This window comes from Mercurialis annua, linkage group LG7, assembly GCF_937616625.2.
Source record: "Mercurialis annua linkage group LG7, ddMerAnnu1.2, whole genome shotgun sequence".
NCBI classification, from domain to species: Eukaryota; Viridiplantae; Streptophyta; class Magnoliopsida; order Malpighiales; family Euphorbiaceae; genus Mercurialis; species Mercurialis annua.
Genome location: NC_065576.1, coordinates 45,962,622 through 46,105,318, shown reverse-complemented (window position 1 = coordinate 46,105,318; position 142,697 = coordinate 45,962,622). Strand labels below are relative to the sequence as shown.

The window sequence follows — 142,697 nt, the reverse complement described above, 5'->3', positions numbered from 1 at the left end:
CGATGTCAGGATTGTGTGTGTGTGTTACATCGGTTGGCTGTGCTATCGATGTCAGGATTGTGTGTTAGATCGGTTGGCTGTGCTATCGGTCTCAGGTGAATAAGGTTGATCGGTTGGCTGTGCTATCGGTCTCAGGTGAATAAGGTTGATCGGTTGGCTGTGCTATCGGTCCCTTAAGATTTATGTATGTTGTGGATATGGTTGATCGGTTGGCTGTGCTATCGGTCCCATAAGATTATGCATGTATGATGTGTTGATAAGTTTCGCCATCAATGTAGATGGACGAATTTAAGAAATGTGGTTTAATTTAAAGGTCAACGTATATGGTTGACATTCTTTGATATTGAAGTCTTGATTGAAATATGTTATGTGTGAGCTCAGGCTTCAATTGTTTTAAAGATGTTTTCAAAGGATTTCGAAAATACATAAAGTTATTTTAAATATAAAACGGTTTTTAACTTTATGAAATATTTATTTGTAACGGCATGAACTCACCAGTATATCTGACCCACGTTGTGGAATTATTTTTCAGGAAAGCTGGTCCGATTTTGATGAAGGCTTCCGAACGTTTATTTCTCGGAAGTCTACTTTGATAAAAGACTGTAAAGAAGGTTTTAAGTTCTAGTTGTCCGCAGTAGACTAGTATAGTCTTATTGTATTTAAATGTTTTAAAGCACATTTAAAACTCTGATGTTTTATCTCATCAGTTATTTAATAAATGTGTCATACGTCTCTTTTAAAAGCGAAAAATTTATAGTGTTTTTCAGGCTTGCTACGGGTTTCGGAGCAACCACTCCCATTCCCTAGCGCCGGTCTCGACTCGAGATTTCGGGTCGTGACACTTAAGATGTCTGTAATTAATTAAATAATTAACTCTGACCATTTCACTCCCTCCGGCCACCTCTGTTTCCACTTCTACTGCCACCGCCACTGGAAAAATAAGTCTCCGATGTTTTTAAAAAAGAGAAATAAGCCCTTAAAGTATTTGAAAAGGGACAATAAGCCTTTCTCCTAAACAGTTCGTTAATGGTGCGCGCGTTGCGCGTGAGTTGCTAATATGGAAAATTTGAATCTTACCTGGCATCTCTAATTCACGAATTGCATTTTTTTAATTTATAATAAAAAACAATTTAAAAAAAATGTTATAACCCCAAATCCAAATTAATTTAGAATTCTAATTTGAAACGTGAAAGTGAAATTATTTATTCATTTTTGTATTCATGTCTTAAATTAAAATTCTTAATTGATTTTGATTAGATTTTAGAGTTTTTATTTTTGAAATTGTTTTTTTATTATTATAAAGAGAACGGAAAAGATACAATTCATAAATTAGAAAATACATTGCAGGATTTGAGTTTGCCACATCGGCAATTTCACATGCCATACACACACTGTTTAAAAAAAAAACTTATTTGGCTCTTTTTAAAAATGTTAAAAGTTTATTTGTTTCTTTTTAAACTTTAAAGGCATAATTATGTATGATCCCAAACGTTGGGGCCATTATTCTCCTCTATTCCCTTCATATTTTGATTAATAGTAAAATTTATGTTTGAACCAGTGTTTTAAAAACCGAACCGGTGGCCGAACCGGCGTGGCCACCGGTTTCCGGTTGAACCGGTTGAACCGGTTCAATGACCGGTTCAACCGGTTTGATAAATTTAAAAAAATTTAAAAAACTTTCTGGTTCACCGGTTTTTTACCGGTTCAATCCGGTTCGATCCGGTTCAACATCCGGTTTTTTACCGGTTCAATCCGGTTCAACCGGTCCAACCCGGTCCAACTAAAAGATTCGGTTTTTCGCAGTTTCAGACCGGACCACTGGCCGGTTCGCGGTTTAACCGGTCCGACCGGCCGGTCCGGTCCGGTTTTTAAAACACTGGTTTGAACAAAAGAGTATGAAACCTATATAAATACACAAACTTGACCTCACCCACAACCTAAAAAGCCAGAAAGACTTTCTGGAAGCCCGAGTTGCTTATTCATTCCACCACTTGTTTTTCTAATGTTTAGTGAGTCCATAAGTCAACAATATCCGCAATCATATGCCCACCAATTCAATAGTTAATGTTTTTTTTATTTAAATCTAACTTTTAATTCTCAAACAAAAAAATTATTTTAAATAAGATAAATTTATATAAAATAATATTATTTTCTCATAATTTTAGATTTAAAATTTTAATTATTTAAAAGAATTGTCTTTTCTCAAAATTTCAATTTTAACTCTTTTTAAAAAAATACTTTCAATTATCGCCATTTTTTTAAATTAAAAAAATTAAAATCTCTTCTTTCTATTATTTTATATTGTTTCAATTTATATTTTTATTACAATATATTTAAATAAAATAATATGAGAAATTGATTACAACTTTTTTTTATTTAATTTAAATAAATAGTTATAATTAAAAATAAAAACAAAAAAATAAGTTAAAATTGAAATTTTAAAAGTTGAGGCTATAATAAAAAAATTAAGAAGATGAAATACTTTTGGGTGAATAAATCTAAGTAAAAATGTTAAAAATAGCAAAGTCGCATGTGATTTGGACCCAAAAAAAATTAATAAAATTGATTTATCTACAGTCAACGCATTATAGGTAAAGAGTTTTCATAATTATATAACAACCTTGAACAATGAAGTGCATTACAAAAACTAACCATGAAACTTCAATACAATATTACCCTTCTTTTTTCTCTCCTTATCCAACTCCTACTCACCATCAACGCCGGCGACTCTGTAGGCAACTTATGCAGTGAACCAATCAGCCAAAACAGCACCGTTTCATCCAACATTAATAGCTTACTCTCTCAACTGGTCTCCAAAGCCTCCTCTTCACGTTACGCCGCCACCTCCTCCGGCAAAGGTAGCGACAAGCTCTACGGCCTTGCACAATGCCGGAGCGACGTGAGCGGCGCAGACTGCTCCGACTGCCTCAAAGACGCCGCCAAAAAAATCCTCCAACAGTGCCCTAACAAAGCTAACGCTCGGATTTGGTACGACTATTGCTTCCTCCGGTACCAGAAAGATAATTTCATCGGAAAACTTGATAATTCTTACGCACTGTTTTTAATCAACGTTGAAAATGTCACCGACGTGTCGCCGGAAGTGTTTAATAAAACGTTAGGTAATTTGATGGATGGGATTAAATCAGAAGCTGTTGGTTCAAAGAATCAACGGATAGGAAAAGATCAGACGAAGCTATCACCTTTCAATACGCTCTATGGTTTGGTGCAATGCACGAGGGATCTTGCTGATTTAGACTGTGCTCAGTGTTTAGCCATTGCCGTCGGCAATTTTCCGAACTTCTGCAACTATAGGAAGGGCTGTAGGGGATTTTATAGTAACTGTTATGTACGGTATGAGCTTTATCCATTTTTCTTCCCTCTTGATTCGACCGGTTCTTCATCGTCATCGTTTGCTACTCAACGTGTCGTGGTTCGTGCGTAATTTTTTTAGCTCAATTTCTGCTGTATCAATTTTTAAGCTGTAACTTGTAAGACATAAAAGTGAACTATATGATAAAAAAGTAAGGGTAATTGATTCTGAAGATCACTGAACTTTTGAATATTTTCATTTCAGTTACTAAACTTTTTTTTTCATTTCGATCACTGAACTTTTATTTTTTTTTTCATTTTAGTATTTCAGGCCGAAAATACTTAGGTGGCAGCCGGAAGTTGATATGTGACAACCGGACTTTACAAGTTTTATTTTAAAAATTTATCATACATACATAATTTCACTTTGAAAATGACTTTTTGGATCAAATAATGCATATATGACAAGTTTTCAGGTTAAAAAAAATTAATTCCGGATGCCACCTAAGCATTTTTGGCCGGAAAATACCAAAATAAAAAGAAATGAAAGTTCAGTGATTAAAATGAAAAAAAAAATAGTTTAGTGATTGAAATGAAAAAATTCGAAAGTTCAATGATCTTTAGGATTAATTACCCTAAAAAGTAATGTTAAATAATAATTGAAGTCACTAACAGTTTCAGTTTTTTTTGGGCTGTTTTATAATATCAATCAGTGAGGAAAGAACCGGTCCGGCTGGTTCAAGTAGTTGAACCAGATCAAACCAGCCGGCTGTCCAATCCAACTTAATTGAGTCGGTGGAACCGAAATAAACTAGCCGTGAACCCGCGATTGAACAGACTAAAGCAGTAGTCGGACCATGAATTATACAAATTAGGTTTATGTTTTTATAATTTTACTCAATTAATTCAACCGGTAAACTGCTAAGCCGTAGGTTCAAATCCTTCCATATGCATCTTTCCTTTTCAATTATAAAAAAAATATTCAATCGGCGGTTGAACCATTTAAAAAAAAATTACGACTACACCATGCGTTCGATTATTAAAACAATGGCATTAAATGTTGATGCAATTAAGAAAATAAAGTGGACGACTATTTTATAGCCGTTCATTATCAATTAACGCTAGTTATTCTTCTACATTTTTAATATATTTTCTCTCATACAACTCCTCATTTTAATGGTATTTGCATTGAGATATTTGAATCAAGCTGGAGAATAAAATAAAATTTTAATTTAAAATTTTTAAGTTAAAATTGATTCATATGGTATCTCTAGTTCAATTTAAACCAAAATTAAATTACATTTATTTATTTTTAAATTAAAACAACTAGAAAATATATTTTTAGTTTATATCTAATTTATCAGTTTGACTTGATTTGATTTTCATGCACTCTTAATTTTTTTTTTTGTCATTAGTGGGTTTCCTAACCCTTTTATATATTGAGATATATACATAGAATTATACTTTATGCTTGTTATGATAGCACAATGTGGAAAAATACTTGTAAAATGTATTTCTCCACAATGTGAGCCATCCGTATTTTGTGGAAGTCTACGTCGTTAAATTAGGTGGTGGATAGGGGTCGGATTAGTTTGGCCTAAATAAATTGTTTAGTTTATCAAAAGAGACAAAGGCATTGACCTCCGATCAAGTCTAGTCTTCATATTTTGTGGCTAACATAAAGGAATCAATCACATTATCTTGTAAGCCACAAAGGAATGAATCACATTATCTTGTTTTATTAGAGCATAAGCATTCCATGCTTTGACTATCGATGGTCCCCCAACTTCTAGATTTTTCACTTCTCTGAATACTTACTCAAGGTTTAACATCACCAAATTTAAAGAAATAATTCAATGAATGGAAAATGTATTCTCATCATGATCTAATTAGTTAATCAGATATTTAGACACTAGTTAAAACCAACCAAAATAAAGAAAATAAAAATAAGAAACAGATTATGACTTAAAGAATGAATTGAAAACCCCAAGGCATAAATGAATTGATAAGGCGCTTTTATATCTTAAATGAGGTTGCGGGTTCGAACCGTAATCATGTATGCAGCCGTTTAAAATTTGGGGCCAGAGTTTGCCTCCTGCAAGGAACCTACACAGCTCGAGTGGGGTTAGTCTGAATGTGAAAGGTTTAAAGGTGCCGTCTTATAGTTGAGACCCGTTCAGAAAATCTCATGAACCCTGTACCAAAAAAAAAAGAATTGAAGTGGGATGAAACGACTGGAAAAAAAATTAGGACAACAAAAAATAGCTAATGACCATCTAATTGGTTTTTCTTTTAATTTTAATGAGTCCTAATTATTAGCTATTTTCCGCTATTCTATTAAAGGGCGTAAATGTGTAAAAAAATTACTTCCTCCGTCTCAATAGAGTTGTCCACCTTGAGAAATTTTTTTGTTCCAAAACTCTTGTTCACTTTAAAAAAGTAATCAACTTTACACCCAATTTTTCTTTATTACCCCTATTTAAAATCCACTAATGAGTAAATTGAAAGTAAATTGCAAGTGTATTCTATATTAAATAGGGGTATGACAAGAAAAGTAAAAAAAATTTTATGAAACCCATAAACGATAATTGCTTTTCTTAAACTGTGTGATAATTGCAAAGTGGACAACTTTATTGGGACTGAGCGAGTAGTATATTGATAAAAATATTTTTTATTCAAAATTAAAAGTACGAATGAGTCTGAATGTGGAAGGTTCAAAGATGTCGTTTTATAGTTGGAAACCGTTCAGACACCTCCAGGTCATATACCTAATAAAAATGATAGAAACAGAATTTGGAGATTTTCATGCATAAGCAAACTTTGGAACAAGTTTCTTTCAACTGATTATTTTCTTTATATACATAACTTTAGTCAAGCATTAACATTTACATTTACAGATTAACATGTACATTTGTTCTTTTCATTATCATCATTCATCAAAGAAGCTTTCAATGCATGATCACTACAATTAAAATTGTTTCAGTTGTTAATTTTGCCACTGCTTCTTGGAAAAGGAATTGCCTCCCTCACATCAGGAATGCCAGTAGCAAACAGAACCATCAGATCAAACCCGAGACTAAAGCCCGAGTGCTTTACTGTTCCATGCCGACGAAGATCTAAGTACCATTCATATTGATCTTTTGCCAACTCTAATTCACTAATCCTGCACAATTTCATCATATATTTTCAAGGTATGTAACTTTTATCCCGTCGAACTGGGAAATAATGTAGCATGGAAACGGAACTCAGAAACGAAAATAAAACCAAACGAGGATATTATTACCTCTCGTTCAAGATATCAATGCGTTCCTCATTTTGGCTACCTGAAATGAATGTTCCACCCTGCAAAATAATCTCACCCAGCTTTATACAATTTCTACAAATTGAACGTAAGGGTAACATTATTTTGCAGTTGCCGAACTATGAACTTTTTATTTTTCTGTTACCATCGTTTCATTTTTTACATTTCGATAACTCAACTTTCATTTCGTTTATAACGGGAGGTTGCTTATGTAACAGGAAATATGTCACTCAACGTTTTTGTTGCCGCATAAGAAATTATAAACCGGAATTGTCATAGTACACGTTAAAGGTAGATTCACGTGAGCATACCTTGGGTACAACCATATCAAATGCTGCAACGGTTCTGCCATCGTCATTCAACCGTGCGTAAAAAGGCTTAACTTCTTTCGGATAATTGTATACAATCACAGGACTCTTATAATACTCATCAGCCAAATAACTGTGGTTCAAAATTATAATGTTTTAGTTTTTTTTCAAATATTTTCTTACACAGAAAATTAGTACTATATTCCATACCTTAGATGTTGAGCTGTTAGAGCTATTCCCAATTCAGGCTGAATTTCGAATTTTACATCTTTAACCTGAATTTCGAAAAGCTAAATAAATTTTACGAAGTTAATATGATTATTGAAGTGTAAGAAAAAACATGAAACGAACCTGCTTCAGAATATTCATTGATTCCATGTAAGTGATCCTATGACTTGAACACGATGACATTGTTTCAAGAAGATTGATTCTGCCTTTGTCGATACGTTTTGTAACAAAATTCATATCGTCGGAACAATTCTCCAATGCCCATTTGCACAAGAATTTGAAATAGTCCTCTGCGCAGTTCATTGAATCCTATGGAAATAAAATCCACAGAACATTAGTCTATACATATAGATGTCTCATGAGTGATATGAATCTACATGGAATACAAGAAATTGATTGTCTCATTAAGAACTATGTTGTACCGAAACTTGTTGAGTACTGGATAGTTGATTCTGGGAGTATTCAAAGTATATTGTTTGTACTTTGATGACCAAACTTTAGTTTTGTTTCAACATGAGATTTTTCGAATAAAAACGCATAAAAGGCAGACGGATGTTGTTTTTTTTTACCTAAAAACTTGCCACGTATGTATAATTTGGCTTAAAAAATTCTACGTTGAAATGAAATTATGTATATGTGATAAATTTCCAGAGAAATTAAGTATAACCCGATTGCCAACATGGATTAGCAATCAAGATTAATTATCAATCATAATGTACCTCTAATTCTGAAAAAGCCATTTCAGCCTCAACCATCCACATCTCAGGAACATGTTTAGCAGATATTCTTCGATCTGCTCGGAACCTCGGCCCGAATGAGAAAACATTTCCGAGAGCACAAGCATAACTTTCGAGATGAAGGCGTCCCGAAACAGTTAGATACGTCGGTTGAGCGAAGAAATCTTCAGGAGTACCATTTTTAGTTTGTGAAAACAACTTCTGTTTAGTTTCTAATTGTGATGCAAACTGATTTGTTTTGAGCAAATCTTGCTCTGCAGCAAGCAGAGCCTCTCTGTTGCTTTCAGTTCTTTTTAGTTGTTGAACTAAATTATGCTTCTCTTTTATTGCAGCCTTGACAGATTCAAGACTTATAATACCTTCAGTAGTATCATCCAACATTTTCGGCTCCGTTTTATTAACTTCTTTTCCGGAAAGAGTTGTGACTCGGAATTTTTCGCTGAATCCTGCCCCGTCTGTTGCTGTTATGATTGGAACTTGTACGTTCAGAAAGTTGTGATCCTGGAAGAATTTGTTAGTTGCAAATATGAGAGCACTACGGATTCGCATAACAGAAGCCACCTGCACAGAAAAATGTTAAAAACACATCAATCAGGAAAGCATAATATAGCACTAGTGTGTAGTACGAAAATGAAAAATGCTGAATCGATAAATTTTCTGCCGAAACAAGAGAGGTCGAGCAACAATTTTCACTAAAGCAAAAATGAAAGTCTGGACATAAAGAGAAGTTTTTACAAAATATAGCAGGACTACAAAGACATTTCGTTGAATGATGAAAAAGTGTAAGACTCGAAAAGTTTCCGTGCAGAATAGAAAGACCGCGAACTTGAGAACTACCAAGATAAGAGCAACTTACAGTAGTTGTCCGAGGCCTAAAATGGGAACAGCTTCTCAAGGTCTCCAATGGAATTCTTTTTTTAGACAATGGATACTTGTCATCTTCCACCTTTCCTATGTGAACAATTTTGTCAACTTTAAACTCAATTCTATGTTTTTCCTGCACTGGCAATTGAACCAGAACACCTTCTGCTATTATACAAGTTCCGATAGGCATTGGTCGGAACGGGAAAGCCTCAGAGAACTCAACAGTAACCTGAAAATATTAAGCACAACTCAGAACCATGACATAGAGATGTATAATCACAAGCAAGAAAATTTGAAGTACCTGGAGACTAGAAACACAAGAACCATCACTAACAAGCAAGTTCACAGCCGAAGGCAGAGAGGGTGGCTTAGGAGCAGCAACATTCTCCAACTTTGCACGAACCGGATAATTCGCTCCGCTAAAAAAAATCTTCGTAATCGACCTGAACATAGGCACTCTAGTATGAAGAATCTCCATGCAACTAAAATCCGTATGCCCTGCCCGAGAAACAGTACCAGCCCCATCAATAGGCTGTGGCGGTAAGGCTCGAGGACTGTCTTTTCTCACCACCTCCTTGTAAGACTTCACCCATCCCCCAATCACCAATTTTCGACCCGCCAATCCCGCGCCTCCATCGCTGCGTTCTAGTATCGTTTTCAAGACTACCCGTTTCGAGTAAGGTAAATTGAGATGTGTTTCTTGATGATCGACCGTTTTTGTTGGTGGTGTTGGTGTGTTATTGGAGGGAGTTTTGAGGGTTTGAGATTCAAGAATAGGTTCTTGGGATGCCATTAATTTTTTTTGATCAAGAAAGATAATTTGTGGTTAAGTTTTCTTGAATTGAGAAAATGAGCGGGTATATAAATAAGTTTTTTGTGTAATTAAAAAATATGGACATGCTTTACTTTGGAAATGGAAATTATGGTTAAGGAAAGGGATGAATTGTATGAGAGATTTGGAGATGAGAAGAGTGAGAAATGGAGAAGTGTAGGCGGCAAGGTTTGGTATTCTTGGAGATTGGTTATTCGCGGGAGATATAGTTTAATTCAAACTACCAACCGTTTTTTAAAACTCTAAACCCAAATTAGAGGGCATGTATTTCATGGATTTGTTTAAAATTTTAAATCATTTAAAACTTTATTCTAGTATATTTTAGATCTAATCCTACGAAGATGTTCTACCTTTTTAACTTTTTCTTTATTCATATTTCGTCATTAAAAACATCATTTTTTATCCAATTTTAGTAAATATATTTCAATTGTAGTTAGGGATGCATGTTTATTAAAAGACTTAATGTTCTAAAAATAATCCTCGATTTTTTTGACCCTTTTTCAATTTCACCCCAACGTTGTGAGATCGTTAATTGTACTCAAATCCACACCTTTTATTTTCAATTATACCTACAATTACTAAATTGATTCCTTTTTCATTATAAAAAATGTTTAAATAAGCCATTCATTTTTGAATTTTTCAAATGAAAAAAAGTTCAAATAAGCCATTTATAAAACTTTTTTTAATTTTTTTTTGAATGGAAAAAGTCCAGTTTACAAAATTGGGTACAATTGAAGTCCAAAGGTGTAGAGTTTGGTACAATTTGTGATTTTACAACATCAGAGTGAAATTAAAAAAAGGCTAAAAAGTTGATATTTTTTTGGAACATTAAGCCTCACTAAACAGGACAACTTTTTTAATATTTTTCATTTATGAAAAAATCTAATTTTTTACAATTGAAAAATATTTATTAAAATTAGGTTATAATTGATGAAGTTAAAATGTTTGGCCATAAATGGGGAAAAATTAAACAATTTTGATATGAGAAAAATGTTTTTCTATTATAATTCTCTTATCGAAAAAAAAATCAAACAATTATAAGATAAGAAAGTAGCTCTCGTAAAGAAAAGATAAGAATTTAGCTGTATTTTCTGCTTTTACGGCACAAAGGGAGTAAATAACAGAAAAACATAATTCCCTTATCGTTTTCTTTTCATTTTTTCTATATGCTTTTTAATAATTGGTATGTTTTTTAATTTTAATATAAAATAATTAAAAATAATAAAATTATGTATTAATAAAAAGTTTAGATTTTATTTAAGTTCATTTTGTCTCTTTTAATCTATATTATTTATTTAAAAAAGATATTAATTCGTTGAATTTAAAATTCTATATTCACATAAATTTGTGAGAATTCTAAACCAAAACTATATTATGTTAAAATTTATGCCAAGTATATATATTAAATTTAATTATATATTAAATAAATATTTATAAATTATTTAGTAAACTAAATGCAAAAGTTAAATATATTTTTTATCATTGAAAAATGAAAGCGTTTATAAAATAAAATTAATAAAATTTAAATGAGTTTTTTTAAATAAAATGAAACTGATAATATAAATACATAATCAAATAATATTATATAAAAAAAGTTATGAGACATTTATGGAATGCATCACCCATTCGTCATATTAGAATGGGAATGAATATGAAAGAATCTCAAAAATTAAACTTAAATAAACTAAGTTTAAATTCTTTAAAATAATTTTAGATACTTTTAATTACATCTTTAATATTTTATTACATTCAATAAACTTTACTCCAGTAAAGTGAGCGCAATAATTCATCTCTGATTCATTAAAATTTCCAAATTGTATTGAATAATTATTTTGTCATCCAACTTGTCTTTTGAGGGAACTTTTGTTATTGTTATCTAAAATGCAAGGATTTGAGAATATAGACATGAAGCATGAATTTGCACTTATCATCAGCGGAATTGAAGTTACAAATCACCGTCAAAATTTTAAAACATCAATTTCCCCATGCCTTGAAATCAGTTTGGACAGAGTCTCATATTTATTTTTTTGTTTCACATCATATTCATAATAATTATATAGATTTGATTACATAATTTAATTAAAATAATGGAAGCAAACTATGAGATACAAGATATAACATTTCCCGAAACCTATAAACAAATAAAGACGAGATATAAAAATATACTCAGATCTGGTGTTGCTGGAACATCTATAAATGTATATTGCATTGCAATTCTGGGGGCTCTAATTTTTTTTGTGGCAATTTTCTGAAATATATATATATTTCGGTAATTTATTTATATTTTTATCTGTTAATTTTTGATTTTTTTTCTAACTTTTTTATTTACAAAAAATACCTTTTTTTTAATTTCACAAATATCTTTTTCGGTTTTTAATTTTGGTTTTCGATTTTTCGGTTCGGTTTGCACAGTCCTATTTTCAGTTTTTAATAATTTATTCTTTTTTATAGATTTTTTCCTGGATTTTTTTTTTATAATGAAACAATAGTACACATATATAGTGTTTTTATTGTATTTTTATAGTTTAAGATTAGTGTATTTATAGTGTATTTATGGCATTTTATAGTGTTTTTATGGTTTATATTATGAAAACACTGTAAATACACCACAAATACTGTAAATACACCATAAACACTGTAAATGAACTATAAATATACTAAAAACATTAGAAATACACCAAAAATATAAATATCCCGAAAATACCAGAAATACACTATAAATACACCAAAAATACACTAAAACGTAAAAATATTATAAAATTACTACAAATGCACCATAAATCAATTTGTTCTTTACAAAATCAGTAGCAATAAACAAATCTATGAATAAGAGAAAGATAAAATAAATAATTATATGAATAATAGAACAATTTTATAAATAAAAAATTATAGATATACAATAATTTATTTACAAAATGTTTAAATCATTATGAAGAACCTAAAAAATTACACAAATCTAAAAACGAGTCGAGAAATCCATAGCGCGAACCGAAGAGACGAACGGACTAGCGCGAACGGAAAAACGACCGGAAACGGCGAGAAATACATCGGAAGTAGACGAACGAAAGCGCGAATGGAAAAGAGAGAAAAAAGAGTGGCTATATAAAAGTTTAACTTAAAATGAGATAAGCCTTCTATATATAGTGAGCATTTTTGTAAATAAGTTAGAAAAATTGGTAGCGTAAGAAATAAGGGAAAGATGGGTCAAAGCTATAAATACTTTGCCAAAATCAAGTATTTGGAAAATAATCTCATTTTTTTTTTAATTATTTTTTCCGTTCATTTTAAAAGTCGCATTTAATTTAAATAAAAATAAAAATATTTATTATGATATTTTTTATTCAACCCTCATAAATTCTAATGAATTTTTTTTATAAAATTTATTTTAAATTTAAAATAAAAAGATAAAAAAATTATTATTACTCTAAAACTAAGAATGAAACCGCTAAAATCAAGAATGAAACCGCTAAAATCATATACATTCCACAATTTAAACTTCAGTATTTAATTTTTCACTTTTACCAAACATCATAAATTTTTAGTACTTTAAAGTATTTAATAACTAAAAATATCTAATATAATATGCTGACAGTGACATGACATGAGTTCTAAACCAATTTAATAAAAAATCATGATTTGAACCTGTACCTCTATAATAATAGAATAGTATATTTTACCATGCCACACTTATTTAGATTTGTTAGACGTGGTTGTAATTGGGTGGCTCATATGTTGGCCAAGAAAACCCTTAAAAATTTTAATTTTTATTGTAATCCTCTATCTCACACGGAGTGGCTAGAAGCGAGACTCTTCGAGCCGTTTTCTAATGAATGATCAAACATTTTTGCCAAAAAAAAACATATAATTTTTATGGAAACAAAGATATCAACTACTGTCATTTTACTTTTTTCTTTCTTCCTCAATCAAAATTTTAAACCTTTATTATTATTTTTGAATTCATCTTTGTATTAACCATCACTATTATAGTTATTGTGCTCTCTATTGTTTTAAATACTTACATATCAAATTTTTTTCTATAACATATGTTTGATTAAGATACTTCTTGAGATTAATATTAAAAATAGAAAAATATTTTCATGCTGCCTAGCAGCCTCTCAGGCTGCCACATCACACAGCTGTATTTGTTGTTTAAATTGATTAATTAACCACCCTAACCCATGTATCATATTCTTTCCGCCCGTAGTATTATTTATTGGAGATCTATTGTTCTTGTTTCAATAAAAAATTTTAAATTTTTTATTTGGATTTCTTTTGATTGAATAAAATTTTAAGGACTTCACACCTCTTTAATCCAATATTTTAAATCGTTCAAAACTTTTTAGTGTCCTTTCGAAATTTTAAGTTCATGTTTTTATAGATCTAAGAATTGAGAGATTGTAGATTTACTTTTTTTTTTAAGAATTCTATTGAAGATAAAAACTAAAATATTAGGTTCTATCGGATAGAGCGGATTGTTTGTTAAATCGGAAAAAGAATGATCTAAGCCCTCGCTTGGTTGGGGGTAAATAGACTATGGAAGTTGTACTTTCCGGGAAGTAGCAAATTTTTTTTGTTTGATTCAATTTATACGTTCTACTTACCGGGAAGTTGGATGTTTGACTTCTCTTTGACAAGGAAAGTAACTTCACTAACAAAACCCAAGAAAGTAGAACTTCCCTAGCACTTTTGTTTTATTTTCCTAATTTAACCTTAACTTTTTTTTCTTTTAAAATTCATATAAAAATATTTTATTTATTTCAAAAAATATATCTATATTATTTTATAATTATTTATAATAAAAATAAATATTTTTAGTTAATATTTTATATTATGTAAAATTCAAATAAAAAATATAATTTTTAAATTTTAATATTTAAAAACTCTCTCAAATAGTACTTGATTTGTAAAATAAGAATTAATAAATAAAAATTAAATTATTTATTGCTCGATTTAAAAAAATATTTATTTGTTTAATAATATAAAAATTATCAAAGACATTTTTGTTTTTAATTAAAAATTAATTTCGTACTTTCCGGGAAGTAAAAATCAAAACAAGCAATATTTATCAACTTCCTGGGAAGTTAAGTTTCCGGGAACTATACTTTCCGGGAAGTTAACTTCCCAGGAACTATACTTTCCGGGAAGTTAACTTCCCAGGAACTATGCTTTCCGGGAAGTTAACTTCCCAGGAACTATGCTTTCCGGGAAGTTAATTTTTCAGGAATTGCTGTAAAACGAATCAAGCGGCGCCTAAGTACCCAGTTTAACGGAAACGTAATTTTTTTCGTTTACGGGATCCATGTCATAGATGTTTTTATTTTTGATTTATTTTTTATTGTTTATCTTTGATAGTAACTTAATATTTGGTGATTTAAATTTAAAAGATTATATTGTGTTTTTTGTAATATGGCTTGCACTATTTGTATTTTGTTTTCATATATGAATTCTTCAATTTGGGGTGGGGGGGGGAGGAAAAAAACAAAATAACAGTTAACAACCTTTCTTTTGAAATCAATTAAAATATTGGCCAGTGTTCAAATGGTTAAGCGCTCTAATATATTATTGAGATTTCAATTTCGAATCTTAGTAGAGCGGATAGTTTAAGAGCGATTTAAAGAATGAAAATTTAACTACTAACAATTAATTAATTACTTAATGTAATTAGATTTACCTTTGTCGAAATAAAAATATATTGTATCATTAAAATTTGAACCAAAAAATATATATCAAATACATATAAGATAATGGTAAAATCAAGCAATGGGAATGGGAATCTAAATATAAAAAGCCAAAGAAATATGGCAGGAATGGGCAGGTTCCTAGGCTGGATTCTTCATTTTGTGGGCAAGATATCTGTATATACCCACCCAACAAAGAACGAAGATCATATGCTGTTTCTGCATTCCAAACCAATAAACAAATTCATTAAAACCCTAAAAAAATTAACTTTGATGTCTTAAAATGTTAAAGAAAGTTGTGGGTATTTTTGTAATCCTAATAAAATTCACATATGAAGCCATGGTTTAGCTCCAGCAGGCAATCTGTCGGTTTTTAAAAGCTGTTGGGGACCCTCTGTGGCACTCTATCTTTTATGGTCTTTAATTGACCACAGCTCTCTAATCTCTTCTTCTTCCTTAGTATATTTATCCTTCAAATTTCTCATTTCTCAGCTCATATATTTCTATACCAAGGGATAAGAAAACCAACAAAAAATATGGCAAATATTAAACTCTGCAACTTAATATTCATTATTTTTTGCTCTCTCCTTCTTTCAGCTTATGTAATTCAAGGTTCTTTTCATCATTCCCATGCACTTGTTTCCTTCGTCTAATTTCTCAATCTAATTATATTTTCTCTTTATTGCTTCTTGAATGTTCGTTAATGTGTTATATACAGTTATGTGAGTGCAATATTTAGGTCTATAGATCTAAATATTGCAACTGACACTGTGTTTGGTTGCCAAGAAAATGTTGTACCTTCTAATCCACTCAATTATACATAATCATCATTCATTGTAATGCAGGATCAAGAACTCGAGTATTCGTACCTTCTCAACCCAGAACCACTCCACCTCGTTTTCAGGTAATAAATAATAAGCATTTTCCGCACAGAATCTTTGTTATAATCAGTTGTGAATACAAATGGTTACATGTTTTTACGGTTGTTGAAGTACAAGTTCTTTACATTTTCATTCTTTTTCAACAACGGAACTCAACCAACGAAAAAATATGCAACATTTTCTTTTTATCATATAAATAATTATTAACCGAAAATATGATAGAAAACTCATATATTATATTTTAAAAAATACAAATAAAACAATGGTTATCAATATAGAATATCTATTGTATTAATACTGCTTTTATTTGTATAGTATAAAAAGAAAAAAGAAAAATAAATTATCATATGATGAAATTAATAAATAAATTTATTTTGATAATTTAGTTCAGCATTGTCATATTTTAGGTAGATAACATTTTAAATAATAAATTTATAAATATTAAATATTGTATTGCTCTTTTAAATTGTTGGTATGATGAATTAATTCGTATTTAAAAGAACATAATTTTTTTTGTGATAATAACATTGAATCAAATTTAATAGATATTCTTTATAAATTTTCTAATTGTAAAATTCTGTATTATAAATAAATTTTAATATTGTATTATATAATATAGTTAATTGAAATTATTTAAAATTATAATTTCAACAAATATATTATAGTTTCGACATTTTATTTTGAGAATTTATTTAAGTAAGTAGTAATAAATTTTGACTCAAAATTTGTTCGGATTGGGAATGTGCAGGGAGAGAGTGAAATGGGACAGACGTCAAAAAAATCGAAGAGAGTGATGATAGGATCAACAGCTCCTACTTGCACTTATAATGAATGCAGAGGTTGCAAATACAGGTGTAGGGCTGAGCAAGTTCCCGTCGAAGGCAATGACCCTATCAACAGTCCATATCATTACAAATGTGTCTGTCATAGGTGATCCTAATTTAATTTTTCTATTTTATTTCTAATTTCTTTTTAGTTTCTTGATTTTGGTCCATTAATTTTTTTAATATATGATGAGCATCTTAGTGATGACATGAATTTTTGCCTTGTCTTGAGAAAAACATTGTATTTCTTAATGTGCCAATTAGCACTAATGCTATAGCTATGTGAACTTCATGCAAGATAAATAAATTTATTAGCCAATACTTGAATATCCAATATGTATTTGATTATTTCTGCACATTTATTCCTTTATATTTTTTTTATTAGTACAATGGAAAAATGGCTCAAATTTCTTTTATCTTGAGTTATATCATTAGTATGCCTATATCAATGACGGAGCCAGGGGATAACGGGGGCTCTGGCCCACCAATTTGTACAAAAATGGCTAAATAATATAGAATATATTATATGGTGCAATTTGATAATTCAACTTTTAAAAATTGCACATATAATGTGTATTGCTAATATTGGCTCCGATGCTGGTCTGTATAATATGTTATACGAAAATAGAACGCTGAAACGGGATACGGTGAAAATGGACACATTGAAACTAAAAAAAAACAAAAATGGTAAAATAATATTTTTATTGAAATAGATTATAAATGTATGTTTAGAATTTTAAAAGTAGTTTTTGAATGGGAATGAAAGATTAAAATAAATGACTCGATAAGTTTTTGTGGACCACAAATATACCGTGATAAATAAAAGAGAAAAAAAAAAGAAATTCAAATCTCATATTTATTAAATAATCACTTTATTTAAAAGTTCAAGTTGTTAGATCATGTTTCAGCAATAATTTCATTATTGATACATATTGCGCACGCGAATTTTCATTAGATTTGAAGCATGAACCGATTATATTCTATGCATTTAATCAATAAAATGAAAATGCAAAAGATCAAACTATTGGTCTTTTTCCTTTTTTGATAATTGGGGAGGGGGAGCACTTGTTGGAGAAATTGAACCCACAATCTAGCAGTTTGCTGTCTAGCGCTTATACCATTTGAGTTATAGCTCGTTGGTATCAAACTATTGGTCTTAATACCACATTAAATCATCAATCCACCTAAATATTCATACTTAGATAAGGTTTCGACAATAATATTATTAGGGGTGTAAATGAACCGAGCCGAGCCGAGTTTTGAAGTATTCATATTCAGCTCGTGTAATAAACAAAGTGTTAATATTCGGCTCAAGTTTGTTTGAGTTTTGAACGAAGGTGTTCATGTTCGGTTCGTTTAGTTTTCATGATGTTCATGTTTGGCTCGTGTTTTAACTCATGTTCGTTCGTTTAGTTGCTAAACGAACAAGTTCGTGAACGAGCCCGCGAACAAGCTCACGAACAAACTCGATAAGTACCAAACGAGCCCGTTCGCGATTCCGTTTATTAACAACTAAAACATATAAAATTCACAAGCCCAAAACTACGTTAGTTTTTTATATCAAAGCTACGTAGTATCAAAATTGTAGTTTTGTTAAATTTATGTAATTTTAGAAGTATATAAGATATTCATATAAATTAATTTAAATATGAGTCAATTTGTGAACACCTAATCGAGTTTTCAATCTAGTTTGTCTACGAACTCTTATTCGAGATCGTTCACGAACTTGCTTATGAACTTTTATTCGAGCTTGTTCACGAACCACTAATCGAGCTATACGTATACGTAAACGAGTCGAACACCATTATATTCATGTTCGGCTCGTTTAAATTAACGAACATAAAATCAAGTTTGAGTTCGGTTCGTTTAGATTACGAACGAACACAAACCGAACTCTTATCGAGTAGAACAACAGCTCGGTTCGTTTACACCCCTAAATATCATCACTAAACAAATAGTAGAATATAACTTTCTATAGCTAAATTAACCCTTGGTAGCTACTTTTACTACCATTCTACCTCTCAATTTAAATTACAATTTAGTCCAACAAGAAAAACATATTTCAAAAACAATTATCTTATGGGGTTGATATGAATTTGAATTCTACCATTCAATTGATTCCCAATCTAAGAACTGCCCAAAGAAATGCAAACCATAACAAAGAAAATGTCTGTTGCTGATGAATAGGGACAACCAACATTAATTGATGAGTTTGGGACCGTCTGATTAGAACAAGAATAGAAGAAATGATTGATTGGAGAATACTAGAAGTGAAGCATAATGATAAGCTTAGAAGGAAGATAGGGTGCAAATTCAATGTGGATCATTAGATTCTGCAAAATTGAAAGTGGTCCTAAAATTAAGACATAACATCACATGGTTTCGACAACTTGTTTTATTTGTTTCATTTAGGTCCCAATTTTACTGTCTATATAACTTAATACAAACAAGTCCTGCCAATTTATTTTCATGCTTGTATGCTCTTTGGCCCCCCTTTTCTAATTACCACCATGATTTAGTTTCCTTTTCTTGAGAAATATTTAGCGCCCACTTCTTTAATGTGCATGTTTGTTGGGTACTCCATAATTTTGCATGACTCGGACCGCTTCGATTAGGGATGTGAAAAATTAAACCAAAATTGATTAATTGAAACCGAATCGTTACTTTTATTATGATTTGATTTGAAATTATCAAAGAATTTAGTTTTCCAATTTGATATTGACGATATAAAATTGATATTAATAGTTGATTCTTCATCTATTCTGATTTTTATTATCTTCTGACTATTAAAGCATAAGAACCTTTCATAGAAAGCTCTCCCCCCCCAAGCGAAAAAAATACAAAAAAAGATAGTCTAACAAAATTATATTGACCTTTCTAACAGAACAATCGACATATAATGTCCTTTCCTTCATCGAACGAGAAAAAGGCGGGTCATTTACTCTTATCTTCCGGAGAATAACCAACAACAGTTTCCATTAAATGAATGATGGATCTATATTGTAAATAAAAGGTTGGGTTTTTGGACCAAATAAAGGGGGTTTACGAGACAACTAGGGCGAGTTTGAGAGCACTTTTTCTCTTAAATTTGGATATAAAATACATATGTGATGGCTGAGTGAGTCTTTCATGTGGCTAACACAAAAACAAACATGAGAATAATGTTTTTAAAATTAAAAATAGCAAGCAATGCTTATATACTTTTTAGAAAATAAAGAAATAAACACTTGAATAATTTACTTATTTATTTATATTTTAGTTCAACACATGAAATATTCCTTAATCCAACAAAAAATCTAACTAACTTAATATTAAATATAGTATTAAGATGTATTAATATAATTATAATAAATTTAATTGATATAATATTACATTCGGTACTAGTTTATTTATTAGTATAACTAATTAATATAAATTAATAGTTTTAATTCAATTTATAAAGATATTTTTTAATTCAACTAAAACTTAATTCACTATTCATTATATTATAATTATAATAAGTTTAATTAATATTTTATATAAATAATTTTAATGATGTCAATTTTATTTTTAAAATATTTAAATTAAGATATGATATTATTTCTAATACAAAATTTTACTAATTTAATATTAATATAAATAAAATAAATTGATATAATTATAATAAATTTAATTAAGATACAAATTGAGGAGTCTGCACATATAATGTGAAATTGGTTTTATAAATGTTTTTATTTTTAAAAAAAAAAAATCTGTTATTTCTTCAAGATCTATATGCAGCAAAAGAGGCCCACTGGGTCTAAGCTGATCCAGACCATATTTGCAGGCTTAACTTAGTTAGAGTCATAGATGTAGTCAAAACGGGCCTTCTTCTCAAAACCAAAAAAAAAAGACGGGCCTTCAGCCCAATAAAGCTAAAGAACGAAAGGTTGTTTACGTATGGGCCAGGCACACAAATCACCCAAATAGGCCCCTTCCTTTCATTAATACATCAGCTCATAATAAAATGCAAAAATCTCTCAAAAAATAAAAGCACTTTTCATAAATACATAAAATGATAAAACACGGAAGTTTCATTTAGAAATAGGACAAGACTACCCTTCCTTAATAATAGTGAATTATGCCTTTCTTATTAAGTATCATTTTTGAAAGCAAAATCACGCCAATTTTCTTATCAATATTTCTCTCAAATAGATACCTATTTCCTTTCTTCAATTCGTTTATTTATTTTTTTCAATTTTCTTTCTTCCCTATTCATCGATCCTATTATTTTTGTTTGTTGTTGATTTTTTTTTCATTCTTAGAATTTCATTTAAACTTTCAGTTCTGGGTTGTTGGCTTGTTGCCCGATCTGTAATTCTAAGTTTATATATTAAATTTTTCAAGGCAAGAATTATCTGGGTTTGATTAATTTTTTTCATTTCTTTGAAATTTCGAAAAATTACATTTCGTTTAATTATGATTTTTATACACCAAATATTTTCTTTATTGTTTCCATTACCTGTAAATTGAAACAAAATTTTGTATCTTGATTTGTAATTTTTTTATTAAATTTATTACCCCTTTATCATTTAGTTGATAAATCATTTTCACTATGTTGCTGCAATTAATTTCATGAATTTAATTGCCTTTTGCTTTAGTTATCTGTGGTTTTGTTCTGTTTCAAATCTGGCTGATGTCTTTTGGAGGCGTGAGTAGTAGCAGTGAGAAGTATATTTGACATTCTTCTTGTTTATAGTGATATTTTTCTTGTTCTGGTGTTTTATTACTAAAATAAAGGTATGCAAATGGTATCTATAATGTGAACAGAATTCAGAAACATATGACATAGTTTTATTTTGTGGTTGCTTCTTCTAGAATGGATGATGAAGGGGCTGTGCATTTTTTCTTTGTACATTTTATAATGCTATATGGAAGAAATGCTTTGCAACGCAATATTCACAAAGAACAAGTTACATGAACTGGAGAAATTTCATACAAATTTTGTTGCAGGTTGAACCAAATCAAGAAGCTGTAATTAACAGAACAATATAAGAGATCAAGTTGTAAATAGATGGAAAAGGATGACTTAATTTATCCTTGTCTACTTATTATAATTGTTGTTCATTGGTTTGGTTCATATTTTGAATATTCTGAAGAGTATTTTGGTCCTGGATTGCTTCCATTTCTAGCACCAAGCTTAATCTAGTTTTGAATTGTTTCGTGTACAAAAGTAAAAAAAAAAACAAATTTTGTTGATTTTAATTGATATTTTATTGATTTTCAATTGACATTTGACACTTGTCGATCTTATAGTTTATTTTTTGAATTCACTATAAGTATATCAAATACAAATTTTAGAAATTATAAAAATACGGAATCCATTTTCTTCTTTTTTGTAATTCCTTAATAAAAGGAGTCCATTAAAATTGAAAAACGATGACAACCATTTTGCACTATGTTACGAAAGAAAAATGAAAATTTAATTGACTGATATTTGGTCGATATGTAGTTAATATTTGGTTGATATTTGGTTGATTTTCGGTTAACATTTGATTGCTTTTAGGTTGATTTTTAATTGATCTTAAAATGTTTAAATCTGCACTATTATTTCCCCTCAAAATATTAAAATGACACAATTCAAAGTGAAACTGAATCGTGTCCTTATTTCTATACCAGTGTTAAAATTGACACTTAATTGATCTTCAGTTCACATTCAGTTGATCTTGGGTAACAAATTTTAAGATGAACTAAATATCAAATTAATATCAACAAAATATCAAAATAAACTAAAAAATTCTAACAATTCACATAAAAAATGCTAAAAAATATCAAAACACATAATTAATTATTAATTGAACTAACAATAAAGTGTCTTTGAATCTCTCTTGCCAAATGTGCACTATTAATTTTCTTTCAAAATATTAAAACTGCATAATCCATGTCGAAACGGATTCGAGTCCTCACTAGTATTAGTGAAAAATTAGTTGACCTTTAGTTCACCTTCGGTTGATTTGCAGTTGATGTTTTGGTTAATTTTCGGTTGATTTGCAGTTAATGTTTTGGTTAATTTTCGGTTGATTTGCAGTTGACATTTAATTGATTTTCGGTTGACATTCAGTTGATTTTTAATTGAAATTCGATTGACATTCAATTTATTTGTAAAATTACAAAGCTCTTATAGATTTTCTAAGATATATGTAAATTTATGAACATTCACCAATAGAATTTGCAATTTAGAGAAAATAATGAATGACAAAGGTAAAATTGAAAGGAGTTCTAAAATACATATAGATAAAGTATACCACCTAATTACTTTATTTTATGCATATATTGACAATCAACACTTCAAGATGAATGCGAGAAATAATGAATGCATTTATATTTAAAATTTAAAGTTGATAATAGGTTGATTCATGGTTACTTAAATGATAAACTAATAAATATATATTTAAAATTTAAAATTTAAAATTCAACAATAAATTGATTTACAATTACTTAAACAAATAATATAAATTAAAGTCAGTTTTAAACTCAGTTTATTATATATTTACTTAGCGTATGATAAAATATAATAATTACATAATTTTTTCAATTAATTAGTTATAAATGTAAAATAATTAAGAGTTGATTTGGAGTTTATATAAGGTTAATAATAAATAATTAATAGTTTCAAATTATATATAGTTTATATTGACTTTATAAGTTAATTTTTAATATTATAGACATTTGATTAGAATGTTGGAAATGACACTTTTACCCTAATGTTTGCAAATGTACAACAATGACTGCACCATGTATCATATCATCTAAAACAAGGGTAGTCACGAGCAACTGCTCTGATACCACAATTGTCACGACCCAATTTATTGAGCCGAGACTGGCGCTAGGGAATGGGAGTGGTAGCTCCGAAACCCGTAGCAAGCCTAAAACCACTAATAATTTTTCGCAAATAAAAGTATAATACATAATACGTATCAAAACATTTCCAGGAAAACCCTTTCAGATAATACACTTATAGATATTAAAATATCATATTAAAGTTTACAATATAAAATACTGTTTGAAGTCAAAATGTTTATTTAGTACTGACACCTACTGACTACTGCAGCTTTAGAAACTCATACTTGTGCAAGTCCAATGACTTCTGGCACAATGGAGATGACTTGTCTGATCCGACTTCCATTACCTGCAAACATCAAAGTGAGGGGTCAGTATTTGGGAAAATACTGAGTGAGTTTGCAAGTTACTTATAGTATTATCAAAATATAGCATCATATGCTTAATACATATGTAAATTCCATACATAATATAAGCACACAGCGAACATTCCTAAGTAACAGACTTTATCAAAATTCTAATCCTTGATTCGCTAACCTTATATAATCGAATCAACTTGATCCAAATGGTCCAACCCGGGAGTGTTTACACTCGACCACGTCAGTCGCGACCAATCTCTTAATTCCAAAGTGTGAGTCCAACTCACTGGTGGGTCCAACCCACTAGATACGGGGCTCAGGTTACTTAACCGAGTTCACTCTCGTGGGGCTCAGGTTATTTTAACCGAGTTCACTCTCGTATCGCACTCTTATCGTATGCGCATTTCATAATCTTATAGACAATCTAGACACGCTAGACTGACTTACTGACAATCTCATAGCCTATTGACACTCAATAGGTATTGACTCCTATAGATCTCATATTAGTTATTCATATTCAAACAATGAATACAAGAACGTGCATATAATCAAACTCATCAAGCACAATATCTTATATGAACAAATCATATAGATACGATGTATATAATAATAATATTCATAATATAAGAAAATGACTTTTATAATAATACGCGAAAGTAAATTGCCACTCACAGTGACCGCTATCCCAAAACTGCATTATCGCCACCCGAATACGTAAGCTCCGTGCATCGTTTGATCTCGTAGCTTCTCTAGCTCGACGGCCTGGTAGCTTAACGATATGTCCAGTTCCTATTCAAATCATATGTACGTTTAATTCATAAACGTAGACTTAATCTTAAAACTCTAAGTCATAAACTTAGGTTAATGTAATCGTATTTTAAATACGATTCTTAACTTTAATATTGTTTTCTAATATTTAGTCGAGATATTCATTATATCTCTTATTCTTCGATTCTTAAACTTAGGTTCCTTTGATCCCGAAACCCTAATCGAACTCGTTAGGTTCGATATCCAAATTTCTTATCTTCGGGGTTCGTGATTCACTTTTAATGTCCGACGTACTTGAAGTCGGAAATCTAGGTCGAAACGGGGCAAAAATGGCTTTAAACAACTTCGTCATTGGTTGTGCGAGCGCACAAGAGGATGTGTGCGTTCGCACAACCGTGTGTGCGTTCGCACACATAGGTGTGCGCTCGCACACCTTGGTGTGCGATCGCACACTCTGTGTGTGATGCACATTGTGTGCGTTCGCACACAATGGTGTGCGTTCGCACACCGTGCATTCGCACGGTCCGGAATCCATCTCCGGCCGATCTCGACGTGCCTAATTTTGATTCCGACATGCCCCTATCTCATTTTAACACAATTTCAACTCCAAATCCATCAAAAACGATAATAGAAACGCGATTACAATTCGTTTAATTCGTTAAAACGAATTAACCCTAATTCAACCATTTCAATATCAAAAATCATCAATTTACCTCGATTTGAAGCTTGACGATGATAGAGAATCAAATTCTGAACGAATCGATACAAAGAACGCTCGATTTGGACGAGAAACGGCGAAACGGCGACGGATCGCAATCGATCGTCGCATTTCCTTCTTTCCTTCTGTTACCTTCTTCTTTGTTCATCTGATCCTTCTTATATATAGATTGGATAATTAGCCACTTTAGTCCTTCATTTCTTTAACTTAAACCAATTCTCTTTTAAACTTTCTAATTTAACCAAATGGTTAAATTACCCTTTTTAACTCGATTACTTACGTATTATTTATATCCATATAAATAATACTAAGCCAAAATTATTATTTTCCGTCAATAATCTTTTAATTACTGTTCTCGAGATCTAATTGGCTAATTTTCACTTTAGCCCTTTAACTTTTTAAAAGTTACAATTTAGCCCAAACGCATCCGCGTCTAAATTTTAAAGGCTTAATTGCGTAAAAAATCACAAACTTTAGCGTGTTTTGCAAATTTAACATGAACTTTCAATTTTGGCAAATTAATACACAAACTTTTGATTTTTGGCAATTTTAGCACCGAGCAATTTTTCGTGAAAAAAATGCTGATGTGTACACCGGAATAATCACTATTCCGGCGTCCACATCAGCATTTTTCTCTATTTTTTTGAAGGAAAATTGATCGGTGCTAAAATTGCAAAAAATCAAAAGTTTGTGATTTAATTTGCCAAAATTGAAAGTTTATGTTAAATTTGCAAAACACGCTAAAGTTTATGATTTTTTACGCCATTAAGCCAATTTTAAAAGGTCTCCGATTGACCCGAAACTTTTACCACAGATACTATAAAACATTTCGCGGACCTTGGCAAAATAATATCCCTTCAGGTCTTATATGGTTAAATTACCATTTTAGTCCTTGTACTTTATTTTGCGACTTTCTTGACACTTTTCTTTTCTTATTCCAATTCCGACTTTAGAATTGGAATATAATATTAAATTTCTCGCCATAATCTTTTTTTCAAAACCGTCATGCTAATATTTTATACTTATCTTAATTTCTCGGAAATCCTTCCGATATCGCTACTCCGGCGATGCAACACTGGACACGTGGTCCAATTAAATACTTAAATATTTTGGGGTATTACATTTGCAATTACAACATAAACTTTAAAACTTGGCAATGTCAGTACCTAATTTTCATTTTTTGGCAAATTGGTATACCGACCAATCACGCAACAACACATGGCGGTATATTACAATGTTCACGTTAGTATTTTTCGTGTTTGGTGTATCGATTTGCCAAAAGCGTAAAGTTTGTTACCGACATTGCCAAGTTTCAAAGTTTATGTTGTAATTACAAATTAGGGTAAAGTTCGTGTATAAATTTGTAATTAATCCTATAATATAAATAGGTGTTAGAGTACAAAAATAAAGACATTAAAATAGAGAGGTATTTTTTATATATATTTTTTATATTAAAATAGGAAATCATATTATTTTTAAAAATAAAATATTTATTCTAATTTTATAAGAACGAATACCAAACTTGAAGATTTACCACTTTGAGGAATTTATATTCTACATTTGTTTTCTATTCTACTTCAAAATACCTCTACTTTCAACGACATTTTTTTATTTTATTATATTATTAATTTGAAAGCACATAATTATAATAAATAATAAAGATATGCAAATAATGGGTGGCGATATTTCCAGATCAACTATTTATAGGGCCAGAGCAGTTTTTATATTTTGGACATTACTACCCTTCTATTAATTAGGCATTTATTTTCTTGTTTTTGATTATATATTTATTCCTTAATTATCCTTATTTAATACTAATCAAAAACTTAAACTTGGAAATTCTTTTCATATCAATATCTTTTTCTTTAATTGAACCAAACTGTTTGATAAATATCTGCAACTAATTTTTCAACGACATATTTTTGGATTTTTTTATGACTGGTAATAAATGAGAATAAAAATACAAACCACTGCCAATATATATCACTTGCACTCAATAATGTTAGACAAATGTATTGTCAATTGCCATACCACTACTAATTTATATCACACCTGTAATTAACATGGCCAATATGATAGTATGTCTATGATAGCTAGAAAAACGTGATTATTTGACACCAATGAGAGAAAAATATGTGAGAAGAAGTATTGAATTTTTAAAAGACGTACTAGCATACCTGACCGACAATAATGAATATGTGTGCCGGTAGAAAATTAGTTGCAGAGATTTATTAAAAAGTTTGTTTCAAATAAAAAAAAAATTGATAAGAAAAAAGTTTCAAATATCAAATAAGGATAATTAAGGAATAGAAAAATAACCAAAAAGAAGAATATAAATGCCTAATTAATAGAAGGGTAATAATGTAAAAAATATAAAAACTGCTCTGGCCCTATAAATAATTGATCTGGAAATATCACCACCCTTGTTATTTTTATAAAATAAAATCTCATTCAGTTGTTATCAACTTTTGATTTATAAAATTTCTTTTAGCTTAGAAAGAGTTAAGAAATTAATTTATTATTTATTAAAATAAAAACTTCTCATATACCTAGTATAAAAATATATTAAAAATTATTTTACTTTATGAATACAGCTTCTTGATAATTATTTTTTGGTTTAGTATCAAATTGATATTTTCTTTAAGTAAATACAAAGTTATTTTTTTTGAATTGAGTGATTGTGAAGGGCATTTAGTTGATTTTTTTTATATTATAATAATATTAATATTAGGTTTATGAATGTAAATGCTTTAAAATATATTGGGATAATACTAAATAAATTCATAAACTATACATGTTTTCTCAACTTAATCACGAAATTTAAAGTGTCTCAATTGTATATAGGAAGCTGTATTTTTTCTCAATTTAATACATATGCTGATATGACACTCATTCACTGGTGTAATTTATTAAGGTAAACATCAATTTTGTTAGCCACGTAGTATATTATGACCTCGTGTGCCGAATTGAGAAAAAATGAAACTTCTTTCATAAAATTAAGACGTTTTAAAGTTTGTAATTAAATTGAGAAAATATGCATAGTTTATAATTTTTTTAACATTATCTCAAATATACAAATTTAATAAATTAATAATTCTAATAATTAATAAATTTTTGATTCACCGTGTATATTAATTATTAGAGGATCGACTGTACACTAAACTGAAGAGACTATGAAGAAGTTTTGAAAACGCCAAATATCATCACATGATGAAATATTTTAGATTTTAAATTAATAGTTTTGGATATCTAGAAGGTATCACTTTCAAAATTCACCTTTATTTCGGTTTAAATTAATAATCTAATTCATTGAATGTGAATGTGCTTGAATTCAACTATAGCTTAACAATTTTTTAATATTGATGGACAATTTTTTCATATTGATGGACAATTTCTTCATATTGATGGACAATTTTTTCACTTTGCTGGACAATTTTTTCATATTGATGGACAATTTCTTCATCTTTATCTTTTTTGTTTCTGTCACCTTTCTCCACTTTTTGCTTTTCCTTTTCCATGTTTATTTTGAATATATATGCATAGTAATAATCATCTTAACGTACGGTATATATATATGTGCATGTTTGTGTAGGCGAGAGATGAATTTTTGGAAGTTGACGAATTACTCTTTATTTGTGCATTGTCTTATTTTAATGTATAATCAATAAGGATAAATCTGGAAAAAAAAAATCCCGTCCTAAAATAATTATCCATTTTCTCCTTTTCATACAATTTAAAAAATACAATTATTATTCTAATTTTTCACAAATTTATTTTTATTTTTTCTACCATACCCTTATTAAATGATAACTATTGACTAATAGTAATAAATGATACACTTTAAATAAGGATAATATAGAAAGTAAATACTCTAAATTGTAATTTATAAGAAAAGAGTACTATTGTTTTGGGACAAAAAAAAATAAAGAAGGAACTACTATTATTTTGGGACAGAGAGAGTATAAATTTTACCTTGATATTCCAAATACGACAAATATTATGGACCATTTTTTTTCCAAATACGATAAATATTACGGACCGGAGGAAGTACTAATTAATAGGTGGTTGCACTTATAATTTTTTAAGATTTGTGTCATTTTGAAATGTGATATTCTTTTATTACTTTTCATTCTTTTTAAATTGGATCGATTGCAAGTTAAATCACAAATTTTAACGTGATTTGTAATTACAACATGAACTTTATAACTTGATAATATCAATAGCCAACTCTAGTTTTTTGGCAAATTGGTACATCGACCAATATACAACAACACGTGGTTGTATATTACAATGTTCACATTAGTGTTTTTTTTTAACTCGGTGTAGCAATTTACCAAAAAAATTGATTACTGATATTGTCAAATTTCAAAATTCATGTTGTAATTGCAAATTAAGATAAAAAATTTAATTTAATTTGCAATTAACCTTTATAAATTTCTTATAAATTTGATATTATATAACATGTTGTTCATCTTTTACAAAATATAAACCTACGGATTGTGTACGTTAAAAATGAAATTATAAAATAAAATGTAAAATTTAAAATTTAATATGGATGTAGTGTTATTAATATAATATTATAATATGTTTAAATTGCTATAAATGCAAAAATTCAAATATAGAACATGAAATTTCATGAGTCGTTAGCATGTCTATTAGCCAAAAAAAATTGCCGACATAATCACGGACTAGTGACTCGTCTAGTGGTCTTAAGATTCAATTAGTCAATTGCCCTCACTTCGGGTCCATGATAACATGATTATATCTTGATTTCGACTTTTATCACAAAAAAATCATGTTAAATTCATCATAAACAGTCTGGTGAATGAATTTTGGCAAAAAAATGTCTATTCTATTAGTAACATCAGTTGAAGCTTTAAAGGAATAATTACAATAAATTTTTGTTTTTTTTTATAATTAATTAAAGTTGAATTTTTTTTATGTCTATTTTTTTATAAATTTTAATTTTATTATGATGTCTATTCTCTATAATATCTATTTTATTTATAAATTTTTATAAATAAAATACAGTATAATCGTTCAATTTGTTTTAGTCCAAACTAATTTATATATAAATATAAAATGTAAAAATGAATTAATAAATTATATAATCTATTAATAATGTAATAGATAAAAATAGTTCTGCATAAATAAATATAATAGTTCCTTCATATATTTTTCATATTTTTATTTACTTTAATTATATCAATAATGTATGTATTATTAAAAGATATATCATGTATATAGAAATTGGACCATCTCCAACTACACAGTTTATTTGTAATTTATGAATTTTATGTCTTACAAGATCAAACACTTTTTGGATGCGGTTAATTTTAACTAATTTTTTTTAAAAAAGAAAACATAAATTTTTATTTATTATATATTTTTGATTTCAATTATATTTTTTTAATCCTATTTAACGATATATATTCATCCAAAAAATTAAACTTTATATTTTTTTAATTTTAACCAAACTTAATATCTTGTTAAATTGAAAAATACTTATCAAAATTAGGATAGAATTGACGAAATTAAAAGATTCGATCTTAATCCAAAAAGGTTCTTTTTTTTGAAGAAATTGAACAGTTGGCTAAAATTAAAATATACTTGTTAAAATATATTAAACTTAATTATTTTAAAAGTTTTCAATTAGACTTGATTGCACCCGAATTTTTTTGATGTTTTTGAATAATTAAGTCCAAATTTTATTATTATCTTTTTAAAAAAGGCGCCATTTTTCAATGAGTTAGTATTAAAGTTGTAACTCGCTTTCAACAATATCATGAAGCGTATAGCTCGATGTTTGTTGGAAAATGACAGTCCCTTATTACGTACTCCCTCCGGTCCATAATATTTGTCGCATTTGAGAAAAAAAATTTGGTACATAATATTTGTCATGTTATAATATTAAAAGAGTATTTATTGCTATTTTTCCATGTTTGCCCCTTATTATTTTATTGAAAAAAATACAATAAACAAATACTCCCTCCGTTCCGTTTAAGAAGTCCCATATTTCATTTTGGGATGTCCCATTTAAAAAGTCTCATTACTATTTTTAAAATATTTTTCCATTGAATATCCTATTTTACCCTTATTTTAGTCATCTTAAAAGAGTTCTATGGAAAATTCCACTATCATTAATAGGGGTAAAACATGAAAAAACATGAAAAGACAAAAATAATTAATGTTTTCTTAATCTGTGTGTAAAGTCAAATGGGACTTCTAAAATGAGACGGAGGGAGTAAAAATAATAGTCATAAATGCAAACAAGTTTCAATGTAGGGTTAAATTAGTAAAAGTGTTTACAAATTAAGACCTATTAATTATTTTCTTAATTCTTGTGTCAAAGTTAAATGCGACAAATATTATGAACCGGAGGGAGTAGTCCATTTAAATTTAGATATTTGCTTGTGCATCTTTAAAATAAGAAGATAACATTATTGATAAAATCAACAAGGGATTCGTATCTATGTACTCCATTAAATGATCATATTTAAGACAATAAGGATATAATTTAAATTAAAGTTAGCTCTTTAAATTTTATTATCTCTAAACCCCCACTTGTAATGTTATAATCATGATCGTTAAATTGGGTTGATAAACAATTAGTAAAAGAAAGAGGGATAGGTGCTAGATTAAGTCCATTAAATTTGCTTATATTCGGCGATTCTTGCTAGTTCTTGATAATGATATTTAGGAGCTATATAGCGACTATCATGTTCTATTTGGTTAATCTCATATGGTATTATTTTTTAATTATTGTAGTAAATACATTTTTTTTAAATATATATCTACCACTAAATTACAAATAAACGTGATATCATCGTCTCTTTTTTCCCTACTAAACTTAAAGATTGCATTAAAAAGCCATCTAAGTGAGAGTCTGAATAAAATCTTTGAATGCAATCTTAGATACATAGAAAAATACTTTGGACAAAATTATTTCCATTAGATACCATATTATAACAAAGTGGTTTGGTTCCATTCACATTTTAAAGGAGTGTATGCTTTTTTTCCGCCTAATAATCCTAAACGACCAAACATTTAATGGAAGTCTTTATTTTTCAATTTTTTTAAAAAATCAAAATTGTATGTTTTTGTGTCAAAAATATCCGAGATCAAAAAGGCGTGTTGCTTCTACTTTAGGGCCCCGACGAGACTTGCTACCTATTTTTAATAGACAAAAAAAAATGCATATAAGTCTTTGCCTTTTTTGAGAATTTTTACATTGTCAAACTTTAAATCGGTTCAACTTAATTCTTTTAAAAGATAATATAACAAAAAAACATAATTCCTTTTTTTATATATAATTAAATAAAAATTATAAAAATTTATAAATATTACTAAATTAATTTCAGTCAGCTTTAATTAATTGTTTTCATCATTGAATTAATAAATTTTTAGCTAAAATAATACAATCAGTAAAAAATAAGACACTTCTAAATTTCATAGATTTATAATTAATACAAAAGCCAATTACAAATTGACACATAAATTTTCTGTTATATTTTTAATTCTAAACAAACACATACATGGAGTATTATATATAAATTGGAGCAGTATACTCAAATTATATATAAATTGGAGCATTATACACAAATTAGAATTGAAGCGACATAAAATTATTGGACAATTTGGATATAAATAATTAAAATAAATCAAAATATCAACTTTAAGGTATTTTTATAAAAACATGGGACTTAGTTGTTTTTTTACGTCAAATTCAAGAGGTAATATGAACTTTATTGAATAAATGTCATTACAAAGAAAGTTCTCAAATATGAGGATTTAAAGTACACAATATCAAGTATATATTTTTTGTTACAATGAAAAGAAACAAAACCTACACAAAAACAGCTTAAATACAGCGATTATTATTTTTCTATGTTTCTGTTGTCAACCTCGAGCATGACCCCGTTTTTAATTTTAAGTTACAAATTTATTCATATGATCTTATAAAACTATATTTAAAAATCAATTACATAAGTTGATTCTTTTCTAAATCAAATAGGATAGATTTTTTTCTAATTTTTTTTTGGATGAATCATACTTTTTTTTCTTTCTAAAACTAAAATGCTTAATTATTTATTTAATTGGTTTAAATTATTGTGTGATATAGTGTATGGTCGTGCACTATTTGATCCTCTAAATTTAGTGGGGAAAACCATATACTCTTGACTCTATTCATTAGATTTTGGAGCAAAGATTTGAAGAATCAATTGTGTTTCACTATGGCGATTGCTAAAAAAGGACCACAAAATGTTTAAAATGATTACAAATAAAATAAAGGACCACAAAAAAACAAATCACATATTTTAAAATTATTTGATTGACATTTTAAAATATGTTAGAGATTTAAGTATGATTTGAGAATTGGCAAAAGTCGAGTTTTCAATAAATTATGAATAACTTTAATAATTCTTTTCAAAGACCAGTTTCTTCTCTAGAAAAAGTTGAAAAAGTACATACAACTATATATGTCTTCTCTTATAAATATATATTCTTTGTTAATGATCTCTCATTAATAAATAATTTGATAGCCCTAAGATAATGTTTCATTAATAAAAAAAAAACAGCTTTTTATTCGTAATATGGTAAAAGGATAAAAAGGGTTAATTTTCATTAACAATATTTGAGTTTTTCTTACTCACCTATTATGGTAGCAAAACTTCAAGTCATAACTACAATTAGAGTGCGCATTAGTTGGTTTAGTTTGGTTCCGTTTGATAGTTAAAATATTAAAATCGTTCCATTTTTTAAGAAAAAAAATCAAACCGGATGAAAAAATAAAATTGGTTTAACCAAAATATAAAAGTAAATATTCTTAGTTAAATGTATGATCTGGATTCTCATGTCTGATTCGATTTTTAATTTGAACATTAATAATTTTTTATTTAAAATCGGTGCTTAATATTATCAAAATTGACAAAACGGACTCTACTTTAACATTTTTTTTCACCGTTACTCATGGTGACGTTGACAATACATGAGGTACATATTGCATTAAAAAGAATCATTTATGTTAGAATTGAAGTAAATTTCACATGTATAGCATATGTCAGCGACGTCGACAGAGATAACGGCAAAAAAACAAATTTTTAATTGAAGGTCCATTTTGTCATTTTTTGATAATATTATGTGCCACTTTCAAATAAAAAAATGATTAAAGTCCAAGCAGCTAGATGAACCAAATTAGACTCTGTTGATGGTGTTAATGTTCTCTGTTAAATATGTTACTGTTAGTAGATAAACCAATAGAAACAGGACAAGTGTTTTGTGTATTAAGCAGCGTGTGTAATTTCATATCATTGAGAGTTTTCTTATAATGAATATAATCATTTCTTCAAACTCCCTCTTTGTCACAAATTTGATAATGTATAGGATTGTTACAGATAAAAAAAAATTACAGTACGTTGGACTAAGTCATTTTTATCCCTAACTTTGACGTTAAAAATCAATTTAAAGATTTTAATATTGTTTATAGTATGTAAGAACCTATTAAAAACATCATGTGTCGATTCAGAATCTTTTAGCGAGAATCATTTTTTTTGGATATTATAAAAACAATGACCTTTTCGCATGCGACATTCCCGTGTTACGGTCGTGATATTCATGCGTGACTTATAATTTTGTAAGGCATATTGAAGAGGCTTCATTGTCGCGGAGACACCAACATGTCACGGGCGTGACAAAGGTTACCGTTGGGAGTTCAACGATTATTTATGTCTCAAAGGTTTAACTCATGAATCAAGTAAATTTTAACGTGCGGAAAATTTTAGATATACCCCCATTATCTTAGAAAAGAAACAAACCCCAATTTTGACAAACAAGCCTTTAATATTTTATTTATGGCTCAAAATTAAGAGCATAATTATTTACTAATTTTTAAGACTTAAAAGGTTTAGACGTTTAGGTTTTACTTGATCCTGAAATTAAATGTAAGAAAGAAGAATATTTTTCAAAATAACTTTTTAAATAAAGATAATCAAATTAATTATAATTTTAAATATGGTCTATTTTTATTGGATAAAATGAGTAATATATTTTGGAATATATTTAATGATGCAATATTTTTTTTACTTTTGTTGAATAAAGTTTATTTAATAATTTCTCTTTGAATTGTCATTGTTACATCAACTTGGTCACATAATTGGGGAAATAGCGTAGTGGTATGGTGCTAACGTTTCCCTTTCGTTGGTCCTAATTTGATATGTAAAATTGACACCGCATACTAACCCTAAGACACTATTTTCATGGCTACAAGTAGGGGTGAGAAACTGATTAGGGAGGATCTATTTAACCGACCAAACTGATTACTTTTGATCGGTTTAAATCAATAATAAATTCATGTTCGATCAGTTCGATTTTAAAATAAAAAATTTAAATTTTGATTATCTGTTCGATTTAAAATTTAAATTGTCCAAATCAACTGAATCGTCCCAATAAATTAAAAAATTAATTATTTTTACGCCATTTTTTTCCCTTCTGTTTTTTCTTACAAATTATATATCATCTTAACATTATATACAGTCTAGTGGTAAAAGTGTAAAATATATTGTCCAATTTTAGTAATTTTTAAATTATTTTACATATTTTTTAATTTTTAATATTTAAATTTTCTAAATATATTTATGAAAACATTTTGAAATTTGTATACTAAAAACAAATAAAAATGTTTTTAATAATTTTAGTTTCTTATTTACATAAGTATATTTTATTTGCTATTAATTTTCCATGTTCTTTTAAAATTTTGTATATCTTTCTACTTAAGAAACTTCATAATTTTTACATTTAATTTTTTAAAGAATGCTTTAATTTTACCAAAAATATTTACACATACTATTATTATATATTTCAGTGTTTTGCTTCTTGTAATTTTAGAAATTTTATATTTCCGTTAGTATTGTATTGTGTCTTCTTTTTTAGTTTTGTACTCTTTAAAAACTTATATCAAGAGATTAATGTATAATTTTTTATTTTATCTACAAGTAAAATGCAATCAAATTCACGTTTGATAACTTTTTAAAAATAAGCAATTTCTTTGTAAAAGAGTTAATTAACGATAAATACCTTTTAATATATTTATAAATAAAATTATAATTTTTATGTTAGATTATATTTCAATCACAATACTTAAAAGGTTAACAATATTTCATCAAAAATAAAAGTTACCAATATAATTTAGGATTATCTTAAAACAACTCATGCCGTGTTTGTTTTTATTTAAGTACAATCTATTAAACATTTTACATGACATTCCAACTTCTCAAAAAAAATCATTTTATAGTCCAGTACCATTTTACGTATTATTTTCCGTCAAAATGATTTTGTCTTGGCCGTTTTAATACTAAAACGATGTCGTATACAATATTTAGGTTAGAAATACTATAAAATGAAAGGTTTATATTTTTCATGCTAAAATTAAATTAAAAATGTGTGGTGCTATGTTTAGTAAATTATATTTAAATTAAATGAAAAAACAAAAGGCAGGAATATTAGTAACTCTATAATTATTTATTACTTTAATATCACAATAACTATTATGAATAAATACTGATGTAACAAATGGATGAATGCAACATTAGGGGCAATCCTATTGCCACATTGATAAAACATCACCGAAATTTAAATAGTTTTAAATTAGTATATAAAAAAGGTTAATGTTATCGTATAGCACAATTTTTTTACGTTTTTTTCCAATTCAAGCACAAATTAAAAAGTGTTTCATCATAACCTTTTCTAACTTTTCATTTTATAACACGATATGCATTTATGCTTTATTTTTTATTAAAATGATGCCGTTTTTTATCGTAGGGACGACCAAAACGACGCTGTTTTAAACATTTACGCTATATATGTCATATAATAAAAAGTTGTGCTATTAGTTTAGACGTTTTATAGTTTGTACTTTATATGATAACATTAATCCAAAAAAATTATGTTTTGTGTATAACTTACTGATTTTTAAAATCTTGATAGAATTATAATTAAATTAATTGCAAAGAATAGTTCAATGTTTAGTGGTTTGATCCTCTCCCACAATTATATAAAAAAAATTCTTCAATTACAAATTTTAATTTTCATAAATTTACTGCTGATTTTTAATAATTTGACAGTTTAATACACAAAAAGAATTAACAGTAAAATTATACTGATGTGGTAGTAGAACCTTTTTTATCCAACAAAAATAATTGGAGCAGAGAATAATATAAAACTTTACAATGACGCTTGCTGGTTGGGCAAGAAGCGGCGGAGATAATGGCACGATACTGGACACCGGCGAACTTGCCGTCACAGCAATAAACATTGTAATCATATTAGTATTAAATTTAATATTTTTAATATTTACTTACTATTTATAATAGGGCTAATTTACTATTATCCAATCCATTAACTGAGCAGAAGAATCAGAAAAAGCGGTCCCTACATGTTCCGAGGACTGTTCACTGACACGTGTCCTTGACTCTTCCACCGTAGGTCCACTTGCCCCACACCATTATGACCTGGCTTAACTGGCTAAAGCCCGTTGCCCTTCCGCCTCCCGTATTTTTCACCGAAATCAAATTTGTCTCGCACAACTTTTATTTTTCTCTATAAATAAAATCTCAGCTCTTTAATTTTTTTTCACATATCTAGGTTTTATATAACATACTATTTTCCCCTGTTTTCTCTTGTTGAAATAAAAAAAATCACAGAATCTGTGTCACCATGACTGATGTGCGAGAAGAAGAAGTGGTTTCTATTGATCTTCTGAAGAGAAAAATGGCGGAATTTTCTAAGGAACGAGACTGGGATCAATTTCATAGTCCAAGGAATCTCCTTTTGGCTTTGGTATGTTTTATTTATTTTGTCGATATTTTTATTTTTTTCTGATTTTTTTTGAGAAAATTAGTGAAGAAGGATGATCATCATTTTGTAGAACTATTATATTATTTGATGTAATTTTCTTTTATTTGAATTTTATGCAAGTTTTTTTTATTATAAAAGGGAGCGTTTGTGGGAGGATTGAATCCACGACCTAGCAATTTACTCGTCGAGTTTTTCATTATTTGATTGAGTAATACCACTAAAAACCAGCTGGAATTATTTGGATTAGTTTCACTGTGGTCCTTTTCTTGTTTTTTAATTTAATGGAGGATTTAAAATATCTAGTAGAGATTAGATGATATGAACACTTGACTAAAGTGATCGAGTCATTTTCTGATATTTTTTTCCTTTTTTTTTTGATTTAATTCCTTCATAATCAAGTTAGGGTTTTAATCTCCTGTTCATCAAAGGTGCAACAACTTTGATTTGTTGTGTAGTCAAAACTGACCAAACTGTTCAAAACATATCAAACTTTTTGTTTGTTTTACATCACACAAATTCTAAGCACCTACTTTTTCTATGTCTTTTTTTGTTTTTGCTTTTTGGTCACCTCCAAACCCCAAATAACTGTTTAATTTACACTCATTTATTTGAACTATGATCCATCCATGCTGTTTATAAACTTTAATTCATACCAGATCGTATTTAAATTTTTGTTTAATAATTTAATTAGTCCTGCGGTAATTCCTGCATTATTTCCGTTAATTTTAATGGCGTGACGTGTCAATTGATGTTCAGTATAACACCTAAAATCGCATATAGCGCTGCGTGATAATAGTTAAAATTTTAAACATTTGTATAGGATTTGATTTGGCACCATAAGAAATTAGAATTGAGAATTGGTTAGAAATAATAGCGGGAATAACAAATTATTGGATAAATATTTAGGAATAGTTACGGTACAAATTGAAGTTTAAGGACCTTTTTGGGAGAAAGGCGTCTAGCAATGACCCCTTAACTTCCAAAAATTGTTGAATTAGTATAAAAATTTAAAATATGTTGCAAATTAGCTCTCCAACTTTCAAAAATTGCCCTATATAAAGTGTATATATAGTTGACCTTCTAATATAGTAATCATAGCTCCGTTAGTAACTATCTATGATAGTTAAAATTACTCAAATAAACCAAAAATTATTTTTAGTTTTTTTTATGGATGAGTTAAAACTAAAAATTATTGTTAAATAATGAAACAGGTGGGTGAAGTTGGGGAACTATCAGAGATATTTCAATGGAAAGGAGAGGTACCAAAAGGGCTACCAGACTGGAAAGAAGAAGAGAAGGTTCATTTAGGAGAAGAATTATCAGATGTTCTGCTCTATCTTGTAAGGCTCTCTGATATTTGTGGTGTTGATTTAGGCCAAGCTGCTCTCAGAAAACTTCAACTCAATGCACTTAAGTACCCTGTTGGCATCTCCAATGGCTCCTCCAAAAAATACAACACTTACAATAATAACAATAATTCTACTGATCCAGCAACTATTTAACAACAAAGAGTCATTTAGCCCCTCAAATTTTGAACAAAATATCAAAAATATTCAGATTTGGGTGCTTTTAATCTTTTGTGTTAAGTTGTGGGGGTGAAAGGAATGTTTGTTGTGTTCTTGATCTATGTGGATAAGGACAAGTGAGTTAGGTATTTGTAGGGTTGTTTTGGTAGAACTGAGTACTAGTAGGAGTTCGTAGGGTGAAGACTGTTTGAGTGCATGGAGTGGGGCATTTATTCTTGTTGCAGATTTTAATTACTGTTTTAGCAGATGAATCGAATCCTTTCTGACAGATTTGGTAGTCTATATTTTATGATGTTTTTTTTAATTAATCAATTTACTTGTGATTTTGGCCTTTAGTTCTTTTCTATTATTCAGTTTTTATATGTTTTGGTTTACTCTTTAAATGTATGTTTTTGGATGTGAAACTAGAGTGTTAATTGTTTGATTCTTTGAGAGATTTTGGTTGTGGGATTGTAGAAATTGTGTATAAAGAACTAAACCGGGTGGTTCGGAGAGTTCGACCACAAATTAGAGGTCACTGTAAATTTTTTGGTTGAACTAGTTTGAATCAGAAGTTGAACCAGTTATAGTGTAAAATTTGTAATAATTCAGTGAGGTGATTGGTTTTTTCTTTTTTTGATAAATGTTTTAGTTGTGGGGATTGCAAAAGTTTCAAATGTTCATGGGTATTTTAAGAATCTATAGAGTTTGACTTTTGAAATTCCATATAACTATGAATCTATTTATTTATTTAAAAATAAAATATTACTATTATTTTCATAATGAGTGTAAGAAGTTAAAATATTTTTTTTGTGTTATTTACACTCATTATCCCCTTTTTCTGAGTAGAAGACTCATTATCCCCTTGAACGTATAAAAAATGGATTATTATGCAACACACTTGTTACGTCATGCTATTCATGTAATAAATTAATATTATGTTAGTCATATGAAATATTTAATAACAAATAAAATAAATAATAATTAAAAAAATTCTATTATAACTATTCAGTAATTTATTGTAAAAATGGTAATGGCCCAACCCAACAATTACATGTAATAAAAACTCATAAAAGAGTTTGCTAGTATGATGCAACCAAAGAAAGAAGAATGTCAATAATTAGAGGTTAAATGCCTCTTTTGTTGTTTAAATGTTGAAGGCATATCCATCAATTTAATCAAAAAGCACAATAATAATTTTCACTAATCCCAATGCCTTATCCTAAAAAGGACTAGAGATTTTGAAATGGAAAGCAGACATTCTATCAAAATATCACATATATAATTTTCATGGATTTTTTTTTATTTTATGGGTCGTAATTTATTTATTAATTTGCTAATTTTTCTTCTCGTTTAAATAAAAAAATTACTTTTTATTCTTTAAATATAAAAAATAAGTCATAGTATAAAATAAAAATAAAATTATCAAATATTGTCATAATTTTGTTATATAAACATCAAATATAGCGATGACTTCATAATAATTCATTTTACTAAAATTTAAAAGGATAATATAAAAGTATATTAGTAAATTAGCTACAATTAATATTCTTTTTAATTTTTGCTGTTTTTATCTGTTTATATAGGCAAATTTATTTATTTATAATTACTTATCTTTTTAAAATTTCAAAATAATTTTAGCCATTATTTTTCAAATTTACTTCTTTATAAGTCAATGATTCAATTTACAAAACGGAGTAATAATTAATAACCTAATTAATAGGATTATATTAGTTTTTATACTTGCAATTTAAGGTAGAAAAATGCATATTGGCACTTCATGTATTTCGGATCTCAAAAATGACTCTAACGTCTTAAAAAAATATCAAAAATGACCCTTCCGTCAATATTTCCGTTTAACACCGTACACATTTCTCTTTAACGCCGTCCATTTTTTGTGTTTTTGAAATTTTTTCACAACGTTAGGGTCATATTTGAGATCCGAAATACATGAGTTGCCAACAAGAGACACGAGATATAAATGAGAATCATTTTTGCACCTTTTCCCTATATACAATTTTGGCTAGATGGACAAGTAAAAAAACTGAAGGGAGTATTTTAATTTAAATCGTCAACTTTAAATATTAATATTATTTTTATCAATTTAAATTAGATTTAGAGTTTTTTTACAAATACCGGGACAAATGAAAATATTCACAAAGGTACTACTTGCATTTTTTAACATAAATACAGAAAAAAATTACAAAAATACAAATTTTTAGAAAATATTTATAAAATACGATTTTTATATAAATTTTCAAATTTTTCCAGTTTTGTATTTGTTTGGTATATAATACGTATATAATCTATATATTACACATATAAATCATAGATCTACACATACAAATTATAGATCTACACATATGGCGGCGGGGAGAGCAGCGGCGACTACATGAGGGAGGGAGGCGGCGAGTGCGGACAAGGGAGTGCGTACAGTAAGGGAGAGCGGCGGCGATGGCGTGAGGTGAGAGCGGCGGTGGCGGAAGAAGAATGGTGGTGTTGTGGTTTGAAGATGAAATTTGGTTATGATGTTATGGAAAACGAGAGAAAAATAAAATTAGAGTTTGGGTGGAAAAGATCAAGAAAAGGAGGGAAATTGCATTTTAGCTATAAAAGAGATAGAATTGGGATTCTGTAAAGTTCATTTTGAACTTGTGGGGGGTCATGTTCACGATTCACACCGTTCATTATAAAATGAACAGTGTAGATCATAAAAAATATAATTGCAATCAAATTAATTTACATTGTTCAGTTTACAATGAACGGTGCATATCATGAACAATGACCCATTCAAGTTCAAATGAATTTAAAGGAATTTCAATCCAAAAAGATAAGGTAATATTTTTGAAAATATGAAAAATATTTTTATAAAGAGAAAGATAATGTAGTATGTTTGTAAATATTTTATCTTATTATCGTAATAGAGTATAAATTTTCTTATATATATTTATTATATTTTTTTAATCATTATAAACAATTAATTTTTTTTGATAATTGGGGAGGGGGGAGCGTTTGTGGGGGGATTTGAACCCACGACCTTTGCATTTGCTGCCCAGCGCTTATAACATTTGAGCTACAGCTCGTTATTATATCAATTAATTCAATTTAAAAATTTATAATAAAATTTATTTTTAATTTTAGTGTACAATTTATATTTTAAAATATATGCTTAATGATATTGTAAAAAGATAATTATACTTTACTGATATTGTGAAAAAAAAATATTGTGTCTCATAATTATTTGTTGTTTGATGTGTGTTAATGTATTTGTTTAAGATTTATTTTTTGATCTATTTCTCTTCCCATTTTGACTAGATATCTGATTCATTAAGTGATTCAATCACGATAATCATTTTAAACCTGAGTGAAAACTTATGATATGACTTCATGTTAATTTTAGTATTGCTGTGATTAATATAATTAGATTTTGCTACATGTTAATTTGTTCACATGATAGATTAGTAATTAAGCCATTCTTTAATTGTTATGATGTTCGTCATTTATCCTAGCAACATCAATGTGTCATTCAGTTTTTGTCATGAAGGCATATGTTGATGGTTCTGATTTGTTAGAGTTTTAATAATAGGAATTCACTAAAAAAAAATTTAAATTTTAAATTAAGTAGAGAGATAACAATTATTTAAAGAATTGTGGAGAAGAGAGAAGAAACAATTGTTCTGTCTTTTTCTATCGCTTTCGTTCTGCTTTCTCTGTCGTTGTCGTTTTTCCTTCTCTTTCGTTGCAGTTCTGCTCATCATAGTTTAGTTGTTGCTGCCATTGATGTTATGTCTTCACCATCGTTAGTTGCCTCTGCCTCGGCTCAGTCTTTACCATCGTGGAGAAGAGAAGAAGAAACCGTCAATTTGGAGACCAAAATAAAAATAAATTAATTTGAAACCTAGGTATATGTTTGCAAGATATAAAAATGGTAGAGAATATAAAGACATGGACCAGATTGTATAAATATAATTGGGCCTAAAAACAGTATTATATATAAAAGCCCATTAATTAATTGCTTTTATTTTTTATTTCTTATTTTATTTCCCTACTGTTGAGAAACTAATTATAATTTATCAACTTTATTAATTCATGATTGTGATTGTTTTTTTATGAAAATAATTGTGAGTTTAAAAGCTCTATAATATGAGTATAGCTTGACAGTAAGCAAAGATAGCCACCACTAAATTGAGTTTGTTGTTTTATTATATTATAGTTTAAACTTTTTAAAAATAAGATTTAAACCAACTCAAATATTCAACATTTAAATTGATTTTCTTTAATGTTAAACTAAGAATAAATTTGATTGTATATATATATATATATATATATATATATATATATATATATATATATATATATATATATATATATATAGGATAGTTCAATTTAAGTAAACACATGCATTTTCTTTGCTTCAAAGTGATCTATAACTTTAAAAAATTTAATAATTCAAAGATTTTAAATATCAATGTTTATTAACATTATAGTACTCCGGGTTTTACAAGGGATTTAGATTCCTCCCTCTTCTTTATTAAGCAGACAAAGCAAATATATATATATATATATATATATATATATATATAATAATTTTTCTTGGTTGATCCACAAGCCACAATCAATTTAGACGCACCAAATTGGCTTGAACAAAAAAAAAAGAGGGGCCATAGTATTTAGGAGTGAGCGACTGAACCGAATCAATTTAATAAATTGAATTAATCAAATTATCTTGATCGTCATAATTCTTCCAATTATTGTTTTGGGCGGTTTAACAAAGAAATAAATCAAACAAATTACAAATGGGATATGAAATATAGTTTGTTATCCTTTATTTTGTTTTAATTAGAGCTATAAAGAAATTATAATTCATAGTTATGTAGCTTTAAAATTACTTTAAGATAAATAATTTATTCCATTAAAAAATTATTAAAATAAAATTCTTTGTTCATTTAGCAAATATTATTTTATAATCTTAATTAAATCAAAATTAAAGTCGACTGGTTTAGAATTAAACAATCTTTAAATTAAACAAAGCTGCTTTAACATTAAACTATAATCAACTTGGATTCTCCCTTTTGCCAAACGTAAGAAGAAAAGAAAAGACTATCTTAATCTCTTTAGACTGTTTTTTGTTCATCTAAATTATTATTGTCCAATAAATAATTATATAATTAAAGGAGGGAGTTAATAGAAAATCACTAATATCAGAATCCCGGTACAATCATGATGAATGTCCCATGGCATAATTGCATTCCATAATGATCAATACACCTCACCTACTATTTTTATTTTATTTAAATTCCAATAAATTGCAATTGATTATAAATATAATAAATATCTTTATTTATAACTTAAATAAACTGATGTGTTAAAGCCAAAATAGAAACTCAAAACCCCAATTACTATTTTTCTCCTTTGTGTTTTATATTTAAAGAGGGAAAACGTTTGTGCGAAAATTTAAACGCACGATCTGACAATTTGCTGCTCTTACGTTTATACTTGCAAACAACTAGTCAACTATCATTTATAGTTTTAGAGCGGGTGATTTTTGACGAATTGATCAAAAAGCAACCTCCTTCGCCTTTTATATACATATTTGTAGAGTTATTCGTCTAATTTTTATCAATTAAAGTTCTTAGTGATTTTATATTTATTTTTATAACTTGCTTGTTGAAGATTCTTAGTGATCGGGGTCTTTCGACTTCATGTGAAGGATTCATGGTGCGATCAATTTCTTTTGATATCCTTTATACTTACATGTTGAAAATTTGTAGTTTAATTAAGATTCTACAACTTATTCAAGAGGATAAAAATATATTTTGGATATATGAATAAATGTTATGCCTATTGAGAAGATGATTTTTTACAGTGGAGATATCACTCCATTGGATTAAGATAAAAAGAAGCTCATAATCGTCCTGATTGACATGTAAAATTTGTTGATTAGAATTTTCAATTTTGAAGTTCACTCTTTTCCGACTAAATTTTTTGATTGTACGTAACTGCTTGCCTGCCAACTGAACAATATTCATTGCTATGACTTTTTTTTTGCCGGAAAGATTATGAATCTTCATTAAAGATCGACTATAAAAGTCTCGTACCTAGCCACGAAATTTGGGCTAGGTTCAAAGGCGTTTTTATGAGATTTATGCTTTGATGTATGATGTATCTCTACTTGATTAATGTATTCATCTTATTCTTTGTAATTTCGTATTTATATGTTGGATCCATTTAAGAAGTTTGTATGTTAGTTTCATATATAAACTTTAAATTTTATGATAGAAATTGCGTGGATGTACTTTTATTGAATTTTTAATGAGTTATATATTTGGTAGAAGAAACTCAATAATATTTCACAACTTAAATACACCAATTATATCAACCCCATATGATTGCCCTACTTATTTCTTTTTTATTTATTACTTTATTATTATTTTTCGGCAAAAGGTACAAGAAAATTTCGTAGTTTACATAAAAATACAGATCGGTCTTTTTATTTTTTGGGATATAGTCAATCCTTTTTGTTTTCAAATTGAACGCATAACCTCTTTCGTCCAACATCATGACATATTTCTCATAATCATATAGAAAAAAGTTCAAAAATAATTTTAATGTTTAAAATATTTACCGAAAATTTGAAGGGGATAAGTGTCCTAAAAGTAAATTAAAAGAATTTATTTGTTCGATTTTAAAATAACGAGAGTTTAATTGTTCAATTTTTAAAAATATGAGGATTTAATTGTGCCCAAAAAAATAAAAACGCTGATATATATTTTTGAGAAAGAGTCGAGAGTTTTTTTTATACCTTCTGCCTTATTTTTATATATCACACTTTATGAAGTTTAGAAGAATCCCATCTCTTCTAATGATGACTAGCACAAGGCTAAAGTGAAAAAACAGAATTGAAAAATCGCTACTAAAAAGACAATATTAAATTGGTTACAAGCATCATGCCTTCAAAAGCATAATAATTGTTATAATTGCTACCATTATGACCATTGTCATTAACACCTCAATCTACCTTTAGCATGCATTATATATACCAAGAATGAAAATTTTCAAGACAATAAAACAAAGTACACTAAACTTCTAATATGCTCAAGAGAAGTTCTCTCTCTATACCTATCTTTTCAAATTCCACAATGTTAGTCGGGTGGTGCCGCCATCCACGGAGGCGGCTTCGGAGGCGGAGGGGAAGCACCATTCGGCTAGGTAATAAGCGGAGAGGATTCTGTTTAGGATCAAGGCCGGTGGTTCAATGGGGGGTGATGGCGACTCCTCTACGGATGATAAAGAAGATTATTATGGATTTGGTACCAAGTAATCAATTTATTGAGGCTTATTATTTATCCTTATTACCAATTTTACGTGCTCAAATATTTCCTATTTGTTGATTAATTGCTAATATTAACAAGTTGTTAATAACAACATTTTCTTCTTTGGTTGATCTTTTTCTTTTCTTCTTCTTCAATGTAAAATGAGGGTTCAATAATAACCCTTATGTTGGAAAGGCAGACTGTTGTTTCCTTCTTGTATAATAAATCAGTAAATGTGAATTTGAAAAGCTGCAAATATTAAAAGAGTTTTTTTTAAAAAATTTTAAAAAAAGAATATTACATTACAGAAGAGAGAGAAAAAATTTACACTTTACGGATAATTGATTATGAAAGTCATTATATTTTGTGTAGTTTTCATTTTGGTTACCATATTTTAATTTGTCTCATTTTAGTGACTAAACTATAAGTTTAGTTCAATAAAAATAATTTTGAGTTATTAAAAAATATATTGAAGCGATTCTTGATTGATTATGTGTTTATATGTATGATGTACTTTGCATAATTAATCAAAATTCGAATTTCATATACGTATAATTTGAACGATAATCACTAAAAAAATTCTTTTATTACTAAAATCATAGTTCATTATCCGAATTGAAATGAAATTAAATTACGATCACTAATTTAAAATGAGTGCAAAGTACGTTAATCTTATTACCAATTACCCCGAAATTTAGAATCTGAATCCTAACTGCAATATGAAGATGGATTTTTTTGTTTAATGAGAGGGAAATTGATTTTCATTGTGCGACTCGATCTCTAACTTTTTTTTACTTATTTTACACATTACAAAAATTAATATAATTTATTGGAATTTTGAATAGTTATAAGTTTAAGATAATATTAAATGTAAACAATATATAATTAGGAATCAAAAGTATTTTTTTTATCAACGCTCATTAAATTTTATTTTTTTATCTTTTGAAGTAAATAGAGGGAGCAAAATGATCCCTTTTCCAATGACAAAATTATAATAAATTCGAGGCTAAATCCATCCCGAAACTCATGTACTTTAACGTTTTTATTCAGAAAATTTCTACTTCGAAAAACTTATATTGCCAATCTTTTTACTTTTTATTTTTGTGTGTTTTTCAGTCCTTTTATTTATATTTTTTTTTTCTAGTCACAGAAAAGAGCATAAAAATTGAAAATTTGGCAAGTACAAATACCGAAAAGTTAATAATTTTAAGGGAGAGGCTTCTTGAATAAAAATGATAAAATATAGGAACCTCAGAATGAATTTTGACTAAACTCGATAAAAACTAAAAACCTTATCAAATACTTTCGAATTCATCATAGACAAACCAAAACCCCAAGAAAAACAATGGCACTCATGCTCTCATCTCAGGCCACCACTCTCCTTAACCGACCGCCGATCCGTCCCTCCATCTCTAGGTTTTCCAGCGGTATCTCTCTCCCACGCGCCACCGGTTCCGTTTCTTTCCCAATACAGCACCAGCAAAAAACCCTAAACCCTCTCTCTGTTTCCCCTTCCATCAAAACCCCTTCAATTAGGGTTTCTGCTTCACAAACTCCCTGTCTAACCCCACCCCAAACACAGCAACAATCCACCTTACTCACCGGGTCAACTCGGACAATCACAACAATCCTAGCCCTAGCTTTAACTCTATCACGCATATGCCTAAATTCAATCTCAATTCTACCCAAATTAGCCCTGCAAAACGCTAGCAGCCTTGCCCAATCAGTGGGTCCCCTGTTTTTCGCAGCGATGAACGACCGCCCGAGCGGGTACTTGAACACTCCATTGACTGTTGTAGCTGCTGGTTTAGCTAAGTGGCTTGATATATACAGTGGGGTTTTGATGGTTAGGGTTTTGCTGAGTTGGTTTCCTAATATTCCGTGGGATCGACAGCCTTTATCGGCTATTAGGGATCTTTGTGATCCTTATTTGAACTTGTTTAGGAACATAATTCCTCCAATTTTCGATACTCTTGATGTTAGTCCGCTTCTTGCATTCGCGGTTTTGGGTACTCTTGGGTCTATTCTTCATAGCAGTGGTGGTGTTTACTGAAGTGGAAAGTAAGCATTTTTATTTAGCAAGCAATATTTTTGATGTTTATGTTTTTATTAGCTTATGTTATTTTTCGATTTTGCGGGTTTTATTAGTTGTAATAGTGGACTAGATCAATTTGGCTCAGATATATATATGTTTTTGAACAGATTATACTGCTTGATGATCTAATAATTATTCTTTTTTAAACTCTTTGCTAATTTGGAGTTTTGTATGCGGGTGAGATTTGGAATGCTTATATTGTTACTGAGATGACAAAGTAGAAGTCATTTTGTGAAACATATGTTAGTGATTTGGTTTTTGGTATATTTAATCAGTGATTAGTGTAACCAACTAACCTAGTATATTAGGTTCAAAATATGTTTATTCAATTCCTTGTGAGATTATACAATTCTGTGATACCAACTGATGAATGTAGCCAGCTAAACTGGCATATAAAGTTTGCAACTTTGAATTATGATCAAATTCTGCGTAAGTTTGTTTGAATTCTCTAATTTCTACAATGACTTTAGATCGTCGATGAATGTCTCCAAACCAAACTTGCATATCAGGTTCAAATTCTTTATCCAAAATCATGTGTATTTTAAAATGCAACCTAAGTGTATTCTATGGAGTTTGATCATTACTACATGACATTCGAGAAACTAGCTTCATAAAAATTGTGTCTGTTTTTTTACCTATGAATTTTGATGAATATGCACTCGTAATGTCGGTTGTGGTAAAGGAAGTACCTGTTTGGTCAATTGTAAGTAGGTTCTAAATGGGGTTGTCTAATGAGAAATAAATGATATATCAGATATGAAGTTGCAGACTTTTATTGTGCCTGAGCCTAACAAAATAAAGCTTCACGACCCCAAGCATACCTTAATTTTGTTGGACTGCATATTCTTTCCTAGAAGACTTTGTGTTGAAGTATTCTATGATAATTTAGAAAAGTGTAGTTTTAATTAAGTTCCAGTCTTTTCCATGTCTTCGATAAGATTCTTTAGTATAGATTTTGTTATACAAAGTGGAGAAAAAGGGAAAAGATTTGCATAGAGTATTTGATATTTAATTCTAAGAGATGCTAATACCTGTTAGGAGATAATTTTTCAACGGAAGGAGATAAGAGTAAATTGGGAATTTCATTCTTGCTACCTTGCATTCATGATATGTTGAAAATGTACCAAAGTCTTGGTGGTTTGTATAAGGCAGCAAGGTGTATGGATAATTATTTTTTTGCTACTATATATGCAAGAAATACCATTGATATTATCACCTTAGCATCAAAATGATTAAACCTGATACAACTTTGACATTCAATTTTCATAGAACTAAATTACTCTTAAGCATTGCGATAATGTGTATTAATACGATGGCACCAACGGTTAAGCAATTCCGGCGCCTTACTGCCTGTAATAGGATTACTGATTGCAATATCAACTGCCAAAGCAGCAAGAGAGTATCAAACAATCTAGAAAGACTGGAATGAGTGATGACATAATTTTAAGTGTAGCTACAACTAGTTGCAATGCCGTCAAAACATAATGATGTTTTTTCTACACTACACAAAAATTACATACTAGATTTGGTGCTTGTCAACATGTTAAGACAGCCGCACAAACAAAAACGGATCAGATGCGCAATTTGAAGTGACCCCTGAAAACATATATAGGTTTATCCCGGCATTAGTTGAACTATTTACATAGTATCCCATGCTTACCTACTTTTTGCTGAAGTATGAAAGAAGTGTTGGCTGTTTGTCGCCGCCACCATTAAGGTTCGCCTTCTTCTTAACCGGACTCTGTTTCAGTTTTATATTTTCATCTGTATTCACCTCCACGTCCGCCATCACCTCTTCATGGTGCCGCTTTATTTGGGAAGTTGTATCATCCTCGTGAGGAATTGTAGACACATTGGATTTGACATCATGATCAGGGATTTGGCACTTTGTTTCATCCTCACAAGGAACTGTAGGAACATTGGAGACCAATTGGGTGGAGGATGGAATCGCAAACTTTTCCTCGTTCTCATTTTCTTCTTTCACACTTTGTGGGAGATCCATCTTGACAGATTTATCAGATGTACTTTCCTGTGGGTTTGATTCTTGTTCTCTTTTAACATCCTTCCTTGAGAAAAACTTTGAGATAGTATTTTTATCCTCCGTCTTCAGAGGTATCTATAAAATATTTACTCAAACTAATTATATCAAAAAATCAACCAATTAGGCAATTCGTAAAGAAATGTCAAATTTGTGATGTAAATTCTGAGAGAATATTTTAAATATAAGAAAAATGCTAATCGACAGCACCTCTTTTATGCATTCTGGTCCGCCAAAAGATGTTTTGCCCATTGCAGGTGTCACTGGGTACCAGACCTTAAAATTAAAATTCAAGTTAAAATACATCCGACACTTGGGATATTTATAAATCTTCATTTTCCTATACATTTGGCTCTGGACTTTATTTCTCAATAAAATGGTACTCAAACAAGAAATATGAAACCTATTAATTCTGGAAATAACTTACCAAATCTGAATTCTCATAAGGTTTCAGCACGACATTGAAACTAGAAGAGGAAGAACCATTTAGCCATGTATCAATTGCTCCCTTGTCGCCTAAAATGATAGGCATCCTGTCTGCATTAACATAAGACTAAAAATCAGTCAACAGTTTCTATTCGTTAGCAAAACATAAGCTGAAAGGTCTAAAATATTATGAAATACAAACAAAATTCCTTCCATTTCCTCTGTTTAAATAAAATATGAAGTGAATGAAGCTACAAGATGAAACATTTATAAAAAAGTTTCACTTCTCCAATCTTGTAAAATCGCATTCAAGTAGAATTAAAGGAGGCAGCTATTATCATCATTTGTCTTCAAAATGTAGCAATCCGAGTATTGGACATGTAGCAGGACAGAAGCCATGCCTTTCTTTCTTTCTTTCCTTATCATATAAAACTAACCATTGCATAGATGAGACCTTCATTTTGAAATCTACTACTCCCTTTTGGATACAATTTTACTTTTTGAATGTCTCACATAATAGAAAAAAACATATTTATATTTGGTTGTTAGCTAATGTTTGATTAGGTAACAAAATATCAACAATTCCTTTACCATCTTACATAATTATAATCACATGATAAAAATATTTACCTTAATTTGTTGACATGCATGAGAGTAATGTGATTGCTTTGATTATTGTGGATTATACTCCATCATAGTGCATAGTGGAGTAAATCTCCTCTTTAGAGAACGAGTATTTTAGGAAAAATAAATTAACTAAATATGCCTACTTTTATTACTTAGACATAAAGTACACTGCTCCTATTTAAAAATAGATAAAATACTAGGTTTACGCATACAAAGAGATCAAGAGTCGAGACATTAAGTTCCCTTTCTAACATCAAGTGCTTCACTTTTTCAAAACCTAGTAGAAAATGGATGAACCATGGAAGAAAAATTTTCTCACCATGCAGCCACTGTAATGCTGAAGATGAGGAAGTTGTAAGTATAGTGAAGGTGTAGAGTATCTCACCTGTAATAAAAAATACACTAACATGATCTTGCAAAGCAAAATACCGAATAGACCTGAATGTATAACAGAAACCAACTTCACAAGTAGATTTTCCTTCAAATTCATTTGTTTAGGTACAGAATTAAACAACTAAACAAGGTAAAGTATTATTCAAAAAAAAAACAAGGTAAAGTAAAATTATGAAAAGGTTTAAGGGAAATATATTGTTTGATTTAAATAGTATACCACTAAAAAAATTATATGGAAATTTTGTTTTTTTTTTCCTACTTTGTGTTATTAACTATTAGATGAACATTATTCTGTTTAGAAGTCGTGTTGTGTCCATCCCGAACATCTGCAACGAAGTGGACAAGAATAATGTTTTTTTTTTGATAATTGACAAATATAATGTTTACTTTGTAAAAAAAAAAACAAATTATAAAAGACACCTTACCACTAATATAATAATCTAAATTGGCCATGTTAGTTTGTAAATTCTTCAAACCAAAATCAAACAAAAACAATTTAGATTTGGTTTAATTATTTTTTGTTTAAACAGAGTTTGAATCATCAGCAAAATATAGTTTTGCTAAAATTATATATTACATAATATTCTATTTATGGCACAAAAATGCAAAATTTTAAAACTATTTTATTCACCATAAAAATAGCATATAAATTGAAAAAAATAATGGCCAAGTTATTAGGGGTGAGCATTTGGTCAGTTTGGTCGAAACCAAACCAACACCCCCTTAACCGAATTAAATGTTCGCCCGAATAGCCTTAACCGAACTGACCGAATAAGATTTTTTACCCGAAAACCGAACCGACCGAATAAGATAGGAAAAAAATTTCAAAACCGAACTGACCAAATAGATCGGTTAATTCGGTCGGTTCGGTTAAAACCGGCAAATTACGAGGAAAAATTAAAAAAAAAAATTAAAAAAGTTCAAAATTTTGATTAATTCAGTCGGTTCGGTTAATTTGGATTATTTAAAATTCAAACCAAACCGATAACCGAATAACTGAATAACCGAAACACCGAAATTTTTAATATAAAAACTGAATTAACCATTTTAGCAAAACCGAACCGACCGAAATTCATCGGTTCGGTCGGTTAATTCGGTTGGACGTTTTTTTTTCTCACCCCTAGGCTAACATATGGAAAATAATATAAATTTTTATATGAAAATGACAATATTTCATTTAAAGGGGCACTAATTTGTCCAATATATATACAGAGATTTAGTTAGGCTCGTTTCAATTTAAAATATTATGAACCGCAAAATCAAACTAATAATTTTTTATTAATTTTTCAAATCAAAACCAAATAATTAATTAATTAATGCATGGATTTTATTTAATATGGTTTAAATTGATTGGCTTGAATTTTTTGTACTTAAAAAAATTGAAACTAATAACACAACAGGATTTATATACTGTCATAGCATAATCCATGCCATCTAAAAAACATATAAAACAAACCATTCACCTTCAGAATTCTGCCAGGAATCGTATAGAGCAGCAAATACTAGAGGCCTACCATCCTTGAAATGAATGTAGTAAGGCTGTTTTTTTGACCCATCTTTTTTCCACTCATAGAACCTGAAGAATAAAATGATATATGAAGCCCGCATCAAAATACTCTCATGGAAGAAATGACAACATTCATTTAAGTAGTAAAAATATACTCTGAGCTGAAAGGCAGAAATTTGATGACATGATAGCTTGATGTTGTATCATTTAGTAAAAAAACATCTATATAAGAAGACACAAACATTTCTAATCTTCAAAAACATTTATAGCAAAAGAACTGTACGATGTTTGCAGCAATTTTCCTCTTAACTAAGTAACAAAGATCCATCTAGAATGATTTCAGAACTTAAATGTCATATTTAACTAAGAACTAAGGAGCGGAAAAACAAGAAGTTCAAAAATAGAAGTATGATACAAGTCTACCAGACATACCCTTCTACTGCTACAAGACACTGGTTTTTGGGAAGTAGTCGACGGAAAGAAGCCTTTTCGCCAACTGACTCGGATCTAGCATTGAACTGAAAATTGCAACATGTTAGATTTTAGGGAATTCTTGCCACACAAACATTTGGTGCACATGCAATTATCCAACAATAAAAGCAACTTTAACAGTAAGCACTATCCACATTAACATGATTGCTAATCTAAACCCTTCACAACCCAAATAAAAAACATTGATGTAATAAAGCATGCCACAAAATAACATATAACTAAAATGGAATCTTAGATAAAAGAAATTAGTGAAGGAGTTGCCAAGCTAGCATGGCATTAAAAGGAAGCATCGTACCAATTTCTTTAGAATCATGATCCAATAATTTAAATCAACTAAAAGTTATGGGAAATGTTTACTGAAGAGTAAGAACGCTGGTGAGCTTATACAACCGCATCTACATTAAATAGAAGCATATAGATAATCTGCATAGCATAGCACCAAATTATAAACTTATCAGCATTTCTCAATCTTCAGTTTTGCAATTGTAAGTGTGTGGTGTGGGAAATTCAATACTTAAAAAAAAACTTGTTCGCAAATTTCGCAATCTAATAAGATTGTTTCCTTAAATACACCTCCCAGAAAGTTAAAAAAAAAGACATTTTCAATAGAAAATCAACAAGCAAAATCAACTTTACTAAAACAAACTTAATTAATAATCGTATCGTATCAATGATCAAACATTACCATCTTATAGAAATCCGGTTTCTCAGATTTCTTAGTGAAACTAGGAATTAAACCCCACGCCATACACTGAATACAATAACCGTCTCCATTACCACTGTTAGATCCACCATCTCCTCCTGTATGGCTATAAACAACCGGCAAATTCGACCCCGGCGAAACATTATAATACGGCCGGTATCTACAGCACAGCTATTTAATAAACAAATCATCTCACAGTTCCTAAAACGAACACCATAAGTTGATTGTTAAGAAATAGATAGTGTACAAAATATTACCGGTCCATGTTGACGGATCGGGCAGGACCGCCGGTCTGGTGGCAAGCCCGAGGGATGTCATCGGCTCTGAGAGTACAGCGAGCTCTACCGCACATAGTTTTTCCGTTTGTTCGTCACCCACCGTTGAATTCACTGCCTCACGGTTGCGGTTACCCTAGCGCGCGCTCTCGTTTTGTCAACTGATAAAGGGCGGGAAGAAAAAGTGCGATTAATTTTTTTAATTTCGATCCTGCCGCTGTCTTGGTCTGGGATATAAAAACTCGTTGGTGAACCGTTGGATTTGAAGGCATTTTTCGAGATTGTCTTTGCGGTGTCCTATTTCTCACCGTTGGATTGAAGCATTTGTCGAGATTGTGGCTATCCTCACTTTTTTTTATCAAAATAATGAGGAATTAGATTTAATTTATCAATGTCTTAATGAACTTCTTTTTAATTTGCAACAAAAATTAATGTCACAAATATTTATAAATAATGCTCTTGGTCAAAATTCCAAAAAAAATCCTTAGCCAAACTAATTGTAGTAATTTCTTAGTAAGTATTATATAATAAAAATATGAAATACAAACGAATTGTCGTTTAAATGTTACTTACATTCGACAATATTCTTAAGATTGTATAATCAAATTTTATGATAAAAAAAGATGAAAATAAAAAATAACAAAATACTTTATTAAGACATTGGCTGATTTAAAATTATAAATTTCAATAAAATTAACTAAGAAAATAAAAGTATAAGTAAAACTAATTAATTTTATATATTATTTGATTAAATGTGAATCAAATCATTTTTATAAAATTAATTTAAATAGAAATAATAGGAATTAATGAATTTTTATATAGTTTTTTATAATTAAATATAAATAATAAATAGATAATATTATTATTTTCCAAAATTAATTGAGCTAAATCACCACTAAATTAATTGATTTAGCCTCAAAATGTTCGTTAAATAAAATTAAAATTTAAGGGCTAGAATTTAATCAGTAAAATTAAATAAAATGATAGTTTAATAATTCCAAAAATCAATTACCCTATTAATGAAGTATATGTTTTAATTTTTAAAATCGAACAACGCGTCCCCTAAACTTGTAACACATGGTCATCTAATCCAATTTATACGTTTTTGAACAACCAACCCCAAAACTCTTTATTTTGGGTCAAATAGCCTCATAGTTATATTTTTAAAACACGTAAAATACAAATCAGAGGTGAGAGATGTAAAAAATAATTAGATACTTCCCTAATTATTGCGATATAATTATTCTAAATGTATTTTTTAAAATAAAAATATAAATTATCGGGGTATTTGACCCAAAAATGAAGAGTTTTGAAATTGATTGTTCAAAAAAGTATAAATTGGGTTAGATGAACTCGTGTCACAAGTTTAGGGGGCGCGTTGACCTTTTGTTCTTTTAAAATCTGTGAAGTCGGATACTTGACTTTAAGAAAAGTTCAATCACTAAAATATCAAGATTAGAAAAGTTTGAGTATCATAATGCATCATTTATATGTTCCAATTCCGTCCAAATTGAAAAACAGCAGTGAAGCAAATTAAGGCACTGAGCCACTTTCGTTGTTCCGAGCTCTGCATTCGACACTCCCACTTAACATGTTTACACGCATAAAACAACTCCAGACCTTAAGCCGCGCTTCTACCAACCAGTTCCGCTTCGTGAGAACCGACGCCGGTCCAAATGGGCGGCGGTCTAATAGGTCTCAAACATTTGCCGCTAAAAAACCAGTCGAGAAATCGGAGTGGTGGGTAGTAGACGGAGAGATGCACGAGATTGGAGATCACGTGCCTCCGCGCGAGCGTTTTGTTATCCCAAGAGATAACGTCCCCAACAGACGCCGCAAGCAGCTCAGAGAGCAGTTCATGCGCCGAACTCGCCTCCTTCTCAAGGATTCGGTTCGTTTTTTAGTTTAATTCGAAATTGTGTAGTTGTGAATTTTTTTATATATATATATTAATTTAAACATTAAGGTTTCTACTTTAAAAATAAAATTTCATGTCTGGAACACCAATCATGTTTATGAAACAGAAAATGTTGATCGAATGAAGTGTTTGTGCTACTTAGGTAGAATTTCTTGAAACAATATTGTTTTGTTTGATAATTTATTTTAATTTTACTCATTTATTCAAATTAGAGCAGCGGAATCGATTTGACGGAAATTTTAATTGAGTTTATGTTCTGAAGGAGCATGAGCCTTGGTGCAAAAGATATATGGAACTATATCAGGAACTGAGGGAGAATTGGGAAAGGCTGTATTGGGACGAGGGATTCTCTAAAAAGATTGCTCAGGATCATGCAAACTATGAGTCTGCTGAGGACGATGATCAAGATTTTAACCCTCATAGGTTTGTTTGCACAAGTTTCTTTTCACATTTTATGTACTTGTATAAGTGTCCCGATATTGTTTCATACTTGTTCTTATGTCTCATAAGTCGTATCTTTCACGCTTTACTGTTAGATTATACATGTAATGACGGGCTGCGTTTTAACTGATTATAGCTATGATGCCACAAGAACATATAACTTTAGCTTTTGAACATTGTCTACTGTGCTCTTTTTGTTTTTCAATTGTTTGATATTAGAGTCGATAACTGCCTAGATGATAGCCTGTAAATGGTGTTATTAACCAACTACTCCGAAAGTCCTAAACTGGGATGGCCAGAAATTCTTTGAGCAATGCCAACTGCTTAATCTGGCTCAACCAAAATGGGATATGACCGTTTTTTATGGGATGTGATTTTGTCAATATATTGTTTACATTCTGTTCTGCATCGTGATGTCTAACAAAATATATATATCCATTAGCAAAACTGGTGCATGAGTTAGTATCCAAAACGGAAAACAGTTAATTTCACACAATGTGACGATTATTTCTAATTCTATCATGCATTTTTTGGGGGGCAACTGATAAAGCATGAAACTTTTTCAGAGTAACCCTTAATTCATCTTTTATATAATGAACATGTGAAATTATGGGTTGCCAAGTGCTGCTGCTCTCACCAAATGCCTTTTGAAAGTCTCTGCTGGAGTGTAGCTTTCTCTATTGATCATCTTAGGTTTTCAAGAATTACTAGCTATATAACTTATATTAAGGATGAAAGAGTCCTATAGAAGAAACTGCCCACTTTTTTTGCAATTTCTATGAGGCTTGTAAATTCATTCATGCATAACTAACAAGGTCATGTGTTATGGTTTTTTAATGGTAGAGCCGTCATCATTAAGATTTTTTTTAAATATGCAGGAGCAGGAGACCCGAGCAAATGCAGATGAAGGTACGAATTCAAACTAAACTTGTTTTTTGATGAATTTATGTTGGCATTTAAGGCAGTCAAATACATTTATACAGTCAATTTATTTTATCCGACACAGCTGGCCCAACTAGATTGAGATTGATGTTGAATCGCTCTATTTCTTTTCTTTTCTCTAGATGATGAAATTAATTGAATATCAGTGTGGGATGTATATGATCGTATCTTCTCTTGGCAGTTGACTTTTGATCACTATTTGTTTTGATTGTTAATTAGTCATTCTAGGATCATTCATGCATCCAAAAGTTTGCCAGTGTAATTGGGATACTTGGATAAATGCTTAAGAAATGCTGTTTCTTTTCTCAATGTATATCGATAGTGAATGATTTGTAGTTCTAGAGAGCGTACCTTGGTAAAATTATTTTTATTTTCGATCTTTTATATATTGAGAATGTGAACCCTTATGTTTAACTTATATAAGTCTGATATTCCATGTTATGGATTGGATTTTGAATGCAGGATCAAGGTTTTGGGAGAAAAAGGCAAGATGATACATGGGAAAAGGTCAACCAAATTAGGGACAAATTTGAATTTGATAGAGAGAAGAGAATGCAGGAGAAAGGTAGGCTAATTGTGAATACATTTTCTTTATTTTTATCTATCAAGTTTCCTTGGGCTAAATTGATGGAAAATTATAAGTCGCTACAACAATCAACAGCCTTATTAGAATTGAGTCAATTGACTTGATATATTTATGCATTTTATGTCAGTTAGGCTATCCATGTGTTTCCGTAAGATTAGGTCATTCTTTCAAAGTTCCATTAAAACATGGAAGGATTGAATCAATTGAATTGACATCTTTATGCTATTTTTTGTCAGTTAGGCTATCCAAGTGTGTCCTTAAGCTTAGGTCATTTTTTCAAAGTTCCATTAAAACATGGGAGGATACTACTTCTGCTTTGTATTAAAAAATTAGGATTTCAATTTACAGAAAACCCTGAACAATGAGGGATTTCAATGCGGAGTACAATTATAAATGTTCTCACAGTTCATCATGTGTTAATGCAACCCTTACGATGCCGACTCACACTTGGAAATATCATTTTTCAGAAGCGTACTTGAATGGATCGAAATGAGAAATGATTTGATAGATTTCGTAGGTATCAAGAAATATCAGTAAATTCTTGAAACACATGCACTAAGTTTGAGTAGCAGTACCTAAGCAGTTCATTTAAGAGTAATGCAAACTTCAACGTCAAACAAATCCGTTATACTGTTACTACTTGGTTCATTAATTTGTAAGAACCAAAATTCTTTCATCGAGCATTGTGGATAACATGATTCAGAAATTCAGAAAATGGAAGCTATGTTTTTTCTTCAGGTATTAGTTTAGAGGTAAGGACATCATGTTCAAACTTGAGAGTCCCCCTCCTTCAAGTTTGTAATCACAAAAAAATTATGCATCTTCAAACAAATTTATTATACTATTACTACCTGGCTAAGTGCTTTGTAAGAGTCAAAGTTCTTTTATTGAGGATTATAGACTGGTCATATGATACAAGATTATGTCAAGTGCAGTAGATATTGCAATTGCGACTTTGTTGTCGTCATTTTTCAAATTTTCTTATACACGAAGAGAGCTTAAAGTTAAACACATAGATGTAACCGAGTATGCATTTATTATTTTGACCAAATCTCACATGAAGGCAGATTTCACATATGAAAGTTGAACATCTATAGCTGATTATGCGCATATATTTGCGACCAAACTCTTCAATGGCTTCATATATTTTGTGGGTTTGTGATTGCAGCATTTGCACCAATGAACAGAGGAATGCCTATGGAATTACCTGATCGGAATATGCGGAACCGGCCATTTGATACCCAAAGATACTTCACGGAAGAAAGGGACTCCGGGGAGGACTGAAATACTATTTTTAAAAGGCGTCGCCCTTCAACTTTAAGGCCAAATTCCCTAGGATCTGGGGAAGAATTACAATGAAAATCTGCTAGAAGAAGAGCCTTAGTTGTTTGTATTTGGCTCTTAATAATTGTAGCTGTCTACTGACTGAACATTGCCTCTCTAACCAGCAAGCAATGAAGTTCCTGATGATGCAACTAATTATTTAACCTAGCTGTAGTCAGTTCAGTGATTTTGGTCAGTCGGTTGGCTTGATTGTAAAAAAAAGGAAAATGCTTTTAGATGTATGAATTTTTTGGCTTCTTTTTGTAAGATCATTACTTTTACAATCTTCATTTTTTATTTTGTTGCTTGCCAAATCAAACTTGAAGTAATGACTATATACATATGTGTTTATGTATGAAGATTATAAAACAAAAGGTGCAATGATTTCATTTCATTCTTCATGGCTAATAATCACCAATGGCCCCTGACTTTTAGGGCTACGGGCGCTAAACTCCCTAATGTTTAAAAACGGGCGCTATACCCTCTGATTTTTGTGTCGGCGCTCACAAAACCCCTGAGGATAAAAATACCCCTGGCGCCGTCTTTTCTAGTCAACTGACATTCTTAAAAAAAAATTGACGGCGCCACATCATCTGACATGTGTTCTGCCATAAAGACGGCTGTCAGTTTTTTTTTAAGAATGACATTTGACTGAAAAAGACGGTGACAGGGGTACTTTGGTCATATTTGGGGTTTCGGGGGTTTTGTGAGCGTCGACACAAAGATCAGGGGGTTTAGCACCCGTTTTTAAATATCAGAGAGTTTAGCGTCCGTAGCTTTAAAAGACAAGGTCATGGGTGATTATTAGCCATTCTTCATTAACACCAAAGATCAAAAATATACAAATTGATGATTGTGGACAAATAAATCAGAGTTTGGTAAAACTGAATCATTTTACTTTTACCCCTTTATTTGTAAACTTATGGGCGCTTTAATTTCTCAATAGATAATTTTATAGAAGCGTGAGTTTATTTGTTCGAAATCACCAATTTTAACACTTTAGTTTCTTTTGTCAAGTTCTAGAGATGAAATGAACCTCATTAAGTTAGTTTGCATGTCTGATTTGTGATTGCTCTCAACCAATTTTTTAGTAAATATTATTTTATTCACTTATCACCATCAGATAAATTATAATCACTTTTATTTAATGTAAAATTGGCAAAGTAATTTAAAGATAAAATAATGTAGAAAAAGTCTGATTTATATTGTTTTGTCATATGTTATTTTCAATTTGCGTTTTCTTTTTTTGGCTAATCCCTAGAAAAAACCTCCATCTTTTAGCCCCTTTTCGTTTGCACTCTGACGTTGTAAAATCTCCAATTTTATCAAAATCCGCACCTTTCCTTTTCAATTCCACCCTTAAGCATTAAATTGACCTTTTTTCACTTGAAAAAGGTCCAAATTAATACTTAATATTTAAGCATGTATACAAAATAGGGCTTAATGTTATATTTAAACAAAAATATATTCTTTTTACAAATTAAAAAAACTTAATAATAAATTCTTATTGAATACAAATTTATATAAAAGATAATAAATTCATTCATTTGGAGCTGACGTGTAATTAAAATAAATCATTAAATAAAATATTTCCAATCAAAAACTAACACATCACTTAATCACTCCATTTCACATAATAAATTTTAAAAATCATAAAACTCTAATATCACATTCTCTCTCATCACGGATATTAAACTCTCTGAGCCACTGAGTTATTCTAATATTACAGAAAGGGCACTAAGTTTCAAATCGTTAAAAAATGGTCACTAAATTATCAACTTATTTCACGGGATGTAACTCGAGGTAAAACGCAACAAACCTTTTGCGTTTTGTCCTACGTGGCATATCATAATTACAAAAAGGAGTATAATTCAATATCATTTTTTTATAAAATGATATAACTCAGTACCCGTTTTGTAATTTACGATAAACTTAATAACCTTCTATTAAGACGGTGATCTCTCTGGGAAATAATTCGATAACTTAGTGACTATTTTTTAACGATTTGAAATTTAGTACCCTTTCTATAATATTGGATTAACTTAGTGACTCATGGAGTTTAATATCCCTCTCATCACCGAAACTCTAATTTCACTATCTTTTCTATCTTTTCACCTGTGCTTTCAGCCGTCGCCGCCTCTGTTTGCAACCGCCACCGCCTCAGTTTGTAACCATCACCGCCTCTGCTTTCAGCTCCAAACACCGCACTCGTTCTTTAAGATGTAGTCGTGACACTTCTTTCAAGTCCAACTACCACCGTTCTCAGCCTAAAAAATCCCCGACCCAGTTGTTCCCTCATAGCGATGGTGAAATGGCAGATACAACGGTAGATCTCTTCATTTTTAATTTGGGAGATAAAAATATAGCGAATCTGGAGTTGTTGTTGTTGGTGTGAATTGTGGTTTGATTTAAAAGCAACAATATAATCAAAGAAATGAAAAAAAATAAGAATTTGGAGTTGTTCATGTTAGTTTAATTCTTGAAGGTTTTGTCTGGGTAATTATTTTTGGAATAAAGGATCATTTTACCCCTGAATTTGGCACAAAGTATCAAAATCGTCCAAATTAGCAAAATGGGATCACTTTTACCCTGAACTTGTCAAATTTGGTACAAAAACCCCCCTCCCCAGTCTCATTTAAGAGAGTGAGATACACTCTCCGGTTTTCAAAGGTGGTTTTTTTAAGGTGGTTTTAAATAAAAAAGGGTTTAAAATGGTCCTAATTTTTTTAAAACACTTTAAATTAATACCTAATAATTTAAAAAAAAATCACCCCTTCAATAATAAGCTTAAAATGACAAATTAACCTTCCAATTTTAATTTTTTTACAATTTTTTTAATTTATATAGATATCAATAATTTCATAAAATCGAAAACCGTAAAAAAATTATACATTAAAAAATAAAATCGGCCATTCGGAATAAAAAAATTCATTTTCGGACAAAAACATTCCATTTCAGGCGAGGAGGAGCTCCTCCTCGCCTGAGAAGAGTTGCTGCTCTGATAAGGAGCGCAGCCATACAAGAACAGATTCAAGAACAGATCGTTGGATCTGTTCTATCCCAAGAACAGATCCCCGTGGATATGTTCTTGCAAGAACAGATCACGTGGATCTCTTCTTGGCAAGAACAGATCCATGATCTGTTCTTGAATCAAAAACAGACAACAGAGATTATTCTTGAAGGGCTGCTGTTCCGATGAGCAGCAGCTCCTCTTTTTCGGCGAGGAGGAGGAAATAAACAAAATATCTTTTGTGTGTAAAAATGTCTAAAAGGGTCCTTAGATTAATTAGGAGTTAATTATGATTAATTAGAGTTTAATTATAATTAATTAGAATGAATGATGTTTAATTAGAAACTCACTCTCCATTTAAAGTGCCACGTCAACGTAGGGGTGTTTTTGTACAGTTTTTAACAAATTCAGGGTAAAAGTGATTCGGTTTTGCTAATTTGGACGTTTTTGGTACTTTGTGCCAAGTTGAGGAGGTAAAGTGATCTTTTGTTCACTATTTTTGTATTGGTTCATGACCATATGACCATAAGGATAATTTATCCCTTTGGAGTTTAAGGTGGTGGTGGTGGTTGTTGGAGTTTAAGGCGGTGGCGGTGGCGGTGGCTGTTGGTGTTTAAGACGATTGTAGTTGTTGGTTGCCGGAGATTATATGATAGTAGGACATTAGATTTTAGTTCCGGGGGAAGTTTTATTAGTTTTGAGTTTTTTTAATTGATTAATAAGTGATTTAAGAAGTTTTTAATAAAAAAAGTTTGTATAATATTTAAAATTAATTTTCAAAATTTTAGAAAGATGATTTTTTTATTATAACATTTAAGAACTATTTTAAATATTTGTTAAAATATGAAGCATTGAAAAAGAAACTCAATTTAATGTTTGAGGTTGTAATTGAAAGCAAAAGGGGTGGATTTTAATAATTGAGGATGAAATTGAAAACGAAAGGTACAAATTTGGATAAAATTGGTAATTTTGCAACGTGAGTTACAAACGAAAAGGGGTTAAAAGGTGGAGTTCATGACCATAAGAGTAATTTATTCTTTTGGAGTTTAAGGTGGTGGCGGTAGTGGTGGCTATTTGTGTTAGTGTTTAAGATGATTGTAGTTGATAGTAGAACACTAGATTTTAATCTTGGAGAAAGTTTTATTAGTTTTGAGTTTTTTTTAATTGATTAATAAGTGATTTAAAAAGTTTTAAATAAAAAGGTTTGTACAATATTTAAAATTAATTTTCAAAATTTTAGAAAGATGGTTTTTTGTTTTAATTATAACATTAAGAACTATTTTAAATATTTGTTAAAATATGAAGTATTGAAAAAGAATTCAATTTAATGTTTGAGGGGGTAATTGAAAGTAAAAGTTGTGGATTTTAATAATTGAAGATGGAATTGAGAACGAAAAGTGCATATTTGGATAAAGTTGGTGATTTTATAATGTGAGAGTACAAACGAAAAGAAATAAAAAGGTGGAGATTGTTTCAAGAAATTAGCCTCTTTTTTTTTTAATAACTGGGGAGCGCTTATGGGAGCAATTGAACCTGCAACCTTAACATTTTATGTCTACTGCTTATACTATTTAAATTAGGGTTAATCACCAAAAAACCCCCACCTTTTAGCCCTTTTTCAAATGCACCATGATGTTGCAATTTTATCAGTTGCACCCTAATTCGCACCTTTGGTTTTCAATTCCACCCTCAAGTGCTAAATTGATCACTTTTTCATTTGAAAAAAGTTAAAATAAGTCATCTATTTTTAATTTTTTGTGTGGAAAAGAGTTCAAACAAGTATTTTATAAGAGTTTTTAAGAATTTTTTCCGATTGAAAAAGAGTCCAATTTAATTTTGAGGGTGAAATTGAAATTCAAAGGTATAAATTAGGGTGCAATTGAAAAAATTGCAACGTCAGAGTACAACTAAGAGGGCTAAAAAAAAAAAGGCTCCCTCCAACTTTTTCAAATTCTGTGCCATCCTTATAACGTGAGTAAAATTGCGTTATTTACTCCACTTCGTAAAACTGTTAAAAACAAGAAAAAAAGAAAATTACAGAGATTTCACCACCCAAAATACAATCGTCTTTATTTCAATCAAGGCCGGCGCCAAAAAAATCGCCAATAATTAAATTTTCACCAGTTCTGAAATGCGACGGAGGCAAGCAAAAATACCTGAGCATTAATCTGTCAGCAACACAAAACAAAATCGACAGAGAAATGAGCGGCGCTCGACTGTGCGCGTTGCTCGGAGAATTAGGATACGGCAGTGCAGATACTTTAGACCCCGACAGCTTTGAATGGCCGTTTCAATACGACGACGCACGGCCTATCCTTGACTGGATCTCCTCCAGTCTCCGTCCTTCTAACGTTCTCTCCGTCTCCGAGCTCTCTCAGTTAACTTCTACTCTCTTTTCAATTTTTTCATAATTTTTTTATATTTTGTCTGTTTGATAGAATGAATTTGCTACATTTTACAAGATCTGCTTATTAATGCATTTTTTAATTTTCAATTTGCTAGTTTAAGCTTCCGTTTCACTTTACTTGTAATTTAGGTTCTGAGCAGTTTTAATTTTGGCTGTCATTTTAGGTACGAGCAGTTTCTTCAAGAAGGAAAGCTACTGGAGGTAAAAATTCTTTTTCCTTTAATCTGTTAGGGCTTGTTTGCAATTAAAATCAATTTAAAGAATTTGACATCAATTTATTTTGAGTAATTTCTTGTCATTTTAATTTTTTAAATGATTTGATTTCCTTAGCAATGCCTTATTTATTTTTCTTAATAGTTGAATAAATAAATAAATAAATAAATTGTAGCAACTATAGACAATCCAAACAGGTGAGTGAATTCATCAAATAGAAGATAGATGAAATGGTTTGGACTTTCCAAATACTCTCTTAACTTGATTAATTTATGTTTCTCTAACCATCGTGCTATAGAGAGTACTGATCGTAGGTCAACAGAAGTATATGTAACGGAAAAGTCAATAAATACAACTGAATCTTTTTAAGCTCTTAAACACTGGCTAAGATGGTGAATAATGAAGGATTTTTTTTCATGTTGTTTAAAATGTTATTAAGTTACTTTTGAATGAACTGAACATTATGAATGAATAGGGTGAAGATTTGGACTTTGCTTGTGATAGCATTTCGGCCTTTTCTTCTGGTAGAGACAATCAAGAAGCAGTTTTTGGTGCTGAAGAAAGCTTAAAAGATATTCGGTAATGGCCTTTCTTTGGTCTCTGTTTCTGTCTGAGCTTATTGCTATCAGTTATTGATTGATCAAATGTTATTATTAAGGCTCACTTTGGCTATTTGAATTTTTTTTACTTTTGGAATTATGTTGGTGATTTCTTTAGTTTCTTATCTTAGTGCAACTTTTTTTTCTTATAAGTTGTGTAGCAATTGCGGAAGGGACCAGAGAAAGGGTTTTGGTTGTCCCTTGACATGCATAATTCTCGTTTGACTTTTGTTTAATTGCATTATCTACTGCCTGTAAAACTCAATCTGGATGAATTGTGTGAGTTGAATATGGATGTCAAGGGGGTGAATTAGTTGACTATAGCTGCATTACCATCATGTATGGTACTCCTTAAGCATTAAAAGGATGCTGAGGAATTAACTACTGTAAATCATCTTGCAAATAACTTGTCTTTTGCAATGGTTTCATTATTTTTTTAATTGACATTGTGCTGTTGGGTTCAGCTAATGTATGTAACTGGAGAAAACTCCTTACTTTACTCTTATAAGCGAATCAGAAATTCTAAATTATGGATTTGAAGCCATTTCCTGGTTGTGGCTTGTACCATTTTGTTTTATGCAATGAAGGATCTGAACTCTTTTAGTTGTCTGTCAACACATAATTTCTCTATTAAACTTGATCACATCTTGTGGCATTTTGCTTCAATTGATGACATCTCTAGGGATGCAACTGTGGCATATAAGGCTGAAGCCTTAGAGTTGCAGAGACAGCTGATGCATCTGCAGTCTCAATCTGATATGCTGACTGCCCAGGCTTCAGCTTTGGTTCAAGGGAGACGTGCTCGAGTTGCTGCAACATCTACTGTCAATGGATACCTTGCAGCAATAGATGATAGTCTTTCAGCACAAAACTTAAGGGTATGTGCTTAAACTTGTGACTACTTTGCATTACGATTTCTCCTTCTCCCTCTTTTTCTCTCTTCGTGCTGCCACTTTCTAGTTTGGATAGTTTTATGTATTTTTGATTCTTTATTCTCATATAGACAAATGAAGTTCTTGGAAGGATTGTGTCTACAGCACAAGAGTTGGCTCATTATCATTCTGGGGATGGTAATGCATTCTTTACATGTTATTTTCTACATCATTTGAAATTTTAGAATCATCGTCTTTCAAATGCCTCCAATTTCTCTAATTAGCTCGTTGAGGACTAAACTTTATTTTATTGTTTGTTTTTGTTGAAAGGCTGCATGTCACGTATGTAAACTTCATTTCTCAAATTTCCATGTTAATATATTTTTTCCTACTTGGTTTAGTTTCTTCAATCAAGTTGATATGGTGGATGTTTAGTGGTCCGTGAACCTATAAATTTGGACTTAGGTCTCAAACTCCCAATCCTCATTCTAATGAAAGACGTGGCATGTTGTAACTTGTAACTCGCAACTGCTTTCTATTTCTGCATTCTTGGGTGCACTGTGCACACCTCTCCTACACAAAGAGTGCCCGAAGTATTTTTTTTTTAAATGAGCATGAAATACCATTATGAGGTACACCATTGATTTTTAGCTCTCTGGTCCAGTGTAAAATTCAAAAAGTCCAAATCCATTGGTTGTTAGTGGGATTTTATATGCATTCAAAGGAGAAAAATTGCTCAACCTTTTCTTTTATTGACTATCATTTTGCTTTCATTCAGAGGATGGTCTATACTTGGCGTACTCTGATTTTCATCAATACTTGCTTGGAGATTCAGCTTGTACAAAAGAAATAAATCAGTGGTTTTCTAAACAGCTGGACACGGTATGTAAATGTTAAACTATTGTTCTCTAAGAAATTGAGGCCCATTGTGTATCTTGTGGGCGAGCCTTCATACAACAGTGAAGTTGCTCCTTTGACGACCTATAGGTTATGCGTTTTGAGGTGTTAAAACGGCCTCTTTTGCAAAATACAAGGGGAAGGCTGTGTGACCCTCCCCCTTCGCAATAGCCAGGGAGCACTTCGCACACCAGGAGGCCCTTTGTGAGTCTCCATCCTGGTTCTGGTAGGAAATCAAGTTGATAAATTTTTATGAAAAAGATAGCCTGAATCCGATAAGAGTAGTGTAGATGACAATATCATTGAATCTTTGTTCTGCTAGCTGTCACCTACTGCAAATTCTTCCTTTATTTTGCTTGGCACCGGTGATGCTTGATTTAGCCATTGCTAAAAAAATTCACTTATAGAGTTATTTCATATGCTGCCTTAGGTTTTAATGTTATACTCCCTCCGTCCCGAAACAATAGTCCACTTTACCCTTCTCACACAGTTTAAGAAATACAATTTATGCTCTAACTTTTCACAACTTTATCTTCATTTTTCCTGCCATACCCTTATTAAATATTACGACTAATTTACTTTTTAGGCTAATGGCAATATATGATAGACTTTAAATAAGGACGATATGGAAAAATCAACACTCTAAATTGTGACTTACAAGGAATGTGGACAACTATTTGGGACAAAGAGAGGATAGTGGACTATTGTTTTGGGACGGAGGGAGTATATGTTATTGTGTCTTCCTGCACTAGACATCATGTTCTATACCCTTATAGTGTTGACCAAAAATTATGAGGTTTTAGCTAAATAGAAGGAAGCATTGTGAAGTATTTGCAATAATATTCTCAAACTTACCAGGGTCCTTTTCGACTAGTTGCTGAGGAGGGAAAATCAAAATGTTCGTGGGTGAGTCTTGATGACATCTCAAATATTTTAGTAAGAGGTATTTGTCTTGTTTGCTTCTACCTGTTAAGTGCAAATTGCTGCTTCTTTACATCAAGCATTCTCTTTCTAGTTATTAAGATGTTATAAAGCTTATCTGTATGTAGCTAATTTGGTGTATACTGTGGAAACACACCCATTACTGCTAAAAAAAATCGATCGCATCATCAATGTGCTATGTCATTGATGTTTTTAAGCTAATGACTGCTTACGATACAATTGTTTGATTTGTACATGCATGGTAATTGTGGTTTTAACTTTTCATGTATGATAATATTGACCTAGTTATTTGATTTCAATTCAGCAGATCTAGAAAAATCTCACCATCAACGTGTATCTGAATTGCAACGGCTTCGATCCATGTATGTGGTCTTTTTATGGTCCAAATAATTCTCCCATCTTGCATATTTTCATGCATTCAATGTCGATTAACATGTTGGTGGTTCCTTAGTGATCATTTTATAATCTTACTTTCTTTAAAATAAATTTACAGGAGCCATTTTAATAAGAGAGAGCTTTGAAGTACTTTATAATTTGAATCAATAGTTAAATAGCGTATGATATTGTTCAAGTTATCGGTTTGCCAATTCATCCTGCATCTCTCTCAACCCTCTTCCTGAACGCAAGAGCAAGGGCGTGTATGAATAATTATGTGTCTAAGATGTTGGATTTAACATGGTTTCTATTTATAAGATCCTGCTCTCTGTTGGAACTGGCCTTTTTGCAAATTTATCCATTTAAGAATTTGGTCCAGATGCCAGTTGATAAGAGGCTTTTGTGCATGTATATATTGTTCCTGTCATATTTAAATTGTGTTTTCTTAAATTTTAATCGTTAATAAGTCACTAATTGTGCTGACAGATTCGGAACAAGTGAAAGACAGTGGGTTGAAGCCCAGGTTGAGAATGCTAAGCAGCAAGCTATTCTCACGGCACTTAAATCTCAAATTACATCAGATGAAGCTCACATTCATCTTGATCTTCACAGTCTTAGGTAAAAGTTGAGGCTTTACATTCTTGTCTTTCTCCTTTAGGTAAAAGTTCATGCTTCTTATATACATCACCAGCCATCTCCAACATTCTATGAATTCTATGTACCACTTTCTAAATGAGTTTCCACTCATTTTATATTAAACAATCATCTAATTGAATAAGAATGAAACTAGACCATCTGAATTACATTCCCGTTCTTTTTTGATTTATTGTATCACCTTGATTAATCATGTTCCTATGAAGCTGGATACCATTCTCAAACACATGCTCAAACCGGAAACCTTGTACAAACTATGAATCATACAGTCTTAATTACTCAATCTATGATTGTATATTGTTTCTCTTCTTTTTTGGTAACTGGTCTACGTTTTATGGATGAGCAGAAGAAAGCATTCTGAACTGGTGGGAGAACTTTCAAATCTTCATCACAAAGAAGACAAGTTATTATCTGAGGTTCGTAAATGTATATAGATGTTTCATATTTCTAATCATTCAACAATTACACTCTACATTTTAGCAGAGACCTAGGGTTTGACTTGTATAATAAAAGACTTTCTGCTTTCATTTTAGGTAAATATCTATTTGTTGCATGTTCCTGATACATGATTTTTCACGATTCATAGATTTGACACCATTAGTGGCCAGATTTTCAAGGCTTATGTATAACTTTTAATCAGTATTAGCTTAGTGCATTATTTTTCAACCCTTCCGAACTATACAATGACGGAGGGAGGGGGCATGAGGGCCTTGGCCCCTCAACTTTCCAAAATTATTTAAATAGGTATAGGAAATTAAACTATATGGAAATTTGGCCCTCCAACTTTCAAAAATTGCACGTATAATGCATATTGCGATTTGAAACCCTAATGTAAAATTTCTAGCTCCGCGACTGGTACTATTTTATGTTTATGATTACTTTTGATGAGTTGGTGTCCTTAGTAAATAATAAAATCAATATAATTTATTTTGATTGATGTTTTTTAGTTAAAATTATGCCCCTCTAGAATTTTTGGCTCCGCCTCTATGTATTAAGACCGTAGATGGACTATTGAAGTGCACGAATGGGAGTGTTCGAAGTGCAATGTCTTTCTTTTACTGTTGGAATATAGAATACTAGCAAATGCATACCCAAGTTAAGTAGCCAAATATTGAGGCATGTGGCTACATCCGTGGGATGAAGTGTAGAAGGAGATTGGTGCTTGTTGGGTTTAGAAACAGTGTGGAAACATTAAGATGGATGTTGTAGTGGTTTCACATTGATGGTTTTGGAGATCATGTTGCAATTTATCCATTATAAAGGTGGAAGTTTGGTGTAGTACAATAACCTTCAGCTTGATTTGATGAAGTTTGAAGGTCATGTTTAGACAGTAATAGCAACTCTAGTGCACAGAATAGTGGTCCATTAAGAATGACTGTTTGATAGTAAGTTAGTAACGGTAATATGTTTTGATTTGTGATAGACTAATTAAGGAGAACTTTCAGTCATCAAAGCGGAAACTTGATGGCATTTGAAGATAGTCAGTGGGAGAAAAGTAGTAGTTTTGATTTGATATTGACCCTATAGAAAGAAGTGTTTCTCACAAATTCTAGATTCCTGGGTAGAAACTCAATTGACATTTGAATATATGAACTAAAGGGTAGTCACCAAGAAAGGGTTGGAGGAGAGAGGGAGGGAGATATACGAACTAGGAGGAAATAAAATAAAATAGATGGTAACACAACTACTAGGTTCCAGTTAGTTGCAACTTGTTTCTATTCCCTCATCCACTAAATTTATTCTCAAGTGCTTATTTCTGCATATTTACTGTTGTGTTTCCTGTGCACTGGAGTTACTGTAGTCCTGAATTTCTTAGTGATCAATTTCATACTCTCAGACCATCCCTGATCTTTGTTGGGAGCTGGCTCAACTTCAAGATACCTACATTTTGCAAGGTATCAGATGTTGGCTTATCTGGTTTATAACTTTCCAGTTTTGATTCTGATACTGCTTTTTATGAAGTTATTATGATGTAAAATCTTACACCTGCAGGTGATTACGATCTCAAGGTCATGCGCCAAGAATATTATATCAACCGACAGAAAGCGGTAGCACTATCAACCTTAAACCTTTATATCGTTGCTTTATTTTGCTTTTAAATAATGGCATGCTGGACATCATGTGGCAATGCAATTTCTGTGTGTTAGTGTGTTACATTAATCAACTACTGTTTCTGCATTATGATTTAAATGGATCCAAATCTTTTTGTACCAAGATGTTCACGATCTCACTTTCTTCTGCAGTATATAAATCATTTAATCAATCAGCTAGCAAGGCATCAGTTCTTAAAACTAGCTTGCCAGTTGGAAAAAAAGAATATGCTTGGAGCATTTTCATTACTTAAAGTTATTGAGTCAGAGCTTCAGGGATTCTTGTCAGCAACTAAAGGCAGAGTGGTAATATACATTTTTCGATCTCATTGTCCTTTTTATTTGAAGTTCTATACCACATCTCATTCTCTTTCCTACTTGAAGTTCTATACCACATTTCATTCTCTTTCCCATTTGAAGTTCTATAAGATGGGAACATCTATTATTTAAATGTCTTCAATCTCATCTGAAGTTTGTTATTTGGCTACATCCATTATTTGCAAGCTTTATATTTTCTATATATTTTACTTTTAAATGTTCACACATATCGTGAACCCATATTCAGTTCAATTTGAGTGTTCTATCCAGTTTATCACAGTTTATCAAATCAGGGACTGAGTTGATGCCCTGCTCATACATTAGGTTTATAGTCAGGATTTTGTAAAGATATGACATAGTATAAACAAGCATATGAGGAGTTGAGTTTTCTAGGATGATCATTGATCTTAGAGATCTCTTATGAGGGGCTTTTTAATTTCTGCTTTATTTTGATTTTACTGCTATTGAAGGGACGCTGCCTTGCACTGACTCAAGCCGCATCTGATGTACAAGAACAAGGAGCAGTTGATGATCGTGACACTCTTCTGCATGGTGTTAGAGACCTTCTAAGCATCCATTCAAGTAATGAGACAATATTGCTCACAAAATTAAGACTATCTCTTGGATTTGCATGATTATGGGTGTTAATTTTCTTGTTTGTAGAAGCTCAATCTGGATTGTCAACTTATGTATCGGCGCCAGGCATTGTACAGCATATTTCTGCTCTTCAATCTGACTTGATAAAGCTGCAGTCGGATCTTGAAAATTCTCTTCCAGAAGACAGAAATAGATTCATTAATGAACTGTTAGTATTCTTTTTGACTAAACGATCTAATAGTACTTCTTTAAGTTCAGACAACTCTTTCTTTCCTTATTTTATTATCTCTTTATGTGTGCTTGTGTGTGTGTTTTCCTATAATCTGATTTAAACCAAAATTTCTTATTTTTGGTTTTGAAACTGCTGTTCGCATTGTGCTGCTGCATCATTAGTAAGTGTGAAGTTTTTCTTTTAATGTGACAGTAGCTTCTTATGATTAATTGTTCAAACTCGCAGATTATAGAAAAACATCCAATGAATTTATAAAATATGGATTTTCCATTACTCTATGATATAGTGCACCTGTTCAAACAATTAGATTCAGGGTTTTCAAGTGTTCACTCTTTCTGTTCAACAGTCTAAGATAGAGTCCAATAGTTCAGATGTTCTACCAATAGTATCATATCTTCTTGTTAGATCAATTTTTCTGTGGTAGGGTCTGTTGTTTAGTTTTTAATAATTTCTACCGGGTATTCACTTGAGGGGAAAGAATATAGTGCTTCAGTCTAAAGGACAAAAGAATGGACTACTGAATTTTTACATGTCAATTTACATCCAAACTCATTTAAACTTAGTGTAATTCTTATTCAAATCCATGTGAGGTCTCATGTTATAGATTTGACTTACATTTCACATCTTTTATGTCAAATACATTTGTTTGGTATGTGTCTTTATATATGAAGGTTAGTTTTCCCAGGAGCGAAAATATATAGCAGAAAGAGAGAATACACGTGTTGAGCTTTCCAAGAATTATGTTGGTGCTCTTTTGAATGTTGCAATGATAGCCGAGAATCAAAGAATTGTGGCTTTTATAGTCAACAAAGTTGGATCAGAGTTCAGAAAGGAGGCTTACATATTAAGACCTGTTAATGTCTTATGAAATTGTAGACTTGATTGGTCTTAAAGATAGAAACCTCATAGCTTGTTAACTATCCATTGAGTAGTAGTTGCATATATGAAAGCATAAGTATCGCCTTTGATGTTGTCGGACAGTGTTAGAAAATTCTGATTTTGTTTTATGTTTATTCACTTTAGGTGCACGCTGATTCAAAGTTTGCAGCAGTTACTCTTTGCTTCTTCAACGACTGCACAGCCAATATTGACACCCCGGGTAGGACTTCATTGTCACTATCTTACATTTGAGGTCACTTGGATTTTTCCTTTTCTTTGGCTGCATGTTTTTGGTGGTTTACACTCTTATCACTCCAGTACCAGTATTTTTGGTGGCCTGGTAATGGATCTAGAAGTCCAAACCTGCATAATAAGTTTCATAGCAGATAACTTTTGGGGGATTTTAAAAGATATTGTCTATGTTCACTATGAAGTAAACTTAAATGTTGATGTTTCCAAAATCGCCAAGGTAAATCATTCAGGTTTTTAGAACGAAAGTGACGTGGATTAGAATTTTATCTGCACCAAAATTTATCAAGTCTAACATAAAATTTGAATGCCGAGCTGTTTCAACTCATAATAATGATGGTCATGGTGGATCTATTTCAGAATCCTTATGGACCAGCAAAGAAGTCCAAATTCTTTCAGATTAACTTTTTCAAGAGTCCGTATTATTCTTGTTTTTGATCCTGCTGTATTCTTAAGACTTGATTATCCATGTTGCATGGAAATTATTAAATCTCACATGTCGTCAGTTCATTTCCGTTTCCGGGAACACTTCTAAAACTCTATATTAATAATCTACTCTTATGAAAAAATATTTTTTTGCTATTTTTTATTTCAGCGTGTTTCCATTTCTGTGCTATGTAGCTGATTATTCTCAATGAAGAGAGATTCTTCACTTTTTTCTTCTTTCCTTCAAAGGGTATTTCAAATTGCAAGGGAGTACGGACCTGAAGTTAATGATATTAGGCAAAAGATACTTTGTAAATAATATAGCTTTTTTCAACTAGATGAGGATTTTGAATTTTCCAGCACTTGAATTTCGCATCAGAGCGGCCGTGTTAATTGTTTTTGTCCCTTACGAAAATCTCATTCACAATCACACAAGTGTTTTTTCTTACCTTCTTTGTGAGTTTTCTCTGATTTGACAAGTTCGGTCCGTGACATTTGTTCATTTGCAGACATTAATGAAGGAGCTTGATGAAATGGAAAAGATAAATGCAAAACTCTCTACTGCAGTAGAAGATGTGACATTAGAACACTGCAAAAAGAATGAGGTAGTCTTATTTAAATTTTTAGACCATCAAGTTACTGATCACCTCATCCTATTTACTCAATCTAGTGAGCAAATATTAGCCGCGACCGAATTAACAAATCTATTCCAGTTAATTCTGCTGAAGGTTTTCTGTTAATTTAGTAATTTGGTCGGTTCTGTTTATGATAAAATCTAGTTCGGTTACGGTTAAGTGTTTTAAAAATTTGGTTAACCAAATTAACTGAATATTTTTTATTTGTTTTTTATAACTTTCTTTTGATATTTATTTATTATTTTTATCGGTTTAACCAAATTAACAGAATTAACCCATTTATTCGGTCGGTTCGGTTTTTAATTATAAATTAGCGGTAATTCAATTAATTTGGTTAATTCTGTTAAAAAGCTAAAATAATTCGGTTCAATTGAAACCGAACCAACCGAATGCTCACCCGTACAATCTATGCATATTACTTGAGCATCAATAATGGTTCATACCTAGTAGCTAGTTAACTGCAAACTGAAAATGATCTGCACTTTTGTCTTACAGATTGTAAAACATCACTCCCAAGAGGTCGGACTTCAGAGACGGGTTTTTGTCAGTTTCTTCTGCAATCCCGAACGTTTGAGGAGCCAAGTGAGAGAGCTGACTGCACGAGTCAGAGCTTTACAGGCTTCTTAATCCACTCATTCGTTTGTGCAAGTAGATCAACTGAATCGTTGAATGTAAGTAAATTTCTGTTCCTGCAGCTAGTTGTAAATGTTTTCCGGACTCAATTCCTTGTTTCTTATGAATATACGTTCAAAAGCGCAAGTTTCCGCGTGTTTCATCAGTTTGTACCTCTATTCTTCCTCTATTTTTTTTATATGCATAAATGTTACACGTACGTTTCAAATTAAGAATATGTATTCGGTTTAGATTCAATCAAATTGTATAATATTAAAATTTTGAAATTTTAAGAAATCAAACTGATTTTATAGAGTTTAGATATTTAAAATTAAAGCAAACAGTTCGACTTGGTTGGTGGTTTAGTTTGTTTCGTTTTTTAGATTCATTTGCACCAAAATGAATTGATTTTTTTTATTTTAAAATAGAAACAAATTGAAAAAATAATTTTTATTATTATTCAAATTGAACCAAGTGAATTAACCAATGCTGAAAAAAATTCCATAACCTTTCTATTAGCTTATTGGGCCATTTTTTTTTATTAATCTTTTACATTTCCAACTAAAATTTTAGAATTTTAGCTCAATTTCAAACCTTCCTCAGCGATGGATTTAATGGTGCTTGTTTATTCTCATGTGGCTATTATGTTATCAAAAAATAATGTTGACGGGGGCAAGATGTAATGAACCAAAAAAATCAAAAAAAAAAATGATATTGCAATTCTAAATAAAACTTAAAAACATTTGTAAGTTTAGTCAAATTTTAATGTCCACGGATTTTATGTCATGTATGATTTTTTGACAATATGGATAAGATTGGACACAGATTAAATTGATTAAGTCGAATTAGCTAAAATAGCAGCAAACTTTTGATATTAAACTAAATTTATAAAATTTTAAGCTTTTAGTTAGAATAATAAATAGTGAGAAAAAGTTTGGATTTTATGGTCATAACTCATAAGTAAAAAAATAAGAGAAACTTTTATTGAGGTTCAATTTCTGGGTTTATTGAGTATAATTTTAATATTGATTGAGAAATAAATAAAAAGCTGTCTTGTCACTAAATTTGTTGGTTTTTAAGTGGATGAGTAAGATAACACGTGCCTCATTTTTTGTTTTCTCTAGTCAAAATGTTGAAATTATTAAGCTTAGGTACAACCTAAAATCACAAGATATCGAAGTAGCTAGCATTATCCATTACAAGTCATATGAAAAAGACCCACCAAAGGAAACACAAATGAGCACATAAAATGTACTAATGCTAAGTCTTTATCAATTTCATTAAAGAGAGACACATGTGGTTTTTTTTCTTTCAAAAAAATGGATAATATTGATGGACAAGTAATCTAATAATTCCCACACCATTGTCCGTATCAGTATTTTAAAAACCGGACTGGAAAATTAAATCCATTCGATCATAAACTAAAAATGAATCTGTTTAGATTTATCTTAAAATTAAAATTGTAGTTCAAGCAATTTATCTCGACAAAAATTCTACAAATTAATAAATTATTAAATTAGCTAGATTGTAATGCAGTGGTCACAATACTTTAGTTTTTAAAATATTAATTACTACATATTTCTCCAATGGAGAGTAAGAGTGAGCAGATATTAACCAAAGGCGAATTAACCGAGTTATTGGATCTATTTTAGTTAATTCAGGTAAAAGTTTTCGATTAATTCAGTACCGTTTGGTTTATAATTCTTTTTGTTTCATTTATGGTTAAAGGGTTAAATATTTGGTTAATTAAATTCATCAAATATATTTTTAATATCTTTTTTATTTTTCTATTAATTTAAAGTAATTAATTAACTTATTCAATCAATTTATGTTACAGTTTTTTATATTTTTAGTATTTTGATAGTTTGATTAATTTGGTTTTAATTAATTTAATTAATTCAGTCAGTTTGGTTAAAAATAGCTAAATTAATCTGACTTGATTTTAATTGGAGGGACCAGATGTTAAATCCTAAATATAGAGGCTAATACTAGGGTTATTGTGTATCCGTTTAAAAATAAAAAAAAATCAATCCAAATACACCTCTACTGATTAATTGTGTCAAAATATCAAACTTAAACAAAACATGTATATTAAATGCGTCGAATTGTCTAATCCGTTTACTAAAACATATCATAATAGATTACAAGTTTAACACGTTTATTGATAACATGTTTAACCTATTTACTATATTTTTAATAAAATTAATATAAATTAGTTTATTTAAACAATAAACTTTCAAAATAAGCACAAATTTTAATACAACAAACAACAATTGATAAATTATATGGGATATGAGTATATTTAGTTATACATAATAATTTATTTAATTAATATTATTAATAAATAGGTTTAAACGTGTTTTAAACAGGTTAGATGAGTTAACATGTTTAATCCATTATTTAACCATGTCATAAACAAATTGGTCTGTTTATTACCTGAACACATATAAGTTCCATTCGAAGCCGCCTAAAATCGTGCCGTGTAAACGGATCGTGTCAGAAATTGCTAGTCCTTATTAATATATTTTTAAGTTTATATAGATAAAAAAATGTTAATTTGGTGTATCTAAATAAAAAATGTAGACTAAAATAATCTAAATTAAATTTAAATTAGTATGAATTTTTATTTGTGACGAATGCATAGATAATTTGATCTTTCAATTTCGCGTAAACTTGAGTGAATTAAATAAGGACATAATAAGATAAGAATGAGTTGCTATTAGGGCTCCAACTCGGAAGAGCCAAGAGTTAAAGAAACGTCCCACAACTTACCCTACACACTCACATACAACTAAGATCATAGAGCCAATTAAACACCATTTTGTGGCTACTCACTTCTCATTGGGCCACGTCCATACTTTTTGCTCCAAAGGTCAAAAAAAATTGGTACTCCAAACTTATCCTGTGCCCTTATCCTTCTTTTTTGTCTCTATTATTTTATTCACATTATCCAAAACACGGTTTCTGTTTTGTTCGCATATTTCTCCAGGAGTAATGCTATATAACCCTCCTCTTTAACCCATTTTTTTTAACCCACCTGATGTAGTATTAAAAGAGTGGTTCAATTAAAAGTTGGTATTTAAGATATACACTTTTGAAGGGTAATTAAACGAATTAAATGCTGGCACGTAAGGAGGGACAATCAAAGAGATACAAAATAGTGGGTTAAATAGCATTTTTCTTTCTTCAGGGGCCATTTCAACCGGTCTGACGGTGAATCAGACAGAGATTAATTAGGCAGATCATAAATCAGATGTCAATTTAGTTAGATTCTTTTTAAAAAAATAATTGAAAATATAATTTAACATTTAAAAACAATCGTACAAATTGGTAAATTATTAACCATAAAGATTACTCTTTCCAAATTTAAGAATAATTTATTTTCGATAAAAAAATGAAAAACAAAATCAAATTATTGAAATAGAAAACACTCTTTTCAAATTTTTAAAGAGCAAATTTCCTACACTACATTATTTCTTATATTATTTACAATTTTATATTATTTCTTTGTTTTTATTTTTCTGATTTTTTTTTTATAAAAAATATCTTTTTTTTAATTTTATAAATACATCTTTTCAGTTTTTAACGATTTATTTTCTTTTTCATAGATTTTTTTCTTCTTATGTTTTTAGTGTAACTATGATCTATTGTAGTGTATCTATCGTGTTTTTAGTGTAACTATGGGGTGTTTATAATGAAATAATAGTATATATATCACCCATCTACAGTGTTTTGTAGTGTTTTTATAGTATATGTCATAAAAACACTGCAAATACAGCACAAATATAGTAGAAAAGTGCAAAATATACCAAAAAGATATATATACAATGAAAACACTAGAAATACACTATAATATTAATATATTATAAAAATACTGTAATTATACCATAAATGAATTTGTTTTTTACAAAATCAGTAGTATTAAAATAAATAAATAAATCTATGAATAATAGAAAGATAAAATAATTATATAAACAAAAAATTATAGATCTACAATAATTTATTTATAAAATATTTAAATTATCATAAAAAACCTAAAAATTATAAAAAAATATAAAAAATAATGTTGAAAAATTCATAACGCGAATGAAAGAGACAACAGAAAAGGAAACGAAAAGAAATTGGAAGAGATAAATGGATAATTAAACGGAAAATAAAGAAAAAAGAAAAAAGAATTTTATAAGAAAGAGAGAAAAAAAAAAGAGAAAAGAGTGTGGCTAAGGAAAAATTTAACTTGAAATGAAATAAGATCTGTATATATAGTAGGTATTTTTGTAAATATATTTATTATTAGTGTAGAGTAGGAAATTATAAAAAAATGGACAAATTTGTTGTAAATATGTTTCAAAATAAGATATTTTGAAAATAATCATTTTTTTTAAAATGGTAGAAATAAACACTCACACAAAAAAAAAACCTCTTTTTCCAAGAATTCAAGCACTTCCCTTTACTTCACTAAAAAACTGGGAAATTTAAGTGTTTTTTTTTTAAAAAAATTAAGGCGTATTTTTATACCATTTAAAAATATTAAAGGCTTCAATGGACTCGAATGGTAAAAAAAAATGGATTATTTGCTCTTTTTGAATAGACGTTTGGTTCAACTTTACAGATAAACTTTTAATTTTTTTTCCTGAAATAATTATTTAGGTGTTTGATGGAAAATTTAGAAGGGTTGCTTTTAGCTTTTTAATTTAACAAAATTAATATTTAATATGTATAACGAATTATATAAATGTCGCTCACGTGTGTATGGCCGAACGCTAGTCCTATATATAAAAGCACTGATTTGGGGGGGGGGGGGGCAAGCATATTTACGTTAAAATCTTTTTCGCTTTATAAAATATAATTATCAATTAAAAACTATTAAAATAATTATTAGAGTTAGAGTACTAACAAAAAAAGACTACTATGTTAAAATAAATTAGAGTACTAATTAAAATAAACTATTATGTTAAAATAATTATCTATTATATTAATTAAAATAAATTACTTTAACTATCTAATTATTACTATTTTAATTATTTTTTAATCGTATAAAATTCAAAATAAGATAAACTATTCCAATAATTTATTATTTTCTATTTTCTATTAATATACTTATAAAATTTAGGTATTAATTAAACATTTCAAACAATTAAAATAGTTATCGAAAATATTAATAAGATAAACTATTATAAATTAACTTTATATGATAATTTGACGAATCACACACACACACACACACATAAATAATTTATATGATTATTAACTAAATTAGTTGAATCGAAAATTGAAGGTGACCTAAATTCAACACTAGTACAATTTTTAAATGGATTGAAATTTTCTTAAATTTATTTTGAACATGAAAGCGTTATATTTATAATTTAGATAATTTATTTTATAATAAATAGTATATATCGTGAACATAACTCCTCAAATTTATTTGAACTTGAGGGAATTTTGATCCTTTTTAAATTTATCTGCGGCATTAGTCTTATAACTCATTAGAAGAAAATGTGGAGCTTTTGAAGAGTGACATCTATATAATAGATACACATATATATTTCTTTTGTTTATTCATTAAAGTTAGAATTTTCAAAATTATCCGTTAAAATAATTTGATAATGACAATGAAATCCAAACCATGTCATCACACTGCGCCACACATATATAAAACTTGATTTTATTCGGATTGGATTTGTCATTGATTCTCTCTTTCATGAATGATTTGAATGAGAATAACAAATTTTTTATTCAAAAAGATAAAATAAATAAGATTTACGTGATAATCTATATTAAAAATGACAGCTAACATATAGTATAAAAAATAAAAATAAATAATCATCCAAAAAGTTTTTTGATTTTCCCCTATAATAATTTATTTTAAATTTCTTAAAAAGCTTTAAAGTTATTTTATTTCCTTTAATTCTTTAAATTTCAGTATCCACTATCCACGTGAAATAGAACACTTTTTTTTTCCTCTTCACATTGTTCATTTGCCGCGTTACACCGCTTTATCCAGTTAATTTCTTTGTTCTCTCTAAAAACGCCAAACAATTTAAATAAAATAATTAAAAAAAACTCCTAAACTCATAATTTGTTATTTTGTGAAATTAATAATAAATATTAGTAATTAAAATTATCTGGTACGAACAAACAAACAATTATTAACACCGTCGTCAAATCCTACAAGACGACATTTAACAGCATTAACGTGTGATCCTGATCCTGATCCTGATCCGATCACGGCCGGGTTACCCGATACTTGATTAGACGTCCGGCGGTACGGCCCGAGCCATTTATTTTGCATGTAACGGTTTTTTCTCCACGGAGGAAGAGTTAAATCTCTGCTCTTCAACGATCTTTTAGCGGCGTCACTCATAAGTTTGATAATCCGCTTCAAATCGTCACTTTTTCCGACTAAAACCCTAGGCAGTGACTGTAACAGCGTTAGATAATGACTCGTAGGTCTCGCGATCTCAAATTGTGAAGCGAACTCGAGATCGATAATGTACCGCGTTTGAGAATTTGAAACGACGACGTCGATGCACTCAAAGTTTCCGCCAGTTAATCCGCCGGAGGACTCCCATTTTGTTTTACAAATGGCTGCATTGTGCCCTAGCTCGCGTAAAAACGACATCACTTTGCGCCTAAACGCAGGTTTTTGATCTCTCCATAAGTAATGCATTTCCGTTGCTTTTAAAACGTGAGAATATAACAGATTTCTGTACGAATCCAGTCCGTTGAGGATTGAGATTGATCTTAGAATATCTTCGGCGAACTCGGTGCATTCGGCGACTAGGTCGACTCGCTCGGAATCGGAGTCGTAGTTACTGCACGATGACTGAGTCTCGAAATCTTCGTCGATTTCGAGAAAGCCGTGGACGAGTTCAGATAAGCACGGTGACTCGTCGTTAAGATCAGCAGAATGTTCACTACCGCTACTAACGTAACTGAGTTGGCTGCCGACGATTCGAGCTTTTGCATCGTCGTCTAGCGGATCGGTGACTCGCTTCCGTCTAACGAAACCAGACATTTTTTCAAGGTAACCGATCAAGAAACTTTGGTTTGGTGCAGTTTAATTAAACAGAGATTTATAAAGATTTTATAATTAAATTTCAGATAAAAAAAGATTAAAATATTGAAATTAAAGTATTAATAGAGTAGAATTTTCTCAGGAATATTCTAATGGAACTGTACGATTATTTGGGTGAGCTTTTATTTTGATTGGTTACTTTATGTTGAATATGTGGAAACGGATATACTGAATTATATCCCACTAGAAAAACAGATCGTATGGCATATCCAACGGCACCTGGCACTTTATTCCAATTGACGTGGACGGATATGATTTGCCAGCGACTCGTGGGGTTCACTAGGTCGCCACGAGTCTGTCACGTGGCCTAGCTAGATATGTGGTGGGGTACACTAACCTTTAAATTTGGCTCTTCAAGGATGGGAAAGGTAAAGAAAAAAAAAAGAATATTTAGAATTTTAATTTTGTTGAGAATTTTTATGATTGAAAATATGATTTGATTTATTGTTTGATAATTATTCCTCTATTTATAATTGTACATTAAAAGTTTGTTGAAATTAACTGAAATACAGTGAAAAAACAATCCTTTTTTTTAATGTACATGGTTATAATGGATAAGCAACCGAGAGTAGCTGTAAACAGGAGTGAGTAGTAGCTTCTATGAACAAATATAAAATAAATTTTACTGATTTGGTAAATTTTTAATTAAAAATGGTCTGTTGGTATGGTTTTGTTAAACTTATTTGATGAATGTTTTATATTTTAAGTTATTGATTAGTTTTTTTCATGATGAGTTTGAGTTATTGTTCTGTTAGGCATTGAAATTTAACTGGTTTGAAATTTATAAATTTTAACTGATTACTAAATTTGGTTCTATTTTTAGATTTTTATACTAATTAGACTTATTTGTGTTCCAAGTCCTGTAATAGATTTGTTTTGATGTTTGTGCAATTTGGCCCCCAAAATAGTTCTGTCAAACAAACAGTTTTGCCCTTACAGCTTGATCATGCATTCTGGAGTTTATTTTTTCAACATCAATAGATTTCTAGAATTTTCTCTATTCAGGTGTGTGTAACATGTTTAATGAAGACCTATGTAGCATGGATCGGAATTTGGAAACGCTGAATTACGGAAAATATAGAAATGTAAAACGACAAAATACCATTTTTAAACGAATATATAATAATTATAGAGGTTCGGAGTTTGTATTTTGCATTTTTGGAAACGGAAACATAGAAAGAAATCGAGAAGTTTCCGTGTAACATAGATTAATATGTCATCAATGTGCTATGTTAATGATACATTTATCATGTTTCATGATGCACACTTGATTTGGACATGCACTAGCATCTTCCAGCTTTCTTGACAAACAAAGTTCATCGAAGTTGTTTACTGGTCAAAAGTGAGATCTATGCGAATGGACTTAATCTTGATGAATTTAATTTGTACTGTCAAAAAAAATTAGGAATTTTTTTAATTTTCTAATCGGTTAATTTTGATGTTCACTTATTTAGAGCTCACAGCAGTAATTGTTTGCATACTCGAGCTCGACAACTATATGTAGCACGGAAAATGAAACGCAATATTTCTGAGTTTCAAAAACATTTACGGAAACGGAAATGATACGCAAAAGGTAGGATTCGTCATGCAAAATTGACTTCGCAACCAATGTTGACACCCCAGGTAAGACTTCTTTAATTCAGTGCTTTCTGAAACCTTAAATTCTCTATTCTATTCGCTTGGCACTCAAGCATGACGACTTCTGATGGCTATGTAATGAGGTCAGAACCATGATTTCAACCAATATATTTCAATTTTGTTGCTATTAATTGAACTAATTAGTCTTGCATCTACGTCAGGGTTTTGCATTTTTTTATTGTTTTTTTTATTTAAACTTTTTGAACCCTTAACATTAAAATTGCCAAGTTTTTTGCTTCCTCTAGGTAATTTTCTGTTTTCATCTGACATATTGCTCCATAATGTATGCTGCCTTTCAGCTATCGTCGGAGAATATAAAATTATAGTTGGAGTTTCATCTAACAGTATTAATTTTTAAATTGATTTTCTTTTCCAGAAGTGAAACTAACTTCATTAAGCTTCAGCAGCTAAAAAGTTACAAATACAAGGAAGAGTAATGCGCCATATATTGATCGCATTTTTTTGCTAGACAATCCGCTATCCTATTAGTAAATCTCCGAAAAAAACTATTTTATTATTAGTAACGCATAACTAACAATCATCAATAATCAAACCGAACTCGTAGACGGTTTACTAGTAATAGCAGCAGCAACTAACTTCACATCCATTTACAAAATAACATTTTAGTAGTCATTTAGTAAAAGCCATTCAAGCACCATCCTTAAGCCCAATGCTCTGCAATTTTTGGGACATATAATCTAGTTAAAGACCAGGAATCACTTGATATTCAGGTACCTGCAGTATTGCTATGACAAAATCCATGCCAATTGAGTGCACACGTGAGAATGTTGCTGCATTAATGTCACACTTCGAGAGCCCTAAACCAGGTTTTTGCCAAGCCCTCATTCCTTCGACTTCCCGCAGTTTTTGCATATTTCCGGCTTCTAAAATATACACCACTACGTTCACTCGTCACACCTTGATTCCATGAGGCACTCGCTTTTGCTCGGTTCCAACTAGTAAGGAGATCAAGCACAGACTGAACCGGCCCTCCAAACACGAGCATTTCTCAAATTCAAATACTCCAAAACACATAGTACAAATTGTTAATCAAGGTCATCGGAGCGTTTTGAAGAATAAAAAAAACAATAATGTAGCTAATTATACACATTCAAACGCACACTAACACCTAATGCAGCCCAACACTGAAGCAAACTGACATTCACTTTAATCATAAAACACAGTTAATAGGGACTTAGTTATTTCATATGGTATTAGACCTTCTGTAATGAATAGATATAATGTTGGATACTTGATAAAGTCACTATGACTCTATTACATTATATGTGCTCGAATTTAGGAGGGTGTAAGAACTGATTTTAATCGATATATATTTGGAACCGAAATAACTGGTTCGGTTGGGTTCTCCTATTTTGAGAATTGAAAAACCAAAATATCCGAATATATAATACATATATTATATTGTGAGATGGAGTATAATTTAGGTCATATTCAAATCCTGGCTTTTCATTTCTTTGTTTTTCAGTTAAATTTTAAAAGAGGAAATTAGATCAGCCACGACCAAATCCATATTTAATCTCAGTAATACAGACGCGCTTATCTTCTTGCCAAAATACACCAGTCTTCTTCCTCCCTTCTTCTTTACGTTTTTTCTTGATTTTTTTACGCTCAAAATATTGAAAAGTACAGAAATCTCATAACCAACAATAACAAAGGTATTTTATATCGTAAAGCTGCCGCTAAAACGGTGACGAGTTGTGGATCTATGGGTTTGCTGGCGATGGCGGCGACGATGGGTTGTCGATTGATGGGTTCGACGGCGGCGGCGATGGGTTGTCGATTGATGGGTTCGACGGCGGCGGCGATGGGTTGTCGATTGATGGGTTCGACGGCGGCGGCGATGGGTTGTCGATTGATGGGTTCGACGGCGGCGGCGATGGGTTGTCAATTGATGGGTTCGACGGTGGTGGCGATGGGTTCAACGACGGCAGCGATGGGTTGTCGATTGCTGGGCCGGCAATGGGTTGCCGATTGTTGGATTTTCTGGTGGAGGTGCTGAGAGCGGTGAGAAATCTGGCAACAAGAGGAGCGACAACCACAATAATGAGGTTGGATCCGGCTGAGATTATGATTAAAGCTAGCTGGAACAGAATTGTTAATTAAAAATTTGAGTTGTACCAAAACTTTGTGTATGTTTCAATTTGAAATCCTAAGACAAAATGACTTTCTGTTTATTATGTACTTAATTTTTTACATTATTTCCTATTTATAAATTTTAGGAGTCTGATTTATTTTTTAGTAAAACGTTAGGAAACTGTTAGTAAACAATTAGTAAATTAACTTACCCTTTAGTAAACTATTAGTAAACGGTTAGTAAACTGCTAGTTAAAACAATATTTAGTGAACCGTTAGTAAACTGTTAGAAACCGAAATCGTATTATTGCAAATAAAAAAAGTATTTTTATAAAAAAAATTGGTCAAACTGTAAATTTCAACTAGTTGTGGTCAAAAGGTATTTTTGAGAATAAGTATGTGTTTGGTAGGTATTTGTCTAAAAATCCCATTTTAAAATTTTGAAAAAAATATGGACAATGTTTATGTTAGGACTTAGGAGTAGAGCCCATGACCTGAGCCTATACTGGTGCTTGGGCCGCACTTGAATTTTTCAAATGTGAATCTAAGTCCACGAATTCGAGTCCAATGTTTATTATCTAAATGGGCTCAAGCCGAATTCAAACCGGGTTTGACATTTTTAATGGGAATAACTATAAAATTATTCTAAAAAATAATTTAATTTACAAAATATGTAATTAGTCAAAAAAATTCACTTGTATCTAAAAATTACATAATTTCTGTAAAAAAATTAACTATAAAAGATATATTTTGAATACATATTTGATACATCATCTTGGATACACTATGTAAAGTGAAAACCTATTTCGTATTTTTATACACTTTTTAGGTATTAAATGTAAAGTTTTTGAGAAGTACGTATTTTCATAATTTTTCCGTTTTTTTAGATTTTTTTTTTGTAATTTTCCCTTTTTAATGCAAGTTCAAGCCCGTCATAGGCCTGATTCGAGTGTAATATTTACTATTTAAACACGTTCGGGAGTCTAGTTTCAAAAATTTCGCGAGCAAAAATTTATCTTTTAATATTTATTTTTATTTAATTTGGACAGACAATCCACAATTCTTTAAAATACAGAATAAATGTATTTTATGAAATCGCACATATAAATTACTCTCTGTCATATAATGTGAGTTATGTAACCATCCTCAAGAGAGACAAAATTAGGATTCATCTAATTTGTCTTGTACATAACCTCTGGTTTCTCATTTATGGCATACAAAACATCCACTTTGTGCAAGTTGAAAATAACGCAACACACTTCACATCCCTATTGTGGCTCTGGCGTACGTTAATGGCTATGCATGCACATGCACCGTCTCTCTGCTTCGGCCAATGCCACTGCGACTGTAGCTTTTGGAGCTGTGTTGCAGGCGGAGATCCTTATTCTGAAAAATAACCCACAAACCAACAAAGATTTGTGATACATCACATTTCAACTCCATGGACTAGTTGTGTCACCATCACTATTTCTCAAGAATTTTCTTGGTTTATGTGCTTGTTCTACAATTTGTCGTATTTGTTATGCTAAATTGGCGTTTTCATTTTAAGAGTGCTTTAAATTTAGTTAAATGTGGGAACTTTATATTTAGAAGTTCATCGAATTTTATAAGTTTTGGTGTTTTACTTCTATTTTTGAAATATATTTCTAAATTCTAGATACCATACGATATGTTTTTTAAAAATATCATTTTTTTGCCTTTTCATTATTTTTCAATTTAACATTTTTGAAGATAACATATTTACGAGACAAATGATTTACAAAGCACAAGTTTTGCATCATTGCAGGGATATTATAATGATACTATAATGAGAAATAACTCAACAAAGATATTATGGAAGATAAACTTGCATTTCATGAGTTATAAACAGAATTAATTGCATATAAATTTATAATACTTACATGCAATTGAATCTCTCACATCCTTTTAAAATTTATAATTCTACTTAATATTATGTTTATATAATTATGATATCGATTTAAAATTTTGTGACTTTCAAATTTATGGCTACCCACAAAAGCATGTTTTGTCGATGTGTATAACGGTAGCCACGTCACCTGAAAATTGCCGAATTTTAAAATGTTGATAAAATTGCCGAAAAAAAGATAGTTAGAGAATAAAATTATAAATTTTACAAAAAAATTGATAGAGTAATTAACCCTTGCCAACATAGCTTTTTCTAACTTTTTTCATATTTACCATCTTTTCTGTGCAGTCCAAGTTTGATTGCTTGCATGGAGGAGAAAATCCAGACAAAATCAGAAATGTAATTATAATTGGGTGATTTACAACAAGGGGGAAGATAAAAAAGCAATGAATTGGATTTACTAAATCCATGATTATAAAAAAAGGGCAGACCTACAAAACCTAGACAAGTGAGGCTTCCCATCAGAGTAACTGCGGTAACAGTAAAGGCTATAGTGTTGGTGAAGAGCAAATTCAGGTAATCTTTTTAGGTTTTTTTTGCTTTCTGTCACATTCTTCTTTGTCATTCTCTTTACTTGATTTGGTGGTTTCTTCCATTTATTTATTGCCATTACAGATTGCACATTTTAGACCTAACATGGAGTTTTTCTTTTTTCTTTTGTAGATCAGAAAATGGATGTTTTAAATGAAGATTTATGTATTTTAATTTTACCTATAAAGTTCTTGCGTCCGATATTTATTTTACGCTATAATTAGATCAGATAAGTGGCGTCAATTCTCTCGACGTACTAGTTAAGTTAGACCAAATCACAGTCGAACCATGACGGTTGATTTGAATATTTTTAAATGGAAAAATTTCCGATCTGACTAATGAGTATATCTTTTAACCTAGTGATAATTGTTCGATCCAACAATTAATATTAAAGTCAGGGTTTATGAGCTTGATTCTCGACATGAGCAATTGGCGAGTGGGATAGTTGAAGCGGATGAAGTGAAATTAGTCGTTTTGTGACGGAGGTGTAGTTGGACCAAATTATAATCGAATAGTTACGGTTAGGCTCAATATTCTTAACTAAAAAGAGTTACACCCTATCAATAACTAAATTTCTACTTTACGTGAAGTGATAAAATGAATACAAGTAAAAATTTACTTATGTAGTTGGTGAAAAAAGTTCATACGTTCCTAATTTTATCATGTCATTTAAGAGTTAGTAGCAATGTTTTAAAACCCGGACCGGTGACAGACCCGGCGAAGCCAAAGGGTCAAGGTTCAACCGGTTCAACCGGTTCAACCGGTGGTTGAACCGTTTAAACAAAAATTTATACTTTTATGCATATATTAGAACATATATGACACATATACTCCAAAATCAGTTTACATATCTGAAGATTTTTAGTCCAACATAACATTTTAATGACAAGAGCCCTGGATTCCAACTTGTTATCTAATAAATAATTGTTAATGAGAAAAACAAAAACAAAAGTATATCTATTTTATTAATCTTTTTGTTGCACGAAGGCTCTCATTTCTCGATCCCACTCACCATCATCTTCATCGCCAATATCTTCTAGTTGAATTAATTCTTGCATTTCATTCATAAGTTTGTCCACATCTACAAAATGAAAATATCCAAAAAATTATAGTACACATTACCTCATCCTGGAAGTGTATTAATTGGAATAATCAAATTTTTTTGTTGAGGGTTATTTATTATCAAAGATGTATTGTGTGTTCCCCACATTCTGCTAGAGTAATTCTGATACAAAATTCATGCATTCTTCTACAGAAACAACTGCAACAGAATGAACATAATTCTGCAGTAGAATGCACATAATTCTGCAGTAAAATTTTCAGCAGCGTAACTCCTGCTTTTGCCGGAAAAATTTTGCATTTCAAAAAGACTAATTCACACAAAAATATTGCAATAATAGAAATCTATTTACCTTCATCACAAATGTTTTTTGGAAGTCCATCATCACCATATAGTATGTTGTTTATCTCATTCATATCTAGTAAAGGAGTGTCATCTTCATCATCCATGATCCAAAAATCAGTTTTATCAATACTTTCATAGTCAATAGGATCATTATATTTATTTTGACGCTCAAGGCTACACAAAAAATTAAAAATAAACATGTCACAAGAAAATATAAATATAAAAATCTCTAAAATTATTAAAGTTACTAATATAACTAATACCTTTCTTTTAAACGTAAGTTGTAATAAACAAATACAAGATCATTTAATCTTTTGTGTTCCAATCTATTTCTTTTTTTGGTGTGTATTCTTTCAAATACACTCCAATTCCGTTCACATCCGGATGAAGAAGAAGTTTGACTCAAAATTTTTATAGCCAAAGATTGAATAGTTGGAGCACTACATCCAAAAATCCTCCACCATTCATCTATAAGAGAATACACACACAAAAAATATTAATAAAAATATGATAATGATACTAACAATTTTTTAAAATAAAAATTACATACCTGGTTGCATAGTCTTGGATGAATCCAAAGCAAGTTGTCGACCAAAACCTTCTAATCGATCTTGATAGATAGCCACTTCATCAATGCATTTTTTTTGAGCAGATTTGTCCTTAATCAAAATAGTGACCGTCTCAACGAAACCTTCCATTACCTCCTTTTTTTTACAAAAATTGACATTATCATATGCAAAAGCTGGATTCAAAAGATAAGCCGCCGCATGAATATCTCTTCGAAGTTGCTTATCCCATCTTGCTTTTATGATTGTTGTATAGGGCTTGTATAATGTCTTCCTATTCTTAAGTATACGTTTGATTGCCTTTTTCGCCCTATACATTCCATCATAAACATAGCCAATTGAAGGCCTTCTATCGGTATCCATTATTCGCAGTAAACGTATAAGTGGAGCAACAACACCAACAACCATTTCACAATCACTCCAAAATTTGCTATCAATGATAATTAAAGTAACAGAAACTGCTTTCTTATCTTTGTAGTAACGAGAGTCTTTAAATGTTTTGCTAGTGAAAAATGCTTGAAGATCATGTTGGTGTTCGAGGATACTCTTCAACGCAATGAATGTGGTTGCAAACCTAGTTGGCCCCGGACGTACGATTTCTGTCCATCCTTCTCTCTTCCTTAGCCAAGCTAATAAAAATGCATGATTGTATATAAATTTTGTTACCAAAGAAGCTCGATTTGCAAGGTTAGTAATAAGCTCCATTTTGCCAATGTCACCAAGAAGCAAGTTCAAGCAATGTGCAGCACATGGAGACCAACTAATAGAGGGATACTTACGATTAAGCGCGTTTCCCGCAGCTTTATAATTCGCTCCATTGTCGGTTATCAAGTGAATCACATTGCTTGGTCCAACCCATTGAACCAATTCCACAAACAAATTGCATAAAGCGCTTGCATCTTTGACGATAGGAGAAACATCAACTGACCTAACAAATGTCGTTCCTCTCTTGCAGTAAACCAAGCAACAGCCATATCAACATTGTGCAAGGCTTCTTTGGTTGCAAGTGCGCTTTTGATAGAAGGTTGTGCACCCGAAACGGTTCTAGGTGCAAAAAAAGTACTCATCTTGTCATTTCGCTTTCTTTTTCCATTTTGAGAAGCTGCACATCCAGGTATCATCTCCTTGCTCTTTTCTATTGTTGGTGCTATTTCTTCCCCAAGGTCAATTGTAGGATCATATTGACTGTCATCCTCAACATAATTTGTTTCTTCACTTTTTTTATCAAGCTCCTTCAAAAACTGTTCAATTTGATATCGGGTATCATAAGGAACTTTCTTACATGGAGCAATTTCCCCTCTTCTACCGGCTAGATGCTTTTTCATTCTATTAATTCCTCCGCCTTTATAGACATTATTACAATGTAAGCACGTCCATATTTTCTTTCCTTCCTTATTCACTTCCTCTTTAAAGTGAGCCCATGCCGGATCACTTTTCAGCCTCACTGACGATTGAGTAGATTCAACCGTTGACGAACTTTGTTGACTACTTGACGAATTCATTTCTGCTAAAAAATAGTTAAAAAAATTAATAATACATAAAATTATTATTTAGATATGCATTTACTGGATTATTCATGAACTCATTTTAATCATAGACTTGACATAAATTTATAATTGAACTAACTACAGGCAAAAAATGTTATTGCTCGGCAACTAGTTTCTATTATAACATCATTAACAACAAAGTAGCTAAAATCAGCAACAATAGTCAATTCAAAAAAAAAATAAGATCATATTAACATGCAATTTTAGCAAAACATAGATTTATACAATTAAATGCAACTAAATAAACCCTATCAAAATTCAAGTGTAAGCTAATTAAATTAACTAGACAAACACCTATTACTCAAGTAAAACAATAATTCTAAATTGAACAGCAAAATATGTTTAGCTTTAGTCTTTAAAATTGAACAGCAAACCAAAGTTTTAAGAAGTATATAATAAAAAGTTAAAATCTTACCTTTGGTATAAAGATGAACTCTAAATACAGAATTAACAAATGATTTTGGTGATCATGGGGTCTGAGTAGAGAAAGAGTTTATGCGGCAGTTATTTGAATTTGAATCGTTTCAGACTTTCAATTAGAAAAGGAGTAGTGTTTCTAATTTAGGTTTTTAGTGTTTAATCATAACCGGCCGGGTCTGAAGGTTCAAACGGTTATGCCGGGTTTCCGGGTTTCAGCGGTTATTTCCGGTTCAAAGCGGTTCAACCGGAATTCCGGGTTTTAGTATGCAAACGGACCGGACAGGCCTACGGTTCCCGGTTTAACCGGTTGAACCGGCCGATCCGGTCCGGGTTTGAAAACATTGGTTAGTAGTATCTAATGACCATTTATCATTGATAAAATTCAATTTATTTACCAAAATGTGATAATTTGGGAGTTAATAACCGTTTTATAAAAATATTATAGTTTAATAATCGAAAAAAGTTTAACACTGAATTAGACTCTAATTTAATAGTGGCATGCAAATTTGGACCAACGTCCATGGTAGAATTAGGAGGAAATTAGGCGTAACACTTGTTTTTGTAAAATAATTAGATTAGTACGTGCTCAATTTATTAATTGCAACAAAAGTTTGGGTCTTGCATAAACACTTAATAAGCTATTTTAATTACTGAAAACACGTACTGTTCTTTTCATCCCTTTCTTCTTTCTTTTTCATTCTTTCTTTTCTTATTCTTTCTTTTCTTATTTTTTTCTTCCTTTTCTTCCACCGTCTTCGCAGCTTACCGGTTTTTTCTTCAATCTCACCCTTTCCATCGCCATCCTATTTGCTGTTGAATACGAGAGTGTTACCTGAGAAGATGGGGTTGCTATTGCCGCAAAGAAGAAGACCCAGCTGCTTATGTTTTAAAGACCCAACTTTCCGTCTAATCTCAATCAATTTCACTTCTTTCAGGCAAAACGACCATCGTTGTCCCCGGTCTAAGCTCCAATGACCGCCAGAGACTACTAATTATGCTCCAACAATTAAACCAGTGGCAGCGGTGGAGTTCAATATTAGGATCCAAGACTTTTGTTCCGATTAGAAAGAAACTGGAAAGAAAAATTAAAAGAAAATGGAACAAAAATTAATTATTGAATACCATATTTTTGTTTATGTGTTTGTTGTGTTCCTATGTTATTTACAGTAGAGAGAGAAGTTAGAGAGAGAAAAGAAGAGCAATGTAATTTTGATATATTTAAAGTATACCAAAAATATACAAAAAGTATATAAATGCTGTATTATATAGATATAAGATTGAATGTTGTAACAATTGTTGGTTTAAAACCTTTTAAAATTAATGTAATGGCAGATGAACTATAATGGCTTGAAGATTATCATATCTGCATATATTTGCTATTGGCATCAAAAGTAATCAAATTGAGGATGATTATGAAATGCTGCAATAATTATTGGGTTAAATCTTTTTAAACTTAATGCAATAGCAAAAGAACTATATTGGCTCGAAGATTGTTATATCTGTAAATAATTATTATAAGCATAAAAAACAATTGAATTGTTGATGATGATTATGGAAGAGGAAGAGTGTGCTTATGAGATTTATCAATATTTGATCAGTCTCTATAATAACTTCATTTGTATATTTTATGCAAGCTATTGGCATACTTGTTGTAGGCTATTTTGTATATCCTTAATATACAATTTGTATTTTTTAATATAATATTCTTATATTTTTTATATATAATAGCTTAATTTTTGTAAAAGGTATAATAAGAATGTATATAAAGTATACATAAGATATACCAAACACTGCAAAAATATATAAAAGGTAATGCCAAATACTGATAATAACTGGTGTTTCCATTTCTGAAGCATTAAACAAATAGAGTAAGTATGCTGATAATATACATAAAGTATAAATAATTTGATTAGCATAATTATTATAATTATTTAAACATATTACAGATGGTATACATAAAGTATACATAAATATACAAGCACGTTGTAAACATAAGCTAGAAAAGTAAAAGGTATAATAAAAATATACATAAAATATATCAAACAATGTAAAAATATATTAAAGGTAATGCCAAATACTGATAATAATTGATGTTGCCATTTCTAAAGGATGAAAAAGACACAGTAAGTATACCGATAATTTACATAAAGTATACATAATTTGTTTAGCATAAATATTATAACTATTTAAAAAAAAATTACAAACGGTATACATAAAACATACAAAGATGTTGTAAACAGAAACTAAAAAAGTAAAAGATATAATAAGAATATACATAAAATATACATAAGACATACCAAACATTATAATTATTTAAAAAATTACAAACGATATACATAAAGTATACATACGGTATCATAAAATATACAAACACGTAAACAGAAACTAGAAAAGTATATGACATAATAAGGATATACATAAGGTATATCAAACATTGTAAAAATATACAAAAGATAACGCCAAATACTGATAATAATTGACGTTGTCATTTCTGAAGCATTAAAAAAACATAGTAAGTATATTGATAATATACATAAAATATACATAATTTGATTAGAATAAACATTGTACTTATTTAAACAAATCAGTATGTATAACAAATGTACACTATATAGAAAACATTAAAAAGGTATACCAAATCATTGTAATCATTAAAAATAAAATAACCAATACATATAATCTTTAAATTACATTAACATATAAAAAGAAATAATATACTAAAATTATATGAGGGTATACAAAAAATATACAAAAAATATACTAAGAAAACAACATCAGCATTAGCTGCAGAAAACAGTAGCAGCATTAAGAGGAAATAGAAAATAACAGCAGCAGCAACATAAAAGAAAAACAACAGTTGCAGCAACGTGAAAGAAAAACAACAACAATATCACAATAAAAATACAACAATTTTACAAACCTGAAATCGATTGAAATTTGAATTGCATATTAATAAATAGATAAAAAAGTGTGTTTTTGGGTCATGATTGTAGTATCATGAAGTTTAAATACCATGACTAAAGAAAAATTAGAACATAAAAGAAGTTAGGAGTAAGCTAAATATTTACTGAAAAAATAAAAAATAGAGTCGGCGGCTATGGAACTTGAAGCTTGCGACGGCTATAGAACTCGAAACTTGCAGCGGCTGTGGGTCTCGAAGCCTGCGGCGGCTGTAGGACTCGAAACTTGCGACGACTGCGGGACTGAAAGTTTGCGGCAGCTGTGGGACTTGAAGCTTGCGGCGGCTATAAAACTCCAAGCTTGCGGCGGAAGAGAATAGATCTAGCGCGATAAAAAAATAGATCTTTTGTGTCTGAAATTAAATAGAAAATGAAATGGATAAAATAAGAAAGGAGATGGGTAAGGCAAAGGAAGGAGATGAATAAGACATGATTGGAGACGAGTAAGGAAAAAGAAGGAGATGAATAAGACATAAAAGAAAGAGAAGAATTTGTGATTTTGAAAAACACGTGATGGTTGAGAAAGATATAAAAAAATAAGTGCTAACCTTTGTTTAGAAAAGTAATTAAGTGTTGTCCCTAATTTATCACAGACTTCCGTAATTATGAGATTATTTTTCTCTTTTTCTATATTTTTCAATTTTTCCCTAGAATTAGTTGAGCTAGCTTCTCCATGCATGGAACAAAAATTTTGTTTGATGCATTAGTGAGTTGACTTGATTCCAAAATCTCATATCATAATCAAAATTAGAAATTAAAAAAGTAATATTGAGTGCATCTATAAATAGTAGAAAGCATAGCAGCTAGAGAAGGATAGCGTTGGGTCAGAACACTCCTCCTCACTCTGCAGCTAGCAGGCATTGTTGTTATTGCACTAAAGTTACTTTAATTCAATTCAAGAAACCAAAACTAAAAATAAAAATAAAGAAGAAAATAATAATTCTATTAATGTTAAAATATGGGAAGAGAAATCAGTAGTATTAAACGCTGGAATCGGTCAAAAATGAGCGAGACTGTGAGTCATATATAACTCTACCTCTGTGCTATATTGCCTTTGCAAAGAAACATATCATTTCCTTAAAAATTATATTTAGAAAGCATATCGGAATTATATATATTTCGGAAAGCATATTAGAATATATATACTTTTTTTGACATTCAGAATTATAAAACTAATATTTTATATTTGATATTGTTAAATTTAAAATTAATGTTATAATTGTAAATCAAGCTAAATTTTATGATTTAATTTGTACTTAACCCATTAAGAATAGACTTGTATAACTAAAATTGAATTAATTATTTTTTCTTCTCTCTAACCGAAAATAAATTAACCAAAACCTTGAAAACACAAAACTAAACCGACCATTATTCAATTATTTTGATTAAACTAATAAATTAATAAACAATAATAGTTCAACATGAAAAAAATAAAAAATATTTAGTTAATTCGGTTAATGAAAAATTTAAAACACATTAGGTCTTGAGTAATTATTTCATTTAAAATATGCTATAGTTTTTTTTGTTGGATTTTTATTTAAATATTTTATCTTTATTTTTTGTAATATTGTAATTTTTTTAGAAAGTTATATCTTTTAAATATAATTTATAAAATAAGTAACAACAAAAATACAAATATTATATTTATGAAATGTAGAAAAAATAAAAATTTAATTTTAAGATTTTGGCTTCTAAAATGTTAAGATTTTATTGGTTATTCGTTTGTTTAGGGAGCTAATGGATTATATGCTCCGTCTTTAAAGAAAAGCAGTGTTTATTTTGTGCACTGAAACCTAATTAACCGAACGAACTATTGCACCTAAATTCTAATTTGGTTTGATTTTTAATTATTTCGTTTCAGTTTAAGCTTTTATTTTTTAAGTTTTGGTTAATTTGGTTAAGTTTTTTTATTTATGGTAGAATTTTTGAATTAACAAAAACCAACTGAAATAAATGAATTTTTTGTGTATATATATATATACATACATACGTATAATGCTATTTTGTAAATTATTAAAAATTAAAGTATTTTTAAACCTTTTTGAGATTTTATATACTATTTACAAATTAATAATAAAAATAATTTTTTTAATAATTAATTTCAAAAAAATTCGGTTAGTTTAGTTAACCGAAAATAACCAATCGAATCAAAATATCGTTTTGGTTCGTTTGCAATATAATTCAGTTTGAGTTCGGATATAAAAACTATAGTATTTTGGTTATATCCATTTCGGTACACCTCTACCAGTAATCAATATTACGAAAAAATATTCAATCTACATCTTTAGTTTACTAATAAAAATACATTAATTAACGGCGACTAATGGTGGCCAATAGCGGTCAACAAACAGGTCAACGCGTGATCAACACGTGCTATATGCACAATTGACCAGTGGATCGTTGACTTTATTGATTTTTATGTATGAGTATTTTTTAGGTATTTTGTGTGTGTGTTTTACGATATATTTTGGATGTTTATAGTTTGCTTTTAATAATTTTTGATGTTTTTATGCATGTTATAGTGTTTTTTTGAGCATATTCTGTATTTTATAAAATTCCAAAAAATTGCCTAGTATTATTATAAATATATTTTTCGGATATTATTTAAAAAATCTCATTTGATATATTACATGTAACTCTTAAACTGGTATTTTCCCTGTCCCAAATTAATAGGTAAATGTTTATTTTATTTATTTTAAATTACAAACAGTCATTTATTACGTTGATGATTAATTATTATACATATCCATATTAATTATTGCAGGATACAATTTTAAAAATTAATTTGTCTAAAAGAGAAAAAATTACTACTCCATTAAATAAAAGCAATTATATTTTTTTAAAATTAACTTATTTTCTCTAGCTAAATTATAATTTCTAAAATTTACTTTAAAATATCTATCAATTTAGTACAGAAGATGAAGACGTGATAGAAATAAAATATTCCTTACTGTATCATCTTTCAAAATTAAAATATTTAAGATGAAAAAATAAAAAAATATTTAAGAATAAGTAAATTGACTCAATAAATAAGAATAAAAATATTTATTTCATTATATCTTAATAAAAAAAAGTTAATGGTTCAGAAATTAAAATAATTATTAGTTTTTTAGTTAAATTCTAATTTTTATTAACTATAACATAGTTTAAAGTATTTTATTTTTAATTTTCATCTTATAACAAGAAGAAATTTTCATCTTAAATAACTTAGTTGGAATACCACACTGTAAAAGCAAGAAGGTAAAATGGTCAATATAGATGCATGTGCAAGCAGAAAAAGCAACAGCATTTGCCAACAAATGTCTTATCTTTTTAATTTTCAATTTTGTCTCTTCTTTACACTTCCTTTTCATTTTATAGCTTCAAAATTCAAAGGTGCAAGTGTAGCTCCTTTCATATAGGTTACCTTTTCCTTTACTTCATATCACAATAATCTACATTTGGTATACATATTTTTAGAGTTTGAGCCTATATTAACTCATTGTGAGTTAATGTGCAATGTAGATTAACTAGTAAGAGACTTATAATTGAAAAAATTGATTAAAATTCTCTTAAATTAATTAAAAATTCAAGTTAATTGCACATAAGACGTAATGTTCACTCAACAAAAATCTTTTTTTTTACAAATTAAGTGGTGTAGATAAATTTAATTTTATCTAAATTTTAAAATCTATATCATCTATATTTTATAAGAATGATACGAATTGATTGAAAATGACCTATTTGTATTGTTCAATCAACTTGAAATGATGATGATTCAAATTAATTTGATCATTTTGCAGGAAGAGATGGAGTTGCTATCTTTAACAGAATACTTGGGGACAAAGATTAAAACTTCAAAAAGTTAATCGATTCAAAATTTGTAATATTGGATGAGATTATGACCATAATGTAATATTTTTAGGGAAGTTCTTATCTAGATCCGGTCTATGACAAGTTTATGGACCCATCCAGTGAGGTGTTAGAGAAATGAAAAGAAAGAGAAAATAATGAGAAGAGAGAGAAAATTGTGTTCGATTTTCTAACACCTCATTGGATATGTGCATGGAAAATTCATGGAACAGGTTTAGGTAAGAATTTCTCATATTTTTAATATATTCTCGTACTAAACTATTTGTTGAGTTGGACACATGAATACAATCAATTTTATTTATCTTATTTATAATATTTTTTAGGGCGTAATGTTATGATTCTTTCTTTTATCGAAAAATGCAGCTATATTTAATTAGTTAATCAATTAAAATTATCAAAAATCATACTCAAATTCTAATTATAGCATTAAAACAATCAACTAAAAAAAACACTGAAACCCAATTTTTATTATGTTTTTGTCAAATGTCACAACTAAAACCATATCCATTTGCCCATTTCTATTTTTGAACTCCTCCATTAAAGGTTTTCAAGCTAAACATATGAAACTAGACCAAGAAAATTACACTTCATAGTAAAGACACACATGATCTAACATTTGATTGCCATTGTTATATGTCATAATCAATCAATGGATTTAATTGATGTTGATCACAAAATAAGTATGAATGGTCTAATTTGATTTTGAAAGGTTTTGGTATTTGATAACTTTTTCACAAAAACAAAAATTTAAAGCTAAAGAAATAAAAAGAAGATTCTAAATAATACTCCATAGCCTTTTTCTTTTCTTTTTTCACATAAAGAGAAGAATATACATAAACTCAAAACACAAAATTAAAGTTCTTCCTATTGGGAAATATTCAAGAGATTCTCAAGCAAAAGAAAAGGAATAAAACTCCTTAATTAGTTAAATACTAATAATACTAACAAATCCTCCACATTAATTATAATTAAGTGGAACCCAATCACATATTATAAATACTATATTATATAACTAATTCATTTTTAAGTATATTCTTCTTCTTAATCTCCCTTCTATGTACTCTTCTTCCACCCCAAATCTTCACATAACACAACTTGGCAACAAACACCTTGAAAAGAAACCCAATCCTCTCTTCTGCACAAAATTAAATAAAAAAAAAATACTTTAATCAAAAGTAAAGATTAAGCATTATGGGTTATAATTAAAGCTAATTAATTATAATATAGATAAAGATTAGAGATAATTAGTTAATTAATTAAATTTTAAAGCATGCCTTTTTGGTTTTGGCATAAAGAAGCTCTGGTGGAATTTTGTATAAGTCTTCATCAACCGGTTTAGGAGTTGGCCTGTTCATTTCATCAGAACTCAGGCTTGATGTGTCTAATTTCATTTCCCATTTCTGCTGCTTTTTCTCTTCTTTGACTCGAGGCTGACGTACTTTTGCCTGCACCAGCGTGCAATATATTAAAAATCAGTAAAAATCGGTCGACGTTTATATTATAAGTAAATTTTATAATTAAAATAAAATAAACTAAAGTTTGGTTATCAAAATAAAATAAATTTATAGTTTAATAATTCTGAAAAACAATGACATCTATCACCCATCTTTCAAAAATGTCATAATGATGAATGATGTAATGAATTGAATACTCATTCATTCATTCATCATCACCACCACCATTCAGTATAATTTTTAGATACTTTTCATGATTTAATAGATGAATACCCACCTTTTATTTATTTTTAAATTTGGGTATACCTTGATTTTTTTGGTAAACTTTTTACCCCATTAATGTCCATCATCATGTGTCTTCTATATGAAAGTAGAAAAAGAAAAAAAGAAGAAATGTCTTGGCTTGGTCCCCCGACCCCAAAAAGACCATTTTCACTTATTTTTTAGGTCAAATTTTCTTTTCTTTTCCAGTTTCCCATAATATTATTTGAAAAAAATAACAAAAAGATTGCTAATAAAGAAAAAGAAACCCCTCCTTTGTTCTTGGTTACACATTTTAGCAATCTTTAGTTGTAATTAAACTTCTTTTAGTAAATCTTTAATTTGTACTTATCCTAATCTTTAACAAGTTAAGTAAAACTAAAAGCTGCGTAAAAAAATTTCAAGAATTTCAAGAAAAGCAAGAACTCAAGAAAAGCAAGAATTCAAGAAAATCAAGAACTCAAAACGTACGTACCCTTCGACGAGGAACAACAATCATGGCGGGAGTAAGAATATCATTATCATACAAATCACCAGCAACGTATAAATCACGATCTTCAGAGTAACTATAACGAAGCAAACCGGCTTGTCGAGCCGATTCAAAGCATTGAGTGAACGGTAGATCATTGTTCCAATCCCAGCTTCCGAAAGCTGGTACATAGTTTCTTGAATAATAATAATCCTATAATCATCAACACATAACACAAAATCAATACATTTTACTCACCAAAACTTAAAATTAGCATTCAAGAACCAAGAAATAAAGAAGAAAAAAACTCACTTCCATGAGAATTAGTTAATGAGCAAGAATCTTGAAATTTGCTTGAAAAACTTTATGGGTGTGCTTACAAGCGTGGACGAATTTATAAGAGTAGCAAAATTTAAATAAAGAGGTGGGATTTGAAAGGAAGATTAATGAGGGAAAAGTAGGGAATGGAGGATCCAAAGCAGCAATTAATAGAGGGTAATAAAGAAAGCAACTCAGATAACGAAGTTACACAGTAACAGACACGGAGACAAAGTGGTAAGGTAAAGGGTACATATGCAAGAGATTTATATTTTAGGTTATTTTGCTTTTGACAAATTGTTTATTTGGGTTCCTGTATTTTTTTTACTTTTTTATGTTAAATCCACATACTTTCATTTATGGATATATAGTCTCCGCACTTTTAATTTTGTAGATTTTAAGTTCCTCCATTACTGAAATTAAATGCATGTATTTTGCGGAAATGAAATGTGTGCACCGTTATTGCAATAGGAATAATAGAAGTCATTTTTATACTTTAATTTTATAAAATTTTAATCTCTATATTTTTATTTTATTTACATAATTTTTTATTTGAATTGACATCATCAACACTTTGTGACACTTTAATATTTATAACATGTAAGATCAATTAACATATAGACGAATATATAGATCAAATGTAAAAAATACAGGCATCCAAACAAGCGTCACACAAACTCTTTTTTTTTTGAAAATATCATTTTAGTTTTTAGAATGTAATATTAATTTAAATTCCGACTAAATTTTAAATAAATTATTTGAAAGAAAAACAGTTTTAGTTTGAAATTATTTAACATTATTATATTGTTTAGCTTGTATGAGAATTTTGGGTCATTAATTAGACCTAGTTTGTGGCTGAAAAGATGCATATTCCAATGCAAAATTAATAATAAAGGCAAAAGGAGCAGATGGGTTCTGTTTCTTTATTTATTTTCTTGGGTTTCTTCATTCTGCAAGCAAAACTGATGAGTAAATAGTAAATTTGGTGAGAACTTTTTGTAAGGCCACACGCGTACCAGAATATGAGGGCATGGTGCTTGGAGCTTCTGCATTATCCTAAAGGCTAAACCTATTAGCTTTGAATATAGGGTTTCTAAAAGTAACCCTAAAATGAGTAAAAGAATTTTAATTACTATATAGATATATTAATTAATTAATTACTATGAGTAGTGAAGTCAGTATGGTATGCAGGGTCAACGCCCAACAGAAACATCAGCTTCGAGGCTACCGTTGTTTTGGTTTGATAAAAGATTAATTCCGGTTAGTAAATAAATTATATAACACCATTAATTAAATTTGATTATATAGTAGAGGTAATGTGCAGAAGAAGCATGCATGGACTTTAAACTTTGAATTACATTTTAATATTATCACATATTGGGGATTGAGATTATGATTATGGTGGTGATGTTCATCTTAGTGAAAGTAACGAAATGATAAAGATTACATTTTAATACTACAGCATATAGGGGAGTGAGAATATGATTATGGTGTTAGATGTTCATTTTAGTGAAAGTAACGAAATGTAACATAACTAGTTTTGTTAAAAGATAAAAAACAAGTTTATAATTTTAAATGAAAATACCTATAATTTTATCGAAGAATTTTAAAATTCATGAGTTTTAAATTTATAAAATATGAAATTTATAGATTTAAAATTTACATCATTTGGATTGAATATAAATGAACAAATTAATCTCTCGCACGAAAGATCAACATCTAATATGAATTTCTTTCCCTTAATTGAAAAGTGAGTGTAATATCCCGTATTTTTAAATTATTTTTCTGTCAAGCTTTAAGTAATTTATTATTATTATTATTATTATTATTATTATTATTATTATTATTAAATTTTATTTTTAATCGTTCATTGATTCGGTCGTGATTCGATTTGTATTTGGTTTGTATTATTAATTTAAAAAAAAACAAAAAAAACAAAAGTATGTGAATTTGCATGAAACTCATGCACTCATAAATTCATAATTCTGTCCACGTGACTTGGCCATTTCTTTGAAATGGTATTAGAGGCCCATGCCTTCTACATATTAGAAAGCCCATCCCTTTTCAATATCAATTAGAAACTTATAGTTCTGTAGCAGGATAACGATTTCTGCATTCTTTTTTTCTAACCTATTCATTCGTGTTCTTTCCTTAAAACCCTATTCTTTTCTTCGAAACTTTAGCCGTCAAACACTTTAAGACCATCTGAGACATATCGCTCACCACTTCTTTCATTCGTTAGATTTCCGGTAAGCAAATTTACGTTCCTCATCGTTTATATTCGATATCGTTACATCGTTTAATAATTCATATTTGTTTGTTCTAGCTATAATCTGAAAACTTCTTCGACGATTCATCATTATTCATCGTTCCCTCAAATCCCTACGTGTTATAATCGTTAACGGTACGTTCAATCTCTTCGTTTATCGCCGTACGGTTCACCGCTTTATTATTTGTTTTATGATGTTCCTCTACTTTGTTACTGTTATGTTTATGAGTGATTGTTGAATGATTAACTTGTTGTTAGAGGTCGTGAATGCCTGCCTAGTGTGTTTTGAGCGTTGATTGGGTTCGACGGATTGTTGTTTTCATCGATAGTTTGTTTATCATGATTGTTGTCGACTCGAATCCACTGTTGATTAATATTCTCAATTTGCTTTTGATGTTAGCTAGTTTCTGTGTTATTAGTGCCTTTGGGTATGTTGATTATTGTTATAGTGATTATGATATTGTTTAGTTGGATTGTATGGAAATTTGATCGTTGAAAGTTGGTTTCATGGGTTTTGGTAATAAGGTTTTGTTTTGAGAATGGAAGTTGGTGAGGATGATGAGTGGCGGGTCTGCTATATGTTTTTCAAATTATGAAGTTTGGCCAAAAGGCCAACTTGGTTATTCGTAAATATTAATTTTAATAAATTGATCCCTTAAGTTAAATGCTAATGGTTAACCTTTGTCTATTGTTTTTGATTTTGATTTTCGGGTTTCGTTTCGATTTATAAATTTCCAACGTTATTTTAAATCTAAAAATAATGTGAGTGTTATTTATTATTTAATTTATTTGATTATTATAATCGGGAAATGATAATAATTTTTTTATCAATAATTTATAATTTCTCGGATAATTATTAAAATTTTGAAATTATTGACTTCACGTGTCAATTTGACGTTTTGAGTTTTAAATATTTTTGTAATTTATTTTTAATTAAATAAATTATCAGTAACTATTGGTTACTTGAATTTTAAGATATTGAGTCCTATTTTAAAATGGATAATATTTTTATCAAATTTTTAATTTATAAACTCGGATTTATAAATTTAATAAAGTTTTGTTTTGGGTTAGACTGTGGTCGCCCAACAAGTGGGAAGAAGCTTGGTAGTTTTTAATAATTCGGCTGACTCACTGATATAGATTTTAACTTGGGTTAAATTAAATTGTCTAATAAATTACTTGAATAGTAATTTAATATGTATAACTTATATGGTTTGATTTCTATAACTTGGGTTATAGTTTTAATATATTTTAATCTTATGTGTTTGATTATACATTGGCGTGTTGTTGTGTGTACTAAGTCCTATGTGGTGTCTAGTACTCTTTAGAGTTAGGGTCTGATTTTAATTATGATTTTAATATTTTATTTAGACCCGTCGACTGTTCGTACTTCAGAGGCGAACCAGAGTTAGGTGCTTGTCAGGATCACGTGGATTTAGCAAGCAGTGAGTTTATATCTTTATTTACCTCTTTATTAAGAAAGTATTATATTTTGTATATATATATATATATATATATATATATATATGTATATATATATATATGTATAAACAGTTTTTGAACTGTTTTCGGCATTGTGGATTTGATTTGGAACGTGCTACTCGATGGACATCATCGGGACTGCGTGCGCACCGGTAATGATTATGGCATTGAGGTAGGTTTGAGATATGTCTCACCTTAGTGAGGTCACCGGTGGAAGATACGTCTCCTGGGCTCATTATTTATTAAGTGATAGTCGGGGATCGGTTATTGAGATACGTCTCACCGACACGACAATGGATTTAGAATTGTGGTTTAGGGTTCCATTGATAATCCATAATGAAAATGTTTTATTAAACGTTTTAAAGGTTTTTAACTTAATAAATGTAAATGGTTATATAAACTCTACTCAGTAAATCTGACCCCGTTGTTTTCCCAAATTTTTCAGGTTTATGATTTGAGCTTTGGTCGATCTCCGTTTCTTCATTCTCGGAGGTTTTTATTTTATTTTCAGAATAAAAGAGTCGAACTGTTTTAAACTCTTAGACCGCAGTAGTAGTATCAGTTATTCATGTCTTAGTCTTTATTTCATATTTTAGACTATTGTTTGTTGGATTGGTCCAACTATTATTTTATTAGCTTTGGCATGATTACAGTGTTTATGGAATTATATATATATTACCATGCTGATAGACATTATTTTCAGATAAGTATACTTTGAATATATGTTGCTTATTGTACTGCTAGACTAGACTGAAGTCTCGGTTGCCCCCGAGCATGTGGTTTTCTGCAGGTACATTGTTTTAAATGATATAAGTTGGTTATCCGCAAGGCTAGCTACGGGTTTTGGTACAACCATACCCATACCCTAGCGCCGGTCACGATTCATGAAAATGGGCCGTGACAGTGAGAGATAACACATCTTTCTGTGAATGTTTTACTATGAAAAAAGAACTCATATAAGAGCTCCTTTACAAAATCATGGATGTGTGAACGTACACCTCAAGAAAAAAAATTAGACTTTCAATAGATTTTGACTTGAAGAAAAGAAAGTGTGCGAGGCCTAAGACATGGTGTGTGAACGTACACCTCAAGAAAAAAATAGTGTGCGATTGTACACTCAAATTTTTACAAGTTGGAATTTCAATTTTGCCCCGCCACTTTAATGATAAGCGAAAGTGACTTATTTGCATGTTGACTTTTTTAATTGAATTTTTACCCATAACGACCGGAGAGAGTGGCATAGATGTTTTTAAATTGTTTGAACTGCAATTTGACAGTTGAATCCATAACTCATTTAACAGATAGTATAAGAATAGTTACTAGTCCCCGATTTTCTATTTCATACATTTTAAACCACATTTAATTTCAACTTTAGTTAATTATAGTTTTTGGTTTAAATTGCTACTTTTCAACTTTATTATTTGTTAGACAGACTCATAATTAGGTGGATAGTGATAGATCTTCTTGTGGTTACAACGTCCGAATTTTACAGTACTATATTACTTATTTGATTACTGTATACTTGTAGTATTTGCCAACATTGATCCATAAACATGTCTATATGTATACACAATTAATGATGTTTTATGGCTCAATATACAATTAACTCCTAAATTATATCATTTTGTTTCCTAACCCCCTATAATTTTTTTTCGTTTTCTATTAAATCTCTTAACTTTTAATTTTGTTTTATTCAATGATCCTTTTCTGTCCAATTTGGCAAAATGCGTGTATTCATAAAGCACGTGAAGAATAATTTATTAGTGAAAAAGCTTGATTGATAAAAATAAAATTCAATTTGACCCTTAAATTTATTGTTATTTCAAATACACTTATTAGATAATTTTAAATGACTTATCAAATCATATTATTTTTATCAATATTTTAATTTATTAAAATAAAAATATTTTTTTATCAAAATAAATTTAAAGACATTAAAAAAATTGATTAAATTTAATATAATTTTATTTACTAAAAAATTCATGTATTATATCTGATTAAAATTTAAATTTGTATGCTTCAAAATCAGTTCATATGAAAAAACATATTGTACTATAGCTTTGTAAACATAATTAGAACAAAATACATTATGTCTAATATGTTTTAAAATAATAATTAAATTTTAAATTTAAATTGTAATTAAACATATTCTAAATTATTATATAAATATTTTGTTATTTATGAAATAATTATAAATTAATTACATAAACTTATTTGGATTTTTTCCAAAATTTTCTTAATTTATAAATGTTTTAAAAGAAAAATAAATTCATAGGCCAAATTGAATTTTAATTTTGAAAAAAAACTCTTTAACAGACATAAGAGGAAAATATTGAATTTTGATCAATCGTTACTCGTTAAGAGGAAAATAGTTGACTCTTAAAAAATGCCTAATTACTTAAAAACCACCATCATGTAATATTTTTTCATTTATACCATGACCTAGGATAATTTTCAATTGTACCCTATTTTTGATTCTTATGTTTCATCTCTACTTAATGAGTTGAATTGGCCTATTTTTTTTTAAAAAAGAGTTTAAATTAGTCCTTCATTTTTAACCTATATTTTGATAAAACGTTAATGTTAATCATTTACGTATCTTATTTTTAATATTTTCATCTTTAAATTAATTAAATTATCAATTTTCTTAATTTTGGGTACAAATAAAACATAAAAATCGAAAATAGGGTACAATTGAAAATTTTCCTAGGTCATGGTATAAATGAAAAAAAGTTATAAGGTGGGTGATTTTTAAATAATTAGGCCTTTAAAAAATAATGACAAAACTAGTAATTATGACCTATAACTTCATTATGTAAATAATAATTATCCATATAATAATTATTTATCACATACAATAATTATTTATCACATACAATAATTATAACATGCCATATTTACAATAAATTAATGAATATTTATAATTAATTTTTTTAAAATTATTATTTTTTTTTTTTTATCATTAAAATTGTCAAATGGTTAATGTATTATGATTTGTTGCATGGATAAAAATGCCGCAACAATGTTGTGTAATATTTACCCTAAAATTTATTGTATTCAAATCGGTTTAATACATTAATTAACTCCTAAATTTTACCACTTTATTTCATGCGACCTCTAAACTAATTTTTTATTCTATTGAACCTCTTAACTATATATTTTTTTGGTTCTATTTAACCTCTAAACTTTACCATTTTGTTCCATTTAACCTCTGAACTAATTTCGTGTTCCATTAGACCTTTTGACTATTTTTTTATTCCATTTAACCCCTCAAACTATATTATTTATTCTATTTAACATTTTACCTATTCTTTTTGTCTATTGCACATTTAAATTTTTAATTTTTACCCATTTAACCTCCTAAAAATATAACTATTTAATTTTCATCCATATTATGTTCTAGAATAAATGCTTAAAAGGATATAAATTAATTTATATACAATGACATATGATTTTTTAAAAAATATATTTTTTAATAATATTTTTATTAATTGTTGACGACAATATAAATTAGAAAGAAAAGGGTAGAAATAAATAAAAAATATTTAAAGTTGATCAAATAATTAAATGATATTATTTCTAGAACATGTAATTTTTTTTACATTTCAACAATGATAAAAGGAGTTTGTCTCTTTTTATTAATGATATTTATAAAATATATAAATTTATTATACGTTGATAATATTAAATGAATGTTTAAAGTGTGTTTCGTTAATTTAACTTGAATTTCTAATTTTAGAAATTTTAAGATACTAACTTTTAATTATTTTTCAATTTCAAACTTTTCAAATCAATTACGAACTTTTAAGTTTTGTTTAAATTGTAAAACACTCTAAAATTCATAATTTTAAATTAATTAATCCTTAAATGGATTTTTAAATAATATATTAAATATATCGCTCTTTATTTTAAATGTAGGAAACATATATATATATATATATATATATATATATCTTTTTTAAAATTAATACATTGTGTGAGAGGTTAAATGGGTAAAAAAAGTAGTTTAGATGTTCATTGAAAACATTTAGTTAAGGGGTTAAATAGAACAAATAGTATAGTTTGAGGGGTTAAATATAATAAAAAAATAGTTAAGAAGTTCAGTGGAACAAAAAATTAGTTTAGAGGTCACATGGCACAAAATACTAAAGTTTAGAGGTTAAATAGAAAAACAAATAGTTAAGAGGTCCAAATGGTTTAAAGATCGCATGGAATAAAATGGTAAAATTTGGGGGTTAAATAATATATTAAGCCTATTCAAATCTCTTCCTCACATGAAGATTGAAGACATGAGAAATCATTTAAAAAAAAAAGACATGAGAAATTAGAGCAGCCTAAAAACCAGAGCCAGAAATAGTTAATTTTGAAGCAAAGTAAAAGAGAAGACAGCAACTCCTTCAGAAGGAAGGGGCCCTCTTCTTCTTCAACTTCTGTCATTATGCCATTTTACCAAACATGAGAGCTTCTTCTTTATTCCTCATCCTTTGTCGTTTACATATTTTCTTTTAGGGTTAATTCCTAAAAAAATCACGAACTTTACACGAAGTTTCATTTTAATCATGAACTTTAAAAGTTGTCATTTAAAGGCACGAACTTTCATTTTGTTTCAAATCTATCGCCAAAGTAAAATCCGATGTATTTTATCGAACAAAAAATTCCTAATCCTATATACTCTAACTAAAAGATAATAAGATTTAATGTCGATTTATAATTTGGGTCTTTCATTAATGGTTTATTTAAGAATTTAGTCAACAAAAATACACTGAAATGATAGATTTGAAACAAAATGAAAGTTCGTGCCTTTAAATGACAACTTTTAAAGATCATGATTAAAATGAAACTTCGTGTAAAGTTCATGATTTTTTTAGGAATTAACCCTTTCTTTTATTGCTTTTCACTCTCTTTTATTTTCGAATTCAATCAATATACAGTCATCTTTCCAAAACCAAAACTATATTATAAATAGTTAATATTCCATTCATTTCAAATTCCATATATAACTTTTTTTTATACCACCTTACATATATTTTAGTTTTTTCTAAAAAAAATGGCTAATAATCATCGACGGTCCTCGACCTTTACACTGAGCTTTCCTAAATTCCCTGACCTTTTAAAAGCTTCCCTAAACCCCCTGACCTTTATGGCGGCGCCACTCACGGCCCTTCTGAAAAAAAAAACCAAAATCGCGGCGTCGCCAACGATTAAATCGTTTGCATGCCTTTTCCTCGCCACCTGTCGACCCACGTGACCTCTCCTCTGTCAGAAGCAGCAGTTCCTCCCTTAGACATGTCAGTGGACTTTTTAAATTTTTAAAATCAAATTTATTTTTTCACCGACTGAGTTAATTTTCTCTTTCTCTTTTTTCACCTTCTAACATACTCTTTCTTCTTCATTATATTTGTTTTTGAAACCAGTCCTTTTTCTAGTTTCCCTCCTCTCTGACCTAGGCGTTTGTTTTGCTGCTCTTTGTTTTCTCTCGTTCTCTAGTTCGCCTGCGTTGCATTTCGAGGAAGAATAAATCCGGGTATGAAAAAAATGGTTGATTAATTTTTGTAGAGTTACTGTCATGTTGACGCATTTTTTGTTTTTATATGTTTATATGGTAAAACAGGCTAAGAAGATAATGGAAAAAGAAAAGATCTATTGGCAGTGACGAGACGAAAGGGAAGAAACGGCCAGGTTCTTATTTTAATTTTAGGTTTTTGGGTATGTTTTTGGTTTTTGGGTATGTTTTTTTGAAAACTTGAAATTGTAATTTTAGGTTTATTATAAATATGTTGGTTTATGGGTATGTTTTTTTGGGGAAGTTATTCTAAGTTGGTTGTAAAATTCGTTGAGTTGTTTTGATGTGTGTCTCTGAATGTCTCTGCATTGTTTGTTTGAACAGCCCCTACCGTGGAAGTGGATTCTGAGATCCTGGGAATTATTCTGCACTACGATGGGGAATTTGGAGAGGATGGTTATTTGTGGGGTGATGTGTGTGCAAGATGTTTTGACATTTTGCAACTGTCACTGAATAGGCTTGATTTATGGACCAAAAAAATTGGAGTGAAGAGGCTGGTTATGTATTATTGGAGGCAGTCAGAGTTGGACTATCATCGAGGGATAAAGCCTATTGAACATGATAGGGATGTTGAGGAGATGGCAAGGGCTGGACAAAAAGCAGGTGTGGTTGATGTGTACGTTAGATATTAATTAACATGTGATGATGTGCATAATTTGGTGCCTGAGAGTGTACCCAAGTTAGAATTGAAAGAAATTGAAGAAGATGGTCCATTTGAGCCAGTTGAAGATGGTCCAGTCGAGGCAGTTGAAGATGCTCCTGGAGTTGAAGAAGGTCCAGGTGAAGAAATTTTGTTGCTAGAGTGGTACGGCACTGAAGATGAGGGCCAAATAGAAGTCTTGGAAGTGCAGATTGCTGCTGTTGAAGGCCCATTTGATGTGGCTGAAGGTCCAGAAGAAGGGAGCAAATAATAACAGAAGAACAAATAAATGTAGCGTTGTTTTTTATTTCCGGATATGTTGTTATTTTATTTTAAAACACTTATATGTTTTTTATATTTGCAATTTCATAATGTAGCATCGTTTTATATGTCCTCATATGTTGTTCTTTTATTTAAAGACACTTATATGTATTGGAAATTCTAACTTGGAAATTTTACAAATTTATTTTTGGAAAAATGAAATATGTATGGTTCATGCATGACCACTGTCTTTCATTCTTATATTTTGTTCACATAAGGTCCCTGACATTTTAAAATGGATTGAGTAGTGGACCCTGATATTTTTTAATCTGGCCAAAAAAATATACATAAAACATATAGAACATACATTACTTACAGAACATGTAAAATAAAATACATAAAGACTTATAAAAAAAAGCAGAAAATAAAAATTAATATTTCATTTCATTGGCTATTCATACATTTCAGAACATTTAGAATAAAAATTACATAAACCCTGAACAAGAACACAAATCTCCGTCTTGACCAAAATTAAGCAAAAAATACATAAATAAGACTACATAAACAAGTCATCCTCTTAAGCAAGCTCCGGAGCGCGGTAAACACAAAAGTCCATGTTGATCATACCGTCAGAGAAAAATTCATGATCACTATCAAGAAGGAACCCTGAAAAAGAACGATAGTAACTTCTGGTGCCTTGAATGTTCTGGGTAGTAATGTGAAATTTGTGACTTGAGTTGGCATTCACTTCAATTTCATAGGGGCAGCAGCCAGTTGATAACGGTCCAAGACAACACATTGTCAGAATATTCCCATAAGAACACATAGTGTTGTTCAGAACAAACACAATGTCTGTGGTTTCCTCTTGGAGAATAAAAAAATTATCATTCAGCCGGACCGAAACCGGGAATTTACGACCAAAAACAAATTGCTTCACAAAATCTTTATGCATCACTTTACAGTGAGCATAAATCATTTCAGACGTTCCCTTGAAATTACAGACTTCGATGGGGCAGGAACACTCTATAAAAGAACAGACCTTTTCATGGTTGATCTTATCGGGGTACCTCACAGTTTCTGAGCATCCATAATTCTTGAACGCGCAACAAACTCTCAAAGACTCAGCAACATCTTCCAGAATCCGGTTCCTCATTCTCCCGATAGGCAGGGTGCAAGAATGGCACTTTTGAGTCTTCCCCGAGCATGCTTTGCATGTTGCATGCCCATTTTCACACTGTAAAAAATACAATTACCAAACAATACAATTACAGAAATAATTAACAGTACATCGTAAAGAGAAACAAATGGGTACAAACCTGAATAATTGGAGCTGTTAAGGGTTCACAGCAAATTGGGCAATCCATAAGTTCCATATTAAGCGAAGACACAACAATATTATCAGACATATCTTCTGGTTACTCTGAGAATATGAACAATTTTTGTACTCTGAAATGCTTGAATCAGTTGCTGTGGTAGCCTATTTAAATTAGTTAGCATCATGACTCTTCAATTTCTTTATATGCCCTTTGTGGATGTAATTAATTAGTGGTTGTAGTTAACGAAGAGGCTGCATTGGAACAATATAACTGATGGAACGGGTGCAATGAAAGGGTTTCTTGGAAATCCCATTTTTAATCTTTGCCATTAAGTTATCCTTTTTTTGGCGGTTTATTTTTCTGTGAAGTCTAATATAGCCCTTCAAATTTCCAACAATTATGAAAGACAACACTTGAACTTATAAAAAAAATCAAGTAAACCCCTTCAACATTGAACAACAGTTTAATGACAGTACTGTAATTTAAAATTTTGAATCACACACACTTTTCATAGAAAGCAAGTTGAATGAGTTTAACATAATACAAAAAAATATTTGAACGCAGTTAACTAAGAACACTGCACAAACACAAGCCATTGTCACTTAACAAAAAATCCATCAAGTTTTCTTGAAGCAAGCAACGGCTAAACTGCAACCGGCAACTGCAAAAGCCATAAAAAAACCAAGCTTCATGATCTTGTTTTTCCTCTCCATGTCTGAGCACTTCACTTCCATCAGCTTCACGTGTTCCTTCAGGGTCTCTATCTCCATAAGTTGCAGACCACTTTCCTGCATCATAATCACATTTTCTTCGTGGTACATCTCATGAGACTCCTTCAATCCCTCGAAAGCCTCATTAAGTTCCTGCAGTTCGTCAGTTTTAGCTGCCACATGAGTGTGGGCATTAACTAGTTCCAGCAGAGCGGCATTGCGTTCTTCAGTCATGGAATTAATCTCACTTTTCAACTTCCTGACCACCGTCATCTGATAGGCCATGTCATTATCGACCCAGGCAAAACAATTGCATTGATTCTGTGTAGTGTAGGTCAAACGACAGTAAGCTGGCAACAACGGAAGATTAAGTTTAAATAAAATACTTACATTTCTCTTAGAATAGCCGTAAAATCTCCGTCCTGGATTTCGTTCAGTAGAGGAAATCTGCAGACGGCATGGAATTCCAATATCGCACACAACTTGTTTAGCTTCTCCTTCCATTGTCGTTGTGTCTTGGAACTGGAGATTTATGGGAAGGCTGGTAAGAAGCAAGTTGAATGAGACGAGGGTTTTCAGAAAGGGGTTGAGTGTTTAGTTGAATTATGTGTTACACCTCCATTTATGTATGGTTCATATTTGCTTTTTGTTGTCAGGTGTGACAGATGTCCCTTTTTAAATTAATAACGAACCTTTACTGTTTTAATTACAAAGGTTGAGTACCGTTCGTTCTCTTTCCTTTGATTTTCCTTATCCTTTTTTTCTCATTTCTGCAATTCCTTCACTATAAAAATATGTGACAGAGAGCATAAATACACCACATTAATCAAACCCTAAACCTCATGAACCAGACAAGAATGTGCCTTGAGATTACATGCATGATCACATATATTTTCTTTATGTACTTGAAAACACACTATAAGAACAAGATTTTAATGCAGTAAAAATAAATCTTTCTCACTCTAAATTTCTGTTTTGTTCCTTCGTTATTTTTTCTTCTTCACAATGCAAGAACACAGAAAGAATGGAAGACGAAGAGGCAATCGAAGAAAGAATGGTGGTGTGAAAAGGAGAGTTGGAGAAGAAGGAGAGGGAAGGAAGTGTATGTCAGAACGAAGATGAAAGAGAGAAAAGTTACCGAGCGGTTACTTTTTTTTTTTTGATTTTAAAAATTTAAAAAGTCAACCTGCAACTCTGAGGGAGGAACTGCTGCTTCTGACAGAGGAGAGGTCACGTGGGTCGACAGGTGGCGAGGAAAAGGCATGCAAACGATTTAATTGTTGGCGGCGCCGCAATTTTGGTTTTTTTTCTTTTCAAAAGGGCCGTGAGTGGCGCCGCCATAAAGGTCATGGGGTTTAGGGAAACTTTTGAAAGGTCAGGAGATTTTGGAAAGCTTAGTGCAAAGGTCGATGACCGTCGATGATTATTAGCCTGAGAAGTTAGAACTATCACTAACAAAAACAATAAAACCAAACAGAAAAAAAAAATTACTTCCAAAATAATTTTTTATTGACTTTCCAAAGCCAAAACCAGCAAAAAAGAAAAACCACGCAAATCTTAACTAAAACAACATAATCAAAATAACAACACCCTTAATTAACTTGTTAATTAAGAAAATTAGATTTTATGTGATCTAATCAAATCAGGTCACCTTCTTCACCTTCAGCTTCTTCATCAAAAGTAGTCGTTGTTTCATCTTCACCAATAATTGGCGACCCTGCAAATTTATCCTCTTCATCTTCATATTCTTTCACTTCATTGTGTATAGTTTCATCTTCTTCGTCTTCATCATGATCATGATCATGCACTAAAACTTCATTTTCTTCGCCGGTTTCTGGTTTTTCTTCAATTAAAGGACTTCCCTGATCATACGGTTTCTCCACTTGTTCGTCGGTTACCAGCTCTTTGATGGGGGCTGCTTCATCCTGAAATATGACCATCGGTACGTTGATTAGTTATATATTTAATGACCAATGAGTTATAGTTCAAATGTTATAAGCATCGGGGCAGTATCTTGTCAAGGTTGTGAATTTTTTTTCTTCCACAAATGCTTTTAATTTCTTATTTTTTTTTAAAAAAGTATAGATTTAAGGACTGGAATTTGCATAGGCAATATTAATCTTACAATTAATTAGCTAACTATTAGTGGTACTATGATTATTATTAGAGGGCATATTGTTTTAATTTTTTTTTTTTGGAATAAATGATATGGGCCGATTATTTATTTATTTTTTCAAAAAAGAACCAACAGTATAATTCAACAAAGATATAATTTAAATCTATTTTATGACATATAATTTTCATTTTAACATAACTATTTTTAAACTAAAATAAAAGATCAATTGTTTAAATTAGTCATAAAATTAAAAATTTACGATAATAAATCTTGAAAATAAATATAACTTGGAATTTGGATGTAACTTTTAATTTCTAAAATTGATAAATCAGAACATTTAAAAAAATTGCCCAAAAATATCATAGATATAAAAATATCATTTTACAATGACGAAAAATAAAGAGCGGCTAGTCTGTTAAAAAAAATGGCCTAGACAATTAAACTATCCCTAATAGACTCTTGGCCGATGGATGCTGACAATTATAAGTTTAATTATACGAGCATAATTTGTTTTAGCAAAAATATTTCATTCTAACATCTCATGTTGAACTAATAATTTGTAATTAGTTGCGGAATCAAAAAAAATTGGCGACACAAAGAAAGAACCAATAACTCACGGTTAAAAACCCTTTGATACATCATGATTATAATGGATATATAAATAAATGAAAACATAGTACCTGGACTGAGGCCATGGCAAGAGTTAAACTGATTAATAGAAAAATTAAAAATGAAGATAGAGAGGAGAAGAGGTAATTAAAAGATTAATTAAGGAAGAAAGCAAAGCAAGTAGTTTAGGCAGAAACTAATTTGAAATGTGTTAGTGATGTTAAGGGCTATTTATAATATATTGCTCATTGTTTCTGCTCCTGCATTGCCTACATTAAACTTGTTACATACAAAAGCAAACTGAATAATTCCCATTGTTTTGGAACCCCTACATGCGTAATTGTCGAAATATTCCTTAAATTTCAAGTACTACTTAGTAAAAAAAAGTCTAACCTAAAACCGGTCGATATTTTATTTATATATTTAATTAACTAGTGTCGCTTTACGTGTTTTACACGTGACTCGTAGTGTGACTCGTTAAGTCATCAAATAAAATTTAAAATAATAGTTAATTTGAAATAGTTTATTTTATTAAAAACTTTAAATGACTATTTTAATTGTTTAAAAAAAAAATTGTTACTCAAATTTTATAATTATAGATATAGATAATTTTAATAGAAAAGCCCTTTCTAATTTGTAGTTAATTAGAAGTTTTATGGTCATTACTTAACTAATTTATTAAATTAAAATATAAATTTAATTATTAATGGCATCGTTATTAAGAAATTTAAGTTGACAACATCTAATTAGTACAGTAACATAGAATCCTATTGATTTTAGACCTTCTTTTCCGTGAATATTTTTTTTAAGCTAACATAATTGTAGAATGACCAAATTGTGGTTTTATTTTATAGTTTTCTGGTCATTAATTACTTCAGGCACCTCATCTCTGTTAATAATTTTTACTAATTGTCATGACCCATACATGCTATTCATAACCATATCTGAAAGTTTACAATGAAAACTATGTTAATCCGGCTATTGAAATTGACTCATATTAAAAGTTAAACTCTTATAATATAGGCCAAATGTTATAAAAAGGTCAAACCTTTTATAAAAGTTTCACAAAAGTCCTGATCTTTCAATTTTGTCGATTTTGGCCAAAAATTGATTATTTGGTTTCACAAAAGTCCTGACCTTTCAATTTTGTCAATTTTGGCCAAAAATGGATTATTTGGTTTCACAAAAGTTCTGAACTTTCAATATTTGGCATGCCACATAGGCGTCACATAAGCACCACATAGGCAAATTGAAATCAAATTGAGAGTTGGCCACAACTGAAACCAAATAATTTGTTTTTGGCCAAAATCGACAAAATTGAAAGGTCAGGACTTTTGTGAAACTTTTATAAAAGGTTTGGCCTTTTTACAACATTTGGCCTATAATATATTGTGTTATTATTACTAATGACTTTAATCCTATAAAGTTATTATGTTGCCTATTAAAAAATTTAGTTGGTACTCGAATTTTATAATTATAGATAATTTTAATAGAAAATATAAAGTAAATATAATATATTCGGTTATTAAATTTTTTTCCATACTGAATTTATTCTTTTTTTGGTTTTATAATAATCATAATTAAATAATTAACTTAATTTTATTAATAATATTTTTAAAAATAATAAGATAGAAATTTAAATAATATTATATTGATCAAATAAGTATTTTAATTTTATAATTCAATCAAACTAAAAGATAGGTATTCCTAGTAACTTGGAGACAATTTAGTTATTTTTTACATATTAAAAACTAAATTGGAGATGATTTAGCTACCTATTCTAATTAGAACTTTAATTACAATAATGATTAACTAAATAAATAATTAGTTAATGACTATAAAATCTTTATTTAATAGTAAATTGAAAACGATTATTCAGTAAATTTGCATGTCCCCCCTCCATCCGTGCTTTTATATATAACTAGTTTCGCATTACGTGCTATGCACGTGACTCGTAATGTAACTCGTCAATGTACATATTAGTAAATTTATTATAATTATAACAATTTTTTATTTATAATCAATATAAAATTAATTAAGAGTTTTTGTAAAAATAAATATAATATGTTCGGTTATTAAATTTTTTTCGATACTAAATTTATTCTTCTTTTGATTTTATAATAACTATAATTAAATATTTAACTTAATTTTATTAATAATATCTTTAAAAATAATAAAATAGAAATTTAAATAATAATATATTTACCAAATATAATATTTTAATTTTGTAGTTAAATCAAACTAAAAAATAGGTATTTCTACTAATTTGGAGACAATTTAGCTATTTTTAACATACTAACAACTAAATTGGAGATAATTTAGCTACCTATTCTAATTAGGACTTTAATTACAATAGTGATTAATTAAATAACCAATTAGTTAATGACTATAAAACCTTTATTTAGTAATAAACTTAAAAGGATTATTCAGTAAATTTGCCTGTCCCCCCCCCCCCATCCGTGCTTTTATATATAGTATAGATAGATAGATATAGATATAGAAATAGATTAAATCTTGAGAGATTTTTTTTATTACTAGAAATGAGAAGTCTTGTGGGAGAAATTAAATTCACAAGTTTTCCATGATTGAGCATATATATTTAGTCAGTCACTTTGAATTAGGATCCAATTCTAGTACACATGTCAAAAACTTAGTGGAGAAATATGATCAAGTTGCAAAAGATGTTGTGTTTGAAATTGAAAATATGCAAAGCAGAGAGGGTACATGATGAAATAAAAAATATTTCTCATCTCATCACTTGCTAAGGTTCTAAAGAGAAGAGATTATAGTTCTTCTTTCATCTGTTATTACATTATTTTTAGGTTATGGAAATTTTGATGCTTTCTTTTATAAAAGTTTTGCATAGAATAAGGTTTATTGGGTATCATGTTGTGAAAAAGTTAGGCCATGGGTTTCTTTTCCACATGCTCATCTCCGAAGAGAATTCTAATAATTTTGGGTGACATTATTCATAACATATCGATTAATTGAAATTCTAGTTTCTTAATTTTTTTATGATTTTTTTTTAAAAAATTTGTTTTATTTAAACTGGGTTTATATCTTTTTATATATAGATTCAATTAAATTTGGCAATTCATATATACAGATTGTAAATAAATTATGTTTGTCTAAATATGAATAATGATTAGACTAAATTCAAATTCGTCACACACTACTAGAAAGCAATCCGTCGCTAAACCCACGAAATCCGTCTCTTTAGAGTTTAAAACCTAATCATATATAAAAAAAACTCTAAATGACAATTAAAAACATTAATTAAGAATTTAAAAATACAATTTTAAATGTCTAATGGACGGATTTGCTCCAAAAACGACAAGGTCATCAGGAACGCTGAGAATCTCGTCTGTTAGCATGTTCTCCCTCCAATTAAATCTAGAAAATGGCCAGGTCGTGCACCCCTATATTCTAGCAGAATATATAAATAGTACTATTTAGATTTTTGATCCAAATTTTCCATGAATTTTAAATCTACATTACTTATTAACAAATTTTAGTTATAATATTTGTAATTCGACCCAAATTCATTTCATATACATGTGAACTCCTATATTCTAACTTATTTATAATGAACTATTCCTACAATTCAGATTTAAAAAAAAAACTATTCCTACCTATTAATCGATCAATTAAAAATTATTTTTTTATAAAAAGGAACGTTTAGTTTAAATTTATTTAAATATATTTTTTTGATAAATTTATGATTTATTTAAAAAAGTAATTAAGTTATAGTTTTGTTAATATAAATAAATAATATTAGATAATTTAAAAATAATTTAAATAACTATATATATATATATATTAAAAAACAATATATCCTAATAGGGGTAGTTTTGTCTAAATAATTAAAAATATTGAAAAAACTATTAGCTGTTGGCAAAAAACTCTAAAATGAGCTTTCCAAAAAGCAGCTGTTGGAGGATAAAAAACTCCAAAAAACTTTTAAAAAATTCTCACCAAATACTTTAGTGGAGCTTTTTGAAGAACAAAAGCTAAAATTTCTACCAAAAAGCTGAACCAAACACCCACTAATTTTTAATACAAAAAAGTCTAATGAGTTCAAAACGTCCTACATTAAATGCAAACTTTAATAAATTATGAGAGCATAAATTACAAGTGACTGAATACAGATATATTAACATTGCTTACATTTTTCTTTTGAACAAACATTTTGTACATTTTAAATGTAAATGTTTATTATATAGTGTTCACGGGTGAATTTCTAACAAAGCAAACAAATCAGTTAAAGTAGTCTTTCACAGCCAATAAATTTTTTGTCCAGTGGTTGGAAATAAAATTATGCAAAATCGAACCAAACTACTTAATCAAATTAAATCGGAAAATTTATTTATTTTATTTAAAAATTAAAAAAATTACTTATTTTTTAATTTGTTTTAATATTAATGATTATTTTATTTTACTACTAATCAAACTCAAAATAATTTGATACGGTTCAATTTTAATTGTTTAATTTCTTTATAAAATTAGTTCAGTATAATTTAAAAATAATAAATAATTATTTTGATTTTAGTTTGATGCTGAAATTTTATCCAGAATTAGAAACAGTAGGTAGAAGAAATCCGACCCCGTGACTTCGAAACCTGACAAAACATACAGCTTCTTCACGGGCTACAAACTTGTGGCTCTAATCGTCACTCTTGTCTCTATATAACAATAAACCAGCTTCAATTCATTTCACCATCAACAATATCCAACATTAATTATTAAACGTCCGAGACAGAATTAGATCATGGAATCCACAAAGGTGGCGGCGCTGGTGGTTCTGGTGACGGTGGCAGCTATATTTCCGGTGACAAGATCGTTAACTTTATGTAACATGAACGACGATGGGGTTATGGCTTGTAAACCATCGGTGACAAAACCAGAACCGGTGGCGCCGCCGTCAGAAGCATGTTGCAACGCTCTAAAGGGAGCGGACTTGACATGCTTGTGTTCTTATAGAAACTCGCTAATGTTGCCTGCTCTTGGTATTGATCCTGATCTTGCTTTGGCTTTGCCTGCTAAGTGCAATCTCACCCCTCCGGCTAATTGCTAAGCTAGGGTTAATAAAATGTACGGTTATCGAATTATAAGTTTTTTATATTTCGGTTATACTATCGTTTTATTTGTTATATTTTGATTATTCAACTTTCATTTTCCGTTAGTGCGGTTAATAATTGCTCATATGGCAACAGAAATATTGAATGCACTATAATTTTTCGTGAGATACATAAGGGATAAATTCTAAAAATATCCGTTGTTGGAAAAATGAAGTTGAAAATGTAAAGCTTGTGCTTATATTATTATAAACATCCTAGCGTTTGAAAATGTGATGTGTAAAGCAGATTATATAGTGTATGTTTGTGTGTTTATTTGTGTGTTTTGTCTCTTCAATAATTTCTCCAAAACTGGCTCTGTATACATATATTTGTAGTTGGTAATATAGATTTTTTTTTTTGACAAAGATTGTAATAATCATTAGTGTTGACGAAGGCCCCTCAATCTTTTTCTTTTGTTACAAGGGAAAGAAGCAAAAGTCTAAGCAAAACTAATCCTGAATATTTCTATCGCACGAAACACTATATAAATCATGATTAATCCGAGTGGCTAAACTGAGAGGCAGATAATCATGAGATATAAACCCAATTGAATAATCGTCGCTAAGAGATGCTAGATGATCTGCGGCAAAACTAGCTTTTCTGTAAACATGGCAAACTTGGACCGCCCAATCTCTATTGATCAAACTCCGAATAGCAGCTACTACTACGTTTGAGAACTGTGGCCCACCCGAACTACTTGAAATTTGTCAACAACTAACTTACTATCAACTTCAAGGATGAATTTTCTAGCTCCCAACTCCCATCCCATTTGCAGGCCATGAAAGACTCCGCGTAACTTAGCTTCCAGAACAGATTCGCTTTCGAGAGTAGTAGAGAAACTCCCAAGCCAATTTCCATACTCATTCCGAATGATACCCCCAGCTTTAGCAATTCCGTTAGTTGAGTTAAACGCTCCATCAGTGTTGATCTTATTTCAATGCATCGGAGGACATTGCCAGCTAATAGAAACAATTTTTCATAATCTAAACTTTGAAAGGAAGTTTGTCAACAACTAACTTACTATCAACTCCAATTTTTCATAATCAACTCGCTTATGTATATCGGTAACAATCTGGGTGATTGAAGATTTTTTATTACCCAGAATGGTTTCATTCCGCCAATTCCAAATTCTCCAAAGAGTAACACCGAACTCACAGGGCCAATCTTCATAGTTGCCGAGTTTAACTTTGGCAGATAAATTTTCCATAATCTAAACTTTGAAAGGAAGTAGAAGGAATCTCTGGAACATGTCTCTGCTAATACGTCTCATCCAAACTTGTTTAGCATAAATGCAGTGTCTAAGGGCGTGATCAACATCCTCAACTGAAGCTCCACATCTAGCGCAGGAAGCATCCATAGTAAGGTGTCTGCGAGCTCTTTCACAATTACACAAAAGACGGCTATGGACAGCAAGCCAAAGGAAGTGACGGATGGCTAAAATCATTTGGAGGTCCCGACACTTTAAACTTGTTTTCCCGAAAGTCCTTGTACTTCAATTTTGTATTACTTGATCACTCTACTTATCTATTTTTCGATTTTTGGGTCATTTTTTAATTTTTTGCTAAGCCAGTGATAACAGTTTTTTTTCCAGTCACATAAAAGAACATAAAAATCGAAAAATAAAAAAGTAAAGAAACCAAGTAATACTAAATTGAAATATAAAGACCTCCTAAAAAATTATTTGTTAGTCATCATTATAATGTTAAATAAATATAAAATTCATTTTATAATAAATAAAAAATTTAAAGAAAATTTAGAATTTTATTTTATATGATAAATAAAATAATTATTTGATGATAGTTTGAAATGGTTTTAAGAAAAGAATAACAAACCATACCAAACCAAACCAATTTTGCTGATTTGTTATATATTTGCTTTGTTTTTTTTTAAAAAAAAATTTCAAAACAATATAATTGGTTTGAACCAAAAAAGCAGTGATAAACCAGTAAAATCAAATCATGGACACCCCTATTTGGTGGGAGTTCTCCCGCCAATTTAGCGACGGAAAATATTTCGCTAAAATGTGGCGCCATATGCCAGCCACGTTTAGCGACGGATTCCGTTGCTAATCCGTCGGGAATTTAGCGACGATTACTCCGTCGCTAAAAAATAAAATATCCACGGAATTTAGATCCGTCGCTAAAATCTGTCGGAAAAAGCAGGTTTTCTAGTAGTGATGAGCTCGTAATCAATCTAATATACAAGCCCGTTCTCGAGGTGATAATTGAGCCAATTTGAAAGCTATATACGAGTTGTGCGTTCTCGGCCGTTCATATTAGAAAAAGCTGAGATTTTATGGAGACGAACGAGCAGTTCGGTTCATTTTCAATCCTACTTAAGATGTCCTTTATTTTAATACGGGTCTAGTGTATTATTAGAGTGTCGATAATGGAGAAAATAGATATTGAGGAAGAAAGAAAAAGCTGATAAACCTAACTAGGCCTAAATTTTCATGCTTTGGTGTCACAATTCTGATGAACAATTTGCATAATAATTTGGCACCGACAAACTTTTATTTTTCTTTTTGATAGAATTACATACCAGCTTTGTACCCAACTTCTGTATTATTTTTCTTTTTCCCTCTCTATATAACACAATATATCAAATCCAAAGTATACATATATTCAAGAACAATAAACACACAAAAAAAAAACTGATCAAGCATAAAAATGATTCAGATATCAAGAGTTGCAGTGATCATAATAATCTTGGTCATGACTGCCATATTTGAGAGCACAACTTCATTAAGCTTGTGTAAGATTAGTGGTCATGCTCTTCTAGCATGTAAACCATCAGCAACCCGGCCCAACACAGTCGACCCACCACCTCAGGAATGTTGCCAAGCTCTTACAGGAGCTAACCTGACATGCTTGTGTTCTTTCAGGGATTCCGAAATGATGGATTATTTAGGGCTTGATTCCGCTCTCGCATTGGAATTGCCTGCCAAATGTAAGCTTATGCTTCCTTCGGATTGTAGACTCACTCCGCGTTTCGATTTTTCGAGCTCGAGATCGTTGGATTTGTGTAATATGAGCGATAAGGGTTTGTTTGCTTGTAAATTATCCGAGCTCAAGCCCGACCCTGTCCATCCGCCATTACCGGAATGTTGTCAGGCGCTTGGAGAAATTAATGTAAAGTGTTTTTCTACATATGGGAGGTCGCCTGAGTTGTTGACTGATCTTCTTGGAATCGATCCTGAACTTGCATTGAATTTGCCTTCCAAGTGCAACACAAGGACCAGTTCTTGATCAAGGTATATGATCCTATTTGTATTGATAAATCTGTCGGATTTATAAACTTATCGTAAGACGAATAAATACACAAGTTGATATTATGTATTACTAGTTTATTGTGCACGTGATTGTATCAGTGAGCGTTCAAACGCATTATTAATTAATTTTAGTTATTATAATCATGGTTGGACCAAATTTTAAATTAAATTCATGTAAATTTCTACATTTTAACTAATTTACAATCAATTAATATCACACATTCAACACTAAATAATTATATCATAGCATTATGATACAGTTTTTAAATCTTTTGGTTGTCCGTTTTGGATATCCAATCTCCACGGTCTAGTTGATGTTGTCGCAGCATGATCAAATTCAATTTCAAATATAGTTTATGTTTCAAATGATAGTAAGAATATGTAGTCCAAGTTGCACTTAATGAGAAGTATTTTAAAAACTATACGTAACGAATTTGCGCATAATCATATTAATATTTATTTTAAATAATAATTACATTCAAAGATAATGATAATAAAGAAAATGTATAATTTGTGAACTAATAAAATAAAATAAAATATAATTTTATTCTAATAATTCTTATAATCATTTATTTTAATGTCTTCAACATTTGCAAGCGTGATTCATTATATTATTCTAATAAATATATACTTTCAAATTATCTCATTTAGCTAATTTTGGTATTTGTTGAGTCAGTTATAACTTATAGCTATTTTTAAAAATATCTTATATTTTTACTACAGTTCAGCCATGTCATAAATGACTAATTGTAATTTTAATATCAATGTGTGCGAACATGTCACTTAAACCAAATCATATTTGATTAAAATATGTTTAGTCATATATGACATTGACATAACATATATTTGTTAAAAAAAATCAAATTACTTCTAAGAATAACTATGATTTACACAAAAAATAATATCAAAAGTGGCTAAATTATACTGATTTTAAAAGTATTAGTTAGAATTAATATAATCCATATATAAAAGTTTGACCTTTTAAAGGCATTAAACCTTTCAAGTATGGTACATTTTTCTCATTTTATATTTTTTAGTTTTATCTTTATCACGCAAGTCCTTGTACTATTTTTCTTGCAAACAAATACAGTTCCAATAATAAATAGAGCATATCAATTTTATTGCTTTTACATTTTAATATTATAAAATATCAATTTCTTAACATTACATATAAATTTGTAAAGAAGCTCCAAATTCAAAAAAAATTATACAATTTGAATTTTGTGTAGCGACATAAATTTGGATGATTCCAAAAAAAAAATTGTTTTGATTATAATTTTTTCATAGTTATAAATAATTTATTAAATTTATAAATTAGTCATGTTATACTTTTTCACTTTTGTAGTTATAAATTGGTTATCTACTGTCAATTCAAGAAAAAGATTGTAGGTTACACTTACAACTAAATTCTAAGTGAAGGTGGTTGTTTGTATTTATTATGGTTTCTAGGTGAAAGATACGTTTTATATTTTCATTCATTCTATGTAAATGAAATAAAATTAATATTATAAAAACAATTCAATTAACAACTACTTAAAGTGTTTTCACTAATTACTTAATACTTAAATACTAATATCACAAATGATGATATAATTCATAATCGAGACAATTTGAAAGCTTTATATAAATCGTTCGTGAACCTAAAAAAGCCGAACACCACTAAAATTAAGATCGGTCCATTTAAGTAAATAAATATAAATTAGAGTTTAAGCTCATTTAATTACTAGCAAACGAGATCAAGTCGAGAGCCCTACTTTATGTCTTTTATTTTAATACGGGTCTAATGTATAATTAAATTATCGATCTTCACATAATTAAAGATGTGGCTGAGAAAGGTTTAGTCTAATAGAGAAAATATATATTGTGGGAAGAAGAAAAAGCTAATAAACCTAATTAGCTAAGCCTAAATTATCTCCACTGATTGGTACTCCTTTATGCATTGGTGTCACAATTCTGATGAACAATTTGCTTCTGTATTATATAAATTCAAGAAAACTAAACATAAGAAACTGATCAAACATAAAAATGATTCAGATATCAAGAATTGCAGTGATCATAATAATTGTGTTCATCTTCACCAAATTTGATGGCACAACATCATTAAGCTTGTGTAAGATTAGTGGTCATGGCCTTCTAGCATGTAAACCATCAGCAACCCGGACCAACACGGTCGACCCACCGCCCCAGGAATGCTGCCAAGCTCTTACAGGGGCTAACCTGACATGCTTGTGTTCTTTCAGGGATTCCCAAATGATGGATTATATAGGGTTTGATTCCAATCTCGCATTGGGATTACCTGCCAAATGTAACCTTAAGCTTCCGTCGGATTGTAGACTCACTCCTCGTGTTGATTTTACGAGCTCTAGATCGTTGGATTTGTGTAATATGAGCGATAAGGGTTTGTTTGCTTGTAAGTTATCCGAGCTCAAGCCCGTTCCTCTCCATCCGCCGTTATCGGAATGCTGCCAGGCGATTGGAGAAAGTAATGTAACATGTTTATCTACGTACGGGAAGTCGCCAGAGTTGTTGATTGATCTTCTTGGAATTGATCCTGAACTTGCAATGAATTTGCCTTCCAAGTGCAACATAAGCACCAATTCTTAATCAAGGTATATGTGATCCCATTTGTATTAATCAAACTGACAGTTTTATAATTTTTTCGTTAGACGGATAAAAATATAAATTAAAGTTTATGTTCTTTTAGAGGAAATTATGGCTTTTAACTTTTTTAACGCTCTGACTTTTTGCTATTGGCAAAATATCTTTTTTCTTTATAAAAATACGCAATTTAACATTATACTTTTATACTAATAGTATTATTTAAAAGTTAATTTTAGGCCAAATGACTAAAAAAGGCAAAACTTTTTATGAAAATTTTACAAAAGTTCAAATCTTTTAATTTTATCCAATTTGTCCTGAAACACATGATTTCATTTAAATTTTGTCCAATTATGTTATTTTACTCAGGTGGCACCTACGTGTCGCTGATGTGGCATACCACACATCAGTGCCACATAAGCAAAATTGTATATTTGGACAAAATTGAAACGAAATTATGTATTTTAGGACAAATTGAATAAAATTAAAAGATTTGAACTTTTGTGAAATTTTTGTAAAAGGTTTGGTTTTTTTAGTTATTTGGCTTAATTTTATGAAGTGAAAAAGTATATATCATACTCCCTCCGTCCCACTCTAATTGACAAAATATGGAGTTTTTGGTGTCCCATTCTAATTGACAAAACTAACATAACTATAATTTTTTCCTTTAATTTTCCATGTTTATCCTCATTTAAAGTCATATTTTTTTATGGAAAAATGGTGAATGCTTAATGAAAATTTGACTAATATACTAATAGTATTAATTAGTTCTATTATCAATAGAAGGGTATACAAGTAACTCTCTATGTCATTTATTAGTTTGTATTTGTTATTGTAATTTAGTTATTTTGTCAATTAGAGTGGGACGGAGGGAGTACTTTTTAAGATAAGACCGCCATATATTAATGTTTGTAAAACAAGAGATTTTTTGCTCAAAAAATATCAGAAGAAATAAATGTAAATCAAATATTTTAAGGGATAATGTCATAAAAATTCACCAACTTTACATGTTTTCTCAATTTAATCACGTTCTTTAAAAAATCTCATAAACATACACCAACTTTCATTTTTTCTCAAATTCATACACGGTGCTGACGTGGCACTCATTCATTGGTGCAATTTGCTGAGGTGTAAGTCATTTTTAACCAATGAATGAGTGACACGTCGGCACCGTTTATGAATTTGGGAGAAATGAAAGTTGGTGTATGTTTATGAGAAGTTTTAAAGAATGTGATTAAATTGATAAAACGTGTAAACTTGGTGAATTTTTATGATATTAATACATATTTTAATTATTTGTATAATTATAGATCACTTCTGAAAAAGGGATTTGTAGGGAGGAGTTCAACGCAAAGACGCTGAAGGGAGAGATGCTTTAGAAGTTACAAGTGTTCGCATCTTCGATTAGAATAAATTGTATTGCTCAATTAATTACAAAATCTCATCTTATAGTATTTCTTAAAAAGCTCAATTCAAAGAAATGTCTACCAAATTAACCACTTTACGAAGGTAGTGTGTATGGTATGAATAATTAAATTTCATTTACAGATTAATGCACTTGTAAGTGGTATATTCCAAAGATGTCCTATATAAATTAAAATAGCATTGAAATATATTGATATTACAAAATGATACATAGAAGTGGGAACATTAGGCAACCAACCCGAGAAACTAAAATCTGGACTATATTTAATAAATAACAAAGGTTGATTTTGGCCACTCACTTTGACATAAAATATTAATGGCCGAACGTATAAAAAAACCCTCGTAGTTTTTCAAAAAGTACAAGACATTTCTTTAATTTTTTTTGGATACAAATCGACTCTTTATTTTTTTTTGAACAAAAAAACCCTTCCGTCCAAAATCTCTGTTAACCGCTGACGTGGCACATAAGGAAAAAATTCAAAAACATCCTTAATGTTTAAAACATTTACCAATTTCATACTTATAATTTTTTTAGCACATTTCACCCTTTTTTTCATTTAAATATCAATAATTAAATAATATTTAAAATTAAAATATTTATTAAAATAAATCGAACACAATTAAACAAATTGAAACCTAATTAAATATTTGGGAACCCGATTAAATCAATTGAAACACAATAAAACAATTTAAAACTAATCAAAACACATCAAAACTCAATCAATTTTTTTTTCTTTTTTTTGTAATCTCATCCGGAGGAGAAATCTCCGGTCACCAGCCGGAGAAATCTCCTCCAACGGCTGTTCTTCAAAGAACCAACCAGCAGGTCTGTTCTTCAAGATCACAGACCATCGAAGGTCTGTTCTTCAAGAATAGACCGCCGGAGGAGAAGTCTCCGACCAGCGACCAGAGATTTCTCCTCCGGGTGTTCTTTTAAAAAAAATTAAAAAAAATATAAATAAATTTTAATTGGATTTTGATGTATTTAATTAGATTTTAATTTGTTTAATTAGGTTTCGATATGTTTAATTATTGTAAACACATAGAATTTAACTTTTTTAATTGTGTTTTAAAGTGTTTTATTAGGTTTTGATTGATTTAATCGGGTTTCAATTATTTTAATTTAATTTTAATTGGTTTTAATTTATAATTTTATTTAGCTATATATATTTAAATGAAGAAAAGGGTGAAAATAGTTAAAAAAATTAAAAAATATAAAATCGGCCAGTATTTTAAACATTAAGGATGTTTTTAAAAGTAAAAACTAAAATAAATGACTACGTGTCATAAATTCAGAAGCGCATTTGGACGGAGGGGTTTTTTTGTTCATTTTTAAAAGTTTAAGGGTCGATTTGTACCCAAAAAAGTTAAAAAATTGTCTTGTACTTTTTGAAAACTATGAGAATTTTTTTGTACCTTCAGCCAATATTAATTAAGGACAAATTTGTAGTTTTTGGATAAAAAGGCCAATATCTTGGCTCATTTTGCCCTTTAGCTGATGTGGTATAACATAAATAGACCAATTGGAGCTGCATTGACAACAAATTATTCGGTCATTTGGAATCTGGATTGCTAAACACCGCCCCTTTTTACTTAGCACCGCACAGCCACATTACATTTTTGCCCTTTTTACTTTTTGAATAGAAAACCAACTCATAAACAAAAAACATAAATCCTCTCAACTCATTCAACTCTATTCAAATTCATATTTTACGAAAATGTCGGATTCCGAACGAGATGAAAATCGTCATAATCTTCTAAATGAACCTGCAAAACATAAATACTTACGTTTAACAAATCGTAATAATATGTAATACAAAGTCGTAATAATATGCAATAAAAAATCACTGTAATTATTAAAAAAAATCATTTTAACGTTTTTTTTTAAAAAAAAAAAATAATTTCCGACCGCGACGTTTCGGTCGCGGCCGGAAAAGGGGGACGCCGGCGTCCTCTCCAGAAGAGTGGACGCCGGCGTTCGGCGTCCCCTCTAGAGGAGGGGACGTTGGTTTTCGGCGTCCCCTCTTCTAGAGAGGACGCCGAACGTCCTCTCTAGAAGAGGGGACGCCGAAAATTGGCGTCCCCTCCTTTAGAGGGGACGTTGGTTTTCACGTCCTCTCCTCCGGAGAGGACGCCGAATTCCGGCGTACCCTCCTCTGGAGAGGACGTGAAACGAATCGTCCCCCTTTAAAAATTTTAAATAAGAATTTAAAAAAACTATTTTTTATCTCGAAAAAGCCGGAAAAACTTGTTTCCGAACGTCGATATTCGTTTTCCGACGAATTATACTCGTTATCCGTCATTTTACTCGACTTTTTACGTAGTTGTTCGAGTGTGTTCGAATGAGTTGAGAGAACTTTTTTTTTGAAATTTTGCTAGAGGGGCAGAAATGTCTTTTGCCTGTGCGGTGCTAAGTAAAAGCGGGCGGCGAATAGCAACACCCTTTGGAATTGAGGGTGGGGGGGGGGACCGGACCAAAATATTTGTTTTGAAGTTATTTTAAGGATGTTTTTATTATAAATTCTGAATTTGACCTTATTTAAATTCAAAAGTTAAAATCAACCTTTGTTTGATTTTATAAAGGCTTGATCACCAAAAAATGCCAAACCTATACGTGTTGTGTCAATTATAGCCAAACCTTTAAAAATCACCAGATTTAGCCAAACCTTATATGTTCTGTTTCTTTTTTAGCCATTTTTGAATCGAACCGGTTTTTCTGACACCGTGTCGTCCACGTCACCGCCAACTAAGCAGTTGGTTGGCATGTCAGCTGAAATATTTAAATAAGGTTTGGCTATAAGTGACACAAAATGCATAGGTTTGGTATTTTTTGATGAATAAAACTAATTTTAAAATTAAATAATTAAATGATTAATTATATTATAATAAAATTCATATATATTTAAAAAATAATATTTTTATTTAACGCTAATTAAAATTAATTTATTTTTACTAAATTTAAATAATTATAATAATTGTTTTTACATATTTGAGATATATAATTAATTTAAATTCTAATAAAAACAAAAAATGTCATATTCATCTTAAAATTTATTTTTTTTAAATTCCAGTCGTCGGTTCTTTGACACCGCAGCCGTTTGAGACCCAATTGTTCGTCTTCCGACGAACAATCTGAGAGTAATATACACAACAAACATACGACAGTGTTCATAAGTCAACTATACACATATAAATATAAAAATAATTACTGAATAGACTGTTTATTTAAAGGACGAGTTTAATTATTTTCTCTTTTTTTTCTTTAAAAAGTGAAGCTCATTGTGGTGTAATCAATATATATCATGATGTTTATAAGCATAAACGCATATGTCATTTTACTCGGCATAGCCAAAAAAATACCTTAATTTATACATAACTATTTTATTTATTACCTAAATCCAGTCATAACAAGATCTCAAAAACATTAAAAATATTAAATCAAGTTCAAAATCATCATAAATATTAAATCCTTTCACCAAATTTAATTCAATATTAATTCCTAAGTAATACGTTAATTCATTTTTTTAATTACGTATTCATTAAAATATATTATAATATAAATTTATTAGATTTAATTAGGTTTAATAAAAAAATAAAATTAATTTTAATTAGTATTAAATAGGAAATATTAATTATTTTTAAATATATATAAATTTTATAAATGATATAATTAATTTACTAATTATTAAATTTAAAAATTGGCTTGAATTTAAAATTAGATTTATTCACCAAAAAAATACCAAACCTATATTTTTTGTGTCAGTTATAGCCAAACCTTATTTAAATATTTCAGCTGCCATGCCAGCCAATTGCTTAGTTGGCGGTGACGTGGACGACACGGTGTCTAAAAAACCGGTTCGATTAAAAAATGGCTAAAAAAGAAACAGAACATATAAGGTTTGGCTAAATCTGGTGATTTTTAAAGGTTTGGCTATAATTGACACAAAACGTATAGGTTTGGCATTTTTTGGTGATTAAGCCTTTTATAAAATGGACCAAATTTTCAACAAGTATTTAACAACAATAAAAAAAATTCACTGATAAATTTATTTATCTTTTACGGAAAAAAATCATCATATTTTAATTCATATAATATTGTATATTATCATCATTAATTAAAGATTATTTAATTACTTTAAAATTTATATCAAATTAATTTTTTATAGATTCGTCAAAAAACTAAAAGTTATTACTAGTATTTCCTAAATAATAAATAATACAATTTAAAAAACAATTACTATACAAGAAGATTGAATATTTAAATGTTACTTATTTAATTGAAATATAAAAACTAAATTTATTCTTTATATAATAAATAAATTAATTATTATTTAAAATAAATCCATGTACAAAATTTTACATCAAAAATATATAATACATGTGATTAATATATTTCCTTTTCGTTAATACTCAAAATTTAGCTGATATCCAGTGTTATTAATTAATGATACATAATTTTCATCAAAAAGAAATTAATGATACAAAATATCTTTATTATCTAATTAAGTAAAAAAGACTATTATAAGTTATTTATGAAATTATTTAACAATAATGCATATATATAAAAAAGATTGTAAAGATAAAAAATACAAATATAGTACTTCAATACATAAATTATTTGTTTGATGGGATAAATAAATAATTTGTGAAGTAAAAAAATTACAAAGTAGTTTAGAGCTCAAATAATTTGAATAGTGAAATTTTAAATCAGATTTTCTCTTTACCGCTTCAAAATTCAGCATAAAAATAAAGTTGTATTAGAACCATTTTACATCAAATGTTGATGTTTTATTCTATTATAGAAAAAAATAATAGGTAAACTCAGTTCATCATGTCATCTAAACCTATCACATTATAACAAATTATTAAACATAATATTACTATTCTAATGGATTTTAAGTAGCAATTTACCCCCTCAACTTGTAAGCAATGGGCAATTAATACATAAATTAACTTTGTGGGCAAATTAGTCATGAACTTGCTGATTATGGGCAATTAGCCCCATTTTTAAAATTAACTTAAAATTTGATGGGGTAAATTGCCAATTGAGAGACAAATAACTTACAAGTTTAGGAGGCAAATTGCCCATAATATGCAAGTTCATGACTAATTTGCCCACAAAGTTAATTCGTATGTTGATTGCCCATTACTTACAAGTTGAGGGGACAAATTGCTACTTAAGTCTATTCTAATGTGTAAAAAATTATAAATGAAATTGCGATAGTGCCACATACTTTAAAGATTAAAAGCATACAAATTTCCAAAATCGAAGACTTACTAAAAATTTAAAATTCATCAAGCAAAAAAAATCTGAATACATCTCAAAAACTTAAGAAAGGTTACTTATTTTTTAAAGATTTAAGTAGTAATTTGTCCCCTCAACTTGTAAGCAATGGGCAATTAACACAGAAATTAACTTTGCAGGTAAATTAGCTATGAACTTGCATATTATTGGCAATTAGCCCCATTTTGTCAATTTACCCCCTAAATTTATAAGTTATTTGTCCCTCAATTGGCAATTTGCCCCATCAAATTTTAAGCTAATTTTTCAAAATGGGGCTAATTGCCCATAATCAGCAAGTTCATGACTAATTTGCCCATAAAGTTAATTTTTGTGTTAATTGTCCATTGCTTACAAGTTGAGGGGGCAAATTGCTACTTAAGTCATTTTTTAAATCATAAAATGTTATGAATCTTTTCAAAATGTTTAAATTTGGAATTTGATTTTCAAATTACTTGGACAACCATGATTATTTCCATACTGTAGAAAAGGATTTACATATTTTTATAATTTTCATGTAGTGTTTCTGGTTTGGTACTAGTAAAGTCCTCACGAGAAGCCCACTGACTTGTAACCAAAACCAGAGACTTTGCACTGCTTGCCCCAACCCAACCCAACCACACCAACTTAGTAGGGAATTTGGGACCACATTACACACACACACCTCCCGCCCTTCATCAATTGCCACGCTCCAACCTATTCGTCGATCCCAGCAGACACGTGTCTACATAGTATTAAACAATTAAAAAAAATAAATTTATATCCAACAACAACAAAACAGCCACCACTGCAAAACATAATCCCATTCCCCCGTTTAACACTGACACCTGCATGTCTATTTATTTTGCTGATTAATCTATAATATCCACATTAACTAACATAATCAATCTAAATTATCCACATTAACTAACAAAGTTAATCCATAATTAGATGACATTAATAGAAGGTAAAAAAGAGTCAGAAACTACCAGCAACAGGTTAAAATATATTCACCATTTGCAAAATTACCAAAATAACCATCTGATGAGAGAGAATATCCAGTAACCAATAACATCAGCAAAAGTAAAGGTCCTAACTAGAAACGTTTTTTCTTTCTTTTAGAAGCAAAATATTACTCGCTACACCTAATCAGCTAGAGTTAGGATCAGACGGCCATCAAGCTGCCACCTCAGCATCATCGGACTCAACCTTGGGAGGAGAAGATATGACCCAGACATAGCCATAAGGATCCTTGAGCTTAGCCACGCGCTCAGCACCGCCGTAGTACGCGCCTTCGCCCTCAAGAGTCTCTCCCTCTTTGACAGCCCCGGCAGCGACAGCCTTAGAGACGGCGGCTTCAACGTCCTCAGTCACCAGAACCAGCGAAATACCTCCGGTGCCGGCGACATTCTTCTCTCTGTTTAAACAAATTTAAGAAACTAAGAATCACAGTATATATATAAATCAATATATATTTAATAGGACCACAAGCAAGATCAGGTGTGGGCCAAAAAGCAGTTGAAAATAAAAACGAATAAAACAGAAAAATATAAAAAATCAAACATAAACAGGAGAAAATTGACATGTAACGATAACAAAGCAACTGAAAAAGTTAGATTTAGAGCAGATAAAGCCAAGATTAAGACAAATATTTGCACAAAATACAGGTTAAAACAAAACGACGCCGTATTACATGCAGATCAGCTTGGTTTTAAGAGAAAGTCAACATTACATGCAAAAACAAAGCAGTGAACAAAAGGAAGATGATGAAGAACAGAGATACAGAATAAACAAAAAATAAATAGGTTACGAAGCTTAAATGGCAAAAACGACGACGCATAGCTACAAAACTTAAAATATCAACATATTGAACAAGATCTGATAACACAAAAAGCATGAACAACAAACAACAGTGGAAATAGTGTAAAGACAGTGAGTGAGCTTAAGCTCGTGAGAGAAGAAGAGATACGTACGGAGCAGAGTCATCGGAAATGTCAGAGACGAAAATAGAAACGCCGGCGAGCAGAAGCTGAGCGGAGATGATGTGAGGGAGCTCCTGGTCAGCCTTACGCTTAGGCTGAGTGGTACGGCGAGTCTCCGTAGCACCAAAAGCAGCTTTGTAGAACTGAACAGCATCGTTTGCCTTAGGTGCCTCCACCAGCAACTGCGGCTTCACGGCGGTGTAAACCACCGCAGCTGCAGCCGTGTCGGAGTCTCCGTTCTGTCCTTCTTGATGAGCCATTTTTGCTAGGGAGAGAAAATTTGGTAAAACCTAGGAGAGAGAAAATATGGTTTAATAAAAGTGAGGGGAAATGGATAAATGCGGTTGGTGTGGCCTGTGGGGTGCTGCTGTGGGATTTTTATAGAAGCGGGGAGTTGGAAACGTTTTTGCTAGTTTCTACTTGCCCCTGGCTTTTGTTTTATTTACAATGGGTGCCCTTTTCTTGACCAAAAAGTCTTTTGGATTATTGCTACTAGAACTAGAAGTGATTTGTTTGTGATTTGGATGAATAAACCTCTATTGTTTCTACTAGATGAAATTTTGTAATTAATAATCATTTCAAAATGTGTTTTTAAATTTTATTTCAACAATTTTAGTGAAAGAAATTTAATTCTGATTCAATATTAAAAATGATAGGTGGTTTAGACAAACATTGTAATTAGTAATAATACATTTTTTTTGAATAAAGGATCACTTTCACTCATAAACTTGTGTCAAAGTATCAAAAGAGTTCAAAGCTGGAAAATATGATCACTTATACCCTAAACTTGCATATTTCGGCTCAAAAACACCCCTCCCCACTCTCACCTTAGAGAGTGAGGTACACTCTACGATTTTAGATAGTGATTTTCTTTCAAAGTAGTTTTTCACAAAAAAAGATTAAAAGACGCTTGTATCGTTTGATTGGTGATTTTTCGAGGAGCAGAGCTCCTCGTCGGAAAAAATGAGGAGCTGCTGCTCCCTGGAAAAACGAGGAGTAGCAGCTCAAAAAAAATTAAAAGAAAAATATTTTTTAGGTAAAAATTTAAAAAATCATCCATTTAATTGGTGTTAGATTGTATTAATTAGTCTTTATTATTATTATTAATTAGAGATTAATTAGTGTTAATTATGATTGATTTAAATCTCATTCTCCAATTAAAGCGCCACGTCAGCAAAGGGGCTTTTTTGATCCGGTTTACACAAGTTCAGGGTATAAGTAATCCGGTTTTCCATCTTTAGACTTTTTTGATACTTTGACGCAAGTTCGGGGATGAAAGTGATCCTTTGTTCATATTTCCTTCATTTCAATTTTTTTTTTTAAATATTTGCCTATTTCTAATAAATCATAATTTTTATATTTCTTGTCTTTTTATTTCTAAAGGCTAAATATTACTTGTATTTAAAGTCCATACAAAATTGAATTAGTAATAATTGACTATTAGTTAAGTAAATACTATTTTATTATAATTTGATACAAAAAAAATTGAAATAGTGTCTTTTAATTTAGGACGAAAAAAAGAAAAAAATAGTAATAATATTTAATAAAAATATAGTAATAAATGAAGATAAATTCACCAATTAAACGGTACAAGCGCTTAGCGACATATTTTTAAGATTGTGAGTTCAATTTTTCCTCCCCCGAGCTCCTAATATAAAAAAGATGAAGATAAATTTATAACTTTTAAAATGTTAACTATATTTTCTAAAACGCTAAAACAGTTTCTTAAGCTAGCTATCAATTCGGCATACAGAAACATATATTATAAAAACGATTCTATATAGTTTTTTTAATTTTTGGAGATAATAATTATTATCCTTATGAGACTTGATCTAAAAAAGCGTTTCTTCAGTGAATTTTGAAAAAATAATATTTTCATTTTATATTTGAGTTTTCTTTATCTAAAATCTTTTTTTATAAAAAAATTTTAGTGAGGTGAAATATAAAACTGAAGAAAAAAAATGTAATAATTTTTTAAACTTTATGAAGGAATTAGTTTCGGAATGAAACCTCATAAAAATAACTAAATAATCATATTTTTTTTACAATTCTTAAAAAAGAAGAAACAATTGAAGCTTGTAAAGTGCATTAATTTGTTGATGGTAAATTATTTATTGATCATAGTGTTTATAAATGGTACAATCATTTAAACTACTTGACGTGCGTCATGATTTATAAATACCATAATTTTAACATTTTGCTCACTTACATGAATTTAGATAAGAGAAGAAAAAATAACATCCAAACCAAACCCAACATTAGGTTAAAATATTTTACGGTTACTGAACTATAATTTTTTTATATTTCGGTTTACCAATGTTTCATTTATTACATTTTAGTAATCCAATTTTTATTTTTATTATAACGAGAAGTTACTTATCCATTTGAGCCAAAAGTTTGCTTATGTGGCAAATAAAATCCAATAGTATGTCATTCATATATCGTTTTTTAATGGTATGAAACTCTCATGCCGTTTTTGCAATAATATATTCTTCCATATTTTTTAATAATATAATTCTTTGTTTACTGTTTTTTTTTCTATCATTTTAGTTTTATAGCATTTTACGTGGCAAAATGGGTTAGAAAACAATTTTATATTACCACGTAAGTAAAATTTCATCCAAAATGAATAAATAAACTCTTATTATAACGAAAATAAAAGTTAGATTATTATTAAAAGGGTTAATGTCAAAAAAATCGCAAACTTTACATGTTTTTTCATTTTAATCACGAAATTTAAATTTTTTTCATTTTCATGCACGGACTATCACTTTTTCCCAAATTCATACACGGCGCTGAGGTATCACTCATTCATTGGTGTAAAATGACCTCCACCTCAGCGAATTACACCAATGGAGCCGTGACATCCATGTATGAATTTGGAAAAAGTGGTAGTTCGTGTATGAAAACGATAAAATTTAAATAGCGTGATTAAAATAAAAAAACATATAAAGTTCGTGATTTTTTTGACATTATCGCTTATTAAAATCTAACAAATAAATCGTTAATTACCAAAATATGACAAGGCATGTAATTCGGGATTTGCAAAATTATTTATGGGGAAGACGATGGCATGAATGAGATTAAACCAAAAAAACAGGGGTAATTTGGAAGAGAGACAGGTTTGGAAAACGTATGACTCCCTGGTCTGACACATGGGACACAATAGTGTGGTTAGGATTTTCAAAAACTTTTTCGACCAAGGTCTCATGGCCCTTTTCTGTTTCAAAATTTTGTATTTTGTTTTTCTTTTTCAAAGATAAAAATTCATTAAAAAAATTCAAATACAACCTATAAAAATTATATCACAACCCATATTATAATCTTTTAAATTTAAATAATTAAAAATTAAATAATAATTCCGAATAAGTAATAAATAATCAAAAATGAAAAAAAATATGTGACTATATTTCCGTATAAACTTAACGATGAAACTATATTTCTCGTATACGAAGTATTTGGATAGCTCTTCTTCCAATTTGTTTTTAAAACCGCTCTATCCGATTGAGCCTAGCATTCCGATTTGTATCTTCAATAAATTTTTTAGCAAAAATAACCCAACAAACCTCCCTATTTTTAGATCTACAATAGTTTAAATGAATTTTCAAATTCTCCGAATATAGATTTACAAGAACTTTGATATATCTAAAAAAAACCATTTTTAAGATTTTCAAGAACTTGTATAGATCTAAAGACACTCTATGTATATTTTAGATTTTAAGGAATCGGATCTCAAATTCGAAAACCCAACAAAAACCTTGATAGATCTGACACCTACAAACACCAAAAACCTTTAGACTTATTCAAATAAGAAAAATTCAAATCAAAACCCAAAAAACTTTATAACCAAAGACTTTATTCAACTAAAGAAGAACATAGTAGATTATTATGAGTGGAGAAAAAATAATTTTTCAGCTAAAGCGGAGAAATCATCTTTTGCCACCCTTAAAAAGATGAACAAATAAATAACTTTTTTTAGAGAGCAGAAAGACCAAATATTTTAGAGTGTTTCAAAATTTTGTTGATCTACGAAAAAAATCCCTTCTAAAATTGTCTATCTATGCCCAATTTGTTTTCCAAATTTGTTATTTTAAAATTTTATAACTTTACAAATAATTTTTTATTTTTGTTTCAAAATTTATTGATACAGAAAAGAACCCTTATATAGTTTATTTATTTTATAACTTTTATCTATATCTAATCCATTTTTCAATCTTTTAACTTAAATTTATATATGATAACAGTATAGATAGTACACGCGTATATTGCTGTGGGAGATTTATATATTTACCTAAAAAGCAAAAGTATTTACATTTTTTACCTCAAAAAGAAAAAGTTACAAAAAATATCTCATGTTTTTTTAGATTTATGATTTTACTCTATTATAATATAACTACCAGTGACGTTATCATCTCAGTATCATAATTTTTCTATAAAAATATTTTTTATTCTTTATCATACTATTATCTCTAACATTATTATACTATTATCATAACTTGTTTTTATAAACATT

At 29.9% G+C, this 142,697-nt stretch overlaps 19 protein-coding genes and 2 long non-coding RNA genes across 26 annotated transcripts in view; 11 read left to right on the top strand and 10 right to left on the bottom strand.

Annotated features, from left to right (window-relative positions):
• Positions 1-750, top strand: part of LOC126655015 (uncharacterized) — a 4,201-nt gene extending 3,451 nt beyond the window's left edge. The window contains exon 3 of the long non-coding RNA XR_007632846.2: positions 533-750. This is a non-coding gene — a long non-coding RNA (uncharacterized LOC126655015). The remainder of the gene's footprint in view (positions 1-532) is intronic.
• A 1,896-nt stretch (positions 751-2,646) lies between these two features.
• Positions 2,647-3,542, top strand: LOC126657262 (cysteine-rich repeat secretory protein 55-like). Its single transcript, XM_050351929.2, has one exon. The coding sequence runs from the start codon at positions 2,654-2,656 to the stop codon at positions 3,440-3,442; it is 789 nt and encodes a 262-aa protein (XP_050207886.1). The 5' UTR covers positions 2,647-2,653; the 3' UTR covers positions 3,443-3,542.
• Positions 3,543-6,119: 2,577 nt separating this feature from the next.
• Positions 6,120-9,566, bottom strand: LOC126654587 (asparagine--tRNA ligase, cytoplasmic 2). The gene is made up of 8 exons (XM_050348502.1): positions 9,049-9,566; positions 8,740-8,976; positions 7,866-8,444; positions 7,270-7,455; positions 7,129-7,193; positions 6,922-7,051; positions 6,593-6,651; positions 6,120-6,472 (listed from the first exon to the last, which is right to left on the bottom strand). Exons 1-8 carry the CDS (start codon positions 9,538-9,540, stop codon positions 6,289-6,291), a joined length of 1,932 nt encoding a protein of 643 aa, XP_050204459.1. The 5' UTR covers positions 9,541-9,566; the 3' UTR covers positions 6,120-6,288.
• A 5,866-nt stretch (positions 9,567-15,432) lies between these two features.
• Positions 15,433-17,291, top strand: LOC126654870 (EPIDERMAL PATTERNING FACTOR-like protein 9). Its single transcript, XM_050348872.2, has 3 exons — positions 15,433-15,869; positions 16,103-16,161; positions 16,887-17,291. Exons 1-3 carry the CDS (start codon positions 15,794-15,796, stop codon positions 17,070-17,072), a joined length of 321 nt encoding a protein of 106 aa, XP_050204829.1. The 5' UTR covers positions 15,433-15,793; the 3' UTR covers positions 17,073-17,291.
• A 20,934-nt stretch (positions 17,292-38,225) lies between these two features.
• On the top strand, positions 38,226-40,251 carry LOC126657732 (uncharacterized). Its single transcript, XM_050352480.2, has 2 exons — positions 38,226-38,439; positions 39,669-40,251. The coding sequence occupies exons 1-2, from the start codon at positions 38,317-38,319 to the stop codon at positions 39,957-39,959; spliced, it is 414 nt and encodes a 137-aa protein (XP_050208437.1). The 5' UTR covers positions 38,226-38,316; the 3' UTR covers positions 39,960-40,251.
• Positions 40,252-47,041: 6,790 nt separating this feature from the next.
• On the top strand, positions 47,042-47,469 carry LOC126657525 (uncharacterized). Its single transcript, XM_050352230.2, has one exon. The coding sequence runs from the start codon at positions 47,054-47,056 to the stop codon at positions 47,351-47,353; it is 300 nt and encodes a 99-aa protein (XP_050208187.1). The 5' UTR covers positions 47,042-47,053; the 3' UTR covers positions 47,354-47,469.
• Positions 47,470-48,572: 1,103 nt separating this feature from the next.
• On the top strand, positions 48,573-49,517 carry LOC126657761 (ylmG homolog protein 1-1, chloroplastic). Its single transcript, XM_050352527.2, has one exon. It carries the CDS (start codon positions 48,621-48,623, stop codon positions 49,326-49,328), a length of 708 nt encoding a protein of 235 aa, XP_050208484.1. The 5' UTR covers positions 48,573-48,620; the 3' UTR covers positions 49,329-49,517.
• Positions 49,518-50,808: 1,291 nt separating this feature from the next.
• On the bottom strand, positions 50,809-56,049 carry LOC126654434 (uncharacterized). 3 transcript variants are annotated; one of them, XM_050348286.2, is made up of 8 exons: positions 55,814-56,048; positions 55,539-55,716; positions 54,794-54,879; positions 54,318-54,430; positions 52,781-52,846; positions 51,836-51,945; positions 51,619-51,684; positions 50,809-51,486 (listed from the first exon to the last, which is right to left on the bottom strand). In XM_050348286.2, exons 1-8 carry the CDS (start codon positions 55,906-55,908, stop codon positions 51,031-51,033), a joined length of 1,170 nt encoding a protein of 389 aa, XP_050204243.1. In that variant the 5' UTR covers positions 55,909-56,048; the 3' UTR covers positions 50,809-51,030. The 3 variants fall into 3 exon arrangements, with proteins under 3 accessions (XP_050204243.1, XP_050204244.1, XP_050204245.1); XM_050348287.2 differs by lacking the exon at positions 51,619-51,684 and having other exon boundaries at positions 55,814-56,049; XM_050348288.2 differs by lacking the exon at positions 52,781-52,846 and having other exon boundaries at positions 55,814-56,049.
• A 1,243-nt stretch (positions 56,050-57,292) lies between these two features.
• Positions 57,293-61,341, top strand: LOC126657776 (uncharacterized). Its single transcript, XM_050352548.2, has 5 exons — positions 57,293-57,722; positions 58,012-58,172; positions 59,069-59,099; positions 59,595-59,697; positions 60,887-61,341. Exons 1-5 carry the CDS (start codon positions 57,423-57,425, stop codon positions 61,000-61,002), a joined length of 711 nt encoding a protein of 236 aa, XP_050208505.1. The 5' UTR covers positions 57,293-57,422; the 3' UTR covers positions 61,003-61,341.
• A 4,725-nt stretch (positions 61,342-66,066) lies between these two features.
• Positions 66,067-77,214, top strand: LOC126656165 (AUGMIN subunit 3). Of its 2 annotated transcripts, none has more exons than XM_050350666.2 (18): positions 66,067-66,428; positions 66,623-66,659; positions 67,147-67,250; positions 67,953-68,148; positions 68,274-68,340; positions 68,921-69,024; positions 69,898-69,982; positions 70,286-70,343; positions 70,843-70,974; positions 71,357-71,426; positions 72,848-72,905; positions 73,003-73,058; positions 73,254-73,406; positions 73,889-74,000; positions 74,082-74,223; positions 75,271-75,346; positions 76,311-76,406; positions 76,932-77,214. In XM_050350666.2, the coding sequence occupies exons 1-18, from the start codon at positions 66,253-66,255 to the stop codon at positions 77,061-77,063; spliced, it is 1,854 nt and encodes a 617-aa protein (XP_050206623.1). In that variant the 5' UTR covers positions 66,067-66,252; the 3' UTR covers positions 77,064-77,214. The 2 variants fall into 2 exon arrangements, with proteins under 2 accessions (XP_050206623.1, XP_050206624.1); XM_050350667.2 differs by having other exon boundaries at positions 66,068-66,428; positions 70,289-70,343.
• Positions 77,215-83,098: 5,884 nt separating this feature from the next.
• On the bottom strand, positions 83,099-84,152 carry LOC126654903 (uncharacterized). Its single transcript, XM_050348903.2, has one exon. The coding sequence runs from the start codon at positions 84,061-84,063 to the stop codon at positions 83,167-83,169; it is 897 nt and encodes a 298-aa protein (XP_050204860.1). The 5' UTR covers positions 84,064-84,152; the 3' UTR covers positions 83,099-83,166.
• Positions 84,153-87,485: 3,333 nt separating this feature from the next.
• On the bottom strand, positions 87,486-89,298 carry LOC130014855 (sulfated surface glycoprotein 185-like). Its single transcript, XM_056103816.1, has 2 exons — positions 89,170-89,298; positions 87,486-87,863 (listed from the first exon to the last, which is right to left on the bottom strand). The coding sequence occupies exons 1-2, from the start codon at positions 89,296-89,298 to the stop codon at positions 87,486-87,488; spliced, it is 507 nt and encodes a 168-aa protein (XP_055959791.1).
• A 1,980-nt stretch (positions 89,299-91,278) lies between these two features.
• Positions 91,279-93,786, bottom strand: LOC130014854 (uncharacterized). Its single transcript, XM_056103815.1, has 5 exons — positions 93,213-93,786; positions 92,269-93,084; positions 91,982-92,186; positions 91,726-91,892; positions 91,279-91,394 (listed from the first exon to the last, which is right to left on the bottom strand). Exons 1-5 carry the CDS (start codon positions 93,784-93,786, stop codon positions 91,279-91,281), a joined length of 1,878 nt encoding a protein of 625 aa, XP_055959790.1.
• Positions 93,787-101,949: 8,163 nt separating this feature from the next.
• On the bottom strand, positions 101,950-103,807 carry LOC126654752 (uncharacterized). Its single transcript, XM_050348729.2, has 4 exons — positions 103,560-103,807; positions 103,254-103,460; positions 102,338-102,508; positions 101,950-102,198 (listed from the first exon to the last, which is right to left on the bottom strand). The coding sequence occupies exons 1-4, from the start codon at positions 103,563-103,565 to the stop codon at positions 102,145-102,147; spliced, it is 438 nt and encodes a 145-aa protein (XP_050204686.1). The 5' UTR covers positions 103,566-103,807; the 3' UTR covers positions 101,950-102,144.
• Positions 103,808-105,690: 1,883 nt separating this feature from the next.
• Positions 105,691-107,878, top strand: LOC126654771 (uncharacterized). The gene is made up of 4 exons (XR_007632693.1): positions 105,691-105,814; positions 105,892-105,969; positions 107,206-107,279; positions 107,762-107,878. It is a non-coding gene; the product is annotated as an uncharacterized LOC126654771 (long non-coding RNA).
• Positions 107,879-114,357: 6,479 nt separating this feature from the next.
• On the bottom strand, positions 114,358-115,186 carry LOC126657261 (E3 ubiquitin-protein ligase SINA-like 10). Its single transcript, XM_050351928.1, has 2 exons — positions 115,097-115,186; positions 114,358-115,014 (listed from the first exon to the last, which is right to left on the bottom strand). The coding sequence occupies exons 1-2, from the start codon at positions 115,184-115,186 to the stop codon at positions 114,358-114,360; spliced, it is 747 nt and encodes a 248-aa protein (XP_050207885.1).
• A 391-nt stretch (positions 115,187-115,577) lies between these two features.
• Positions 115,578-116,658, bottom strand: LOC126656340 (uncharacterized). Its single transcript, XM_050350884.1, has 2 exons — positions 116,197-116,658; positions 115,578-116,127 (listed from the first exon to the last, which is right to left on the bottom strand). The coding sequence occupies exons 1-2, from the start codon at positions 116,308-116,310 to the stop codon at positions 115,714-115,716; spliced, it is 528 nt and encodes a 175-aa protein (XP_050206841.1). The 5' UTR covers positions 116,311-116,658; the 3' UTR covers positions 115,578-115,713.
• Positions 116,659-117,293: 635 nt separating this feature from the next.
• On the bottom strand, positions 117,294-118,741 carry LOC126654789 (uncharacterized). The gene is made up of 2 exons (XM_050348770.2): positions 118,603-118,741; positions 117,294-117,731 (listed from the first exon to the last, which is right to left on the bottom strand). The coding sequence occupies exons 1-2, from the start codon at positions 118,615-118,617 to the stop codon at positions 117,444-117,446; spliced, it is 303 nt and encodes a 100-aa protein (XP_050204727.1). The 5' UTR covers positions 118,618-118,741; the 3' UTR covers positions 117,294-117,443.
• Positions 118,742-123,240: 4,499 nt separating this feature from the next.
• On the top strand, positions 123,241-123,921 carry LOC126656158 (putative lipid-transfer protein DIR1). The gene has a single exon (XM_050350657.2). The coding sequence runs from the start codon at positions 123,300-123,302 to the stop codon at positions 123,603-123,605; it is 306 nt and encodes a 101-aa protein (XP_050206614.1). The 5' UTR covers positions 123,241-123,299; the 3' UTR covers positions 123,606-123,921.
• Positions 123,922-128,483: 4,562 nt separating this feature from the next.
• On the top strand, positions 128,484-131,130 carry LOC126656475 (uncharacterized). Of its 3 annotated transcripts, none has more exons than XM_050351051.2 (2): positions 128,484-129,528; positions 130,844-131,130. In XM_050351051.2, the coding sequence occupies exon 1, from the start codon at positions 128,945-128,947 to the stop codon at positions 129,521-129,523; it is 579 nt and encodes a 192-aa protein (XP_050207008.1). In that variant the 5' UTR covers positions 128,484-128,944; the 3' UTR covers positions 129,524-129,528; positions 130,844-131,130. The 3 variants fall into 3 exon arrangements, with proteins under 3 accessions (XP_050207008.1, XP_050207007.1, XP_050207006.1); XM_050351050.2 differs by having other exon boundaries at positions 130,828-131,130; XM_050351049.2 differs by having other exon boundaries at positions 128,487-129,528; positions 130,854-131,130.
• Positions 131,131-137,188: 6,058 nt separating this feature from the next.
• Positions 137,189-138,537, bottom strand: LOC126654461 (uncharacterized protein At5g48480). Its single transcript, XM_050348320.2, has 2 exons — positions 138,176-138,537; positions 137,189-137,619 (listed from the first exon to the last, which is right to left on the bottom strand). Exons 1-2 carry the CDS (start codon positions 138,442-138,444, stop codon positions 137,379-137,381), a joined length of 510 nt encoding a protein of 169 aa, XP_050204277.1. The 5' UTR covers positions 138,445-138,537; the 3' UTR covers positions 137,189-137,378.
• Positions 138,538-142,697: the final 4,160 nt, after the last annotated feature.

Excerpts from the sequence above, each read along its gene's own strand:
- LOC126654903 (XM_050348903.2), bottom strand. The coding sequence starts at position 84,063 with ATGTCTGGTTTCGTTAGACGGAAGCGAGTCACCGATCCGCTAGACGAC.
- LOC126657776 (XM_050352548.2), top strand. The coding sequence starts at position 57,423 with ATGTTTACACGCATAAAACAACTCCAGACCTTAAGCCGCGCTTCTACC. Across the intron at positions 58,173-59,068 it reads CAAGATTTTAACCCTCATAG|GAGCAGGAGACCCGAGCAAA; the intron begins GTTTGTTTGCAC and ends TTAAATATGCAG. Across the intron at positions 59,100-59,594 it reads CCGAGCAAATGCAGATGAAG|GATCAAGGTTTTGGGAGAAA; the intron begins GTACGAATTCAA and ends TTTTGAATGCAG.
- LOC126654587 (XM_050348502.1), bottom strand. The coding sequence starts at position 9,540 with ATGGCATCCCAAGAACCTATTCTTGAATCTCAAACCCTCAAAACTCCC. Across the intron at positions 7,456-7,865 it reads TGGCTTTTTCAGAATTAGAG|GATTCAATGAACTGCGCAGA; the intron begins GTACATTATGAT and ends TTATTTCCATAG. Across the intron at positions 6,473-6,592 it reads ATTGATATCTTGAACGAGAG|GATTAGTGAATTAGAGTTGG; the intron begins GTAATAATATCC and ends GAAATTGTGCAG.
- LOC130014854 (XM_056103815.1), bottom strand. The coding sequence starts at position 93,786 with ATGAATTCGTCAAGTAGTCAACAAAGTTCGTCAACGGTTGAATCTACT. Across the intron at positions 93,085-93,212 it reads AGAGGAACGACATTTGTTAG|CTGCGGGAAACGCGCTTAAT; the intron begins GTCAGTTGATGT and ends CGAATTATAAAG. Across the intron at positions 92,187-92,268 it reads ATCCAAGACTATGCAACCAG|ATGAATGGTGGAGGATTTTT; the intron begins GTATGTAATTTT and ends ATTCTCTTATAG.
- LOC126657262 (XM_050351929.2), top strand. The coding sequence starts at position 2,654 with ATGAAACTTCAATACAATATTACCCTTCTTTTTTCTCTCCTTATCCAA.
- LOC126657732 (XM_050352480.2), top strand. The coding sequence starts at position 38,317 with ATGACTGATGTGCGAGAAGAAGAAGTGGTTTCTATTGATCTTCTGAAG. Across the intron at positions 38,440-39,668 it reads GGAATCTCCTTTTGGCTTTG|GTGGGTGAAGTTGGGGAACT; the intron begins GTATGTTTTATT and ends ATAATGAAACAG.
- LOC130014855 (XM_056103816.1), bottom strand. The coding sequence starts at position 89,298 with ATGGAGTTGAAATGTGATGTATCACAAATCTTTGTTGGTTTGTGGGTT. Across the intron at positions 87,864-89,169 it reads TTGGCCGAAGCAGAGAGACG|CTAGCTTTAATCATAATCTC; the intron begins GTGCATGTGCAT and ends ATTCTGTTCCAG.
- LOC126656340 (XM_050350884.1), bottom strand. The coding sequence starts at position 116,310 with ATGGAAGGAGAAGCTAAACAAGTTGTGTGCGATATTGGAATTCCATGC. Across the intron at positions 116,128-116,196 it reads ACGGCTATTCTAAGAGAAAT|AATCAATGCAATTGTTTTGC; the intron begins GTAAGTATTTTA and ends TACACTACACAG.
- LOC126654870 (XM_050348872.2), top strand. The coding sequence starts at position 15,794 with ATGGCAAATATTAAACTCTGCAACTTAATATTCATTATTTTTTGCTCT. Across the intron at positions 15,870-16,102 it reads TTCAGCTTATGTAATTCAAG|GATCAAGAACTCGAGTATTC; the intron begins GTTCTTTTCATC and ends ATTGTAATGCAG. Across the intron at positions 16,162-16,886 it reads CCACTCCACCTCGTTTTCAG|GGAGAGAGTGAAATGGGACA; the intron begins GTAATAAATAAT and ends GGGAATGTGCAG.
- LOC126654752 (XM_050348729.2), bottom strand. Across the intron at positions 102,509-103,253 it reads TTGTTGTTCCTCGTCGAAGG|GCAAAAGTACGTCAGCCTCG; the intron begins GTACGTACGTTT and ends ACGCTGGTGCAG. Across the intron at positions 102,199-102,337 it reads TTTATGCCAAAACCAAAAAG|AAGAGAGGATTGGGTTTCTT; the intron begins GCATGCTTTAAA and ends AATTTTGTGCAG.
- LOC126657261 (XM_050351928.1), bottom strand. The coding sequence starts at position 115,186 with ATGTCTGATAATATTGTTGTGTCTTCGCTTAATATGGAACTTATGGAT. Across the intron at positions 115,015-115,096 it reads TAACAGCTCCAATTATTCAG|TGTGAAAATGGGCATGCAAC; the intron begins GTTTGTACCCAT and ends TATTTTTTACAG.
- LOC126657761 (XM_050352527.2), top strand. The coding sequence starts at position 48,621 with ATGGCACTCATGCTCTCATCTCAGGCCACCACTCTCCTTAACCGACCG.
- LOC126656165 (XM_050350666.2), top strand. The coding sequence starts at position 66,253 with ATGAGCGGCGCTCGACTGTGCGCGTTGCTCGGAGAATTAGGATACGGC. Across the intron at positions 69,983-70,285 it reads CTCAAATATTTTAGTAAGAG|CAGATCTAGAAAAATCTCAC; the intron begins GTATTTGTCTTG and ends ATTTCAATTCAG. Across the intron at positions 71,427-72,847 it reads AAGACAAGTTATTATCTGAG|ACCATCCCTGATCTTTGTTG; the intron begins GTTCGTAAATGT and ends TCATACTCTCAG.
- LOC126656475 (XM_050351051.2), top strand. The coding sequence starts at position 128,945 with ATGATTCAGATATCAAGAATTGCAGTGATCATAATAATTGTGTTCATC.
- LOC126657525 (XM_050352230.2), top strand. The coding sequence starts at position 47,054 with ATGCTCAAGAGAAGTTCTCTCTCTATACCTATCTTTTCAAATTCCACA.
- LOC126654461 (XM_050348320.2), bottom strand. The coding sequence starts at position 138,444 with ATGGCTCATCAAGAAGGACAGAACGGAGACTCCGACACGGCTGCAGCT. Across the intron at positions 137,620-138,175 it reads ATTTCCGATGACTCTGCTCC|AGAGAAGAATGTCGCCGGCA; the intron begins GTACGTATCTCT and ends TTGTTTAAACAG.
- LOC126654434 (XM_050348286.2), bottom strand. The coding sequence starts at position 55,908 with ATGTGCGGTAGAGCTCGCTGTACTCTCAGAGCCGATGACATCCCTCGG. Across the intron at positions 55,717-55,813 it reads CGATCCGTCAACATGGACCG|ATACCGGCCGTATTATAATG; the intron begins GTAATATTTTGT and ends GCTGTGCTGTAG. Across the intron at positions 51,487-51,618 it reads GACCAGAATGCATAAAAGAG|ATACCTCTGAAGACGGAGGA; the intron begins GTGCTGTCGATT and ends AATATTTTATAG.
- LOC126656158 (XM_050350657.2), top strand. The coding sequence starts at position 123,300 with ATGGAATCCACAAAGGTGGCGGCGCTGGTGGTTCTGGTGACGGTGGCA.